The 138,248-nt window shown below is 38.7% G+C and overlaps 10 protein-coding genes across 14 annotated transcripts; 6 read left to right on the forward strand and 4 right to left on the reverse strand.

Annotated features, from left to right (window-relative positions):
* Positions 1–5,045: 5,045 nt before the first annotated feature.
* LOC130176528 (uncharacterized) lies at positions 5,046–7,628 on the forward strand. Its single transcript, XM_056387672.1, has 4 exons — positions 5,046–5,368; positions 6,091–6,328; positions 6,723–6,860; positions 7,172–7,628. The coding sequence occupies exons 1-4, from the start codon at positions 5,190–5,192 to the stop codon at positions 7,439–7,441; spliced, it is 825 nt and encodes a 274-aa protein (XP_056243647.1). The 5' UTR covers positions 5,046–5,189; the 3' UTR covers positions 7,442–7,628.
* Positions 7,629–8,057: 429 nt separating this feature from the next.
* On the forward strand, positions 8,058–15,148 carry LOC130175804 (high choriolytic enzyme 1-like). The gene is made up of 8 exons (XM_056386358.1): positions 8,058–8,320; positions 10,182–10,227; positions 11,318–11,470; positions 12,171–12,288; positions 13,208–13,386; positions 14,615–14,690; positions 14,797–14,926; positions 15,054–15,148. The coding sequence occupies exons 1-7, from the start codon at positions 8,246–8,248 to the stop codon at positions 14,921–14,923; spliced, it is 774 nt and encodes a 257-aa protein (XP_056242333.1). The 5' UTR covers positions 8,058–8,245; the 3' UTR covers positions 14,924–14,926; positions 15,054–15,148.
* A 1,351-nt stretch (positions 15,149–16,499) lies between these two features.
* On the forward strand, positions 16,500–21,816 carry LOC130176222 (hatching enzyme 1.2-like). The gene is made up of 10 exons (XM_056387172.1): positions 16,500–16,562; positions 17,003–17,081; positions 17,184–17,248; positions 17,795–17,840; positions 18,232–18,384; positions 19,394–19,511; positions 19,702–19,880; positions 20,692–20,773; positions 21,344–21,482; positions 21,694–21,816. Exons 1-9 carry the CDS (start codon positions 16,500–16,502, stop codon positions 21,468–21,470), a joined length of 912 nt encoding a protein of 303 aa, XP_056243147.1. The 3' UTR covers positions 21,471–21,482; positions 21,694–21,816.
* Positions 21,817–23,728: 1,912 nt separating this feature from the next.
* On the reverse strand, positions 23,729–51,495 carry LOC130176125 (plasma membrane calcium-transporting ATPase 1-like). Of its 2 annotated transcripts, none has more exons than XM_056387036.1 (20): positions 50,292–51,495; positions 44,540–44,830; positions 41,468–41,665; positions 39,842–40,099; positions 38,293–38,418; positions 37,607–37,816; positions 34,560–34,697; positions 32,897–33,111; positions 32,304–32,546; positions 30,840–31,081; positions 30,525–30,762; positions 30,220–30,399; positions 29,794–29,881; positions 29,489–29,595; positions 28,813–29,004; positions 27,640–27,853; positions 26,800–27,011; positions 26,602–26,709; positions 25,838–26,026; positions 23,729–24,629 (listed from the first exon to the last, which is right to left on the reverse strand). In XM_056387036.1, exons 2-20 carry the CDS (start codon positions 44,733–44,735, stop codon positions 24,246–24,248), a joined length of 3,738 nt encoding a protein of 1,245 aa, XP_056243011.1. In that variant the 5' UTR covers positions 44,736–44,830; positions 50,292–51,495; the 3' UTR covers positions 23,729–24,245. The 2 variants fall into 2 exon arrangements, with proteins under 2 accessions (XP_056243011.1, XP_056243013.1); XM_056387038.1 differs by lacking the exon at positions 50,292–51,495 and adding an exon at positions 46,257–47,001.
* On the forward strand, positions 48,458–53,876 carry bet1l (Bet1 golgi vesicular membrane trafficking protein-like). Its single transcript, XM_056387042.1, has 4 exons — positions 48,458–48,494; positions 51,514–51,599; positions 51,919–51,975; positions 52,585–53,876. Exons 1-4 carry the CDS (start codon positions 48,476–48,478, stop codon positions 52,750–52,752), a joined length of 330 nt encoding a protein of 109 aa, XP_056243017.1. The 5' UTR covers positions 48,458–48,475; the 3' UTR covers positions 52,753–53,876.
* Positions 53,877–54,013: 137 nt separating this feature from the next.
* deaf1 (DEAF1 transcription factor) lies at positions 54,014–66,096 on the forward strand. 3 transcript variants are annotated; one of them, XM_056387040.1, is made up of 14 exons: positions 54,014–54,683; positions 54,794–55,066; positions 56,051–56,205; positions 56,685–56,811; positions 57,082–57,231; positions 57,682–57,821; positions 58,222–58,287; positions 59,453–59,500; positions 60,226–60,349; positions 60,712–60,858; positions 62,908–63,203; positions 63,387–63,485; positions 63,681–63,770; positions 64,287–66,096. In XM_056387040.1, the coding sequence occupies exons 2-14, from the start codon at positions 54,868–54,870 to the stop codon at positions 64,386–64,388; spliced, it is 1,743 nt and encodes a 580-aa protein (XP_056243015.1). In that variant the 5' UTR covers positions 54,014–54,683; positions 54,794–54,867; the 3' UTR covers positions 64,389–66,096. The 3 variants fall into 3 exon arrangements, with proteins under 3 accessions (XP_056243015.1, XP_056243014.1, XP_056243016.1); XM_056387039.1 differs by having other exon boundaries at positions 54,014–55,066; XM_056387041.1 differs by having other exon boundaries at positions 54,014–55,066; positions 56,051–56,148.
* Positions 66,097–68,871: 2,775 nt separating this feature from the next.
* drd4a (dopamine receptor D4a) lies at positions 68,872–81,536 on the reverse strand. 2 transcript variants are annotated; one of them, XM_056387582.1, is made up of 5 exons: positions 80,654–81,536; positions 76,698–76,810; positions 71,981–72,567; positions 71,297–71,420; positions 68,872–69,407 (listed from the first exon to the last, which is right to left on the reverse strand). In XM_056387582.1, exons 1-5 carry the CDS (start codon positions 80,909–80,911, stop codon positions 69,167–69,169), a joined length of 1,323 nt encoding a protein of 440 aa, XP_056243557.1. In that variant the 5' UTR covers positions 80,912–81,536; the 3' UTR covers positions 68,872–69,166. The 2 variants fall into 2 exon arrangements, with proteins under 2 accessions (XP_056243557.1, XP_056243558.1); XM_056387583.1 differs by lacking the exon at positions 71,297–71,420.
* Positions 81,537–87,632: 6,096 nt separating this feature from the next.
* On the reverse strand, positions 87,633–91,539 carry LOC130176254 (cytosolic 5'-nucleotidase 1A). The gene is made up of 6 exons (XM_056387220.1): positions 91,348–91,539; positions 89,905–90,027; positions 89,618–89,753; positions 89,404–89,526; positions 88,387–88,517; positions 87,633–88,301 (listed from the first exon to the last, which is right to left on the reverse strand). Exons 1-6 carry the CDS (start codon positions 91,381–91,383, stop codon positions 88,062–88,064), a joined length of 789 nt encoding a protein of 262 aa, XP_056243195.1. The 5' UTR covers positions 91,384–91,539; the 3' UTR covers positions 87,633–88,061.
* Positions 91,540–91,640: 101 nt separating this feature from the next.
* Positions 91,641–109,358, forward strand: LOC130176253 (GRAM domain-containing protein 4-like). The gene is made up of 19 exons (XM_056387219.1): positions 91,641–91,844; positions 94,392–94,628; positions 95,233–95,338; positions 96,313–96,433; positions 96,555–96,622; positions 97,271–97,403; positions 97,574–97,599; positions 97,974–98,065; positions 98,224–98,315; positions 98,764–98,812; positions 99,240–99,311; positions 100,019–100,062; positions 100,258–100,367; positions 100,869–101,023; positions 102,976–103,123; positions 104,055–104,148; positions 104,469–104,559; positions 104,653–104,721; positions 104,988–109,358. The coding sequence occupies exons 2-19, from the start codon at positions 94,443–94,445 to the stop codon at positions 105,093–105,095; spliced, it is 1,764 nt and encodes a 587-aa protein (XP_056243194.1). The 5' UTR covers positions 91,641–91,844; positions 94,392–94,442; the 3' UTR covers positions 105,096–109,358.
* A 683-nt stretch (positions 109,359–110,041) lies between these two features.
* Positions 110,042–133,331, reverse strand: cdhr5b (cadherin-related family member 5b). Its single transcript, XM_056387175.1, has 16 exons — positions 133,199–133,331; positions 131,309–131,487; positions 131,137–131,193; positions 130,220–130,336; positions 129,630–129,719; positions 129,387–129,476; positions 129,151–129,249; positions 115,162–115,347; positions 114,553–114,643; positions 114,351–114,448; positions 113,253–113,456; positions 113,056–113,166; positions 112,899–112,965; positions 112,105–112,317; positions 111,489–111,658; positions 110,042–110,945 (listed from the first exon to the last, which is right to left on the reverse strand). The coding sequence occupies exons 1-16, from the start codon at positions 133,329–133,331 to the stop codon at positions 110,424–110,426; spliced, it is 2,427 nt and encodes an 808-aa protein (XP_056243150.1). The 3' UTR covers positions 110,042–110,423.
* Between the last annotated feature and the right edge of the window lie 4,917 nt (positions 133,332–138,248).

The raw sequence follows: 138,248 nt of genomic DNA on the forward strand, positions 1-138,248 counted from the left end.
AGTGGACTGTGTCCTACCACGGGACATCAAAGAAAGGTGCTGAGGGCATCATCGAAGGACACTACAAGGTCTGATTTACATATCTAGTATTATCTGTGTTAATGTGAAGGTGTGACACTTTAGCAAACATTAGCTGTTTTCCCAGTAGGCTTCTCATACTGACGAAGGTTTTTGGTTTTAAACTAAAACTGAAGGTTTGAAATATAAAAAGACCTCCTGTCTTTGTTTACAATAGTTCAATTTTACAGTAATGAATATGCTTTTTTAAAAAGAACCATTTGCAAACCATCACAAAAACGTTGTTGAGAGACCAAGAGGAAAAATATTATAATGAGATCACTATTTCCAGTCAGGAACACTGTAACTGTCCCTGTCAGTCAATGGTCCCTATTGCGCTGCATTTGAGGACCGATTGTTATAATTGTTATTCTTATGATAGATCCATGATTTCGAAGGGTCCTTCAAATGCAGCCAAGAAATACGTCCGTCCTTTCCTGGGCAAAGAAAGATCCAATGGGTGAAGCCCTCGAGGGCCCCAACCTATCCCAAGATTCATTGCGTGGCGGTAATGAAAGCAAACAACATCAACAGAGAGACACTTTTAAATGTAAGTATTGTGTTTTGGGCTCAGTTCAACAGCTAACGGTACAACGGTTAAAAAAAGTTACATTGTCAAGGTTGCTAGGCGACAGGGGCCGTGTTTTGCGACGCAACGGTAAGGGCGGGAACAGCTGCTGACGCACAGCGAAAATCCTCCGTGGACTGCGGTCGAAAACTTTTTTTGCGTTAAGAAGGTTCCTAACTGAGTGAAATGACCCGGAAGTATCTAAGCAGCAGCCATGTTTTATGTTTGTGGCACAATAAAAACTGATGGAAATCCTTATCTGATCGACTGAAGCACAAATCGATAAATATAGATCTATTCTCATTCAAATCTGCCCAGTTAGGAGTCATCATGAAAAAACAAATATATTGAATTTTTACTGAACAATAACATCATAACAAAATACTATAGCCTATACATAAATGTCGTTTCACTAAATGCCCTCCCATTGTGTAAAGCACGAAAAAAGAAGTTGACAATTGTAGAAATGATAAAATCACCTGTGACAGGAAACTATCACCTAAACCTGGCTCTGTCCCTTATTTCTATTTATTATTTTAATGGATCAACTTTCTCTATTGGAATATTCCTTTCATGTTATCTTATTTCAATATTTCAACCCCGTTTGCTTTGTTTTTGTGGTTAGGAAAGACAAAAGACTTTATCATAAGTGTTATAAAGTTAGTTTTAAAAAAAAGAAAAAAGTTTAGTGTAAGTGCTGTCGGACTCTGTCCACACTGTGATTATCTTTTTCCTTTTCATGAATTCTCCTTTACATCTGTCCTTGACCTCGTGGGGAAGGGCCACACCTTCGTAAACCGTGTCCTCCAAGGGATGCGGCCTCTGAATTGAAACACAACTTGTTTTTGACTGTTGGTATTGTATTAGAAAACAGTTTTAAAGATAATACACAATTGATGTTAATAAATTTACATTCACACTTGTATTCAACAGCCGGGCCCACGGGAGAAATATGGCAGGGGGATTTATTCTACCCCAGACATCTCTGAGGCGAAGCAATACGCCAAAACATTCACCTCCAAGAAGGACAAGAAGAAGTACAAAGTGATTCTGCAGAATCGCATCAACCCCGAGTACAGAAAGAAATACAACAACGATAAGTACTGGCTGATCCCCATCCCGAGAGGAACATCGGACAAAGAAGAGCAGAAGATGGTAGAAAGGGCCATCCGTCCTTATGGCCTTCTGATAAAAAAAGTCTAACAGAGAAAGATCACAAGAAAACCCACAAATCTGACCAGTTTTATTTTGAAAAGCCAGTGGGTGTGTCATCTATTAAACATTAGTTGTCCATACTAAACACTCTTTAATTTGCATATGAATTTGAATATGGGAAAAGAATTGTTTGTGTTTGTTTTATGGAAATATGGAATAAACAAACTAGAACTAATCTGCCAGCCTCTGTGAATTTCCTGCACTGAACATTTCTATTTTTAACAATAAGCCATAATACATGAAATTAAGTTTTAAGGTAATTTGGTGTCAATGTCTCTGGACACCAAAGAGAACACAGTGGGTGAATGTTTAGACATGATATTACACTTGTACACTTTTCTATTTAATAAAATTGAATTTGAAACACAGATGAAACAATAATCAACTTTGGAAATGTGTCAAACATCCAAATTGTAAATCTTAAGTTTCCATTTGCATTAAGTAAAAAAAAAAAGATTTAATAAATACTTTTATTCTGAAGTTTGCATGGTTCAAACTTTCATAGTGTTTGGAGTTTTGTCATAAACATTTCAAATCAGATTTTATTTGTCTATTTAACACTTGTGTGTGTTTCTCCGTAACGCCTTGAGGGAATTTCTTCAGGATAAGGCCAAAAGTCACATTGACCTCACAAAACACGATAAGTAGGAAATAAAACAGACATTTTCAGACAGTCTTTCCTGGAGGACATTCATATTGTTGCACTTGAAAATAAAAGTAAAGAATGAAAGAGCGGTTGTCTGTCCGCCCGTCCGTCTGTCCCGTTCTCGTGGACAAGATATCTCAGTGCGCCTTGATGGAACTTCTTCAAATTTGGCACAAGTGTTCAGACTTGGTCTCTGCTCCCAAATCGCTTCAGAGCGTCTGGACTCTCTACCACCAACTTGCACAGGTTTCGAACCTGGCTATTGTGGTGTCTTGAGGTGCTGATGTGAAGAAGTGATCACCGCTGACATGTCTTTACTTGCAATCAAAAAGAAGTTTATTTACAAGAAAGAAACAGTGTCAAAAAATGCAGAATCCTGGAGCATCTCTGCCAATGTGAGATCTCTCTTTTACCGTCTCACAAACCCCTCTATTTATCTGTCTTATCCCACCTTTGGAATGTGCACTTCTCCAATAAGAAGAAGCCTTCACCTGAATGGTAGACAAGATCTGGTCTACGGCCTTTGATCTTTTAGGCCAGCATAAAATCCCCACATCCTGAGTCTCTTGTACCGTATCAAACAGAAAACCAATGGGTAAACAGTTTTGCCTCCTAAGGCACATTCCTTAAATTCAACTTACAATAAGTGGTTCAAGGAAACCTTCGACAAAGCCTTAATTGACACCCTTCCTTAACTTAAGAATAAAACATACATAGAAGAAGAACATACAACAATTTAGAATGTTAAAATAGAAGGAAATGAAGTGGATAATACACTACACTATCAATGTGGCTCCATGGGTGACTTGGCTTATGTGCATCTTCATTTAAAAAAGTTAGATCACCAGAAATAAAAAAAAAAAGAAACAATCTCAAAATATCATGAAAAGCTTTTGTGCATGGCTGAGGTCAAAAAGTTGCTGTTTGATAAAAGCAAAATGCCACCGAGTTCAATGGAAACAGACTTAGGCAATACACAAGGCATGTGACTCTCACTTCCACTGAAGTGATTCACTGTCCTCTCGAGTGTGGGTGTGTGTGTTTATTACCATTTCATGTGAAATTAGATTAAGTTCAAAGTACAGATTGTTCTCAGGATATAAACAGGACAAACCAGAAAGGTGAAGGTAATCAGGGGGTGTTCTGTTCCTGACATTCCTCTGAAACAAAGCTGCAGTTGTGACAGATGTGTTACAGTGTTGTTTCTTCGTTTTGGATTTATTCATTTATTTTGTGTATTTGCTACTCAGGCTCCTCACATTCAACATCGATTCTATATTGTATACACTATATATTACACTCTAAATATGAAGGTGTACATCACAATTGTTTCTGAGAGCAACACTGGAGCTCATGGGTTAAAACCCTTCAATGTCCTCTACAAAAAAAAAGCAATGGAAAAATGTTTTCTTTGCATTTTTATTTACTTGGGTCAATAACAACAACAATCAATTGTTTTTTTTTTTTTAACAGACCCTGTAGTTGTTTAGTTATAGACCTCTACCAAACAATTGAGAAGTCCCTTTATGGTGAAAGTATAAATACATTTACAAATACCAAAAACGTTCGGAAAAAGTCAAAGAGAATGCTATCTTTTTCAAGAAATGAATCGAACTTGCTCATCTCTGTGGCGGTGCAAAAGCGCTTAGATTTTTTTGGCCATTAAATCCACTGTAGTTTTGCTGGTATGTTGCGAAGCATTCCTGATTTGTATATTATATTATATTATATTATATTATATTTGCAAATCATACTGATATATACATTATTCATCACATATACAATGAAATAACATCAAATGTGTGATATTAATAACAGTGAATGTTCATAAGTCTTTTTATTTCATGAAAATTGCTCACTTACTACCTTAGCATCACTACCTTTACCTTTAGTCAAGCATGTTTTTACACAGTAAAAAATCACACTTATAAAAAGATTTCACTATATATATAATGGAATATCATTAAATGTGTCATTTTAACAACAATGAGTGATCAAACGTTATCTTTTCATAGTAAATAGTAAATTTTAATTACATTAGCTATCTTCTCTACCTGTAGTCATACGTGTGTGTGTGTGTGTGTGTGTGTGTGTGTGTGTGTGTGTGTGTTTGACCATTTCACTGGAAATGAGCTGAAGTTCAGATGAAGTTCTGTAATGAACTCGTAAAAGTTGTTACACACCACAAACCAGAAAAGTGAAGTTGATCAGGGCGTGTTCTGTCCCTCCACTTCTTGTGAAACAAAGCTGCAGTTGTGACAGAAGTGTGAGAGTGTTGTTTCTTCCTCAGGTCATGGATTCATTCATTTATTTTGTGTATTTGCTATTTGCTGCTGTACATCAGTTGTTTATGACAGCAACGCTGGTCGTCATTGGTTAACAGGCGGGTGTGTTGCACATCCTCACCCTCAGGTACAGCGCTGAATTACTAATGACACAATGTGCAATGCAGGCTGATGCAAGTAACTAACTCGACAGGTATCACCTGTTGCTTCATCTCCACAAGCAAAGCAACAGTTATTACTTAACCCTTATCTGTTTAGATCAGCAGATATCTGCTTATAAATACGAGCTTTACTTCCTTCCTCAGTCTATTGGGTTTCTTTACTCCACCCAGCCTGAAGACAGGACTCTACAAATCTCAGACTTTCCTTTCCAACAACACAGTTCATTACTTTTGTGATACAAGAGCTAACTGTAAACATGATTGATAGAGACATTGCACTCGAGGCTTTGGGTGTCCTCTGCAACGCCAGTGTGACATCTGTTCAAATTCAAAGGTCACAAAGCTCTCATGACTGCACATGTGGGGGAGCAGCACAGCAGGAACAGCTGTCCATCAAGAATCTCATCTGTTCCATCCTGGACGCAGATGAAACCAGGTAATTATTAGAACTGTGGTTTTTGTTACCCACAATCCTAAAGAGCTAGTTTTTAAACTGGGGCACACTGCAGGTTTAAAAAGATTGTATATTTGATTTAACAGTCATGAGAGTTGGTGAACACATTTTCCTATTTGCAGTATGTGTTGTGAACATGTAGTCTGGATATAAATCAAAGCTCAGAATTCTGACTTTTTTCTCTGAATTTTGAGATAAAATCTGAATTCTGAGTTTAAACTCAGACTTTTCGACTTTTAAAAAAAATGTCTGACTTTGTTTAAGAATTGTTTTTTAATCCTGAGATTAAAGTCAGGACTTTAAGAAATAAAAAAATAATTCCCCTGTGGCCCTAATCGTCTTCCGTAGGACTGAACGTAAACTTTTATTGTAAGATTAAATCCTCCCGGTCTAAACAAATTACTGGAGGATGTTGCGCATGCGTTTTCACCAGCACAGACCAGACTGATCAACCATTCTCTGTGGTTCTTGCAAACAAGCAAGCCTGTCCATCAAAACTGACGTCAGCCATAGCATCGGACTCTTAGCTCAGGAGTTTTCACTTCTCTTTAGTCAAAGTTGGTCTCAGCAGCTTTGTGAAGAGGATTTAGGAGAAAAGCTTTAGTGCGGTTAGGGAGTACTCTTAGTGGTAAAATGTGAATGACTGCAAGAAGAGACTGAGATTAATGTGCTTTGAAACTGCATCTCCACCCCTCACATTACAGCGAGGTGTCAAAATGCAGCTTCTCCCGCATCCAATGCGTCCTGCAAGGCAGAGCTGCGCCAGCTTCCTTCCCTGGAGTGGTGGACACTGCAACAGGAAGGAACCACATCATCGATGATGATGAGTTCTTTGCCCCGCAGTTCGACTATGATTTCAAAAATTTGAAGGACACTGAGACTTTCTGGAGAGGTGGAGAGAAGTATGAACGCCCAAGTGGTTGGTACCGTTTTGGGCTTAAGGTGAATAAATCTGTTTTATGTTACTTTAATCCCAGAATTTACACCCAGTTGTGAAATGTAAGTGTGAATTTTGTTGAATGTCAGTGATGAGGTTGGAGACGTTTTGGGATTTGGGCTGTATAATATGTGCGATTTTACCTTTTGAACTTCACAGCTAAATAGAAGTAATCAATAATATAATAATATAGCAAATCTCTTTCTGGTCTCTAAGAATCCCTAAGAAAAATATCAGAAGTTATGATCTGTGAGACCAAAGGATGACTGTCACTATGGTCTCAATAGAATCTCTGCTGGAACTTACTGTCTCCCAGATAACTGATAATCATTAAGGTCACTGCTCATCAGACACCAGCTAAAATACCTGATGTCACATGATGTAAATATTTTGTCACAGATCCTGGATAAGTATGATGAAGTCACCTGGCTGGGAACCAGTTACCGTAGCACCCAGTCATGTCGAGGGGAGTGGCCTGTGTCCTACCACGGGACATCAAAGAAAGGTGCTGAGGGCATCATCGAAGGACACTACAAGGTCTGATTTACATATCCATTATTATCAGTGTTAATGCAGTAGAGTGTCACACCTTCACATTATTTTCCCTGGTAACTGCATTAATGAGTAGCACATAAGATTCTGAGTTTGTCGTGCTAGAAAGAAACGCCCTTTACAGCTTTAGATTTACCTTCAGGAGGCTTGTCACAGCCGCCCTGACTACTATTTCCTGTACTAAGAAAAAGAAACACTGTATTTGACTGTTGGTATTGTATTAGAAAATGTTTTAAGTTTTAAAGATAATATACAATTGATGTTACTAAATTTATATTCACACTTGTATTCAACAGCCGGGCCCAGGGCAGGTGTATGGCAGGGGGATTTATTCTACCCCAGACATCTCTGAGGCGAATTACTACGCCAAAACATTCACCTCCAAGAAGAATGGCAAGAAGTACAAAGTGATTCTGCAGAATCGAATCAACCCCGAGTACAGAAAGAAATACAACAACGATAAGTACTGGCTGATCCCCATCCCCAAAGGAACATCGGACGAAGAAGAGCAGAAGATGGTAGAAAGGGCCATCCGTCCTTATGGCCTTCTGTTAAAAGAGGTCTAACACAGAAAGATCACAAGAAAACCCACAAATCTGACCAGTTTTATTTTGAAAAGCCAGTGGGTGTGTCATCTTTTAAACATTAGTAGTCCATGCTAAACACTCTTTAATTTGCATATGAATTTGAATATGGGAAAAGAATTGTTTGTGTTTGTTTTATGGAAATATGGAATAAACAAACTAGAACTAATCTGCCAGCCTCTGTGAATTTCCTGCACTGAACACAACTTTTAAGGTAATTTGGTGTCAATGTCTCTGGACACCAAAGAGAACACAGTGGGTGAATGTTTAGACATGATATTACGCTTGTACGCTTTTCTATTTAGTAAAATTTAATTTGAAAAAGAGATGAAACAATAATCAACTTTAGAAATGTGTCAAACACCCAAATTGTAAATCTTAAATTTGAATTTGGATTAAGTAAAAGGAAAAAAAAGATTTAATAAATACTTTTGTTCTGAAGTTTTTATCCGGTCCAAACTTTCAAAGTGTTTATAAAATTAAAATCTAGATTAATCTGGTTTATCCTTTATGCAACAGGTAGTCCAGGATCCATGAACACTAACCAGGTGTCATCAGGACAAACACTCTCACAAGGTCCCAGGACAATCTTTGCCACTGCAAGCAGATTTTATTTAGGTTAGTTAAGGTGGGAATCAGCAGCGTGTTTTCAAGGCAAAGTGCGTCTTATCACTAAGCAAAGCAGTGCATGTCTTTTTTTCGGGAGTTAATAGATATACAGAAGGTTATAAACAGGAGCTGCAGCAGGATCCAGGTGTTAACACTGTCCACCTTCAGGCTGCTAACATGGCTCTGCTGAAGCACACACTCAGTCTCCTGGTCCTCCTCGTGGTCTCCGACTGCTCCTGGGCTGAAGACAAGGTGAGGAGATTCACACGTACAAAATAACTAGATTCAACATAAAGATAAAATGAGGATTAAATTCATGTCTCTCTTGGATTTTTTCCTGTTTTTACACAACTGAATTAAATTAAATTAGAAGAAAATGTATAACATGATGCACAAAACAAATTCAGCGAAGAATCATGAAAATTGTAATTAAAGGTGCAATATTCATAATAATACTCCAAGAAAAACCCAGTGATTGAAAATTAAATTCATAAATAGACCTTATAATATACAGCGCATTAACTCAGACCAAATATATAACATAACCATAACATTTTGAAATCAAATAAATGTTTAAAACTCAACCTGTTCTCTTAAGAAATGCTTGTTTATGACATATGACATATGAAATAAAAACTGCATGAAATCATTTTTTTTAAAATTAAATAAAAATGACTTGTAATAAAGAAAAGAGGCAGGATAAAATAATAAAGTTTTATAATCACAAGCTCAGTATTATTGAATATATTTATGTTGATGTGCTAATGGCTCTGTTCTTGTTGCCATTTTTATGTCTTTATTTTCTATTGTCACAGGTTTTATTTGTACATTTTTTTAATTCTAAGTGTTCTTATTGTGCAAACCATATAGCACTGAAGAATGCAATTTTATTTCCCTGTATACTGAGTACACTATTGGCAGTATATGGGGAGAATGAAAGTAAATTCTACATTGTGCTTTGTACCTTAATTTTGAACCTTTTTTAACCTTAAAATAATTTAAAAGTTCTGTTGTGATGCTGAGTATCCAGGCACATTTAAAAACAACACTAAGAACAACCAAGCAATGATATGTATTAATATTTAACAGCATATAAGGAACTCAAACAGCACACTAACATTATAAAATGACTCACAGAATTGGACCTGAAAATAGACATGGAGAAAGATAAATGATGCTTCATGCAATTTACGTATGTTTTATTACTTCCATTAGTTAATATGAACCATTTATAAACAGCATTTGAAAGTTTCTGTAGGACTGATGTTGTCCGCGTGAAGTTATTGGTGTTAAATGTCACTATACAGCAGCTAGTTCCGACCGAGTAATTTGATTGGACAAGAGGCATTCCATCAGTGTACGTCAGTACGGGGACTTTTAACAACACATATCACTCCGCTTAATAGATGTTCTATTAACCGTTGATTGGCGTTACGCTAACGGTCGTTGTCAATCTTAAACTGTATTTCGTGTGATGAATATATTTCGTGAAGTAACATTTGAGTTAAAGATGTATGGTCGTCGGAAGAGGATGAAGGGAAGGAAAAAAACCTGGATACTTCAGCGCACACCTCCGACCTCGGCAGATTAGCAAAGATGAGGCTAACACTGTAGCTAACGCAAACTACGTAGTAGTAAGCTAGTGTGCAGGTCAGGAAATTGTTTATGTGTTGCTTAGCAACAGTCCAGTTGCGGGACTATTTGTGTAGGCGCAGCTAAATAAATGATAAAATATACAAACAAAGCATAATCTGTTGTTTATTATTAGCTCGTGTTAACTAATATGGCGCTCGTAGAACGGTTAGACAAAAGTAATATCACACTCGAGGTCGTGATGTTCAGTACAACATATTGCTAAAATATGGCTAAAGCGCTTCCTTGTTTGAACAGACTGTTAACATTTCTTTACTGTTAACTACAATAGGACACTGAACAACCACAAGGAGACTCACAGTGACTCTGGAGAAGATAGAAATGACCACAAATAGACAAAAGAGACACAAAAGAAGCACAAAAAGAGCTTGTATCTTCTTGAGTGTGGTGCAGATATATATATACAGTATGTTGACAAAAAAGCTCTTACTAATGGTTTCATGTCATCTCTCTGATGTAGGAACTGTCCGTCTCTGAGCTGCTGTGGAAAGCCAACAAGGACGTTGGTAAGACACTTCACATATGGTCAAGTTTGTTTACATCAATTGCACCAAAAGTATATGGATCAATGTACAAATATGCATCCCCTCATACAGTCACACATTCACACAGACTAAGAAAATTAAACGAACAATAATTATTATTATTATAATAATAATAATAACAGATTATAAATTAACTGAAAAACATTAATAATTAGTTAGAAAAATAAAACAGAACAGTAAAGTAATATAAAAAGCATCAAAGTAATAAAATAAAATTAGATAAAATAAAAATTAAATGAATAAAACAGAATGAAAGGCAGGATCAGTACTTTCATGTTTATATCCCATTAATTAGCTTTTCTTTTTTCCTCCATCATCCAGCATTTGTACCTGTCTGTCCTAGTTACTAGTAATCTAAGTTACTATTATATGTAACTTGCAAAAGGAGCCTTATTGTAAAGTGTAAATCACATCTCCATTTATCAATGAATTACTATAAGGCTCCCTTTTACCAGTTATAAATGTGAGTAGTAAGCATTATCTTGCAACACAGTTCAACATCAGCACAAACTGCATCCTCCAAAATAATCATAAAACAAAATCAGCAACATTATAACCATCATTTAGATCATGACTGTTTCAGTTGACTTCACCTACTTGTAACTAATCAAGTGGCAAGAGATGATTAAGAAGTTAGGAAAGAAGAAAAAATATTACTGCTACACAGGTTTTGTTCTGGCTTTTATTTATAAAATTTTTTCAGACGTTTAAAATGAATTGAATGGCTCACAGCTCACGGACGTATGCAACATGTGACGAGTGGGTTGTAGTTGTGGGCATTACTTGGTTATAAAAGCTCATGAACAGGTAAAAACGACGGAAACCAGCAGTTAAACCTTTGAACATACCGACATAAATCTGTCGCAACCTTCAGGCCAGTTAGACTTTCAAAATAAAATCATGTGTATAGTTGTAATTTCAATATCAAACATGGAGATCATGAGAAAGGCTTTAAACTTAATCTGAAACAGATTAAATCTTTAATCTTAGTCAAACCAGTGTGGCTTATATTGAAATTACTGAGAGAGTCTTTATTGTTTTCCTCCATCAGTGCGTACGGAGGACGAGCCCTTCGTCATAGATGACATTGCTTATGACAATGAGAATGACAGAAACGCTGATCAGTGCACGTCCCGCGGCTGCATGTGGGGCAAATCCAGTGATGGAAAGGTCTACGTGCCCTACGTCATCGCCTCACACTTCTGTAAGTGACTGAAGAATTTTAAAATGTTTTATTAAAACAGTCTACTGAAACATTTAATGCAACGTAGAGACATAAAGTGGATTGTAATGTGTTCAAACTTTTTTTTGACGAATTTCACAGCTTTCATGATATATTTAAAAACTCACTGATACAAATTGATTGGGAGTGAAATTGATGTTTTAGTTTTATTGTTGGATTTTAAGTCCTTTCTCTACAAAACAATTATAGGTATATATGTCTACTGTATATATGTATTAAATGACTGATATTTGACTATTTGAATGACTTTTATTACTTCAGACCTGCAGTTTTCTAATTTCTCTAATCAAACTGGCTGAAGGTTTGAGTAAACTCACTTTTATTAAATATTTTTGGTTATTATGGTTTCTCATAAATTCAAATTACTGGTTTTGGAATTTGCTACTAGTTTGCTATTACAAGTCCAAATGTTTGATTGGGTGTATATAAGCATATGTTCTCACATTTAAACTATAATCCTTCCTAAATTTTCTCTCTTCTTCTAATTAATTAATCATTCTGTTTTTATTTAACCAGGTTTGCCCCAGTAAAATCAAAACTCTCCCTCTGAACAGATGTTAGGAGCTTACGTGTCAAACATTAAAGCTGCACATGCTCATGAACATGTATGTGTATGTGCTGCAGTGTGTATGTTTTCTCTGACCTGCGTGTCTCCTCTCAGCTTCCCGCGAGCGCTCCATCATCGAGCGCGGGCTTCACTCTTTCTCCGACGTCTCCTGCATTCGCTTCGTCCAGAGAACCAACCACAGAGACTACCTGAGCATCCAGTCCGACAGCGGGTAACAATCTGCGTGTCTGAGTCCCTGTCAGCTGTTCACAGCTCATTAACTCAGACCTGTGGTTGTGCATTATGCAAGATAATCAGTTAGTGTCAGTCATCACAGATGAAATCTTTGGTTTAAAGTCAGTTTAAAAGGAAAATAACATTGCACAATGTAACATCACTTTTTGCAGAATTATGTCAAAATGGAAATAATTTGGACAACTATTGGATCTCAACAAGATTTGATTTTTTAAATCTATTTTTTTTTTAGTAATATTTTCATTGGTGAAATAACAAAACGAGTGACATGGAAGACGTGACGACATAAAAAACACAAAACATAATAGACATCCAGTTGACATAATTGGATTTGGTCGGGTACGGTCAAGGTAGTGTGTTTGCATGGTGAGAAGTTTTAATAAAAGTCTGTGGTATATAATAATAGTGATAATAATAATAATAACAAGAATTTAAATTTAATTTAAAATTAAATTGTGAATTGGTTGTTTTTTTTTTATTTTTGTGGGTTTATAATTTTTAGATGTTGATTTTAAATCAGACCAAATTGGATCAAAGTTAAAATCATTTTGTCACATAATACTTAATACTTACATTTGGTTTCATCTTCCGAGGCTAACTTACTATTTATTAAACTTGCATCAAATATTTCTTTATTGAATTTTATTTTAATGCTGGATATTATTTTTAAAAGATTATTCCACTTTATATAGAGAAAAACATTAAGAGATAAAGAGATTGTCAAGTTTGAACTTATATTAAATTTTTATAAAATATTATATATCTTTAATATAATTTTCACTCATGACAGTATCAGTGGTTGTTACAATAAGATGAGTAAAGTGAGTCCTGCTGTAAGAAGGAAAGAGTTCTACATCTTAGAAATAACTGTTTTCTATTTAATTGCACGGGTGCAGATGTTACTCCTACGTTGGGCGCCGTGGTTACGCCCAGACGTTGTCTCTGGACCGTCAGGGCTGCCTGTACCACAGCACCGTCCAGCACGAGCTGCTCCACGCCCTCGGCTTCAACCACGAGCAGTGTCGCTCCGACAGAGACCAGCACATCCGCATCCTGTGGGAGAACATCCAGTCCGGTCAGAGCCACACACACATACAACCACACACCCCTCACATTTACGTTCTCATTATGTTGCATTATATAATATATATAATAATAATAATAGTTTAATTAAAGAAATATATGATTAATCATTATCTGTCAATCAACTATTTGATTAATTGACTAGTCTTTGCAGCTATTCCACATTTTCTAAAATAACCACAAATTTCATCTCAATTAAAAATCCCTAATCTTGATAGTAAAATAACCTTGAGCCTGTTTAAATGTGACGTCGCCTAAACTGAAAGTAAATCCTGACTAGTGTGGTTTGACTGATGTTTAAAGTATTTCTAATTTAAAAAGTAAATCCAATAGAGACTGTCCTCCTTAAAAAAACGAGCCTGTGGGTCGTCTGTGCAGCAGGTTATTATGACCCGTGGTTAAGTTTTGTTGCTTGGCGACATCTAGTGGTCGTAGCGATGATGACAGGAACAAAGGGAAAAGTGTCGGTGACGTGTAAAGAGAGACAGAGTCCACGTCAGGTGGTGGTGGACGGATGAATGTGACACAGGAGAGCGGTGTTCGATTCCCGTGTGAAACCAGCAGTTTATGTTGTAACCATGACAACAGACATTGCCTAATGTTGAGGAAGTACTTCCTTTAACCCAAATCACCATCTTTTCCTAAACCTAACCAAGCCGTGACCATTAATATAGTAACTATGGCGATAAAAGTAGGTACCATGCCCTCGGTACAGTCTGCATGTTTCTTATTGTAACCATGACAACCGAAGTCAGGTACGCCTGCCTATGGGTCGTATCAGAGGGTTGGAAAAAAACGACCTGTGTGGTTGATCAGGTCGGAGGAGTTGTTGCTCTGAATACAGAATATAACTGTGCACCACAATTAAATTTACATCGTTACAACCTTTAATTTCTGGGAAAAAGAGAATTATGGGAACTAAAGCTGTGATCAGTTAATCCAGAGAAAACTTCCTCACTGAACTTACCGACCAAACGAGCCGCCAGAGTTTAGCCTCAAGGCCTGTCCAATCAGAGAGGCCCACAGCCAAATGAACCTGTGCGTCTTCGTGACACAGTAAGTAAAAGCGAAGGAGGCAACAGATGATGAGCTATGAACGCTTTTTTTTTACCCAAATCTTGATGCAAAACTAACGTGAAAAGGTAAAAGACCTGAAGAGACACAGAAAGAGACGCTTCTTCAGTTCTTCCTGACGCGTCTGTGTGATCCTCACCTCTCAGGTTGGGAGTACGCCTTCGACAAGATCAACACTCTGAACACGCCCTACGACTACAACTCTGTCATGCAGTACCACAGGTCGCTCACCTAACATCTGTTCATTCAGATGATCACTGATTGATTATGAACTGAACTTAAACAATAAACCAATAATCTCATAATTCGACCCCTGTATTAATTCCAGGTATGCCTTCTCTGGGAACAATAAGCCCACCATGGTGCCCGTCCCCAACGCTAATGTTGAGTTTGGCACGGCCACCCAGATGAGCAAGAATGACATCACCAGACTGAACAGGCTGTACAAGTGTTAAACAGTAAGACGAATGCAAATAACATACTATACTTCTGTTAAATATAATTGTGTTTTGTGGCAACCAATAAAAAAAACGTGTTTTCATGTTTGTTTGTCTCCTTTAATGTGTTTCTTTTTTTTCCCAATAGGTGATGAACAGTCTCGACAACATGGCTGTTTATAATTCTGAGGGTGTTTTCTCACTCTTCATTGCATTGACAATAAACCTCCGTGTACATGTTCACTGAGACTTGTTGTTTGTTGTTTCTGCACTTGTAGACACATGAAGACATGTACTGTATGTGTGGAAAAGCTGCAGGAGATTTACATGTTACTGAAACATCAAGGACGACAACTTCAATTCAGGTTCAGGTCTCCTCCCTCTGACGCCACAGGGCAGCGCCGATACTCAGCACAGCGCCTGTATTATCCTCTGCACACATGACAAACGATATGATGTTTCTGTCAGACCCCCCCCCCCCCCCCCCCCCCCCCGATCGGTGGAGAAAGATATCTCACTCCCATGTATGCAAAGTTTATATGATAAACTATTATATTTTTGCTATAAATTGTCTTTGTCTCTTTTAAATATTTGCAATCCATTTAAATAAAACAAAATACAAAACAGCCCTGCTATTTAACCTTTGGAAATGTATTAAATGTGGCATAGGTAGAATGAATGCAACAGGTGTAATGTAGGTAGAGTGAGTTCCACAATTTTTAAACAGCCAAATAATTAAGTAGATAAAACAATCCAGATAAAAAACAGTAGAACAGATAAAAACAGACTGTATTGAACGCACAAGTCAAAGTGTGTATGTGTTGACTCACTGAGCATTTAATTAAAAACACCTGTACACCTGCTTATTCATGCAAATATCCAATCAGCCAATCGTGTGGCAGCAGTGCAGCGTATAAAATCCTGCACATTCAGGTCAAGAGCTTCAGTTAATATTCACATCAAACACCTGGTTTGTGTATTTTGGAAACTGCTGATCTCAGAGTTTTTACTCATAATTTTGGGATAAAATAAAAACATCCGGTGAGCAGCAGCTCTGAGGAGGAAACGCCTTGTTGACGAGAGGTTGGAGCTGACGGAAAGACTACGGTCACTCAGATAACCACTCAAGCTCACTCAGCAGAAGACCAACGTCAGGCTCAACTTCCTGTCGCCAAGAGCAGAAACCTGAAGCTGCGGTCGACTCGGACTCAACAACACCGGACAGATGAAGACTGGAGAGCCGGGTCTGATGGATCTGGATTTCTGCTGAGAGTTTGGCATCAACAGCATGAATCCATGGACCCGACCCGCCTTGTGTCAACAGGTGGAGGTGGTGTGATGGTGCGGGGAACGTTTCCTTGACACTCTTTTGACCTAAATACCAATCAATCGTCCCATATTATTATAGTTTTTGGCCTCAGTTTACCGTCTTCTAATGGCTGCGTCCAGCAGGATAATGCTCCATGTCACATGTGAGTTCAGTGAACTTTATTAACCTTCCCCAGACTCCAGATGTGAAGCCAGCAGAACACCTTCGTGATGTGAACGTGCAGCTGACAAATCTGCAGAAATGATGTGATGCAACTGTGTCAACATGGAGTCTCAGAGGAAAGTTTCCAACATCTGCATTAGTCTGGTGTTCCTAATAAAGTGCTCGGTGAGTGTACATTGACATATACTGCAGGTGTGAAAGTGTGTAGGTGTAAATATATGTGACAAGTGAATCAGAAGAATCACATTAATTTGATGATAAATTGATGGAAACTAGATGGAAAAATAGTTTTAAACAAAAGAAAATTGTTCTGTCAATTTCCAGAAACTTTTCTTCTCTACAAGTCAACTCAAAATATAAAATTAAATTGATTAAAAATATATATATATAAATGATTTAATTCCCCAGCTTTGGTAAAATGTGGAAAACAAGCTCTCACTGTTGACAGAAGATATTTGAAGCCAAGTGTCTAAATCAAACAAGATTACAAAGCTTCTTATTATGGGAATAATGCAATGTGGCATCAAGGTTAAAATTTTCTTATCGGGGCCTAAATTCTATTTTCGCTCCCTTTCCTCCGTCGCTGCCCTAAATGTCCTTTAAAGGACAGTTTTCCGCAGCAGCTGATGCTTTATAACGAGACGCTGCTCCTGTCGCTGTGTTTCTCTCCCCTCACAGACGGACGTGAGTATCATCATCAACCATTATGTTTTTTAATGTTTTCTCACTCACCGATGAGACATAAATCAGATTATTGTTTATTTGTGTTTAATTGTTGACATATAGTTGAAATGAAGTGCATTCTGGGTCTTGTGGTCCTGGTGGCTGTGTCGGCTTGGGCTGAGGAGGAGGTGAGTTTTTACTGCAAATGAAGAAGTGCTGAGAACTTTTTCTTAAGTAGAAGTAACGATACGTTCGTGTAAAAATACTTAATTACAACTAAAACATTTAAAATACTTAAGTAAAGGCACAGAAGTATTATCAGCTGAATGTAGTTGAAGTATCAGCAGTAAAAGTTCTCATTCTGCAGTAAAATGGCCGTTGAAGTTGAGACATGTAAATGATTTGAGAGGTTGTCAGGTGACAACATGACGAGGAGCCACAACTATTTTCCTTCACAAGCTAAAAAGACTGAGAACCACCAGTTCAAGCTTTAATCATTTGTGGTATTTTATACACTTGCCTGGATCACTCAAACTTTGTTTTTCTGTCTCCTATTTTTCTTTGAATGTGATTTCTGGAAAACTCCTGATTCTGTAAGTTCACTGTCAAATCAAAATGTTTGAACTTTGAATAAAATGCACCGTATGATGCTGCTGTTATTTTCAAAGTGAAGTTTATCACAGTGTGTTTTTGCGTGACATTAAACCTCCATCGCTCCGTCCGTTACAGGTCAGACTCTGACCGCTTCAGAGCGGATTGAGAGAGCGAACAGGGATGTTGGTAAGAACTTTTTTTAAGTGTCACCTCCAAAGTTTATTTCTGCTTTTAGTTTCACCTCTGATCCAGAGTGAGAGATCCGAGCTGGTTCCTCTCCCCAAAGGGCCACAGCCGGGAAACCAACCAACCCACTGGCCCCTGAGTGTACGGGATATTCAAGTGTTCAGTCACCTGTTTACCTGAATACTTTATTTATGTGTTTATTTTTGGCTTAAACCTAATGATTTTTATTATGTTAAGTCTAAAAACAGCTGGAAACTACTTACAAAATATCCACCATGCGTTAGGTTTGTTAACTTCTGAATTCAACCTCCATGACCCCAGGCCCTGTCACCAGCACTGACTGACCTCTCAGATCTTGATTTTTAAATATTGATCACGTTATCTGCTGCAGTCCGTTCTCCTGATGAGCCCTACGTGGAGGATGATATCGCCTACGACTCTGAGGCTGAGAGAAATGCTGATCCCTGCACGGCTCACGGCTGCATGTGGCCCAAGTCCGCCGATGGGAAGGTCTACGTGCCCTACGTCATTTCCAGGGTCTACAGTGAGTCTTTCGGCTTTTTAACATTTTATTATAAACAAACAAAGTGAATCCAAAGGCAAGATTGAAAAAGCAACTTTGTCTCAACAATTCAAGATGTGAGATAAATTGCACAAAATTTTTTTAACATTTAATATTTTCTATTTTAATAGTTTACATGATTTCCAGCCATAACAAAAATGAAACAAGTAAAACTGACATTATGTAATTGTAATAATAAACTGTGTTTAAAATGCTTAAACCTGGTTAAACCAAAATATGAATCACATTAAGTTTGTATGTTAAAACTTTGTCATCTAAATGGATAGAAATTGTACATGCATTTAAAATACATAAATCTTAAATATTACGCTAAATATTTTGTGTAATGTATGAAGGAGAAAAAAATGCGTAAGTATAAATAAGTGCCAAAATAAATAATTAAATACATAAATAAATGCAAAATAAAAACATTTTGCTAATAAAAAAATGCAATTTCTGTATTTTTAAATGTATGTATGTATTTATTTATTCATTTATATGCATAAATGAATAAATTTAGAAACACAGAAATAGCATTTTTATTCAAAATTTTTTTATTTTGCATTTATTTATGTATTTAATTATTTATTTCAGAATTTATTTATTTATACTAATGTGATTTTTCATCTTTCAATCTTTCAAACACCAATTATATGAATAAATCATAAATTTTATCATCAGAAATCATTAAAAACATTTTTTTTTTTTCAATAAATTTCTGAATTACTAAAAATCTCAGTATTGTTATTTATTTATTTATTTATTTTTACATTCGGATCATGAACTGTGTCTTTAAATTTAATGTTTGTTGCATGTATTACTTTAACATGTCTTATCATTTTATTCAGCAGCTTGATTTCCTCTGAATAAAAACTTGGATGTGAAAGTCCGACCTTTAACCTTTTGTGATACAAGAAACCTTGTGACAGCGTCATGTCGGTCTCGTGGTCGGTGCAGCTGGTTTAAAATGCTTCTGCTGCTGCTTCTTCAGCCACTCGTGAGGTGGCGATCATCGAGCGCGGCCTTAAGTCCTTCCATGACGTCTCTTGTATCCGTTTCGTCGGACGCTCCAACCAGAGAGCCTACCTGAACATCCGGTCTCTTAACGGGTAAACATGCACCACAGGAAGTGGACAAAACACTTTGCATCATATCCTTGTTTGTCTTCCTTTATGACGCCGTTGGTTGCTTTATTTTAATTTCTTTATTTCATCTCTTGAGGTATTTTCCTGATGCTAAAACAAACAAACAAAAATGACAACAAATAGACTTGAGGTGTGTCCTGCATTGTTGTGACAGGTGCTACTCCTTCATCGGTCGTCATGACAACGGGCAGGATCTGTCTCTGCAGCGTTCAGGCTGCGTTTACCACCACACGGTCCAGCACGAGGTTCTCCACGCGCTGGGCTTCCATCATGAGCAGAAACGTTCTGACCGCGACCAGTACATCCGCGTCGCTCTGGAGAATGTCATCTCCGGTTCGTCTGTTTACAACCATCATCCTTACAATCGCTCACAAGACGCAGCTTTTACATTTGCACTTTAGTTGGAATTCTAAGATGAAGCCACAAAATATTAAAATATTAAAGGAGTAGTTTGACACTTATTCACTTTCTTGCTCAGAGTTCGATGAGAAGATCGACAGCACTCTCATATCTATCCTTTAAATACGATGCTACAACCACCAGCCAGTTAGCTTAGCATAGCACAGAGAGTGAACAGCTAGTCTGGTTCTGACAGACACAGAAACATTTGGACATTGAAAATTAAAACCTGAACTGAAAAAGGAAGCAATGGCATTGGAAAGAGTTATGTTGGCACTGGAAAAGGTTTCAATGAAAAATAAAATACTACAAATAAAATACAAAAAAAAAACAAAACTACAATCTTACAGTTATGGTGACAGAAAATTTAAACTGAAAACCAGTGACACTGGAAAAAATATCATAATACAAAAAATATCAAAATTAAATTGTGAGTCTTGTTTTTTTTATGCCTTTTTTTATTTTTCAGTGTCAATATTTATCTCACTGCAAATACAACTTTATCAATGCCGTGGTTTCATTTTTCAGTTCCTGTTTTGTTTTCAATCCCAAAATGTTCCCGTCACTGTCGCTGCTCTCAGCACCTGCACGCTCCTGTAATCCCTGCAAACGCCAACGCTTCAGAGACTGTGAAACATCAGCACAAACATTAACAACAAAACTACAGAGATACCGCTTCACACATGATTAATGAAAACAGTAACAGATGGATCTGTTTTATTATTTTTTTTTATTAAATCTTTAGGAATGGAGCACAACTTTGACAAGATCCATACTTTGAACCAGGAAACCACCTACGACTACGGCTCTGTTATGCAATACCACAGGTAGGTGAAGCTGCTGTCTTCGTGATGGAGAGGAAACATTCAAGGGGCGCGTTGTTTCAGGTCCTTTTTAAATACAATCAGGAAATCCATGTAGAATCGAGGGGGGAGTTTGGAAAAAGTGGAGTTTGTTTGACACAATACTGAAGTGTGAGCACGGCCTCGGAGATACAGGTGTGAACTAAGTAAGTGCTAAAATCTGCAGTTCCTCTAATGGCCACTAGAGTCTGGCTCCAACAGTGAGTCAGTCCCCACAGACTCCCATGTTAGTGTCCAACTTCACAGCAGAAGGGGGTTTATTTTCCTTCTCATTTATTAATCACAATTAAATTTTAAATTAACAAAATAATAATAATAAGAGTCAAAATAAGATATTTGTTGGAGTGACTTTTAGGGACATTGTGTGTGTATACGTCCTCTATCTTTGCAGTTTTTTTGGGGTTTTTTTGTTTGTTTTTCCACCTATTTCCTCATTTCTTTGTCCAAGGATTTCCTCATTCATGTATTGTAGACTTTCTGGTGTGTATTCCTTTTATCAACCCTAATTAATGTTCTGCTTCTTTGCTGTTCCAGGTACGCCTTCTCCAAGAACAACCAGCCCACCATGGTGGCCATTCCTGACCCTAATGTCCACTTTGGCGCGGCCGAGGAGATGAGCCGGAAAGACATCATCAGGCTCAACAGGCTGTACAAGTGCTGAACAGGCTGAACGGTAAAGTTCACAAAACACATTTTAAAATATAATTCATTATGTTTATGTATATTTTCCTGACAGTTTTTTTTAAAAATTGTTCTGCATTTATGATTCAGAGTTTGTAAAGAAGCCGGTTACGTTATGAACCGTCCCACCTGTGACACACTGCACTGTTAAAATGTTGTTTTTCTCATGTTCTGAACCTGTTTAAAATCCTCTTTTTAAACAGTCAACCAGGAGAATGCACAGAATATCATCATCATCATCATCATCGTTGTCGTCTTCATTTTGTTCAAGAAACAGTGAATATTAATTTTGTAACTGTCATCAATAAATTAGCATTTAAACTCACAGCTCCTCTGAGTTCGTTTGTTTATTTTAGAGTTGAGTTTCGAAACTTTTTGCCAATTTAATGACTTAGTTAAAAACAAGCCAAACTGTGCGATGGTTTGGTCTGGATCTGTTTTGCTGCCTGAGCTGGAGTTACTGCAAACTGTCTCTGTAATCTCTGGATTTGTTGTCGCACTCATGATGCATTCATGCAACATTGGCAGAATAAGAACAAAAAATGATAAAGATAAACACGGCTACTTTTGCTGTGTTGTGTATTTGTGAAGGTGAAACCGTAAACAAACATGCAGCCATGTTTAACGTGTAATCACATATTTACATTCATTTATTACATTGATTTCGACACGACTATAAATATAGGACTGACAAATATGACTTGCAAAACCGTTACATTTAAATCCTATAAACTATCTTATTTTAAGTTTGTCATGAATAAAATAATTAAAATTGATAAAGTATTTCGTTGGTAGATGCTGCAGTTTCTCAAGCATTCAGTGAACATTATGTAGATTATATCTGGGTTCTATAGCAATTGATTTAGTTAATCAATAAGTTTTTGAAACTCTTCTTCTCAATTCTTCCATAGTTACTGGCTGTGAAGGGAGAGTGGTGTCTTTATATCTCATGTCATTTCTCTCCCCTAAATATACAAAAACAGCTTTTACCTATAGTCCCAGTTACTGTTGATAAAGCTGCACAGAAACAGAGTATTTTTGGTGTGAGAGGCATTTAATCCAATTTCATGTTTTTCAGAGGCTCTGAAGTGACAGAACATTTCATACATCATGGTTCACATGCTGACAAATAAATTCTGTTCAGGACTGAGAAGGATGAAGAAATCTTCTGCTGTTCTGAGATAATTAATTATATTGTGAAGGTCCAGACCTTCTTTTCGCTGCTCCTGAGGTCCAGCTAGCTCCGGGTCGCTCGTGCTGTGTTGTCCTCCGTGCAGCAGGTGTGTGGTTCTGTAACGGTGTTGGACCGCAGCCGGTGACGGTGGTTCTTGTTCTGCTCTGGAGGAGAACGGCACCTCTATGTGAACATATGGACGCTGCAGAATCAAACTGCTGTAGCTGCTGTTAAATGCCACCTTTGCTGGCTGTTCTCAAACTAGTACATTTATTAGTCAAATTTCATACTTTAGTACTATGAGTATTAAACGGGTTTTAAATGGATGATTGATTAAAGTCCTTCTTTCACTTTTCCTGTAGCTGCAGTCGGAGCTGTGTGAGGCCAGCTCTGAAACTGATGGAGCTTCCTGCATCACTTGCACCTGAGCAAATAATGGCAAGTAAAACAAAAACTTACTCAATACTGTTTTGTGAAGAGCTGCCTGAAATGTCCTGGTTTTCCCTGAAATGGAAAGTTTATTTTATGTAGTATGATTATGTGTTTCCATAGCGATGCCAGAGACTGTCATTGTCCACTTAGATTCAGGTGTAAAAATAGGGTTGAAATTCTTCTTGTAACTTCAGTGTCACACACTGTGTGGGAACTTTGAGCACCAAGTTTTACACAAAGACCTTCGTCTTTGTATTACCTGTGTATTACCTGTGTATTACCTGTGTATTACCTGTGTATTACCTGTGTATTACCTGTGTATTACCTCACCACTGGTCATTTGTTTGGTTTTATGCGGTTTAGTGACCTTTGAAGTTATTTCATATGTTTGATATGAAGATGAAATAGTTTGTAGTTTGTTAAACCTGAATGTTTCTTCTGTACGTGTCACAAACACCCGCCCGTTGTTTTTTTAACTTTTAATAACTTTTGGTTTTACACCTTTTGAAACAAGCTAAAACATTTTTTTTACAAAAGTACTAGAATAAAATTCAGACATTAGACATTTACTTTAAACATTTTTGTCTACAAACACGTCTCTTAAAGAATACACCCTCCCCACCCCCCCCTCATTAAAGATGACTGACTACACGTTTCAGTCACACATCCTTTAAAGTTAAACCTCCACACAAACTAACCTTTAACCTTAACTCATCACCGTCGGCTCACGTCAGCTGGTGCGCTGACAAACAGGAACACTGGAGATTTAAATGAGCCCTGACTACGTCTGAACATCAACATCGATATTTACAGATCAGAAACTGATTATTGATTGACCACTTCACAAACACTCTTCACCTAAATAACAACTGCAGAGTTCATTAAAGTAAAGAAAGAAAACATCAGGGAAGATGAAAACAGTCTGTCGACCTGCCGCCGCTTCGAACACAACAACAAACTCATCTGGAAACATTTCTGCTTCCTGGAATCTAAAAACCAGCAGTTGAACTCCTGACGAGCAACGACCAGGCGAGTCTGTTCTTAAAATGTTTTTCTATTCCTCCGCTCTCAGAGGACGCAGCGCTCTCGCCACGAGGAACACAGTACGAACAGGACAGACCACTGGAACAGGAAGTGGTCACAGGGGCTTCATAGTGAGGTCTCCAGGCTGTGCAGGGGGCTCCCCGGACACGGCGGCAGCCCCGCTGAGTTAGACGGGATTAGACCGGACCTGGAGCCGTCCTTGTGCAGCGGGACAATGCGGTCCATGGCGTTGTTGTTCTGGTTGGGCGAGGATGGCGGCAGGTTGGACAGTCCGGTTAGCGGCGGCGGGATGATGATGGAGTTTCGTTTGGTGGGGGCATCATCCTCGCCCTCGCCCTCGCCCTCATCGATCAGGGGGATGTGAGGCTCAGAGTCCTCGATGCGGAACTCGGGCTGGCTCATGAAGTTGTGGATGGAGCTGCGAGATTCAGGCGTCTCCAGACCTTCGTAGGGAGACACGCTGTCTCTGAAGGCGTTCACCACACGGATCTGAGAGACGAGAGTGAGATGGTCAGTTCAGGGTTTAATGAAGGAGTCGAGTGCGTTAAAGGAAAGTTCTGGTCTTCTTCTCTCTGGGTTTTATTCTGAAAATATTTTTGACTATGGATGCCTCCAAATAAACTTCAGTTTTACGGAAATAATTTAAAACATTTGTGAAGTCAAGTCAATTTTTATTTTCATAGTGCCAGCTCACAACAGAAGTTATCTCAAGGCATTCTTCAAATAGAGCAACAATTCCCACCAAGAGCAAGAAAACTTCCTTTTAAGAGGCAGAAACCTCGTGCAAATGTGTCCAAACTGACGTAAACAGGAATCGGCCTCCTGGGTTCTGTGACTAACAGCATAGGGATCTACTTCAGACAAAAACACCCAGTTAACTGAACAGCTGTACTGTAATTAAACAGCTGGAATGAGATGTGATCTGTGGACATATGTAGATTTTCCACCAGTAACACTGCAACTAACCTCTTGTGCCGTGTGTGTAGCAGGATTCTTTGAAGGAGTTTCTGCTCCTGACTTTTTGGTAAATAGTGTCATAACATCAGTTTTGTCTGAATGTCATGATTCCTTACTGCGCAGGTATATTTAGAAATACTCACTGATTTATCCTCCATCTTTAAGTTAACTCACAGTAGCTAACAGCTGCACCGGTCAGAGCAGCCTGGGTCAAAGTTCAGACATCAGCTCAGGAGTGTATCAACACACACACAGTAACGGTGTAGCTGCATCTAAAGCTGATTTTCTGTGATGATGTAAATGTGGCTTCAGTGACGTCACTAGTTTACTGAGCTGAGACGTCTCTCCTCTGTCGGCTTCCTGCCCAGCTTCCTGTCTTTCCTGTTGATTCAGATCCTCTTCAGTCTTTGGCACTACTTTTCTAGTGTGACCACATTCTGAATCTGCTGTGCGTGCAAGTGTGTGTGTGTGTGTGTGTGTGTGTGTGTGTGTGTGTGTGTGTGTGTGCGTGCGTGTGTGTGTGTGTGAGTGCGTGCAGATGATCAGGCATCTGTTTGGTTCTGAGTAGATCCCTCTACAGTTATCTACAGTAGCTAATCCAGGAATACTTTCTTTATTAACTTTTGTTTGGGGACAAACATTTGAAACTGATGTTTGTCTTTACGTGCAACATCGTTTTCCCTGATCCATTTCCTGATTCTTGGCCCAGGTGGAATTTTCCTTTAAAGGTGAAACTTTACCTGCGTCTGAATGCGGTTGAGGCCTCGGCACCAGAGCACCTGGCTCCTCTTCAGCTCCATCTCAGCGTGGTCAATGGCGTCGAGGTCCTTCATCTCCTCCAGCTCCTCCTCAGGGATCTCCTCCTGCTGCGTGCCGTGACCCGCTGTCTTCAGGAACTTGAGCCAGTTGGTGGGGATACTGGACACCAGCTGGGGGGGGGGGGGGGGGGGGGGCAACACAAATATCACACCCCTGTCAGACACGACAGCAGCACTTCCTGTTCCTCAACACTCAACTCCTGAAAATGTTACTGAGATCACCTGAAGTCTTGAATTATTTATAATTTCCCTCATTTTATACTGTAAATATTATCTAATATACTATATAGTGTATATATTACATTATATACTTCTATGCTGTATATATTGGATCATATTTTAGTAAGAAGCCTCCCTGTTTTCTGATCTGCTCCTGTTTTAATTTGCCGTTGATAATAACTCTGTTAATGACTCCTGTCGCTTCTACTTTATTGTTTTTCATCACTGCTGCTGTCGTCTAGGAAAAGCAGGAAAATATTTCCCATCAGGTTGTTGGAAACGTCTGGAGAGCTTTCACCTTGTTGTGGGTGTGACGGTGTTTGATGAGGAAAGATGGACGGTAACATCAAATCACAATGTCCGAAGTTCACAAGTCTGGCTGGAAAACTTTACTGCATGTCATCCTTCCACTTTCTCTCCTCATTTCCTGTCTACTATGTACTATCAAAATAAAGTTGACATCTCACCTGACCCCACAGGAGGCTGCCAAGCCCCAGGAAGATGCACCACAGCCACTGGCTGAGGGTCAGACTCACACAGCTGAACGGTTTACCACCAAACTGCACGATGATGAACTGCAGGGGGGCGGAGTCATGACATTCATACACACTTCATACTTGTGAAGTAACACTGTGAAGCTCACCAGGTGTGTGGATTGGAGTTACCTGTATGATTAAAGTTCCCAGGACAATGGAACAGAATATGGGGTTCTTGAACATGCCCGCGAAGACGTTCCTCTCTCCGTGAATCTTGCGGGCGTTGAGCTCGTTGAAGATCTGCATGAGGACAAACGTGTTGAACACGATGGTGTAGTGCTCGGTGGGCGGGGCGTGGAGGGGCGTGTTCCTGCCGCTGTCGATGTCAAAAAAAGTCTCGCCTGTGAGAGGGAGGGACAGAGATTTACTTTCATTTACAAATTACTGATGATGGAACTGAGGTATTGTTGATGGAATTCAAGGAGGATAATTAAATATGAGGCGAGGAGTTACGTTTTTAAGGGGAATTTTTGTGAACCAAATTTAGGAAGTATCCGCCTCTTAATCCATGTTGAAATCCCCTCAGACTCAGTTTTATTGACTTATCTATTACTGATACTCAAACACAACTTCAAGAAGAATATTTAGGACGACACAGAATTTAGAATCACCTGGTTATTAACTACAGGAGTCTTCGCTGTGAAGGCTCCATGACTTTCTGTGAAGGAACAGGTTGCTACTTACGTCCCTTTTCTCCCTATTCAAGAAATATTTCTCCAGGAACTCAGCTTGATTTTTACCCTCTTTTCTTTTTATTTAGTATATGCTTAAATTACACTTCTTTTAAATAAGACGTATTGAATGGAATCCCACAGAGAGTGGTAGTAACCAGAGGATGGTTTACTGCCGAAGACCTCTAATCTATAAGGAACCTGATTCTTATCTGTACCACAATTCTCAGTTCTTCTAATTCATAATTATGTCGCTCTGCGGCTCTGGACTCAAAGACAGTGTGGTGCATTCACTGACCAACGAAGAGCAGGGTGAAGATTACAGTCAGCTGGTAGATGGCGTGTCCCAGGATGTTCTTCATCATGGTGCGTGAGATGAGCGGCTTCTTGCGGCCGTACGGGCTCCGGAGCAGCAGCGACTCGGTTGGCGGCTCGGTGGCGAGAGCCAGCGAAGCGAAGGTGTCCATGATGAGGTTGACCCACAACATCTGCACAGCTTTCAGGGGAGAATCCTGGAAACACACACACACACAAACACACACACACACACACACACACACACACACACACGTCTACAGTCAGTGTCCGTCAGTAGAGAAACCACAGGCCTCATCAACCTGAAGTTTTTAGAAGATTTTCGTGTCATTTAAAAGAAGGAAACACAGTAAACAAACAGTAAACAAATATTTACAAACAGAATTGAAAATGGTGGCTTTAATAATATACACTTCAAAACCATGAACGTCTTTAGGCTAAAAATAATCTGAATTTAGTGTTTGATGATTCTCAGGAAGGTTTTTCTTCTCTGATTTTCTTCATGACTTTATATTAAACCCTAAAACTGGTGATATTGATGGTTTGTTGTATTTGTCTGTCATGTTGTTTGTCTACATCCTTGAAAACAAGATTTCTAATGTAAAAGACATTTGGTGGTGTAAGTACGGTGCAGCTCAGGAGTCAATTTTAGACCAATGTTCTCCCTAATTTTCATAAATGTTTGACAGGCAGCTGCAACTTGTCTGTCTGTTTGTCTGTCTGTCTGTCCCTCCGTCCGTCCGTCCGTCCGTCTGTCTGTCTATAACATTAAATATTGAAGACTACATGAGCAACAATCTAAAGTTAAATAAGATAATAGCGGAGTTAATCTGCTTCATCAGGGCTGTGCTAGAGTAGCAGCAAACTACCACATGACATCGTGTCATTAGTTTTTGTAATCAGATGTTGCTAAACTCTGATTGGTGCATGGAAATAAGCGACAGCACCTTTTTCCAACGAATTTCATTTGTCTAAAAAGCAGAGAAACATTAATCCTGATGGTGTGAACTGTCCATGTGATGACTCTTAGTCTTTACACTTGACAACACAAACTCCAGCATGATTCAAATCCTCTCTGGTAAAGTCTATTCGACTGTCAGATGTTCCTGTTATCCTGTCCGCCCCTCAGACAGCAGCGGCGTCAGTCGGCTCTGACCTGGGTGATGCAGGCTCCAGTGAAGGCCACGATGACGGCGACTACGTTGACGGTGAGCTGGAACTGCAGGAACTTGGAGATGCTGTCGTACACGTTCCTGCCCCACATCACAGCCTTCACGATGCTGGTGAAGTTGTCGTCCGTCAGGATGATGTCCGACGCCTCCTTCGCCACGTCCGTCCCTGCGATGCCCTGCAGGATACAGTTTGTAGGTCAGTTTAAATAAAACCCTGACACTAAACTTGACCCTGAGCTGAGGTTCAGACTGGAGCGTATCCACAGGAGGTTCAGGATTTGTCAGCCGGCTCTCCTCACATGTTCTGTCACACGGAGTGAGGGGGGGGTTGAGGTATTTGATTTGGAAGAGTAGATCTTTAATTTATTAATTAAATCTATCTGAAAGTGAGTGACAAAATGGAAGATTATAACAAAGACCAATAAGCTGAATCTGTCATCAAATCTGAATTGATAGAGTAATCAATGATTGACCTTTAACCTCCTGGCTGCTCTGGATGTAAACCTGAAAGACAAACATCTGTTTTTTCCAGCTCATTACTTATTATTATAAGATCTTTATTCTTTACGTTCTGTGTTTTATAAACACGTGATGACTGTTTACAAAAAGTTGTCTCAAATGTTACAGAGCAAACAGGAAGGAGCAGTTTTATATCATTACCATGGCAAAGCCGACGTCTGCTTTCTTGAGGGCGGGTCCGTCATTTGTTCCATCTCCGGTAACCGCGACAACCTGCCTCTGCTCCAGCACCGTGCTGTCGATGATACCTGAAAGGACGACACACAGAGAAGCTCTCAGGTGTGCCACCTTTAAAACTACCTATTAACTAACTAACTAACTAACTAAAACTTTATATCTTCATTTTATATCAGGACTGCCACTGAGTTAGTAATGGGCTCACATTTTCTTTATTCACTTGTGTAAACTGTATTGTAGGAATGAATTCGGCTTAACTGAGTCCTGACCTTTGACCAGAGTGTGTTTGTCAGTTGGCGACGACCTGGCGAGGACTCTCAGCTTTGGCCAAATCTTATCAATACGCTCCTGCTCGATCTGCAGAGAGAAAAGAAGACAGTTAACTTACAACACATTCATTTTATGTAATTTCAGTTAGAATAAAGTGCTGCTGGTGTCGCCCACAGCAGTGGTGGGTCCTACTTCAAGGGCTCACAAGAGAAAATGCAAAACAAAACTCTAGAAACCACTTATTGTAAAGGCTGCAGTGTTTATTCCAACCACAACATGAACAAACAACATCCTGATTTAACTATTCTGAGAATCTTAACCATTAGTGGAGCTAAAGGTCACGGGGTCATTAAATCTTGTGCGTTAGACTGACAGACTTTGGGACAGACACAGTTGTGTTTTGATGCTGTGTGTGTCTGTCTGACCTCTCCTAGCTCGTTTCGGATCTGTTTGTTGAACTCTTTTCCCTCCATACACAGGAAATCGTCTCCTGGTTGCAGGATGCCGCATTTGATAGCAATGGCCCGTGCAGTGTTGATGTTGTCCCCGGTCACCATGCGGACAGTGATCCCGGCCCGCTGGCACTTCCTGATGGCCTCCGGTACCTGAAGAAAAAAAACAGGTAGAGAGTGATGCATGTTGAGGTTTGTGGCTTTTTAGCAAGCTCCTCTTCAGATGTGTTGAGAGTAGTGTGATGTTTTTTTTACTGTGATTGACAAGGCTGATGTACCTCAGGCCGCACAGGATCCTCAATCCCAACCACGGCGATGCAGGTGAGACTGGAGAGGATGTGTGCCTCGTTGTCCCAGTCCGGCTCTCCGTCAGCGGTGGGGAAGTCTCTGTAGGCGAGACAGATGGTCCTCAGGCCCTCCGACGCCATTGGCTCAATCACCTTCTTCACTAAATGGTCTCGGTCCCGAGGTTTGAGGTCTTTAGCTTCACCGCTGGCTATTAGGATCTTACAGCACCTGGAACCACAGGACAGAGTCATGTGACTGTCACCTGACCGAGCACAGAGCTGTGTCAGCAGCAGCAGTAAACCTACTTCTTGAGCAGGATCTCAGAGGCCCCCTTGCTGAACATTCGGTAGCTGCCGTCATGGTTCTTTAGCACAGTACTCATGGACTTCCTCGCAGAGTTGAAGGTGTAGACTTTGAACAGTTTCTCCTCTGGGATTTCATTGCGGACGCTCTGGTAGTCTCGGTGCAGGTCGCGGGCGAGGCCCAGTAAGGCACATTCTGTCTTGTTTCCTACCTGGCGCGGCAGCCCGCCCTCCTTCTCCGGAGGCTGCAGGAAGCGGCAGCAGAAAGGACGTTAAGTCTCAGAATCAGAGGTTCAGCTTCAAATTCAACTCGCAAATGCAGCAGCACAGGACAACAACATCAACCCAACAGCAGCACAACTTTCAACAAAGAGTGGGAGAGTGACAGGAAAGTTGGGGGAGAGAGAGAGAAGGAATAACACCTCTGAGGTAAGGACTGAGCCTGAGCAGTGTGTGTTCTTATTCTTAATCACTTCTTAAAACTCCTTTTTATTGATAAGCCAACCTGTTATTTTTTTTATATTTTCTATGCCGATCTTTTTATTTTAAACACTGTACAACTTATCATCCGTCTGTTTTGATCCAGTAATTGTTCAAGTGTTTCTGATCGAAAACGGCAAATATAATATATTCATGGTTCCAACCTCCCAAATGTGAGGATTTGGGTCTTTGGGTTTTGGACTGTTACTCAGACAAAACTAGACATCCAATGACATATCTCACTGACCCCTGTTTTCCCACCTTTTCAACTAGTGACCCTTCACAGCCAGCCACTGCTTCCTGTTGACCCCTCATCGAGTTTAACCACTGTTGGATGTTAAACATTTAATTTCAAAATAAAGTAAATAAGCCCCTGTATTTTCTGTAGCAGTAATGTTTTTGACTTTTTTTTTTGTCCCATTTTGCATCGTGACCCTTTTATTAGGTGTCTACCCTGTAACTAAACCACTGATCAAATAATCTAGAGAATAATCATCTGACTGATTGATAATGAAAATTGGTACTTTGACATTAATTACCTCCAGGGAGGTTATGTTTTCACATGTGTCTGTCTATTTGTCAGAAGGATTACACAAATAGTATTGAAGCGATTTGCACTGAACTTGGTGGAGTGATGGGTTTTGGGCCAGGGAAACACCAATTGAATTCTGGGGCAGATGTGGATCATTTACTGTCAATTAGATTTTTTTCTCTGAAATCTGACATATGCTCTGAGAGAATAATCATCAGACTGATTGATAATGAAAATAATTGCTAATGACAGTGAACTGACAGAAAGGAAACTCATTAAAAATTACTTGTTGGGACTTAATTAACTCTTGTAACCGAGCTGTTATTTCCTCCTGCAGTGGATCCAGGAGGCAGTGATCAGATGACTCCTGAGCTGCTATGGCAGTTCTCCAAACCAACCTGCTCTCTGCTTAAATCACAGCGCCTCCTGAATGGACGGCTATTTTTACAGCTCACCATAATCTTGGTGGTGTAGGCGCAGTTGACCCCGATGCCCAGAATGAGCAGTTCCAGTATGTTGGCAGGGATCTTGCTCGGCTCCGGCACCGCTTTGAAGTAGCATCCTGCGATGTAGGCCTGCACCACTGTCATGCGGTTCATGGTGAGTGTCCCCGTCTTGTCGGAGCAGATGGCTGTGGCGTTGCCCATCGTCTCACAGGCGTCCAGGTGGCGGACAAGGTTGTTGTCCTTCATCATTTTCTGATAAAAAAGGAGAGCAGGGGTCCCTGAGCCTGAGTGTTTTATTCTGAATTTACTAGACATTTAGAGTTTTACAGTTACAGCTACAGTGTTTGATCCAGGTTTGTCTGGAGAGGATAAAACGGGCCCATAAAGACGAGAGAAGAGAGTCACTGCTCCAGCTGAGGGGAATAATAAATACTATAAAAACTGTTCATCCACTGAGTGCTGAAAATAATATTCAAATGATATGATATATATACTGTATATATATATATCTAAATCGAATGTCAGTTTCGATTACACTAATGTCATTTTTTTGGAGATCAAATACAGGGTGACAGGCTGTATAATGCTGTATACAAACAGACCTTGACTGAATAGGCCAGGGAGATGGTGACGGCCAGAGGGAGACCTTCAGGCACGGCCACCACCAGCACCGTCACGCCGATGATGAAGAATTTGACGAGGAACTGCACGTAGATGGGCACACACTCTGAGGACCAGGGAACCCCCTGAATCAGGAAGGTATCGATCAGGAAGCGAGTGATGAGGATGAGGACGGTGACAGTCGACATAATCAGACCTGAGGACGCAGACAGACAGAGACGTAGAGAGTTTAGTGTAGTGACAACCGGATCATGAGCACAGCAGATGTTGTGAACAGTGAGGAGTGTTCTGGGCACAAGAATCCCCCCGAGGAATCGTCGACGAGACCTGGGAGAGAGTTAGACGTCACTGCTTTACCAAGTCAAGTCAATTTGTGGAGGAGGAGAGAGACGAGAAAACTTAAAACTACAAGAGAGAGAGGATTCCAGGTTTTAAGGGAAGTTTTAAGCCTACTCTTAAACATGGAGAGGGTGTCTCCCTCCCGGACTCAAACTGGCTGGACTAAACTTCAGCGTTGCTTTTAGTTTCTTTTAGACTGGTAAATACACATCTGTTAATGCTAACATTAGCTATGTAGTAATAGCAAAAACTTATAGCCCTTTTAAGCAATGTGTGGCCCTCACATGCAAGAAATAGGAAAGCAGGGCTGGGCTTCCCTTGATGCACAGTGAAGCTCATCGACCTATACCGGCTAACCATGGCTGACCAACTTCAAGTCATTAATGCTTGCCTCGATCATACAGCTTTATGTTCCTTCATGGCCACTGCCTTCCTCCAAGGTATCTTGTCTAGCATTGACATCCCCGCACACAAGACAATCTCAGTCCAGACTGTTCTGGTCTTTGGTTCCCTGATGGTGGAACAAGCTACCGGATACTTTCAGAGCAGGAGCGTCCCTCTCTGTCTTCAAGAATCTCTTGAAGACTCATCCCTTCAGAAAGCACCTCCTCTCCTAACACCTCTAACACCCTAACATGTCTAACTAGCACTTACTATGCACTTTTGATGCACTTCTTTACTTGATCTCCTTCACTTATTGAATAGATGTAGTACTTACTACGCCTCCTACAGGACTGAAGCTTTAGTGATGTCTTTCATTTGTAAGTCGCCTTGGAGAAAGCGATTTACAAATGAGTGAATGTAAATGTAAAACAATGAGTGGAAACAGTCTATTTAGAAGTACATTGTTAAACGTTTCTTGATGGAGAAGAATCTGGACTCAGCCCCTGATGGTCAACAGTCAAGCCAACACCCCTGTGTTAAAGTGATCACAGATTCATTAATTGCTGCTGGAATTTTAATCTGTGACATAATCATCTCGCTGCAAAGCTCCATTTTCTGCCAAAAAGCAGAAGGATGCAAGGACCAAAAGGATGTACTCTTTTTGACCTCCCACACAGGATCAGTCGAAGCAGTCTCTTTTAAAAGGTTCTTTTTTTGTCAATGAACATTTCTCCTCCCAACAAGCAAAAAGACCCCTGACCTCTTGTAAATGTCAGCACAGATGTTTTGGTTTGGCTGAAGTCATTTCACAGGTGAACACGGATGACAAAATGTTTTCAGTCCTAGTCCTGAGAACAGGAACAAATATGCCTCACTCTTGAAGTTCTGGACTTCCTCATTTATCTGATTCTCTGGTCGTACCTGCTTTGCCGATCTGCACGGCCAGTTTGGTCAGCTTCCCCTGAAGGACAGACTTCTCCTTCTTTGGTAGGTTCTTATTCTTCTTCTCTGGATCTCCGTCGTCGTTGAGCGGCTCCATCTCCACGTCCTTGTTTTTCCCTACAGAGAGACACAGGAGGCCAGTGAAGCATTCAGGTGTTTCAGACACAAATCATCAAAACTGCTGCTGATGATACTTCCAGTCAAGTCAAGCCACTTAAATCAACACTTTCTGTAGATTTTTCACATTTATAGCCTACCATTCGACACACTAGAAGTGTTGAATTTCACTGACGGCAATTAAAAGAAAATTACAAAGTAGAACTGACTGGAATTAATCTGTGATTGAGAACAGTATTAGTGTTGAAGAGAGACAGTGTTTTCAGCACAGAAAGGTGAGTAGGATACGACTAAGGTGATGGAGACTGCATCAACAGCAAATTAAAATGAGACCAGATCATGAAACAAGGAGGATTCTTATTCAAGTGAGATTGACTGCTTGTAAAACAGGAGATATTAGAAGTAAAAGTCTGCCTCTGTTTTAGATAAAAGCCTGGGTCTCTTTGTAGTTGAGGTAAACAAATAACTTGTCCACTGTGTGAGCAACTGCAGCAGCCCAGAAACCACAAAAACAGGGTGTCCTATCCCATCATACACTACAGTATACTACTATTATTTCCTCGTTGAACACCTTGAATCATAGAGCAGGACTTGAGGATGGTGATGTTACTATGTCGGTCCTACAGTCCATAGACACAAGGACAGTATAACTAAGTTGATATTTTGTCATCAGGACAGTTACTCATCATTAAAAGTCTGTGTGAACAGAGTAAACAGTCAGTCAGAGGACGACCAGTAAAGGGCAGGGCCATGATGTTGTTGATGATGGTGTTTGTGTAATCCCAGTCTGGGGTTTATTGTGACGTGTTGGTTCAGACTTCACACCTCTGAACTAATTTTCTCACCCGACTCGATCATATCTGTTTCCCCTGGATCATCACAGCTACAATACACTGACACAGACACTGTAGCTCTATGACTGAGTGAGGGTATCTGCAAGTGTGTGTGTGTGTGTGTGTGTGTGTGTGTGTGAGCGTGCTGATCCCAGCTCAGTAATGAGGTTATTAGTGGGCAGGCAGCAGCAGCAGGCAGGAGAAGAAAGCAGCTGCCGAGCTTAAGGCCGATAATCTGCTTGGTCCTAATCACCATCAACCGAGTCAGGAGCACCTGCTGCTGCTGCTCAGACCACAGGGACACACACTGCGCCATGTGGGACCACAGGGACCACAGGGACCACAAGGAATCAGGAGAACCTGCCAGGGCTGACCCAAGGAGAACCAAGAGTCTGACTGACTGACCCCTTATCCCCAGATCTTTGACCAGTCTGATCAGAACCACCTCTCATGAACCAACATTGATTTTTTTGATGGACTGATGCATCACATGGTGCCCAGCTGTATTGGTTTACAAGACACTAGACCGTAACAGCCAAGATTTTCATATAATGTACAGATCCACAGATAAAAAAAAACATTCACTTTACATTAAAGAAATGTCCTGCTATGAAGGATACACAGTCAAACAGCCAACTCAACATACATTCACACCTTCAGACAACCAAAACAAAAGAAGGACTCCACGTCAGTAGTACGGCAGTGGTTCGTCTATGCAGTCAGATACTTCTCAAAGTTATCTGTAAACTTTGTTGGACAGCGGTTGGCACGTCCAGAGGTAATATGACAAATCTGTTCAACCACCTTAAAAGGAAGCATTTCATTCAGGTTAATGTAACGCCATCTCACAAGGGCCCAGAAACATCAACAGTTATCATTAACAGACGCATTAGAGCCGTCGAAAAAATACAATGAAAGCAGCAAAAGATGGAAAGATGTGACTGAGGCGATCACATTTCGATTTTGCTAAGGATAAGGTGCCATATCATCTTGGGTGAAATGGGCGAGGCATTTGGAGCATCCATGTCTAAATACGGACTGTAAATTGGGACAGTACTTGGGCCAAGAGACAAGATCACAGACTGAGAAGACCAATGACAACCCGGGGGCTTCTACACGGCTCCACAGGCTCCATCCTCACTCATAGAGGACAGTAACACGTGCTGTAAATACTTTTTTACCTATGAAAGAAGAACTGTTTTTTACGCATGGAGCGGAACATTAATAAAACATTAATAGAGCCAAAAGGATACGTTTATTATAAGCAGAGACTGAAACATCCAAAGTGTTGTCAGGATTAAGTTGAGTTCAGACATTTATGTTCCCCACCGGATGAATTGCAATAACTTTGCTGATCCACAGACTCATCAGTGGCAGTTTATTAGTTTCAGTGTTTTGTCCATGCAACAAACCTTCATGTCACTACCTGTAAAAACAAGACTGGATCAAAACCTAGTATGTGGCTGGACCTCCTATGGTTAAATCCTTATTTCGGATTTTATAACTGCGACATTGTGTGACAAAATCACCAAACAGAGTGAGTAAATACAGCTTTCACTTGAGCAAGTGGGGGTTTGATCCTGCTCACTCCTTCTGTCCTCATGTTTAAGTGGTCTTGAGCAAGGCTCTGGACGACAACTGCCGCCATTGGCATGTGAGTGCGTATGCGAATGGGTGCATGAGGGGTACATTTTAAGGCACTTTGGATAAATTAGGTCCATTTTAGTCCATTTAGTATCTTCTGTGAGACGGATAAGTGTCAGACATCAAATGATCTGTCGGAACTAGTTTGTAAGATTTGCTTATTCCTGACCTGAACAACAACGTTCAAAGGTGGAGTGATAAGCCGGCTGTCATAGAGAGTGGGCAGATGTGATATTGTTTAAATATGGGGAGAACAGCGCACATTTTCTGTCTCTAAAGGAAGACACTCACAGTGTCACAAATAGTCGTGCAACAAATGAAAAAGAGAGCTAGAGAGAGAAGTTCAACCCATGGTTCCTTTCTCAACAGGCAGATACAGTGAAAGCTGCAGCAGCTGAAACGAAACAGGGTCCCTTCATACAATTAACTTACTTTTCTTGTCCTTCTCTTTCTTTTTCTTCTCCTCTTCTTTCTTCTTCTCTTTCTCTTTCTCTTTTTTCTTTTTTTCTTTCTCAGCCTTCTCCTCGCTATCGCTGCCACTTTCCTCGCCGGCACCGAGCAGCGTGAAGATGATGCCTGTCTGAGAGTTAACGCCCACGGCGGTGACCACCATCTTGCCAGAGCCTTCCATCACATGGGTACCTGAGAGAGAGAGAGAGAGAGAGCACAGAGTTATTTCTGTCTACTCTGTACGCACAACATCTATTATATCCATCTGTATTGTATCAAATTGATTAGTGATTTCGACCTGCGGCGTCATACCTATGACCGTATCACAGCCATGCTGATAGTCAGTACAACATCACTCTCTCTTGTGTGATATTGCTTAATTATCTTATTTTATGTCTTGTGATGTTACCACTTTCTGTGTCTTTATTTTGTTTCAGCAAATAAAAAAAACAAACAGGTTTTCACACCGAGTGAACATAAAATATTCACACACTGACATCTCTTCAGTATTTAAGGCGGTTCATTTCAGTGTAGGAAGAGTGTTGAGTCTGCAGGTGTGAAAAGAGAGTTAACAGTAGAAAATCAGTAGCAGAAATTGGACGGTAAGAACTGGCGGTGACGGCTCAGGTCACGCTGAACTCGGCCGTAATTTGATGTGAGTGAAGCACCTGACAGCATCATGGGGTCTTCGTTGACACTCTTCTTGACATGATCCGACTCCCCGGTCAGAGAGCTCTCATCAATCCTCAGATCGTTGCTCTGGATCAGGATGCCGTCGGCGGGGAGGAGGTCACCTGGAACACCGACGCACAGAGGAACACTTTCATAACAGCTCATCACCATCAGGTCATTATGTTACATCATCATTAAATCATTTGTCTGGCACATGTTGACAACAGTGAACGGGTGGGAAATATTTTCAGTTTTGTTTTTCTAATGATTATGAAATAGTGAAAAACAGAAAGAAATGAGCTTGTTTTCATTAAAGAACATGAACTCTGCTGTGGGTTTTAACCTTTGACTGTTTTATGAGTCAGAGGTCACTGGTCTTCAAACTGTTGACCACCACAGTCACAATATCACTACCTCCAATAATATTATAGGAATATTATACAGCCAGTTCAGTTGTTCTCATGTTAATATTTACACCGTGTTTACACCTGGTATTAAAATAAGATCTGTTATCAAGATAATAAGCAATCTGATCTTGCCTTTACTTTTACACCTGGTAATTTAAATGCACTCTCGTTATCCTCATTGACATCACATCTCTGTCCCCCAGAGCAAAACCTACACTTGAGTAATTTGTGGTGGCGGCAAAGGAGCTGCAGTTGTCAAAGATTCCATTGACACCTGCCTAAGATCCAAACACAATGTGAGCCAGACCACGTTCAGAGGTGGTCGGGCAGATCCGATCACATTCTGATCACATATGCATTAACATGTGTTGCATACTGCACTCAATAAACCAACTGACAACTCACCGTGTGCAATAACTAACACACCATCTGTGCAATATCACTCGCTTACCTGCTGCTATCTATTATTTATCTTTTTTTTAACGTATTTGATATTGACATTTAGCATTTTTTCTTTTTTTTGTACTGCTGTAACAAATTTCCCCAATGTGGGACTAATAAAGGAATATCTTATCTCTTATTTTCCTTATGCATTTTTTTAAAGTAATTTTTTCGGACATTTTTGCCTTTATTATAGCTGCAGTGAGAGAGAGACAGGAAAGTCTGGGAGAGAGATAAGATGACACGCAGCAAAGGACCACAGGCTGGACTCGAAGCCTCTGAGCCGACCTCCGAAGGTCAGGACTGAGCCTTAAAGACACACACTCTACCAGGTAAGCCACTGGGGCGCCCCACAGATCGCATTTTAATACCAGACAGTATTAAATGGGGTTTTAGTGAAGTATTCTGTCACCTAGCCACTACTCTTTTTTTTTTTTAAGAAATGAAACGGTAAGTTCTATCATGGTCTCTTCTAGGTGATACCAAAACTGCACTTATTTAGATCATTGACACTGAGAAATATAATTGAAACATAATTGAACAAAAACATGATGGCAAAATGATCAGGATCTATCTGATCAAAGAATGACTCAAAAGCTTTGATATCTAGCTCATCAGTCAGGGTAAACTGACTTTCTTGACTTTCAACCAGTGGTAAGCCCTCCTATCGATCTGTACATGCTTTTTGTTCTCTCACCGTATTTGACCTGTGCGATGTCTCCGACAACGATCTCGGACACATTGATCTGGGTCACCTGCCCCCCTCGGACCACGGTGAACTTCTGCTCCTGCTCGATGCGGCTCTGGAGGCCGCGGAACTGCTTCTCTTTACTCCAGTCGTTGAAGGCCGTCACCAGGACCACACATACCACGGATAGCAGGATGGCAGCACCTTCGATCCACCCAGCCTCCGCCTCGCCCTCCTCCTCCACGCCGCCAGCCGCACTGCCACAGTCTGAGCAGAGAGAATGCAGGGTGGAGGTTTAGTTTTAGTTAAATGTTCAGCTGCTTCTAGAAACACTCCAGCAGGGCAGCCTAACCGGAAGTGACCTCTGACCTTCATGTATGGGAGTTTCCAGGTGTCTAACTTTGGAACAATATGACACGTTGCCGCTGTGGCACAAAAACCTCCACTGATTTTAATGATGGTTTCATTTAAGATGAGTGATGACCCAGATCACATGACTCATGCTGGGTCAGAGGTCTGCTGGGCCCTGTTTTTTTTTTTTTTTTTTTTAAAGATGTTACTGAAGTTACTTGAAATTACGAATTAGTTTTTTGGTGGGACCAACATAGATGGCTAGACAAGGACTGTGTTATTAAACCGACAGGTTAAGTGTGCAATATCAAATCCAGCAGGATTCTTCAGGTTTTAACTGACCCCTCCACAGAGGGAATTCTGGGAAACAGTAGCTTGTTAGAAGATGATAATGATGATGATGGTGCAGGCTGACAATAAAGCTGGTGCAATTTCATAAATGAAAATGTATTGTTATCTCCACATGTTCAGTGAGTGAGTGAGTAGTCCTGTAGGACTTTCAGTCTGGACTATCTGATGAGGAGGCAGCGCAAGTGAAAATGATCATTTGAAACACTTAAAGCAGCAGCCGACACCAGTTTGTATGCAGTTGTCACAGAGACGTAATTCACTGTGTTTAACTGATATGTATCTGTTCATTTTAGATACACAGGTACATTTTCTGCATATGGGCTGGATATATTTAGCCTCTCTGACTAGTACTACATTCAGTCCAGCACAGTATACAGACACGTCACGGCCGGACACGGGGTCACAACAACTGACTCTCCTTCTCAGTTCTCCATGTGACATAGAGTTGGAATCAGCCTGGTTTTGGTGAACTGACCTTTGATGAACGACATGTAAGTGAGTCACAGAGAAAAGAGAGAGAGAGAGAAGCAGAGAGTGGACCAGAGTCTCTGCTTACACAGATGAACGGGTCCAACACGAATAAGCTTTGAGTAGTGTGAATGCTGATAATAAGGGAATAAAGATTTCAGAATTTACAGCCTCTTCAGGAACTGACTTCGGTATTTCCAACTCTTTAACTATTACACTTTAGCTTTAACTTTTTTTCAGCATTTTCAACAAGTTGCATTTTCAGTTGCTTTTTAAACCATTTTAGTCCATTCAGCTTACAAGTTCTGCTTCATCAGCAATGTCCTTCAGCTTTCAGCATTTACACAACAGAAAACAGGAAACACACACACTCTGCTGTCTCACAACAATGTCCCTGTGAATGCACTGATCAGATTATTCAAAGATATAAAGGTTTGACTGTTGAAAATAAAAAGATGAACTCACGCTGTCTATCTGCATCTGGCGGTTTGTAGAAAGAAAGGCCTAGAGAAACGATGGCTGCCACTTCCAGGATTATAAGCGTGATATCCTGCAGGGCTTCCCACACTAACTGCAAAAAGGTTTTTGGCTTTTTAGGAGGAATGACGTTCTGTCCGAACTCCTTTTTCCGTCTGGCGATATCGTCTGCCTTTCCATCTAAACCTGCACAGACACAAAGACAACATCATCAGTCCACATGTCCTTCAACCATTAAACTGAATTTATATCAAATATAACATCTGTTGAGCCAAGATATAATCTTAATCCAAACCTCTTCACATGGTTTAAACTCTGAAGAACAAATCCAAACATTGTGAGTCACGAGTGGTTTAACATTTGTAATCACTGATAAATATGAATCATATAATTATAAGGCTCAAACTTCCAGGATAAATGTGGATATATTGAACAACGATGAAAATCCTGCAAGTCCAGAGGCCAGTTGCACAAAACACCTTACGTTTTCTACTTAAGTATGACACTTAAGGTTTAATTTCACCTTAAGCGAGGGAGTTACTTATGAGTGCTGCACAGAATCTCTTAAAAGATTTCCTTAGTTAAGGAAAAAAGTTTCAATTTACAGCAAGAAAAGAGATTTTACAGCAGTAAAATTCTACTGTTTCCATGGAGACTGTTGATTTGCTGCCATTAGCACTTGTGATACCTATTATCACTTTGGGGAAGCAGGTAACATTAAAGAAGCTACTTTTGTGATACTTTAAATGTAAGACTAAGATAAGGAGAAAAGCTTAAATACTTAGGTGAACATTTTAAGGAGACCTTAGGGAGAAAGCTTAAGGGTGTTTTGTGCAACGGTCCCCAGGTCTTTGTCATTCTATGTTGTACTGTTGTAGCAGATGTTGGAGTTTCTCAACAAACCTAAACCTGAACCAAAAGTGCCAGCTCCACCTACAATTAGGAGGCACCATGACCAGGACAAAACCTTTCATCTCTACATGATCCATTATGTGTACAATAAGATATTACTGAAGCCCAGAAGTTGCATCATTACATTTTTGTGTGTGTGAGGACTACATCTCTGTTTGAGTGCTGCTTTTATCCTGTAAATGAATTGTACTCAGGTTGGTGTGCACACTGTGCACCTTCTGTCAGAGACAAGAGAGAATAAATCCAGTTAATTATTACTAAAAGCCCACAGATTCAGTTATCCTGGAGACAGTGCTTGCTGGATTAACTTGCCCAGAGTAGAAATGTGTTGTTGTGCCCTGACTGCAAATAAGTTCATGGAGCTCCACAAAGTGTTTTTTAATACGTTTTTAGGGGATGAAACCTATGAGCTCTGAGGCTGTGTGCAAGAGGACTGAGTCATTTATTAAATTCCTACTGTGCGACTGTAGAAAAAGATTTAACATTCAACCCGTACCAGTCAGTCTGAATTTATAGTGTATAGGACTCCAGTGGGGGAAGTTCAAGAAGAATACACTGTCTGGCTTATCCACCAAGTGTCCTACTGTCCTCTGTCAAACCAGACCTGGGCTCTCCTCTTTAAAACAAAGTGAAGTAAACTTGCAAGTTGTGTCGAACAAATAATCATGACAGCAGAACAACTGAGAAGTAATGCGAAGAAACGTGTGATTCAGCACCATAGCAGGTAATAAGTCAGGATTGTCTGCAGACTTTGTAAAATAGAACTATCTGCAGTTGCCATACAGGAACTTAACTTAGTTTAGGAGTAGGCAACATGGGTTGCATCAAAATTCATTAAAAAAAATAATATATTTTAACTCCAGTCATTTGAACTTGATTTATTTGAGAAGGTGACACATGGTTTATATTTATATGGCTGGTGTTTGGGTCTCTGCAGTAGTGTGGTGTGCAGAACTGCAGACTGGTGTCCTCAGTGGAGCAGAAGAACATGTCGGGACACGCTCAGGTCCCTTTGGACACACTGAGGCTGCTGCGTGACTCGGTCAGTCTCAGCAGGTTTTTAACCTAACACTTCTCTCTGTGTTGTCTGAATGAAACTCAGTGATTGGAGCGCTGAGCATGCTCAGGTAAGTGGGATTACACTGAAAGTTAATGGATCTACCCCCCCTCAGCTATCACCCCAGAGAAGTAAAGTAGAGTGATGGATTTTCCACTGATTTCAAGCTGCTGCTGAGTGCTGACATTTTACTTCTCTCTGTCAGCAGGAGTCTAAACACTGAAGGTGTTAACTGAGCGTGTGCAAGATGGACAAACTGAATGAATTAATGATGAGGAGGAAAATGTCAAAGGGCAGGCGTATGAGACACCCTGTGTCCACCCAGGGACACTGAGTCCACTGAGTCAACATGATAGCACAACTTTGCAGAAACAATAAAATATGTCTCGGCAGGTCGACTTTCATAGAAATATGCTTAACGAGGTCACTATCAGCACCAATATCAATCAGATGACAGATTGATCGAATGATCAGTGCAACCCCAGTTAAAGACACATACTTTGATTGTCTTACAGCATACTCAAAAGTCTCCTCTTAGCTCACTGCTGATGTTGGACAATCCCAAATAACCGCTGAATTCCATCCCTGAGGCCAGACTTAAGTCCACTTCATGTCACTGAAACTGCCTCAGAAACATGATTAAGTTTTTAGCCCTTGCTGCTGTGAATCCTCCATTTGAATTTTTCTTAATTTAAATGCAGTATTTACAGCCTGGAACACACTGTGTTTGTCTCACACAGTTTTGTCACACAGAGCAGAGGAGGATCAACAGAGGCTGCAGGTTGTAGTTGACTTTGACCATCACACAGTACCTGAAGCCAGACTGGAGTACACACTAAACTTTATATGTCCTCTGTTGGTTTAATAATGACCACGCCAGGGGGAGGGATCTGTGAGTCACAGGTGGAGGAACCTAAAACATAATCCAATACAACCGTGACTCTAACTAAACTAACTAAAAGTAATGTATAGTGGAGCATCACACTGCCTGTGGCTGATTTCTGATTCACATTTGTGGCGCTGTGATGCTCCAGCTGGCAGGCAGCCCTGTTGCTTTACAGAGACACACACAAGTTTCTGAACATATTTACCTTCAACAGGTGACGTCCTCAGTCTGGCACACAGTCCGTTAACGTCTCCGTAAGTTTTCTCGATTTTGGTCTTTGCTTCTGGACCTCTGAGCTCCATGACCTCACGCAACTCAAGCAGCGAGCAGCTGAACTCTGCCTCGTGGTTGGCCTCATCACGTCGGCCATGTTTGGACCCACGAAAAGAGTTATTGGCCATGTCTTCTCCTCTGGGACTCAACAGAGGCCTTCCCGAAAAACACAGACTCAGTGGTTGGCCTGAGGTGCAGATCTGGCCTTACAGGGACTCAGTGACTGCAGGAGGATAGATCAGGTTATTTTAGAGGTCTTAGTGGAAAACAAGTACATAACTCTTGGGGGAAAATGTAGAAACATGACCACACAAAGGACGTGACTGGACTTAACAGTTGGGGCTGAGAGCAGGACACTAAAGTCATGTCCTCAGTATTGGTTCTGGGAACTTGGGAGATTACACTCCCCAATTACATGCAAATTACACATAAGAGGTTTTAAAAAGACTGATTCTGATACTTTTTATGAATCAACATACTTAAATTAAATTCTTTTAAACGATGTAAGAGGGATTTAGTACTTTATTATTTACATTCCCGGGATTGTGGATCCTTTGAAATAGCATCACATAAAAAGATTAAATTGCAAATATAACTGAATAGTTAAATAGATAAAATGTGCTCTAATAATGATAATCAGAAAATGTAATTTTTTAGTGGTTAGTTAATAATTAGTTTAGTGGAATTTGTCATGTGTAACTATTCCATAATTCATATCTGACCCGCAGAGTACCTTACTCAGTGGCAGCAGCAGGAGAAAACATTAAATCAAGGTAAGAACAAATTTAATGACATATTCATAAAAAGTCTCTTTGTCCTGAGCAGCAGGAGGATGGAAGATATCAGGAAAACATGCAAAGTTTATTCAGTTGTCTCACCTCATCACTGTTAGAAACCAGTTGTATGAGTGAAATGCCCTCAATCAACCAGGTAACTGTGAAGCAGACCCAACATATCTGATCCAGACTGCTCTGGTCTCACAGAACAAAACAGTACCCTGTTGTTGCATTGGCAGTGCATTTTAACGGCTGATTCACTTTGAACAGACTGAGCCTGAACGTATCTGTGTGGTGCAGGGTTGCTGTGCATGCTGGTGTGTGACTGAAATCCTTTATATTTGTTCCTCACAGGTTGTGACCTCTGCGCCTTCAACTGTAATCTGTGTCAATCAGTCAGCCGAGGCTTAATCTGAACGAGAGAGAAGCAGCCTGTTTAAGGCTGACGGAGAGAAAGAAAAGAACTACTGAGCAAAAATCATGAAAGGCAAACTGGTGAATAAAGCTTTGCTGCTCACTGTACAAAGCTAAAGCTGAATGAGTGATTGCAACCAACAGTCCAAACACACAGAAATTCAGTTCACAAAAGGAAACACATAAGGGCTGATCTCCATTTTAGAGAAGTTGCAAGAAGCTAATTTTTTGGGGAGAAATTCTGTGTTGTTCAGTTATTAATGAACTAATTATCACAGCAGTACATGAAGCTACACAAAGTATAGCTGTGTGTAAGAGCTGAATAAGCTCCAGCCCTCCGTAGTGAGGAAACACACTCAGGATTTTTGACAGAAAACCTCTTTGGAGCCAGTCGTTCCTGACAAAAACTTATTATCACTTTATTACTGCAGCACTGAGATGGAGAAAGGCTTTACTTACAGAAACTTCCCCCATCGCCTCCTGTTAGCAGCAGCAGGTGTTAGCGGCAGTCCGATTACTCTGAGCAGCAGCGTCACACACACGGCTCCAGAAAAAGCCCATAACCCAGCCACAGTCTGCAGACCTGCTTCTAGACCACAATTTACTCCCAAAAGCAGCCTGTTGTCCAGAAATTCAGTTTGACCTTCAGCAAGCTCTCAGTCACAAGCAGCGCTCCATCGGAGGAAAAAACAGGAGCTGGCTAAATGATTATCTGAGGAAAGCCTCGCTTAATCTAATTAGACAATCTGTGGCTTCAGTGAGCGCCAGAGAGACTGCTACTGCTGCTGCAGCTCCTCCTGCCGAGAGGGACACACCAGGTCTACACACGTCAGGTCTGCACACAAGGTCTGCACACACTGGGTCTACACACTCCAGGTCTACACTGACAACATCTAAACCTACTGCTGCAGCTCCTCCTGCTTAGAGGGACACACTAGGTCTATACACACCAGGTCTGCACAAACCAGGTCTACACTGACCATATTTAAACCTACTGTTGCAGCTATTTCTGCTCGAGGGACACACCAGGTCTGAACTCAACAGCTCCATACACCAGGTCTACACACACCAGGTCTACACACAGCAAGTTTAAACACACCAGGTCTGCACACACCAGCTCTACACTGACCACATCTAAACCTACTGCTGCAGCTCTTCCTGCTGAGAGGAACACACCAGGTCTAAACACACTTCAGGAGATGTAAAACTGAAGACAGGGAGGTCAGAGTGTAAGCTACTTTAAAACTAAGGAAGCAACCACCAGAAACCCCCCCAGTAACCAGTTAGTATCCCATAGCAACCATAAAGAAAACTCTGGCAACCAGCTAGTGTATCCTAACAACCACCAAGAAACAGCCTCGCAACCAACTAGCTGTACTGTCTATCCTGTCCTCAGTGCTCTGACTGCATTAGTTGTTGTTCAGAACTGTTTCATTTGTTACACACACACAAACACACACACAAAACTCACACACTTCCCTTCCCCCCACCCTCTGAGCAGCAGTGATTCAGACTGACGTCGGGTGGCACACACACACACGTGACTCACACACACATACACACACACACAAAGGTGGATTACGGCGCATAGAGAAACAGGAGGATTAACTGAACTCACTCACTCACTCACTCACTCACACACACACACAAGGTGATATCACTGTTTCATATTTGCATGATAGTGTTCTCACACTGAGCTAGAGTGACATTTGACCCCACACTCTAATGGGGACTACCACAGCAGTATTTTAAGGACACATTGGAAAGATCAGACAGGGACCGGCCACATCACATTATCCAGTTCTGGATTCATGCTGCCAAAAATTCATGATTGATACATATTTCTGACATGCATTTTTTTAATCCAGTACACACTTAACTGCATGTTGCAACTCAAACCTGAGGATGATTAAGACACAGGCTGTTGTAGTTCAAATAAATACATTCATCCCACAAAGAAGTTTAAAGCCTGTGAAATAAACTTATAAATTCATTCAGCAGTGGGTAAACTGACCTGGGATTGGCTCACCAGTCTGTACAGTTTGTGTTTGCTACCACCCCGTGGTCACACAGAGTCAATACACTGCAGAAAGACCACACTTGAAAACCTGATACCCACTGCATTTTACTGTTGTACCTGTGTGAATGGAACAACCAGGAGCTGGGTGCTATGAACGGGAAGAGCTGGAGTAACTACAGCAAAACAAATAATGATCAATAATAATAATAATTCATGAGCATCAGTCTTTCTTAAAAAAAGAGAAAAGAAAAATAGTTGTAAAAAAAAAAGATTTGTACCTCATGCACCTAATTTAAAATGTTGTATCATATTCATCTAAAAAAGCATTAATATTCCATTATTCCATATTTTTATGCATGGTAATGTGTTTATTTTGTTCCTGGGACATACTTGGCAGGAATATATATAAGTATATTAAAAAAAATGATGTTTGTTTGGATCAAGAAATAAAATCACAGTTTAGTCTGTAATTTTGTTTAACTGTATTTTTTATCATGATTATTTTTGTTTTTACCAATTGCTGATGCTGGACTACCGAAGTGATAAGAAAACATCATACACACAAACCAGTACTGTTTGCTTAAAGAGGTGCTGGTGTGGGGGGCGTGGTCACATACTTGAAAACTGTAAACAGCTGAGCGTGACGTCACACATCAACATGGCGGACTGGAACAGAGGTACTGCTTTTCGACACGTATTCACTTCTATATTCAGCCGTTAACCGTCTCTGGCATCACAAAGCTAACGTTAAAGCAGAGTGACGGGGTATAGAACCTAAATGACGAAGCAGGTCGGCGGTTGTGTATCATCTCTGGGTCCGTAGTTACTTCACTTAGAGCCAAAAACAGGCCTGGAACTTAGCCAGCTTAGCTAGCTGAGGAGTTAGCTGCTAAAGTACTTATGGGTCAGCTGTGCTAACTTTAAAAAGGTCTGGGCGACGATGAACAGAAAGGTTTATCGGTCCAAAAAATCATAACATTAATTATACGGTTTACAAGGAAGAACTCTTGTGTTAATCACTGACCGAGAAAGCTGGTTTGTTTACTGTAAATTGCTGAATGGAAATACATGGTCTATGCTGGTCAATACACGAGACAATACATTTTTCTTGTCAACATAATTCTGAACTGTTTATAGTGAAGTATTTGTCTCTTTACATCTATGGATGTTTCAGCAAGACTGGGAATCAGTAAGCAGAACTGATTTAGTATTAGTTAGCATCAGGGGGGTCCTTAACATTTTCATGACAGATGTTACTTGGTAAACCGTTATTAGGGTTACTGTTAGGTTGTGAAAGACTGCCTTTAGATGGACCCCTCGTTATGTTTTAAAATGGTGGAGCAAACTTGGAGAGGTACATTAATATATGTTAATAGAAAAAAGATTGTAATTTAAAACAGTTTTCTGGGTTTTTACACAACCTTACCTCTTGGATTAAGTCAAGATTGGTTAGACTGGGTGTAACAGGACAGGAAATTATTATGTCTGATGTTCAGACTTTGTCCTGTGTGCACAGAAAGCCTGTTTAACATATATAATTATATTTCTTCATGACGGAGTGGCTCTGAGGCGTCTTCTTGTTTAATTATGTTAACCAAAAATGTAAAATTATACTACTAAATTTTAGTATTGAGGTGCAATTACATTCACGCTTCATTCCTTCCCTCCATCCTCTTCTGACTAACATACTTAATTTAATTCAAATGTTATCTCTGGAAACATATTAATCTTTGCGGTGCAAAGTTTGTTACAATCTAAGATGGATAACGACCGTTAACGTAGGCTAACGCTAATTAACGGTTAAAATAACACCTATACAGCGGAATGATACATGTAGTTAAAAGTCCCACAGTGAGTACTCAGCACTCATGGAATGCCTCTTGTCCACTCAAATTACTTGGTCGGAGCTAACTGTTGTATAAATTAGACGGATTTTTTGACATTTCTCACTTTCCCCCGGTGGTCTGAATAACTCCCTGCTGTGCTGTCTTGTCTGTCTGTGCGCTGTCAGTGTCCTCTTATCGCGCCGCGACGCTATCAGTTATGAACTATTTTTCCTGATCCGCCGAATCATCCAACTGTATTTATGAAATAGGCAGATACAAGGGTAGGGCGAGACCGTGTCTGGTAACCAAGGCAACACAACTTAGCAAATACACATTAATTGTAAGCTAACTCAGAAATGTACTTTTGAATACTTAGCACGGTGCTGAACGATGACTGACAAAGTGCTTTTCGCGCCATCTCCAGCGGTTCAGAGCTAACGTTAAAGCAGATTGACGGACTGTAAAAAATGACGAAGCGGGTTTTTCATGTCTGAATCCATAGTTACTTCACCATCTAACTGTCTCAAATTGAAATAGCCAGATACCACACGTTAGGGGCGTCAACATGTCTAGTCAACCAAGGCAACACAACTTATTAAATGCACATAAAATGTAAGCTAGCTCAGAAATTAAATTTTGAAAACTTACCACAGAGCGAAAAGATGACTGAACGTCAAGTTGTGCTGTTCGCGCCGTTAGAGATTACTTCTTCTTCTTTGAACTTTGGCGGTTGGCAAACAACGAATTGGTGCATTACGTCACCAACTGGAATGGCGTGTGGATCAGAATGTGTAGTAGCCTACTCATACTCCAGTAATAATAATAATAAACCCTCATATTCTCCCACTCAGATTTGTTATTCTTAGATACTCAAATAGGATCTGATAGCATTCCTTTGAGTTCTTTTGTATTGGATGTATTTAAAATCAAATTTTATTTTCTATCTTTCTCAAATTTTGAATGTTTGAATTTTTGTCTGTTTGATATTTTTGACAATGAAGCATAACATGCTTGTCTTGTCCACAGTAGTCACATTTGGCGGTTAAAGACTGTAAGAGCCTGATGCATTTGATGACATGTGTGACTGATGATGTCTGATAAGTGCACAAAGATGACATATTTCCGGCCAACCTGGAAGTTAGCACCACCCTGGTTAAACCATGGCATCTCACACATTCTTGCTCACATGTCCATCTAAGATTCTCAATTAAATTCCCAGAAACTGTAATCAGTATGCACATACCACAGTAATTACAGAAAAATAGACACTAAGATCTGAGACTGATAGTAAACAACATCTTATTTATTAGATAACGGAAACAGGAACTTAAATAACAGTTATTAGTTATGTAGAATTCATTCGCAGGAATTTCTTTAAAGAACTATTACATTCATATTGCTTCAAAAAAGAGATGGATCCATTTAAATACAATTAAATGTTCATTTATTTGTTAAAATCTTTTTTTTTTTTTGGACAAATTCTACATTTTTGCAGGTAACATGTTGTGAGCATGTTATACTGCAGGTTCCCAACCAATAAATTCTATTTTTCATAAAAAACCTTTCTATAAGACATCAGTTTTGTTTTAGGAGATTGTTATGAAACTATGGGACGAGTAAAATAAAGTGTCAGAGATTAAGACACTGATTGAGACATTACAGAAGGCACAGGCAGACTTTGCTTACATTTAATTATCAATTTCCCACTTGTAAGTGAAAAAGACAAGCCTAACTTACAGAACCTACTGAGGACTTACCACAGAAACACAGTGATGGACTCATATCCCGGTTTCCCTGCCCGCGCCACTACATAAAGTCAGGACTTAAACCACTGCTTCTTTTCTAATCCGATGTGTTTGTGTGTTTTCAGGTCATGGCTCCGTGGAGGACCTGCTGGATGCTGAAAACAAACGTCTGGCCGACAACCTGGCCACCAAAGTCTCCAGACTGAAATCTGTGAGTCTCAACAAACAATTACTTTCTCCATCCACCAGTTTCATCATTTAATGACAAGTTAAACAGCTGTCAGTATTCATGTGACACTGAAATGAATTAGAACAGAGAGTCTAAGGACAAACGGTGTTGTATGCTGTGTAGATTTTAAAGCCCCATGAGGCTAATTTTGTGATATTTGGTTGTACAAAAAAAACTAATATATCTTTTGATGTTCTGGACTTTGTTGTAAGCTCCCCTTTCACAATCTGCTTTCATGTTCAGTCCTCTGTTTGTAGTTTGGCTCTGAAATGATGCAAATATGTATTTCTGTATCTGACAGCTGGCATACGACATCGACAGAGAGGCTGATGATCAGAACGAGTATCTGGACGGCATGGTGAGTCCATCTGATCTATGAAGAAATGTAGAAAATACAATTAATTTACATGCCATGACCTTGCTGTTTTCTGCAATTTTGCAATTCTTTTTAAATTTTGCAAAAATGCAAAAAAAAAAAAAAAAAAATTTGTTTGTCAGTTCATTAATTTGCAACTACATTGATAATTGATTAATTATTCTATTCACTTCTCAGCCTAACACAACAAACATTCCAGTTGTAGGTTCTCAGATGTGAACTTCTTGCTTGTTTTACAAAATAGTAAACTGAATATTTTTGGGTTTTGGACTGTTGGTTGGACAAAACAAGACATTTGAATCTTTCACTTCCAGCTCTGGGACAAAATTATAGGCTTGTTTTTTTTTGGTTTTTTTTCCGGATACCAAAAAATGAATCAGTTAATCCAGAAAATAATCTCTGGATTAATTGATAATGAAAATGATTGTTGGTTGTAGCCTTAAAATTGACATAAGGAAACATGACTCTTCTGGATTCAAATGCATGTTTTTGAAAATGTGAAGGAGGCATGTTTTAGCTAAAATCTGGGTTAAATTGCTTTAAATAACATCTTCCCTTCATCCGTTTTTCTTCTGCTCATGTTCCTTTCAGGACTCAAACTTCCTCAGTGCAACAGGCCTGTTGAGTGGCAGCGTGAAGCGTTTCTCCACCATGGTGCGATCTGGCAGAGACAATCGCCGCATCCTCTGCTACGTCTCCATAGGCCTGGTGGTGGCATTCTTCCTGCTCTACTACATGGTCTCCAGGATTCAACGTTGATGTGAAAACCAGATCAACCAGGAGCTGGTCCTGATGTGGAGCTGAGACTTTTGAGACTCTGACGTCATATCTGATTGATTTGAATCATCCCTGTGGTTTTCCTGCACAGGAGAGGACTTTTTAACAAACGAACAGGAAATGGACAAAAAAACATTTTGTTGAATTGTTGAACTGACCAGCAAGGGATGGTGGAAACATTAGCAGTCATGGAGTCTCTAAAAAAAAAAAAAAAACTGGACTTTGGCCTTTCCTGTTGCAAGCCAGGAAGTCCCAATGTGGGCAAACACAGGGCAGAGCCTGAATGCAGGTGCGCATGGTACCCACCACAGCTGAGTGTGATGGGCCGATGAACCCCAGAACATAAAGTTCAGTACAGACCAACTGTCTCAGTTCCAGACTACACAATAATTTAAAGCAGATTTTTAATTGCAGCTGATCTGTTCATGCTGCAAAATTGCTCAAGAATATATATTACAAACTAAAAAACACAAAAGAGCGAGTTGATGTGGATGATACTCAAAAGAAATGAATGAACAACACACATCTGCAAAAAATAATAATACATTTTCATTTTTAGTGGTGAGACAGCTGCAAAGAGGACTTTTTAAGGATGTTTTGTAGTAGCAAAGCTACTTTTTCCTGACAGTTACTATAGATTATTCACTGTCTGCCAATTTGTATGTAGTGTGGAACTGGGACAAAGCAGGTGATGGTTTGACATTTTAATATGTTAAATAATGGCTTCAGTTGATGGACAGAAGACAGGGCTACAGGTAAATGTTCACAACACACACTGTAACATGATTCAGTTTTTTAGTTTTTTTTTAAACAAAAACAACATTAAAACACCTGTGTTTTTCAGTTGTGGTTCAGTTTACTTCAGTGTGTGTTTGCAGCTCAGCCTGTTTCTTCCTAATTATTATTATTAAAAGTTGGGACCTGTCCTGTTCATGGTTTACAGCAACATTTTGTCTGTAACGTGGGGGTAGGGGACATTTAAAAGGGTTGAAAAGTGTTTATTTTCTTTATGTGTTCACATTCCAGACTCTTGACTGCTGATCAGCCAAGGCAGACATTTAATATTTTTATTAATACACATGCAATAAATGGTTTTAATTGTGGAACCTGTTTGGGATAATTGCTTTTTACATGATTCATTATGGTTCTGGGCATTATTTGAGATATACTGGCAATAATTTATGATTTTCTTTTTCATAATACAGTCTTCAATAAAAAAAAGTGAATATTTTATTTTGATATAAGTAAAAAATAATGAATTATAATTCAATAAAAGCCTCTACAAGACTCCAACAATACATCACATCAGTGTCATTTCAACTGTAAAAAATATAATATTCATTTTACTCAGTTAGTTGTACCATACACAGAGGACTGAAACCAGGATTTCAGAAATGCTGAGGTCACATGTCCCTAAACCAAGTCTCCATTTTAATCTTATCATTTTCAATTAGATTTTGTGTCTTTTTTACTTAATAACACACTGAATCAGCAGCTGCTTTATACCCTCAGGAGCACTTTGTTCATATCTGAGGGTAAACAGGATTTATTTGGGAAAACTTTTGTGTTTGTTACTTTCAGAAGCAAGTTTCAGATGAAATCAGGGGTTGGGTGAATATATACAAACTGGAAAACTGTTTATGAATTAATCGTCAGCACAAAAACAAAGTTACAACAGCAAATAATTCTACAGCAAATTAATTTAAAGAATGTAAACACTTGGGTTTGTTGATATGAACTCGGAATACAAATAAATTATCTGTAATTTTTTTTTCTCTGATCCTTATTTCTGTTTTGGCCGCTGTGTGTCGCTTCGGGTCGAGTCGTGTTTTTCCGGCAGTATCCGGTGCATCTCTTTCCTCGACTTCATGAAAAAAACAAACAGTCGGGCTGTCTTCCTCCCACCGCATTAGGTCTCCTGATTCCTTAACGTTACCGTATATTATATGGGAGGAAATATTACTAATTCATCGATTATCGTTAACACGTTCTGTAATTGCGGTTCTTCTCCGGTTCGTACCAGGCTCGGCTGCACTCGGACCCCGCTCTGCCCCGCTGCTGCTCGGTCACATTCGGCTGTTGTCGTTCGGCGGAAGAATGGACGAAGCGGACTCGGCCACGAAGGCGCTCGGGCTGGATGAACCGCCCATCGGCGGGCCGCCGGTGGAGGGAGTGGGCTCGGATACCGAGTCGGAGGCCGAAGTCACCACGATGGCGGTGATGGCGGAACCGGGAAACATCGACATGGGAGCCGAGTCCCTGCCGAACTCAGACGAGGCCGAGGCGGCATTTGCAGGTGAGGCGGGCTTTAGCTAGCAGTAGGCCGCTGCTGTCCGTGGTGGCGCTAAAATACAAAATGATGACAATGTTAGTTAGCTTCACGTCGTTTGTGGAAGGGGAGAGCTCAGACCAATGAGTGTATATTAAGACAAACTGGTTTTAATTTAATTTAAATCCTCTTGTCGATAAAAGTGTCCCTGTAACGATTCTAACATGCAACTGCAAACAGCTCTTCAACAATAAGTCAACCACCGTAGCTTCTGCACGTTTGTGATACACGATAGTTTTGCATATTTACCAAACTACATTCAATCTTTTCGCAATTTAACGATTTGTAACATTGATAGGATATTCCTTATTTATATATAAAAGTGGACATATCCTATTCAATTTATATTGGGCTCTCACATTCGGCAAAGATAAATAATAAATTGATAATGATAATTAAAAAAATTACCACTTTTAGATGTGGAATAAAAAATAAAATAGTTTATATAACATTCACATCCTGCTGTAACAAATACTGAACACAGTAGACCATACACTGCATAATTTAATTGACTATCTGTGCAATATCACTTATCTGCTGCTATTTTCTTGTTTGTTATATTTAATGTCTAATAGTACATGCTATATTATTATATTATTAATAATCTTTTTTAAGTACTTGATATCTTATTTTTTGCAGTTTTTCCGTCTTTGACTGTCCACTTTGCTGCTGTAACACCAATAAAGGAATATCTTATATCATCTTAAATTTTTAACATTGAAACTAGTGATTTGACTGACTCAAACACACAATAGAAAATAGCTTCTGATTCTGGTTATGTTGATTGATTCTCATATTGCCCTGTATAGCTCTTAATGCTGTCATCATAACACACTCAGTTTGGATTATTTTCTCCTTACTTGGCAGGTGTACTATTGTAGCTATGATGAAGTAGACGTACTGATCTGAGGATGTATGTGCAAATATTTTGAATCTCTCGTTGTTGATCAGAGGTGACGGCGGTGACGGTGGCGGATGTTCAGGCTGCAGAGGACAACGTCTTCACCACAACCGTCGCCACGTCAGGAAGCCTCCCTGAACACGTGCTGGTAGATCAGCAACACACACTGATGGTCACACCCACTGCATATGATCAGTGTCACTCTGTATGTACAGTCTGTGCCGTCAGATTAGATGAGAGCAATAATATGGTCAAAGTGAAGCCTTCATTGTTTTCATCCTGCTTCCAAAACCCTTTATAAGCAGCCTGTGCAGAGCTCAGCAGGAATAAGAAATACATGTTTTGATCATTTGTGCACATTAAATTACAAATTATTCATTTTTATCCTCACATTAATCATTCTTCAGCGTAATTCATGCTCCAGAATGCTGCAGGTGCACATCTGTAGACTTCTGATTTAGAGATCTGGCAACTTTTTAATTCCAATTTAATTTAATTATTTGATGTTGGTGTCTAACATGTCTTTAATCCACCTACAAGAGCCCGACAGGTCCAGTACAACCTCAGTCATTGTACTTCCTGTGCTCCCAACGCCCTCTGCTGTCAGACAGTTGAACCTCATATACTACACCATCTTTGTGTTTATACTGTGTGTGTGTGTGTGTGTGTGTGTGTGTTTTACAGAGTGGGAGGACAACCCTCCAGCTGGGTGAAGGTCTCAGTACCCAGAAGGCCACTTTGATCGTGGTTCACACCGACGGCAGCATCGTGGAGGCAACTGGCCTCAAGTCTGCCACCGCCATTGCACCAGGTGTGTGTGTGTGTGTGTGTGTGTGTGTGTGTGTGTGTGTGTGTGTGTGTGTGTGTGTGTGTGTGTGTGTGTGTGTGTGTGTGTGTGTGTGTGTGTGTGTGTGTGTGTGTTACACTACTGAGAAGATCCTGCTGTCTCTGAGGCGTCCACATTGAACCAAGCTGTTAAATAACAACTATAAAAACCTGAACTTGAAGCACAGTGACGTCCACCACTCTCTCTGAGACCCATCTGTGTCTCTTTTGTTTTGTCCTCCTGTGCGTCCCTTAGGTCAACAGACCACGCCCACCCCGCTGACCCCACCCCAGGACAAAGACTCCTGCTCTAAGTACAACTGGGACCCCTCGGTCTACAACAACGAGCTGCCAGTCCGCTGCAGGAACACCAGCGGAGTCCTCTACAAGAACCGACTGGGATCAGGTGATTACCTGTAGTCAGAGTAACGTTATCAGTCTAAACCAGGATTTAAACCAGGCTTTCTTCAGTAAGCCAGATTTATGTTCTGTTTTAGTTACTATTGATACTTATACCTCCAGACGAACCTGGTCCTGGTCCGGTTAGTTTTCAGGCTTAGCGTCACCTCAGGCTGAACCAGTACTACAATGTACCACCCTGTTTTCCCCAAATTCCTCCTTACACTTCTTCTTTACTGCCAATTTACTGTTCATGTCAGATTGATCACATTTTGACAGACTGTAAGCTGCAGAAATTTCCAACTAAAAATAAGTTTAACACAGCTTTAGCTCTGATGATTCATCCTGCAGAGTTTCATGTTGATCCAAAACTTTTGCCTGAGTATAATTTGTCCTGTTATTACCCCTCCACACTGACTGTTGTGTTGTGTTGTGTGTTGTGTTGTGTTGTGTTTAGGGGGTAAAGGTCGTTGCATCAAACACAATCAGCAGTGGTTCACGCCCACTGAGTTTGAAGGTCTGGCAGGAAGAGCGAGCAGCAAAGACTGGAAGAGGAGCATCAGATACGCCGGCAGACCTCTGCTCTGCCTCATACAGGTACTGCTGCACTGATACGCCGGTATGAATAGGCAAAGTTTATTTATACAGCACCATCCAGAGACAGGGCAGTTCAAAGTGCTTTAAATAGAAGATAAAGATGACAATAAAATAGCATTTAAAAAAAACAAAAAAAAACCAAATGTGAATAATTAAAAATATTTGAATAAGTCATATCAAGATTGCATAAAAAATCAGGTAAGAAACTGAGAAGTGCTGCAGTAATAAAAGGCATTAAAAACAAGGAAATGCAAACATGGCACAAGATTAAAACGATGCATTACAGCTACTTTATGACTGCTGTACTACACACTGTTACACTGTGTGTGTGTGTGTGTGTGTGTGTGTGTGTGTGTGTGTGTGTGTGTGTGTGTGTGTGTGTGTGTGTGTGTGTGTGTAGGAGCGTATCCTGAACCCCCACGCTGCCTCCTGTACCTGTGCAGCCTGCTGTGACGACCTGACGGCGGTGAGTCGGTTCAGATTGGGGGGGCGGGGGGGCTGGTTTCACAAAGACAGACTTTGACTGTGGTTTAGACAGACTTCAGATAAACGTTTAGTTCTTGACAATCTAAAGTTGCACTGTGGTACAATGAATTCTGGGTAAATAAAGACTTTAAAAAAAAAAAAAAAAAAAGGCTGACCCCCTATTTATGCGTTTACCTTCAGCAGAAAACGTCTGTCTCCAGGAAGAATTCAACAGTTAAAAGGACGTTTTACTTGAAATGTGAAAGAATACAAAGAACAAATCAGATTTGGAAAAAAATAGCCGCGATCTCTTAATCTTTGTTGTAGATCTCTTTATCTTCTCGTTGCTCTCTCCTTAGCCTGAAATGAATCAGTCTTCATCTTTATGAAACGGTCTGACTTGCTTTAGACTAACCTATGAGCAAAAGTAAGATTGAAACACGACAGACCAGTCTATAACACCTTTGTGAAACCCCTGGAGATGTAATGTCTGAATCATTTTCCAGTAAAATATTCAATAATTATCTGCTCAGTGTTTCCAGATCAGGCTGTTTATTTGAACATGCAGGTAAGAATAGTTTGCAGCGGCTTGTTATAATTTTACTTTACTTTAGATATTATTTGGACGATTTCCTCTGAAGCTTTTGGCCACATTTTGACAGACTGAGGGAATGATTGGCGTGACCGACTATGGTCTGAGTTCAGTAGACCTGACACACAGTGACGCATGATAACTGGTGACTAACAGATTGGATTTCAGTTTATTACAACCATATTATTTCATTTTCAAATAATTATTTGGTTACGAAGTCACAGCTGTGTAACTTTATTCAAAAACCTTGGCAGAGATCATTTCTTCCTTTACACAGCCTCGGACTATAAAGAGGAGAAGCTCTGGAGAGGCAAATTAGATCATTTTCTTCCTTCCCAGCAGCACAGGATAAAAACAAAAATGGATTTAAGGAAGAAAACCAGAAAGCCAAAATAAAAGATTAGGCCTCTTTTATGATTATTGGGTTGGTTTGAGGGTGGGGTTGTGGTATCTGGTGTCTGTCAGATCTGGCTCTGGCTCTGCGATGACTGGGGTGAACAGACAGGCTGAGGAAACACTTTGAGGACTAACCATGGATGTTAACCTGTGTCTGTCTGTCCGTCTGTCTCTCCAGTGTCCGAAGGATAGTGGAGAGACTCTGGCAGCAGAAAACATCAGTATGGTAAAAGTTCATTTTTGTTTTTTCTGTCACTGTGACCTCATCATCTCCTCCTGGTTTTAAACCTGTGATCCGTATCTGGTCTTTACATTGTAATCTCAGTTTGTATGACGATGTTGATTATACAATATAAAAGGAAAGGTTTTGCTGCTTTTCTCTGTATTATATCATTATAAATTGAATTTCTTTATGTTTTTTACTAAAAGAAACTGGGGACGACATTTTGTTTTGATGCTTTATAGACTGAGAATAAAGAAAGGATCATTAGTTGCAGCTTTATTGTCAAGTACAGATTGTTGACCCCAACTGTCTGGTTAGATAATCTTGTTTATTCATTCTTTAAACAGATTGTTCCTAATTTAGAAAATCTTTTCAACAGTTTTAGTGTTTTTTTTAATAGTTTTTAATTAAGACAAAGTTCTATTTATATTTATATTTAATATTTGACAACTTTAGCTTCTTTACTTCAATAAAAAAACAGTTTTGAAGTCAGTAAAAACAGGTATGTGTTGTTGAACTTGCAGCATCTGCCTCTGTTTTAAAACTTTGTTTACAGGAGAACAAAAAACAAAAGTCTGAGTAAAAGAAATGATTGTTCAGTCTTAATTTTCATTTAATGAGGTCTTCAATTTAGATTTTTGAAATGGTGCACGAACCCTGTTTATATTTAAGGTTCTGTAAAAACCATGTCAACTGCTGTTCCTTCCTTTCCTCTCTGCTCGGTCCAGACCGGTCCGGTCCGCCTCTTCGTCCCGTACAAGAGACGGAAGAAGGACACGGACCCGCCGCTCGTCCTCCCTAAAAAGGAACTTCCTGCCACCAAAAACATCACGCTGACCCCTGGGACCACATGTACGTCAGGTGACCTCAGTCTGAGACGTGTCACCCAGCAGAAGAACACTAACATTCAAACAGTTTGTGGTTCAGGATCAGCAGGTTCACGAGCTCGCAGTCCCAGCAGCTTGTTTTAAACAGAGTCACAGAGGAAGTAGTAGTTTGCATTTCTTGACCTTTGAACCCCTTAAAATTCCAATCACATTATTCACCACCATCTTGTAAAACACCTGAATTAAATTCAGTATTGAGTCACTGGAATTCATAAATTTTGAATGAACATATTGGATGTTCTGATGTTTGTAAGTTTCCATCGGATCTGTGGTGTGAACTTTTAAACCTTGTCTTCAAGTGTCTGACATGTCTGTCCTCCGCCACAGTCACCGTATCCCCGTCAGGACAGTTCACCACCGCCGGAGCCTTGACCTTCGACCGCACTCCGTCAGGTGACGCCACTGCCGCCGCCGCTGCCGCCGCCATCATCTCGGAGGGCTCGGCGCAGAGCGAGGTGTTCGCCAGCACTGCAGGTACCGTCCACCACTGATGCCACTTATTTTGAAGACTGTCCGTCATCTGTAGAACATTTTAAAGCTACAACCATAAGTCGATCAATCTAAATTTTATATTTTAAAACAAATTTCAGGCAAAAATTCAAACGTTCCAGCTTCTAAAATGTGACTATTCTCTGGTTTTCTTAGTCTTTTATGATAATAAACTGGATATATTTGGGTTTTTGAACTGTTGGTTGAACAAAGCAAGACATTTGAGGACATCATGGATCCCACAGTCCACAGATTTAACAAAATAAAACTCAAAATAAACTTTTTTTGTGCTCTGGGAAAATTTTAACAAAGATAAAACCCTCCATGGATTAAACATTTATAACAGCAACAGTAATACCTGACTCTGTCTGCAGTTCTATGAACACATCTTTTATAATGGTGGTCTATGGGGAAAAGGATTTTTTGGTTGCAATACCGTGAGTGACCACCGGGATAATTATCCAGCTCTCTTTCTACATCCATGGTCCCCCTCCTTAATGATTTGTAGAGGGGTTTCCCACAGACCCCTGCATTGCCGCTCACCTGCGGCCTATCAATCATCCTATCAGGCTCTCTCTGATTGGCTGTTGCGTTGCTGTAATGAGCTCTCAGGAGAGAGCGGGTGAATAATGAGGCGCCACCACCGCTTGCTGTCCTGATTTCTCTACCTGAAGATTACCGCCTCTTTAAAGGACCAATCAGAGATCTTCCCACATAGATGTGACACTGTGCAACCAAAAATGACTTGTTAAGTTTCTGCTCCACTTGTTTTATTATCAGATGTCTTTTATAATGACAGTGGAAACTTTTAGTTCTGTGTCCAGCTGTGTAAAAACATCTGTACTTGTACAGATAGTACTTGTACTTTTAAGCTCTGACTGAAAAAGTCCGACTAACTCCACCACTAAGGTCTGACAGTCTGTATTTATCCTGACAGTCAAACCCCAGGGCGAAGGAAAGTGTGTGAAGCAGCCGCCGCTGTGCGCAGTAATAACTGAAGGTTATTCATCATCGGCATAATCAGCATTTTTATCAGCTCCTCCTTTTGTTCTCATCTACATTATGATGGCAGGACAGAAACAGAAAAATGATCAGAGAGATTTTAGTGTGAAAATCAACCTGAGGTCGACTTGTCCGCCGGTTCCCAGTGGAAATTACGCTCCTTGATACCAATTGTACCAACTGACAACTCGCTTTTTTTTATCATAATCCTGTCAAATGACAAAACTCACTGCAGAAAAGTGACAGTTACACGCCGGCTTCTTTCTAGTAAAATAACGGGGAGATTTTCCATCAGATTAGGAGGAAAGTAAGAGTCCAGTTAAATAACGTGTTACTGAAAATATAAACCTCCGTTTACCTGCTAGAAGAACACTCGCACATTTTTCCCCAGGACGTGTTAAACCACAGTCGGAGATGGATGTCCAATTATTTTTGGACCGGTCTGTTCTCGGTGGAGCTCCGAGCTGTCAGACGTTATATGGTGTATGTGGGTCAGGGGAGAATGTATAGAGGACGCACAGACACACTGACCTGGATCTGCTGGTGTTTGATTCTACGTACTTCGCTTCTACGTTTTAATATCTGAGCTGCAGGTTGTTGAAACTGTGGGACTGATGCCAACCTCAGAGAGTGTGACAGCAGGAGCTCCGTCACTCTGTCAGCTGCTCATGGCTTTTCTTTTTTAAATTTATCATAAATTGAAAACTTTGCATTTTATGAAAACTTCAAACTGAAATCTGGGAAACGGGGATGAGCAGTTTACAGACAAGATTAAATAATCAGCAGTAATGAAACTAATCATTAGTGTGAAATAAAATCACCTGGACACACTTGAGCTTCTCACAGTTCAATAGTTGTTATAGCAGTTTTCAATTATAAAAGTTATATTATTTTTAATTCTTATAATCATTTTAATGAGCATGAGGAAGGTTTGATAATATTTGTTTATTAGACTGATCAATAATGAAAATAACTCATTGTTGTTTGGTGTCTGTGTAATTAATCTTTCTTCTTCTTCTTCTTCTGTCTCAGTGCTGACAGCTTTGCCAGCGTTGGCGGTGACTCCTCAGCCTGTTCAGGCCAAGTTGGCGGTGACGACGACACCGGCGGCGTCTCCATCTGCGGGGCTGGTGAGCGGGCTGGAGGAGGGGCCAATAGGGGGGGCGGGGCCGGCAGTGAGCGAGGGGCAGAAGAACACCTGGTTGTACCTGGAGGAGCTGGCCAACACGCTGCTGAGCAACGTGCAGCAGCTGAAGGCTCTGATCGAACAGGCCAAAAACTCCTCAGGGGACACGGCGGGGTTCAAAGGTCAGGGAGGGAGGAAGGAGGTGAGAACACACACACACACACACGCACACGCACACACACACACACACGCACACAGACTGAGTTTTAGATCAGCAGAATTAAATTATTACACAAATACAAATGTGTGATCTCATGTGAGCTTACTGAGTTACCTATTGAGTGTGTGTGTGTGTGTGTGTGTGTGTGTGTGCGCATGCGTTCAGTGTGGTTTCAGTCAGTCGTTTCAGAACCAGATTTCCTTTCAGCAGCCAGACGACCCTGAGGCCAAGAGGAGCTCTGACATCACTGAGATCATCATCAACGTATGACACACACACACACACACACACACACACACACACACACACACACACACACACACACACTTGTCTTTTTTACAAAGAGCAGCCCTCAAAGCTGTTCTCCAACCTGAGATATCCTGACTTCAAAGAGAAATCTGAATGAATTTTCTCTGCTCCTCTGTATTTAAACTGTGTTTTCCTGTGTTGCCTCTGCAGCAGATGTGTGTGAACTGTGGCCGGGTGGCGATGAGTGAGTGTACGGGCTGTCACAAAGTCAACTACTGCTCCACCTTCTGTCAGAGGAAGGTGAGACTCGCCTCGACGATCCATCATGTATTATTATTTATTATTTTTAACATTTATTTCACCAAGAAAGCGAATGGAATATATGTAGATATGTCGAATTTAAATATATGAAATATACATTTTTTATTTTATTTGTACATAATTGTAAAAATTATATGTGAAATCTATTTGAAATTGGAGCAATTTCATGTATTAAAATATATTTTTTTATCCTATACAAATACACACATTTATGTACAGTATGCTTGTATGGGTGACATATATGGAACCACTACTCTTGATATAGGGACATATACGTATATATATTACATTTCTGTATGAGTCAGGACAACATGTTCTCCTCTGCATCACAAGAATAACATTTGGAGCAAACTTGATATGAGTTCCTGTCTGGAGTTCTCCTCTAAATATGAATGGAGATGGGAGCAGGAGGGAAAAGAATCAGCTGATATTGTCACTGTATCAGGATGACAGTGTAAAGACACGTATGAATATAAACAGTGTTTTTCTCTGCAGGACTGGAAGGACCATCAGCACACCTGCTGTCAGTCAGCAGGGGGCGTGGCCGTCCAGGAGGAGGAGCCAATCACAGCCATCGACATGGACAAAGTGAAATGAAGGCGGTCCCGACGTCATCGCCGTCATCAGCTGATGCACACAGGAAGTCCTTACGTGGACGAAGAGGAAAGTACTCCACTTAACATCTCCTTACTGGAGCTTTTATTGTGAAAGTTTCCCCTCGGACCAGCATGAGAGGAAGGTCTGAGATCTCCTGACAGTTGAACTTGTGTTGGGAGTTTTCCCATTCACTTCTTGATCAACACACTCTGATCATCAAACTTCTGCTTCAGGAAACAGGAAACTGTCACACGCTGAACTGTACGTGAGCAGAATGTGGATAAACTCATCAATCGTTTTCCCCACTACTTTAATTGATTATTTTAAGAGTCACTAAAATGATGATTTTTATTCCTTATCTTCCCTCGGTGGCTGTTGTCTCTGTCGAAACATCCTCTTGCTGCCATTGTTTCCTCTTGATAAGCAGATATAAATCTCCAGAGACGTCCTGGGTAAATAAAGGTCGAACACATCAATAAAATAAAAAATAAGATTGGATTAAAACCCCACCCCATCCCGGCCAGTACTTTGATGTGAATTATTTATTGTCTTTTCTAAATGTTATCGTTGTGTTTTTGTTTATTATTGAGATTCATGTTTCACATTGTCAGATTTTAAAGGTTTTTCTTCCCTTTAAAACAATGTTTGTGGTCCAGTTCTTATTTTTTACATGTGAAAGTTTATGTTTTCGTCTGGTTGATCATCATCTTTCAGGACTTTAAGGCTCTGTAGTTTTCTCTGTTTACATGTGATTCACAGTCCGAAAGATGAAAACCAAAAAGCAGTGGCGTATGGAAGCTCAGAGCTGCCAGTATTTAATTTGCAATTTGTGTGCACGATAAACATGAGATGTTTGGCAACTCTGCGAGAAACCAGAGCAGTTGTTTAATTAGAAATTAGCTAAAATCAAGAACAAATGCACATTTTAAAGTCCAGCTTGCGGTTTAATTTTTAAGTTGAAGCACATTTTATTCATTAAATGGAAGTTAAATATTGTCTGTCGTTAACGGCAGCACTTTAACTCGTGACCTCATTTTGTCATTTAAAAAAAAAAACACTCCAATTTACAAGGTTTCTTCTTTTCTTCGAGCTAAAACAATACAATACAATTACATGAAGGTTTAAGTTTTTTTTGTGCAAAATATGATCTTTTCTGTACAAGACTCAGTGGTTCTGTAGTTTTCTGTTGCTACTACTATTTAATTTTCACATATCTAACACAATGTATTGTTTCTCTGTCAGAGCAGTTGAATGGTGTCCTCTGATTGGTGCATTTCAGCCAATCAGATGTGATGTTTCGACCAGTCGTTTTAATGTTTCACGTCAACAGATTTCAGGGGGAAACCTGCTGTTCGGGATGAAATACATTTATATTTTACTCTGATTAGAATTGAGCTAATATCAGGACAGAATTCACATTTTGCAGTTTCATTTCATAAGTTCTAGTTGTACATTTTCTGTTCACTGTCATCATTATTATTGCAGCATTGTGATTTATAGCACACTGGAGATTATTTTAAAATCGAGTTATTATTTTACTTTTTTTTTAATGAATTAAATTTACTTGCTTTATATTATTTTGGCAAAATGCAGAAATTTTATTTAAATTTGAATTCTGACATGTTTTCTATGCAGTGAACCTGAACTTCAATAAAATAAAATCTAAAAACTCCAAAGGAAAAAACCTTGGGAGGTTTTCTACCATGTATCACGCCGTCACTAATGTGCAATCTTTACAACTGTTTTCTATCATACTTTACCGTCTTTTCTTCTGTCAGCAGGATTCAGAAGAGACTTGTCTTCATTCATATCCACAGATGTTTAATTTATTAATGAAATGCAGATTTCAGGTTTTATTTTTATCCAACTAGTCTCTGAGGGAAAACGCAGCCTCGTTCCTCCTGCAGGATTCCCACCCGACAGGTTTGTGTTTTCTGTCTCACTTTTAGTTTTTGTATTCAAACCGTTTTCTGTGTTTCTGTGTTTAGCTGCTGGAGACAAGAGTTTAGTGTTTTTTTTTTTACATTCCTGACAGTCAGCACTCAGGTGATCTGTTGAGACCGACTCCTGATGAATTGCCGCAGACGTGATGACATTTGATTCTGCTGTGTCTCAGTCCCAGCGGCGCTCAGATGTCTGCTGCTGCTTGCTGACAGTGAAGGGGACCCCCCTAAGGATCAGACATTTCCTACTTTAACAGCCGGGTCACCTGAGCTGTAAGTTTGGGAAACTTTAACAAAGGAAGCTGGTTGTTTTACTGATGGAACACTACAAGTTACATCCACCTGTGCAGGGGGTGGGACCAAAATGCTCCTGAAAGAAACACGTTGCTGTTGTCAGTCTGTCCTCTGAGCTTTCAGCTCTTTTGACTCTGATGAGATCTGCTGAGAAGCTTTTAAAGCTTCCTGTCTTTTTGTCATCAAACTTTAAAGACCTTCAGATGACTTCGTGCAGGTCCAGATCCTGCAGGGACCCCGAGCACTCTGGACTCTGTCTGGAAAATAATAAGCAGTTCTGACGCGGTTGAAAAAGCAACTTAACAACCCCTGAAAACCTTTTGTTTTTTTTTTCCCAATCTAGTGGTTTAATGTCTCACCTTGTGCTGTGATGTAGAAGTGTGTGATGTGTGCACTGTGACATCACTGTTGGGTGTGGTTACAGATGCAGCAAAGCACACCTTGGTGCATTTTAACCTGCTGTTCGGTCGCCCTTTTATAATGGGCTTTGGTTTATTTCATACTTGTAGTTGAGAGTGTGCACAATTAGCACCTGTGATGCTCTCCAGTTACAGACCATCGGTGACTAACTTCTGTTTTCCGAGTTTGTCCTTTAGATTGCACTTCCCACCAAGTTTGCTATTTTTTTTAAGGCAATACACATTTTGCATGGGAGGAGGCACCACCTTAAAAGTTCCTGCTCTTCAGTAAACTCCACAGATTACATGACAGACTGAGACGATGGGCTGTAGCCTAGACACTGATATATTGTGTATCTGTGGCTAGTTTGTTTATACCCATACATAGGTGAGTGTACACTAAATACCAATGCACCTTTTTCCCAACATCTAAACATCTGGTTGATTTGACACCTAGCAGACATTTCTGAAACTCTGAGATAGAAAACCGAGGGGCCATATTCCCAATGCATCTTAAGACTAACTCCGAAGTTTACACGGCATATATGAACGTTTTCTCTGTCGCAGGATTGTCTTGCTAGGAGCAGGTGGTTGGAGCAGCGATTGTTGCATTTACAACTCAAGAGGATATGATACGCCATCTGGGCAGCGCTACTTCTTCAGGGCAGACTATACGTTACAATGACTTGCTATCGGAAAATGACGAGATGGGCCAGCCGGGCTGTGGGCTAGCCAGTTAGCATGCTAACATTGCACCGCTGGAGACAGCTCTTGGTGAGTAAAGGAGTGAAGTTTGATGCCAAACTTGCAGCATTTCTTCTGGACTGGTAAGTAAACACAATGTTAACATTAGCCAACACAAGCTAACATTATCTATGTAGGAACAGCAACATTTAAGCAGTAAAATACATCATTGCTCGAGTTACAACACTTTTTTGGCTACAGCTTTACTTGGTCTTGTATGACCACAAGCTTAAGGTGGCTAATGCTAACAAAATTACTGAGTCACTTCGCTAACTTAATGGCAGTGCTCTACCTGTGCTACTGTTACAGCACTAAATTAAATGCTAAACAATAGCGTGTAGCGTCACCCCATAACTGTCACCTGTTGCCAAAAATGTATTCTCGCTTTACGACTTCTAATTTTTAATTCACAAAGTGTTTTTGCTCCAACAGCTTCTAAGTCTGAAAGAAGTTAGAAGGAGTCAAGACCCCTGAGCCATAAAATCCTGCTCACTGGCAGCAAGTAATGATGGCGGCCATTTAATGGATTTAAAGGATTGATTCAGCTCACCAACAAGTTGAAGCAATCCAATAAAACTGGAGATGATGGCTTGAAGAATTGATGATACAATTTGATGGTCTCATCCTCACTCATGTGGCAGGATTATTCATCGCAAAACTGTGTTATCCAGACTTGTTTGAGGAAGTGCACATTAAATAATCATCAACTGCAATAAATATTTAAATAAAGCTGATTTCATGGCCATTGCTGGATTATCCAGTAAAATCGCTGCAATATGTAAAAATGATCACATCAAAGTTTGATCGTTTGTTGCCAGCTGTAAAAAATATCACACGCTGATAGTATTTGGTGCCAGGTACAATATAGTTGACAAGTCAATATTTTACTTTCATGAAAGAAATCCGTGACACAGTTTCTAAAATATCTATGATCCCTTGATGAAATCTCTTTATCTATCTAATGTAATTTAATTTGTTTCTCATTCTCTTGTGTGATGATGAATATTTTATTTCAACCATAGCAACAGGGTCAACCACTCCCCTTCTCTTAACTCAGGATTTCTCTTTGGGTTAGGGTTAGCAGCTTAGCAACAAAGTCGTCATTGCACTACACACAACCCGATTTTTAGTGAAAACTTTTATTCTGAAAAGATGAATTGCCACATATAAAATCGGTTCTTGTTGGTAATATGATGTAGATGTGTTGCTGATCCTATGTACAGTTTGTTCTTCAGACTGAAACTTCTTAACAGGAAACTTGAAGCTCAAACAAACTTTGCTGTCGTCACATGTAAAAAAAAAATTAAAAACCTCACAGAGGACGGAAACAATGGCAACATTCACAGACTAAAGACACTAAATCCAACAGTCATTAGCGACTATTGCAGCTGTTGTACGTTTAGAAATGGTCCATGCAGCGGTAGCGTTGCAGTTCTAGGAGCAGCAGCGGTGCAGAAACTTTTTGAAGAAGTTCCTGAACTCTGTGTTGAAGACAGTGTAGATGACGGGGTTCAGAGCACTGTTGACGTACCCGAGCCACGTCACCACGCTCATCAGGGCCGGTGGGACGTGGCAGTCCTGACAGCGAGCTCGCATTGTGTGCAGGACAAAGAAGGGAGTCCAGCAGAACAGGAAGGCACCTGCAGGAGGAGAAGAAGAATCAGAGATCAGAAGCTTGTCTACAGTCGGACGGAAACACGAGGGACCTTACATCTAGATAAACCTGTTCCTCTCCAGATGTGTCAGGGTATTAGTCTAAACTCCATCCAGTCTTCAGACAGATCTAGCTCACGTTTAACCTAGTTTAGCACAAACAATGGAAGCAGAAAAATCCAAAACATTTACTGTCCTGATATAATCTGTTTCAGGACTAGAAGAAAAACACAAACCTTTCTCTCAGGTTGGATTGAATGATTTAGTATTTTCATATTGAAATTGTGACAACTTTCAATTTTTATCATAACTTTATTAATGTCTTCAAAAACCTACCAACCTTGAAAACTCAGATGAGTTCAGTCAATCAATCAGAGCTTCAGTTAGCTACCAACCAAATTACATAGATATTTCACAAACCCATCTATCTACTAACCTACCAACTCACCTACCTTCCTTCCTATCTAACTAACTACCGGCCTACCAACTCTACGTACCTATTTATCTATCTATCTACCATCCTACACACCTACCAACTATCTTGCCGTTGAGTCAGATGAACAAACAAGGTCAGAGCTTCACCTTCTTACTGTATTCCTACTTGCTTACCAAATTACCAATTCGCCTATCTACCAGTTTACCAATCTGTGTACGGTATCTTTCAACCTACCAGCTTGCATTCTTCTCACCAATTTACCCATCTGCACACCTCCCAAACTACGTCCACATCTACCAACCTAGCTCAGTGGTAGTTCAATGTGGACAGAGCTGGAGTTTAATTTGTACAAAAATGTTTTATCAGCCATAAAAAAGTGGACTTAGTTATTTTCTTTGTATTGCTGAGCCCTACTCTTACCTTAGGCCATCACCTGAGCTGCCACGGAACGTAATGGAGCAGATATTCATGAGAATTACCTGCACACTGAGAATCGTGTCTGACCAAGACTTACGTAATAATTGGATTTCAGATTAAGGACCTGCAGGATTAGCTGCTGTGTGCCAAAGGGAAGCACTTCTACGCATTAGGACCAACACTGGCTGCTATTAATAGGCCAACCTTTTCTAACTGATGTGCTAGTGCCTCTGAACAGACATCAGAGGTGGAGGTGAGGCGTTCAGGTACCTGCAGTCATCCATTATATTGTATGTAAATGTCTGGGTGTATGGGTTGATGATGTTTTTCCTAAATCTTTCGTAACTTAAAAGTAATTAATTTGAATGTTTGTTCTAAACATTTTTGAGCTGCAGTAGGGTTTTCTGCCATAACTTCACCCACTTCCAACGTCCATGAAGGAAAGAAATTATCTTAAAAAGTCAAAACTCTAAAACAGTACGAATGATCATGATTTGAAATTCAGTAATTACAGTACATTACAAATCTCAGAGAAACTCTCCCATACTTCAGCATTTAGGGTGGTCGCGTTGGATTCGAGGGTTTAAAATCACTTTTGTGTCTGTGAGTTCAGGATGTGTTCAGCTGGGCAGAAGCTGTATGGATTAAGCCACATTTTAATCCTAAATTGGGTCAAATTTCCAATAGGTTGCCCGTCATTTGATGTTCAGTTTGAGACGGGTCATGACGTCTGATCAATAAACGGTCAGGCTGTTGCCATATGATGATCCAGGTTCCCACATGACTGCTGTCACCAGGTCTGTCGTACACTGTAATGAGCTTGTTTTAATATTGTTGTTGTTACTGAATAAGCATTAAACAAACAATACTGTTCAGTGTTGACATGCAGTAACCTCCATGTTGTGACCAGTCGCTTGATCAATACAGTGTGACCAGACGAGTCCGATGATCTGGGTGTGTTGGAAGGCTGATCAAAATGTATAGTGTGACTTAACACAACATACAAGATTAATGAAATCCTACCGTGTCTGCCCAGCTTTAGCTTGGTGTCGCGAGGTGACTACAGGCTCTCCAGTCTTATCTACATGTCGTGTCTTCTTAGCTGCTACCTTTCCATCATTGGGCCTATATCCAGGTATCAGCCTCACTGTGAGGATGAAAGGTCATGCATTCAGTGAGACCACAATTTCCCTGTTTTGTTTTTGCTTCTGTTAAATACAGAAGGTGTGGTGCATCAATGTGCTGGTTTAAGTTTTGAAATAACAACAAAGTTCTTTGTACTCCTGAAGCTGCAGGAGGTCTAATCCCCTCACACTGCTGACCGCCGGCACCAGAATCTCAAACTTTCTACCTAAATTCAGTTTTCTGCAAGGTTCAGGGTTTGGACTGAATTACTGAAATTAAAACCAGTTGACACATAGTAAACCTGGAGATTTTGGGGGCGCTGCAATTCAAGCCAAACCTCTTAAGTCTCACAATAAATGTTTTAATACAACAATTGTTGCTGTAGTTTTGACCCTTTAAGACTGTTTCCATTCTCCATAGACCTTCACTCTTCAGTGAAGAACTCATGAGGCCGATGAATTTCAACTCGAGGCATTTGTCAGTCTCACAATGGTTTGTTCTCTGGACCCTTTAATCCCTAGACCAGCTCCTAATCAGCCTTGCATGGTAGTGGTGTTACTAACGCTGCTGAGGTGAACTCACCCACAACAACAGGTAGCACCTTCATGGCCTTCCTCTCCCGACTGTTGATCTTGGCCCTCTTCCTCCTGTGAGGGTCAGGGTTGAACCTGATCTCCGCAAAGCTCACCGTCCGCACGGGTCCGTCTTTGTACTCTGAGTGGAAGGGCCGATCCGTGGACGGGAAGGTGGACGGTTCATCCGGAGTATCTGTCAGTTCCCGCTCTATGATGGGTGGCAGCGGCGGCGGCAGGGAAGCCAGTGGCGGCAGCGAGGCGGCGGCCTCCTGCAGCTTGCGGCACGCCTGGATGCTGTTCCTCAGCTTGGCTTTACGCGCCTCCTCCCAGCGCCGCAGGCCACGAAACATGCCGCAATACAGCAGCAGCATAATGGGGCAGGGGATGAAGAAAGAGCACACAGACGAGTAGAGGACGTAGTTGTCGTTCTCCAGTTTGCACTCGCCAGGGTCGCGACCAGGCACGTTATTGATGCCGAACATGACGGGCGAGGCCACGGCTAGGGCCAGGATCCAGGTGGCCGACAGCAGCACCGTCTGCCGCAGGTCCACGTGCTTCCTGTTGTAGTTGAGAGGGATCAACACGGCGATGAACCTGCAACAGGTGAGAGAAACTTTACAATCTGAGAACTGCCACAACAGATATTATTAGTATCTCTAATTATTTTTTTTCTCCTCCTGTTCTATATTTAAGAAATATATTCAAAAAATGCAAAAACATTATTAAAAAGATATTCAATAAAAGCTCCATCCTCAATTCTAAATCAAATCTAAATCTGGAACAGTATCAGTTGTAAATCATAAAGGACACAAAGATAATGAAATTAATTAGTTCATCTTCAACAACACCTCTGTATCTTCCTGTTTCAATATGTAGAGGCACAACCATCATTTACCTTTATACAATTTGTCTTTTATATATTTTTCACATTTATAATCTTTTCCTAAATAGAAAATAAGTTCTCTATGTGGGCTTTTGCAAAAATTTCCCCAGCCTATGATAAAAAGAGGACGTAAATATGACAGTTAAAAATAAATAAAATAAAATACATGACATTAAAAACAGAAATAAGTACTTCCACCATCATCTTAATACTTGCAATCCTTTCAGGCTGAGCAGGAAGTTGTTGTTCTGTCAAAATAAATCTTCCTAACCTCAGTCTTGACAGCTGATGGCAGAATCAGAGCGCCGCTATTTCTTTATTGTTCCCAAATGAATCAGCTTTTTTTTTTTTTTTTCATAGCAGATACTTTAACCTTTCACAGCTGGAAAATCACAGGTGGAACTAATTAAATTAAATTAATGATACGTCCTTCCAGTAATTATTGCAATGCAGCATTGAATAATGTTATTAGTTACACTTTTAATTGACAGGTTTACATTTTTCCCGCCTGATGGCTCTGCAGCCTCCTCCAGGTTGGGACCCACTGGTGCATTTGGACGTGTACAGTCCCTGGGGTCGTGTATTTTGGTCTGCAGACCTTCATGCACATGAGCAGATGATGATATTTACACATCATGGACGCTCGCAGCTGCAGGAAAATATAATTTTAGCTTGATGCTCTGACCAACATCAGCACCTCAAGGCGTAGAAATCATCATCCTCCACAGGTATTCACAGGTGTTCACATGTGATAAGACCTTTAAGAAGGAGCCATCGGTCAACATGACTTTTTTAGTTGTGTTTAGTTGTGTTTAGACCATGTTATTTCTACTTTTAACCGAGTAAAAGGTGTGGAGAAGATCGATACCACTCTCATATCTGTCTATATGAAGATACAGCCAGCAGCTGGTTAGCTTAGCTTAGCATAAAGCATGGAAACATAGGGAAACTGTTAGCCAAAGGCAACAAAAATCCACTTACCAGCACCTTAAAACTCACTTATTAACAGGTAAAATATGATTTCTTTAATAGTAATAATGATGATGATAATAATAATTATAATTATAATAATAATCTTTTTTTATAGAGCATTTCAAAAGCTTTTCAAAATCTACGTTACACTGTGCTTGACAAAGTCAGCAAAAAATAGAATCAATAAAATCAATGGATTGGTTAGCTGTATAAAAACCAATACAGGGTAATTTTAAGAGAAATAAAACAGTTCAAAGGAAAGTAAAACCAGGAAAAGCTCTCTGATAAAAGTATGTTTTAAGAAGAGGTTTGCCTGAAGATCTCAAGGTTGGAGATATAACCAGGAGAGAGGCCACTGAGAGCTTTAAGAGTAATCAATAAAATCTCAAGTCCTGGGAGCCAGTGTCAAGAGGCTAAAACAGGAATGATAAGTGAGTGAGTGAAACACCTTTTGTGGGAAGTTTTGTGCCGAACTGTTTCTAACATCCAGACAGGAAATGACTTTTCCAGCCAAGAAACAGTCCAACCTCTGTGAAACAGCAAATTGTCGTTTGTACTCTTCAGTTTTTGTACTGATTAAACAATTAAACAAAATAATTAGTGAGCTTTAAAAATGTTTGAAGTTTGGATTTTGTTCCCTTGCCAGGCTAGCTGTTTCCCCCTGTTTCCAGTCTTTATGCTAAGCTAAGCTAATCAGTTGCTGGCTTTACCAAAAGCAAATAATCCTTTTCCTGTAAAAGGTTGAGATCAGCAGGAAAAACATGAGACTGACCTCTTTGACTTTCCAACAAGAAATATTAGTAGTAACAGTCGCTTCATTCAGAGGCTCTGACTCTGGGGCCCCCTGGTCCCTCGGGCCCCTGGCCCTGTTCAATAATCCATCTATGAATGATAGGGGGTCATCAGTCAGTCTGAAGAGTTCCCCCTTCAGCCCGTGGACTCCAGCAGCTGGTGGACTCTCTGCAGACCTTCAGGATCTGCTTCCTAAACAGTCTGTTGAATAATTCAGACTCTGTCACCCAGTTAAATCTCTAACTGCTTCAAAAAGCTTCAGATCATCACCATCAGTCCACGTTAGCTTCACTGCTTCCATCAGTCTTTGACGTAATCATATTTCCTGGAGTCAGGACATCAGATTTGAGGAGCTACCCGGGTTTTTCAGCTCAGAGTTTTCATCCTTCAACATCAGCCGAGGGTTCAGATAATCTCATTGAGTCAAAGTAACGAGCGCAGAGCGAAGCTGGCAGTTCATCATTACAGACGCATCCTTCATTTAGGGCTTTAAATTGTTCTGTCTGCTCTGATTTTTCTTCTTTTGGAGCTTTTTACAGGAAACGGACAAAAGGTCATTGTCATATTTCCACATTAGCGTGAACCGTGGCGTTACTGTCTGACTCCGACGACCTTCAGGTGGAGATCTGAAACCCTCAGTGGGGCGTCGTCTGTGTTCCTGACAGACCGCTCAGGGTCCTGGTTTGATTAATCATCTGGTTGTTCCTGCGTGACCCTGACCTGAGGCTGATTAAAGCTCTGGCTTCGACATGGGGTCTGTGAGTTATGGCTGAACTTTGACCTCTGAGCTACACAGAGTTTCCTCTGATATTCCTATAGTTTCAGCGTTTGTTTGACTTGACTTTGAGCCGCAGCTAAATCATCTGTATCCTCTAACTACAAGTGGTCGCAGTGTCGGTCCGACACTTCAATTCAGACTGAAATATCTACAGTGGTGGATTGTCATGAAGTTCAGTCCAAACATTCACGTTTCACAGAGAATGAATCCTGAAGACTCCTCAGATCCTCTGACTGACATCAGTAGACACATTTTTCATGTATCCTTAGAGATATCTCAACATCTACTCAGTCAGTTGGCACACCATTTGGTAAAGACATTAATTTTCCCCAGTGGATGTATCCCAATGAAGCTTTGGTGTTCAGTAAGGAAGATCTTTTCCCTGTCACTTTTTCTATTAGAAACTCCTGCTCTTTCCGCTTCTTCCCATCAGTTAGCCTTCCCTTGTTGATATAAATGTGGTGGACAAAATATAAAAAACCTCTGTATGTTGCAGTACACTTCTACAGCAGTGTTAGACTTTAGGCTGAAACCGTATTAAGCCCCTTTTCTACTTGTCAAAAAACATCTGGCTTTTGTCGGCAATGAAAAAGGGTTCAACCGTTCACACCTGCGTCAAACGACTCTGCAGTAGACACTATTTTTTGCCCCTTTTCCTGCTTTGACGAGCCACAGACACACTGTATGCAGACCTGACACACTGTGCATGAGGGTGAAAGAGTGAGCTGCAGCCCTGAAATCAATTTCAAAAACACACAATCACCGATCGAACCGTCTGACACGGAGGCTCTGACATTGACGAGACCACCGACCCGAGCGGCTGGCAGCTCACTCTCTCTCCACTGCGTCTGAGTGTGCACTCTGTAAGTGCATGTGATGACGTCACTTCTTGCAGTTGTGAGTTTCCAAGGTCCGAACAGAAAGACAAACTGCACAGACAGTGGAAAAAGGGTCAATCGGCTTTTATTAGCGAGTTTACCCACGTTTAACAAACCTGCTAATTTTGGTGGAAAAGGGTACGGAACTAGTTTTAGCTAGGTGTACCTAATAAACTGACAACTGAGTGTATATATCAACTAATACAATACAGATTTACGTTATAAGTAAGTTTACGCTCGTACTCTCCAGAGGATGAATCCTAATGATTCTGGTGACTCTCTGATCTTTCCTGCAGTGCCATCTTTAGGACAAAACTTCCATTTGCACACAGCATCACTCAAATCGTACGGACTGTTTACTTGTTGCCTCTTTGTAGTGTAGTCCCATCTGTCGTGTGTACCTGCACAGGTGAGCACTGACCTGTCGATGCTGATGGCGCAGAGGTTGAAGATGGAGGCGGTGCACAGCATCACATCCATGGTCATCAGACCGTCACAGACGGTGGTGCTGAGGGTCCACACGCCGTCCTGAAACTGAGACGCACAGCGGCACGTTCAGAGCGGTCACTCATTTATACCGCTAACTTACTCAGGTACGGCAGTACAATAATGAAGTACTTGTGCTTTACTTTATTATTTTCATTTTACGCTACGTTATTGTTCGTCTTCACTGTGGGTGGGAAATATTCTACTTTTAATTCCACTACAGCTGTTCTTACTTTACAGATACAAACAAAATATATGATACATTTATAATAATAGATAGATAGAAGAGATTCCTGACCTTATTATTTTATTTTAAAAAAACTAATGCGTTGGAGTTCCTCGTTATTTGTCAGATGTATATGAGATGTTAACAGAAAATAAATGTGTTGTGTTGTGAGATGATTCATGGGAGAAGAAAAAAGTTCTGCTACACAAATGTAAAGTCTAATATTTCACTTATCTGTGAAATATTAGATCATTTTACATCAAGTTACAAGTTAAAAGTCACAAGCTAAAAAAGTTGGAAATCACTGGTTTAATATTTAGCTCTTCATAAGTAATTCATTGTTTGTTTGTTTGTTTTTTAAATAATATTGTGTTTTTTATGTGAAGCTTAAATCTGCAAATAAGTAGCAACAGGTAAATGTAGTGGAGTAAAAAGCACAATATTTCCCAAGTATAAAGCAGAAAATAAACATACTCAAGTAAAGTACAAGTACCTCAAAACTTGAATAAACATACTTAGTTACTTACCACTACTAATAATACTAATGTGCTTATATTTAAGAAGGATTTTTACGTGTTCTGTATTTCAGTAAAATGTATCAGGTATTTTTTAATTACTCCGCTACATTTATCTGACATTAAAAAACATATAATCAGCTCATTAAATATGACGCATTAGAATAACATAAAGTACCAAAGAGTGGAAAGGGCAGCACCAAACTGTACCAGTAATGATTATTGCAATATTATTGATAATAATAAAGCACCTACAGGGGACATTTTCCTGCATGAGACACTTTTCATTTTGCAGATAATATATTGACATTGTGGTGTAACGTCTTAATTGTTTCTTCCAGCTCAGATCTGCAGAAGGTCCCTGAGGTTGAAACGCGTGTGAGCTGAGTCGTTTTCTTTTAATTAGTTTAGTTCCTGTGGTCAAATATTCGTTGCAAAGACAAAAACAAAGACAGTTTTGATGACTGTGAGGAGGAAACGACAGGAAAAATACAATGAATGGAGAAATAAGCTGACAAATCTATTGTGGTTGTGGGGCCCCTCGGCTGACCTGTGGCCCCTGGAAGAGAGCCGACCTGAGGAGGAATGTACAGACTGTTGTTCTCTGAGCTCTGGGAGACAAAGACGGACTAATTTTACTAGGACAAGGACGAATGTTAATAGGACGAGTGTTCGTCAATCAAAAACAAACAGCTTTGTGTCCACTAAAGAAAACATAAAACATAAAAATAAACTTTTAAAAAACTTGAATTAATTAGTGAAACTGAGAGTTTAAAGAGTTAAAAGTTAAAGACTCAACTGTTATATATAGCAAACAAATACAATCCAAGAACTAAATGATGTTAAATGTGAGATCTTTGTGTTTGTCTTCTCAGTGGCCTCAGGAGGAGGCGGGGCTTCGCCTGGAGGTCACCTGGAGTTCAGAGCTGACACTTAAAGGCACAGTTCACTAAATTTAAAACACACTACATGTTGTTCACCTGCAGGAGTTTAGAGACACTGAGGCCCAATGAGACAAACAAACAAACAAACAAACAAACAAACAAACCAAAAAACAATTAATAATTAATTCTATACATTAGAATACATGAAAAAATAAATTTAAAAAATGAATTAAATTAATAATCAAAATTCATTAAAATAAAAAATAGTAAAAAGTAAAAAAGTAAAGATAAATAAATACATGAAAATGTACACATTGAATTAATTAGACACATGTCAATAAAATATAAATAAATAATCTATGAATTCTATGAAATGTAAAGAAAATCTGAAAAAGCTGTTTATAGGAAATAAATACATTAAAATAATTTTAAAAATGTAATAAATACGTATATGCACATATACTTGTATAAGAATTATTATAATAGATAAATATAAGTCTCTTAGAAAAAAAATAAATATATAATAACAAATAAAATAAAATATGCATGTTAAATAAAAAATATATAAAATATGAACAAATAATCTAAATGCACATATTTAAAATGATAAAACATTAAGAAAAATATGAAAACACACATGACATATTATATACACAATCAAGCCCGATGACCTGAGAAAGTCCTGGACAAAACAAATTCCACATTCCACTCAAGGTCCACTTACTAACTTGTGCTGGAGCTTTTGAGCACATCACAGTTTTTGTTCAAACCTTCCATTAGTCTGAGCATGACTTGTCCTCCGTATTGACCAATCTAGACGTCTGCTGATGAAGACTGTGAGATACAGTCAAAAGCTCCAGAAGAAACGAGTAAGTGGACCTTGATTGTGATATCTGTGTTTGCTGCTGTTCCCAATGTCAACAATGACCTTTCGAACTCAGCTCTCAACCCGACACAGACAACAAGTTTTAGAGGCTCAAAGAAATAAAATCATAATTTAAACTGAACAAATGCAATCTGGTGATGAAGACTGTGTGATGTGGTCAAAAGCTTTGAGATGGGGTAAGTGGACTTTAAAAGTTAATGTCATCTAATAGAGCTGTTTAGTTTCTACAAACTGAACTGGAGTTTTGGTTGTAAAAACACTGAACTGATCCTTTAAAACCAGTGTTTCCCAACCTGGGGGTCAAGTTATTTGCCCAACAGTTGCCAGTTAATATCGTATTAATTGATTAATTAATCAACTAATCATTTCAGCTCTACTTGTATATACTGTTGGTCAGTTTAATTTGTTAAATAACTAAAGCTATCAGACAAATATACGTTTGCTGATTCCCTCTGAAATGTCAAAGTAAAAGCATCGGCTGTTGTTGCTGTCCGGTGTTTATGATTCATCCATACGAGCTGAAACATTTGGTGCAGGGGCTGAAATTAAGAAATCAGTCAGTCATTTAAGTCTTTAAGGAATCGACTTCCTCCCTTGTTGGTCAGAGATACTGGTTTCTGAGATTCAGGTGCATCAGGTTCAAGTTTTAATCCATCCTGAGTGTGAAACAGATCTTTATTCTAACTGTTATTTAGTTCCTGCACTTCTTTTACCCCCTGTTCTTATTGTTGCTATTTTCTCTCTTTAGTCTTTCTGTGTTTTTATTGTGTTAGTATTTTTATGTTTGCCCCGCTGCAAAAACAAATATGTAGTTTGACTTTTAACCTGTTGTTTCCTCCTGTAGCAGCAAAATGTTTTGTTTTATGAATCCTCTGAAACCTCCTCAGTGACATAACAGAAATCCATGAATTTAGACCTTAAAGAATCTTCATTTTAAAAAGTCCTAACTGAAAGATAAGTCATGGATTTGTCAAATATTTCAAATTAATGTATAAACTAAGGGAAAAGTAAACGGCCCAAAGTTAAACCATCATGTTAATGAAGGGCATTTTAAATAAAGGTGGTTTAAGTGAGTTGATTCTTGCTGTTTCAAATGAACTGACTAATTAAGAGATCTCTGGCTATCACCTTAATTCAATTAAGGGTTTTGGGTTTAATTAAGGTTATTTTAAGGGGATGAAAAGTTCCCCGAACAGACTTGGCTCTTGAAAACAGATCAGAAATTTAAATGTTGAAATCCTGCAGCTTTGAGGGACCCCTGAAACAGATTGGGGCCCCTGGATGTCTGGATGCAGCTGTGTGGTGGAATGGTCTCCACAGTGTCTCACCTGTGCTCAGAATTACCTGTGACATGCGGTGTGTTCCGGTGGGTGAACTCACCTCTGAGAAGACGAAGAGCGGCAGCACGAGCACCGCGAGCATCAGATCCGCCACCGCCAGACTGACGATGAAGTAGTTAGTGGTGGTCTTCAGCGCCTTCTCGGTGAACACGCTCAGACACACCAGCAGGTTCCCGCAGATGATCACCACGATCAGCAGCACCCCGAACACCAGGGCCGGCCAGTTGTATCGCGTCGCCGCGGCCGAGTCTGGGAGCGGCGCCTCCGCCTCCGCCGCCGCGCTCAGGTTGGCTGCCATCTCCGCCGCGGCTCCTCCGCTCCGTCCCGGTCCGAGCCACAGCAACGCGGCCACCGGGCTCTCATGTATACCGAGCCGGACTCTGGTCCTCACACAGTGGTTTCATCATAGTGCCATGGAGACTCGACTCAACACTCTACCGGACTCTACTGTGCTGCTCCAGGGCGCTCCGGTGCGCACTTTACGCAAAAACTCGCGTAAAACAGAATGGAAGCAGGTGAAATTTGATCCTATTTACACAGTGAAACACATTAAAACGTCAACTCATATAAATGTAATCGATAGTGATAAAGTTCCGTCTGTTTTCTTGAGAAAGAGCATTTTGCAGCGTGAAGAAACTCAGAGGAAGTTTGATCAAAGACGCGTTAAAATCCTCAAATTACCTCTTAAAATAACGTTGAGAAAATCCACATCTCACTTAGAAGCCCATGTTGAAGAGTGAAGACCATCTGAAGTGGATTTCGGTGTGAAGGGGTTCACACATCGGGCTGCGGGTGTCTTCAACTCCGGTGCGTTCACCTGCAGCCTGCGAAAGGCCACCGGGGCCAAATTAGCCGATTAAAGCCGCTTAGAAGCTGCGCTTTGCGGTGTCCTTCAGTCCTTGAGCTCCTGCAGGAGACACAGCTCATCCATCCGTCTGTCTGTCTGTCTGTCTGTCTGTCTGTCTGTCTGTCTGTCTGTCTGTTTGTGTGAGTGTGTGAATGTGTGTGTGTGTGTGTGTGTGTGTGTGTGTGTGTGTGTGTGTGTGAGAGAGAGAGAGAGAGCGAGCGAGAGCGTCCGCTGCAAAAAACATCCACAGCTTCAACAGTAAATTGAAACTGAAGGGGACAGTAAATACGTCACAGAGGCAAATTAACAAGCAGAGAAATAGTCATTATAAATAATATCAAAATTATTATATTTATATTATTACTTTCATTCATGTGTAAGCGTCACTTTAATGTTGTGGCAGGTAAAGGAGGGGCTAATGCTGGGTATCTTAATATTTGATAACATAATAATTTATTTATTGATGTATGTTTTTATTAATAACCCGAATGTGTACAGCAACCAAAGTTATGAAATAAATAAATAAATAAAATAATAATAATAAAAAAATGAAGGTCCTTTTTAAGTAGTCACAGGCTTTTACATCTTAAAAAACATTAAACATGGCAGATAAATCATTATTCACTTAATATATGATAATGCATGAAGTTACACATTAATCATCTTCTTAAATACATTACTGATGTATTATATTGAAGGAATTTCAAGGTAAAAATGAAGAGATAAAGTTTCTTGTTCGTAAAATAAAAATAATCCATTAATTAATAGATTGAGCTTCATGTGTATGATATGATATTATGAGGTTTGGAAATTGATCTTTTTTCAGGGTTTAGTTTTTGCCTTTTTATTTTAACAGACATGATGATCTTGTTTCGTGGTATAAAATTAAACATAATGTCTTATTTACACGTTTATTTATAAAAAACAAACATGATCTCCACCAGAATTTAGAATAAAGTTTTAAACCAACGTGTCTGAGGTGTTAAAGAGGTCGGTTTCAGAATAAAAGCCCTCACTGAGAGATTTGGAGGTTAAAACATGTTGTGGGACATTTTTTGCAGTGTATAGTGAAGGACTGAGGGGCAAAACTAAGCAGAAAGGAGGAATCCCCCCCTCAGAAAGCAAGCTGCTGGAATCCTCTGCTGCTGTTTAGTCTCAACATCTGGATTCATTTAAACCAAGAGAACATACATCAGTGAACCTTAGAACCTAAATGAAATTATCACCTGTTTTGTTCAGTTAATACTCCATCAGGGCAATAAATAAACAAGTAACAACTAAATAAATATTTTTGTTCGAACTGAATATCTTATTAAGTATGTGATGTCTACGCTGTTACTGAGAGCTTGGTAAGTTGCTAAGTAAGATTGTAGCCATTGTGCTGCCAGGTGGCTGCTAAATGGTTGCTAAGGTGTTACTAACGGATACAAGTGTGTTTGAGGTGAATTTTACAAGTTCTTTTGTGTTAATATATGACTGGAGTGGTTGCTATGGTGTAAATAGCTGGGGGTGGTTGCTAGGGTGTATGTATATGACTGGAGTGGTTACTATGGTGCTCATCATGGCTGTGGTGGTTCTATGGAGTTGATCCCTGACTAGTGTGGTTGCTATTGTGTTGGTACATACTGTATCTGTGGAAGTTGCGAAGTTGGTGCTTTGGTGTCAGTATATATAGGATGGTTACTAAAAGATTGTTATTATGTTGATATATGGTTAGAGTTGTTACTGAGTGGTTGCTATGGTGTTGAGACATGACTGCAGTGGTTGCTATCGTGTTGGTACATGTCTGTGGTGGTTGCCAAGTTGTTGCTATGGTGTCAGTATATATAGGATGGTTGCCAAGGGATTGTTATTATGTTGATATATGGCTAGAGTTGTTGCTAAGTTCGATACGTGGCTTTGGTGGTTGCTGGGTGTTTGCTATGGTGTTGATACATAACTAGGATGGTTGCTATGGTGTTGATATATGGCTGTACCAATTGCTGATTGGTTGCTATAGTGTTAGCAAGGGTAGCTAACTAAGCTAAGTTGAGTGACTTTTCTGGGTTCTTGCCACATTGCTACCAGGCAGTTTCTATGGCGTTGCATGCTGGCGACCGACCAGTCCGACAGGCTGCAGGTCTCCTCTGCTCTGTGTTTCATGTCGTTTGATGTGATTATCTCATATCCAGAGTGTTCGCCACAACGTCAGAGCTCAGCAGCTGCGTTCACTCAGTCAGTCAGAAATCCTTGCCTCCGGTCAGACTGAGCATCTGAACATCAGTCTGCTTCTCAGGAATTGTGAGCTGACATCAAATGAGATGATTCAGTCACATGACCTCACCTGTTTTCAGGTGACACTGTTTGTTTTCAACCCAGTGCTTTTCAAATGTCCACATTATTTCACTGTTCAAACTTAGATAATTTATATAAATTATTGAATTGGAGTAGTTAATGTTGATTTTCTGCTTCAGTGGGAAACTCTAATAATTTTTCAGGAACGAGTCATCGCTCTAAAAAATGTTTGGAAAAGAGTTCAGTGAGATGTTACAAAAATGTAAATATAAGAACAGGAGAGTTTTATTTCTATTATTTCACTTTAGAACTGAATCGACCATGGTGTCTTTAAATGGAACTGTTTTTAGTCAAAAATTTTAAATTAAATTGAGGATTCATTCTGACATTTAATCAACGAGAATCTAACTGAACAGTAACATTAAAATAATAGAAATTGGGATGTTTTGTGAGTTTGTTTGGTAGGATGGGGTGGAGAAATTTGGACTCGTGATCTTAGTATTTCTAAAATCCTGACTGGATTGAGCCGTGCTGTGAATGGCATTAAATTTGACTTTGATTTTCAGTTTTTAAGGAATAAAACATGTGATGAAATAGTCAGTATAAATGTCAGAGTTTTCCATCACATTTCTGTTCAAAACACAGTTAATGAGCCACAATTTTCCTTCACAGTTTTATTTTACTAAAACACAAAGATTTACGTCTCTTTTAGTCCCATTAATCTGTACATGGAAGAATATTTTCTGACTGCTTTCACATCTATCACTGTCATTTTCCCACTGCCGCTGCCCTTCAGTTTGCTTCAGGATCCAACAGATGCTTCAACATTCACCTCCTCCTCCTCCTCCTCCTCCTCCTCCTCCTCCTCCTCATCATCACATCCCTCCATCCTGACCTTCCTGCCTGTGGCTGAGAGCAGAAGGAGCAGAGGATCATCACTGTCATGATATTCTGTCTTTTTATCAACAGATACTGTAAGCAGCTGCAACATGAGCACGATTGTTCTTGTTTTTTTCCACAGTAATATCTCACTGATCTTTGACCTGGTTCTCCCCAGAACCTCAACATGAAGGAAACTTTAGTTCAAGAGGTTCCTCTTGTGTTTCAGCTTTATTTTATGATCTGGGATGTTTAAAGTACGTGTCATTTAAAATTCAACAGTAGGACAAGTTTACGTTCTGAGTCAGCGGAGGGAGAAGTGATACTGACGTTGTTGGTGGTTTTCTCTGTGGTCTACTCTGAATCCAGGCCTCTGCTGGAGCCGCCACAAACTGGTCAGTGATTGAATCACTTTATAGTCTGTGCGGCATTGTGATTCTTTATTTTTCTATAATCTGCTTTGATGGGTTTAATCTTTCCTGCGCCGGTTGTTTGTGTTTTGAATGTCTGACTCCAGCATCTTAGGCACAAATACTAATGAGGACTCGGACTCTCATCATCTCACTCTGGTCTGAAGGTGATGAGGTGATTTTTAATCAGAGGTCCTGTCATCTGCAGATGCTGATAGATGAGCTGAGGAGCGACGTCATCCAAACCTCAAGGGATGACGGAGGAGCAGCGGTGGAAACATAGCACTATTAATAATTAACTTCTAATTTAATTCAGTTTACCCTTCAGCAGCTGTGCGGACAGTGATCCAGTCAGATGCTGCGTCCGTGTGAAAAACAATTGTAAACGAGACGCAATGGCATTCACTGATCTGTGTAAAGATTTAGTTCAACAATTTGGTCTCAAGGGAACATCTGGGGTCAGTGGGATGCCCCTCCACCAACCAGACAAGTTGCAGGAAATATGGTCACAATCTCCCCGTCCTGAGTTACAGCATGACAGCAGAGGGTTTTTACAGAACATTATGATGTCACACTGACGTTGACCTTTTTGACCATTTGGATACAAAATGTCATTAATTCATTTTATCCTTATAGACGTTTGAGTTAAATTGTGTCATAATTAGTGAATGTACTTGTGAATTATGGCCAAAAAGTGAGGTCAAAGTGACCTTTGACCTTTGACCACCAAATTCTAATCAGTTCATCGTTGAGTCCAAGTGAATGTTTGGCTGAATCTAAACAAATTCCCTAAAGGTGGTCTTGAGATATCACATTCAAGAGGCCAAAACCGTGTTTTAAGAAGCCACCATGACCTTGACCTTTCACCTTTTGACCGTAAAAATCTAATCACTTCATCCTTGAGTGCAAGTGGACATTTTTTGCCAAAGTTCCCTCAAGGTGTTACTGAGATTGTGTTCATTAGAATGGGACGGACAAACAACCCTGAAAACACAATCTGGCCCTCGCTGTCAACGGAGACATAAAATAAACTTCAGTGAGAACTAAAAACTCCTTAAGGTCCTCTAAAACCTCCACACTGACCCATGGACCTCCGTAAAGACCACCGACCACCTCAAGGATAACTGGAATCTCCTACGGGACTCACACAACCTCCTCAAGGACCCAGAGAAACATTTACAAGGTCCCGGGAGTCTCTTTAAGGAGCACTGGAAGCTTCTCAGGGAAAACTAGGACCTCCTCATGGACTACTAGAACCACAGGGCAAAAAGACCCTGTGCAGTAACTCTTCTCAAGAACCACTGGGACATTGAGAAAACCCAGAACCTCGTCAAAGACCACTGGAACCACCTTAAGGACCGCTGTAAGGATTCACAGAACCTTCACAAGGACCACCACAACCTCCTCTTGGGTTGCTGATACCCCCCGAATGGCCCATAAAAGTTACTGAAGGGCAGGGATGGAAAAATAATCAAAAACAATCACATCTAAAATGTTAGTGCAGTGATTATTAACAGACTGAATCAGCTCAGGAGATTTCCTTCAGGCAGCTGAGGCTGTTCCATCAGCAGAGATGAAGCTTCCTGCAGCCTCATTGTGTTTGTGCTCAGGAGGCGGAGCTGATGATGGCAGCGTTCATCACAAACCTCACTCGGTATAATGAAAACAAACACACAGCCTATATAACGCTGTCAGAAAAAGGCTGCTTCATTTCACTGAACATGTTTTAATTTGCGGTAGCAGAGACGGGTCGACGCCTTCTGATGATCAGCTCGGCCTCCCTCTGTTTTACAACCTGTGATGACTGAAATGAATCACATTAACCTGCTGGATTTTCTAGGTACACGCCACCTCAGGCTGTTGCTCTGATTATATTTATAATGTGTAAAATGTTCCAGAGGAGTACTGAAATAATCTCAAAGACCTAAAAAGTCTCTCAAGAACCATTGGTCCTCCTCATGAACTCCCTATTACCTTCTCATGGATCACGAGAGACTATGATAGATATTAAAGAAAGAAAATACATAAAGGAACCACAAACCTTAGGAGGATGGAAGATAGATCTTTAGTGAGACCTCATTAAATGTCACTCGTCCTAGACCCAATTTCAAGAACCCTTGGTGCATCCTTTGGAACCCCTAGAACTGTCTCAAGGATCAACAGAACCTTCTTTAATGGCCGTAAAACTTCCTCAAGAACATCCGAAACATCCCTAGAACCTTCAGACACCCCTGGAACCTCCTTTGAAACTTCACAAACTCCCTAAAAACACCTTTAGAGGATCCCCGAAACATCCCCAAGGACCCTGGCTGCTCTTGAAGGACTAACTGAATCCAATTGAAGCTCTTAAAACAAAAAACCCCTCTGTATATGTTCCTTGAATTTTCTTTAACATCCCTAGAAACATCTCAATGACTCCTGGAACCTCCTTAAATAGACTTTACTATAATAATAATAATAATAATAATAATAATATATAATAATAATATATAAATGACCTTTAATGTGTCTCTGTGTCTTTGTGTGCGTCTTAAGCTCTGCCTTATACTGCCACCTGCTGGTTAACGTCACACATCACAGCAGAAGCAGCAACAACAACAAAAACAACCTTTTTCTTTTCAATATTTTTATTTATGTATAAAATACATAAGTGTGACCTGTAAGTCCGCTGCCAGTCCTTTCAGAAAACAAATGACAGTAACCAGCTACAACTGTAACAAAAGCATTAGTGTGTGTTTACCCATCTGTATCCCTATACCTGTGAGGACCCTCACACAGAAACAATAAAAAAAATGATCCATCAGAGGATCAGATCTAAACTCGTCAATAGCCTGACCATCGATCAATCAGATCCCTGGAAAAGAGGATCAGAAGCTGACAGGAACAAAAAGCACTGGGTTTACAATAAAGTGACAAGCAACAAGAGCAACAGAGACATTTTATACATCAGTAAACATGTTTGACTGGCAGCTTCTCTTAAAGACACGATCAAGGTTTTTCTGTGATGTCATGTGACAGTTCATCCCGTCATGATGTCATCACTCCTCCAGGAAGCCATCGCTGAGCAGGAAATGAGGTCGGAGCACGGAGATGATGGGACCCCTCGGGGCCCCGGCCAGGCAGTACGCCTCGTCCACGCTGACGCCGCGGGACCGCAGCGCACGCAACGCGGCGCAGCAGCTTTCCCTGCCGCCACGTGATGTCATCATGACGATACTGAGAGGGCTGTTGAACACACTGAACCTCCGCCGCATCTCACCCAGCTGAGCCGAGAAACTCTGCACAGGAAGAAAGTGGATTATCTTTTACAAATAAAAATTAAAAAGTAGTGATGACGGATCAGCAGTATGTTGCTGCAAGTACCTGAGCGGCCTGTCGGCTCGCCGGCGTCGGGCCGGTGTCGGGCTGGATGACGGCGTCTCCGCAGAATAAAACTCTGAGCTGCTCTGACGAACAGGAAGCTGTCTGCTGGTCCAACAGAACTGAGAGAACACCTGGACCAATGACAACAAAGATGATTCACCTTTTAGTATCACAGTCAATACATTATCAATACATTATGAAAACACACTTCAAACGTTGCTGATAATACTTTTTAAGATCAACATATGATCAATAGTGATTTTGAAAATGGAGTTAAAAATTAATTAAAATAAAGTTTTATATAAAGTCAATATTTTGAGAATAAAGTCGTAACATTTTAAAAGAAGATGTTTTATGATGTATTTAGAGAGAAAGTACTACTAGGAATACTGGGGAGTAGTATTTCGAGCATCAAGTCATAATATTTTGAGGGAAAAAGTCTCAATATTTCAGGAATAACGTGGTAGTATTTCAAGAATAAACCTGCAAATGTTTTAAGAATAAAGTTGGAACATTTCTAGAATAAAGTCACAACATTTTGAGAATAAATTCAGAATATTTTAAAACAAAAAAAACGAATATTTTAGGAATAAAGTCACAGTATTTCAGGAATAACGTAGTTGTATTTCGAGACTAAAGTCGTAGTATTTTATGGGAAAAACAGTCGTAATATTTCAGGTATATCGCAGTAGTATTTCAAAAATAAAGTTGTAACATTATAGAATAGAGTCACAGTATAACACATTGTGAGAACTGAAGCATGCTGACGTGGCATTCAGGTTGTAGTTACTGCACTTTAGTCTGAAGTGGACTGAGGTCTGATGCTCAGACAGGTCTGTGACAGATGTTTAACTTTTTAGATCTTTACCCCGACGTGATGCTTTAGTTATCTGGGTCTCAGCTGTCAAGCTGTTTGACCAAATCAGGATTTTCATGCTCTGAGATCTGACAGAGACTTTGATCAGCAGTAAAAACTCCTCAGAACACCGGGGGAGGTTCACATCAGCTCTTCCTGACCTTTCTGTGACGCCTGCGACGCCTCGTCTCCGTCCGTCGTCAGGAAGAGCTGCAAGTTATTTTTCAGCAAACTCTCGACGAAATCGTCCTCGCTGGAAAAACAAAACCTGCTGACTTCAAGACCTGCAACAGAGCGGCGTCGACAAGATGATAAACTCCAACACTGATCGGCTGCAGGCTGTAATGTGTCTGATGATGGTTACAGTTAAATTACCGTAATGTCTGGTGCTGCTGATGATGCGGGAGCTCTGCTGCTGCTGCCGACTGTCGGTGGTGATCAGGACGACGTCAAACAGCAGCGCCTCAGCAGGATTGTCCTCCAGCAGACGTTCATTCACTCTCTGGAGCGCCTGTTCACAATGATAGGATTTTAATTTGGAATGAATGAATGAATATCACTGCTCTTTACAGATATCTAAGCCGTCTAATAATGATTTATCCACACACAAGAAAACGGCAACTGTTAAAGGTTTTAAACTGATGTCAGCGTTGAACTCTGACCTGCAGCAGCGGGAGAGCCGTGCCCACTTCATACACGCCCTCATCATCATCATCATCATGAGCTCCGCATTCAAACACCGCACGAGACGTTACTGCAACGACCACCGCACGATCAGCATCCTTCTGCAGAGGAGACACAGAACCTAAATCAGACAAGCGGGTCTGTGGAGAATCTGGTCTGGAGAGAGTCCAGAACAGAAACTTAAGCAAGTTTTAAAAGTAGCAACAATATATACTTAAAGTACAAAAAGTTAAATTAATCATTATGTAAAATGGCCCAGTTTGGAAAAAAACATATCATATTATTGTTTTATAATTATAACTTCATTCATGTGTACATCACTTTATTGTTGCAGCTGGTAAAGGTGGAGCTAACTGTGAATTTCCTCCTGAGCATCTTATCTTTACCTATAATAATACATCACATTTTATATGTTGATTACATTTTGTATTATGTTTTCAAATAAATGTATAGTGGAGTAAAAAGTACAAGGTAAAACTGTGGTTTAGTATCAAGTATCAGAAAATGGGAATACTCAAGTAAAGTACTTTAACGTTGTACTTAAGTACAGCACTTGAGTAAACGTAACTAGGTACTTATACACACAGAACCAACACCGAACCATCAGGTAACCAATACAGAACCAATACAAAATCACTAGAAGCAAGAAGAACCAATATGGATACAGGACCTAAAATATCAATAAAATAACAGAGTGAAATCTGGCCTTAGACCTCATACAGACATTTTAACTTCTGTATTCTTACACAATGTTTTGTATGTGAGAAAACTAAACATGCTTTTGTACATTTCCTCACGTTCTTAACGAATATTTGTGCTTGTTTTGTTTCAGGATCCCTGCGGTCTTTGCAGAAACTGTAGTGAATTTTAGCCTCATATTCTTCGACCCGAATGTCCATTACAAAAAGTGAAATTTATAAACTACGTCACTAATTGGCGATGGTGTCACAGTTTTAAAAAACATGACTCAAGGTGTTTTGAAATGATTAGGCCCCGCTCCTCAAATCGGCATATATTGTATACTCTATGCAGCCACATTTTCACATTTTAATAAACTAGTATGTCACTTTCAAATTTCTGCCAGTCTGATGGGACGTGTGCAAGATTAAGTTGTTTGAATTATAGTGCAACATCTGGCTGCATGAAATTATTTATATGCCGAATTTAACATTAGCCACCGACGTCTCAATTCATAAGATCTACTTGATGTTTTCTAGGAAAATATGAAGGTTATATTTAAATACACAATTATTTGAATGTAGTCTGGTGTAAAAGTCTGAGAAACAGTGAAATATACAGCGTGATTTCTCTGATTTTTGTCAGAGCTGGATGGGAGTTTTTCTGCAGGTATGTGACCTTAACTGTCTCACTGTCTTTAGGGGCGAGACAGCGTAAAATAACCTGCCTCAGGTGAGTCTTACCTGCTTCACGTCCGTGTTCTGGACTGTTGAGACCATGTCCGCCTCTCAGCTGAGACTCCGCGGGTTCTTAACAGCCTCAACAGGTGGCTCTTTTTACCTGTTCACAGTCACAACACATTAATGACTACAACTGAACCGAACCGTCTGTCAAACTACTCCAAACTTCCCCCCAGAAACAGAGAACTGTTTATTTAGGTTCCGCTTGTCTGAACCCGGACGTTCGCTTTAAGAGCGCAGCGTGATTGCGTCACATCCTTGTTCAGCCGCCGCGTTGGTCACCCCGCCCACAGCGGTGATTGTTGTGTCAGGTAGAGAAACACGGTCCGGTTTTTACCCCCTAAAACCCCCACCTCAACTGGATCCAGTATCGGGGCCGAGGAGCGAGGGCGGTCTGGAACGGGTCTGAGAGGAGCCCAGAGCGGTTCGGGGCGGATTTGACCCGGATCGGAGCGGGTTTGGAGACAGGGAGGCAAAGTTTGCCCCAGCTTCGGTTCACGGTGAGACACACCTACTTTTGTCCCCTCTTTTCCTTACTTCCTTGCTTCCTACCCTCTTTACCTCGGTCTTCTGAAGGTGTCCACCTGTGTCCAACCAGGACCTCGCGGACCTGCCGGGTCGCTATAGGATCCTCCTTGAGGTCGGCAGGTAAACAGCAGGTGATTGGCTGTCACCAGTTTAGCAGGTTGTCTGCAGGCCCTGAAAAGTCTTAATAAGCAGTGAATCCAGGTTCATTACAGTGCGATGTCTGTTTTGTTTTTTAAATCGTTATTTAATAATTAACTTCATACAGACAGGACTGGATCCACCTGCTGAGGGGCTCCTATAGACACCTCCCCTTCTCCCATTGTACCTGGCAGACAGTTTCATTATTTACCCAGGCCTCCAGGGTTGCAGCTCGGTACACCTGCACACTAAAGGTTGTTCCGAGCATCTTGGAGAACCGTCTTATGTCTCAGTGTCTTCTGTCTCTTCATGTGACTGACTCCATCACGTTGAGACCATGTCTCTGTAGCGACCAGACCCTCTGTAGCAGGACCGATCAAACACCTCCCCGATGGTACCTTCAATCAACAGTCTGTAAAATCTGTAAAATCTATCAGTCAGTCATGTTAACAGCCAGTCTCACCTGTACAGGTAAAGAATAAGACAATAATCATTACAAGCAGTCAGACCAGTCGGTCTCTTTGTCTGTCACAGTGCCGGAATATGAACTAGAATCCTTTATGTCAGTGACAGTGATAATACAACAATGTATGAATACTCCAATATAAGTAAAAGTGCATACAGTGGATATAAAACAATTATTTTAGTTTTTAGTTTTAGTTTTTTCCCACCTAAAAGATTTTGGTTTATTTTTCAACTGAATTGTACAGGTTACAGGTTACAGGTCACATTACAGGTGGAAAAAGTTCTGAAATGATTTATCTCGGTCTCATTTTAAACAGGGGTGTGTGGACTTTTTATATCCACTGTACGTAGAAGAACAGCTGTATCATCAGCTGAAAGCACTTGAAGTATTAAAAGTAAAAGTACTGTTGAGTGGCTCATTTCATATTTTTATGCAGTAAATTACATTATTAGATTGTTAATGCTTCAGCAGCATTTTGCTGTTGTAGCTGATTGAAGTGGAGCTGGTTTTAACTACTTGATTTACTGTTGGGAAGTAAAATCATATAAAGACAATTCTGGTTTAACTTAAAACAAGTGCAAAAAAGAACAAAATGAACTGAAATGTGGAGGAGTAGAGATATAAATGAGCGGAAAATTGAAATCTAAAGTTATAAAAATATGAAATGCAGTACTCGTTGAGTAAATGTACTTATACATATAGTGGATATTTGTTTAAAAGAAGCATTGGTAGGGTGCCCAAACATTTGTCTACAGTTGTATCATTATCATCAGGCCATATTAGGGCTGCAACTATTATTTATTGACTTCTTGATTGTTTGCTCTATAAAATGTCAGAAAATACTGAAAAGTGCTGTTATAATTTCCTAAACCCCTAGATGCTGTCTTTAAAATCACTTTATTTGTCCAATCAACAGTCCAAAACTCAAAAACATGTTGACTCTCCCTGGACAAGTAAAACCCATGATGACTTTGTGTTGAAGGAGGCGTGTCCGTTGAGCTTTAAACTGCTGAATTATCTCACATGATGTAGATGAAGAGCAGAAGTTTTGAACTGGCGTCTGCATTTGGTTCAGTTTTGATAAAAAAAAAAAAAAGAAGTTGCTTTTGATTCATTTTTATTCTGTTTTTTTGTGAATCTAAATGAGAACCAATAGTGCAGTAATATGAAAGCAGAATTTTTCCATGGTACTTGAACTTTATAGCCACGTTAGCAGCTTGGTAGACTAAGGGATTTTCATGAAATATTGTATAAACATTTGCAGTCCCCTGCAGATAAACACTGATGACTAAAGTGATCCTCTTATGTTTCATCTCGTGGCTCTAGCAGGTCAAAGTTTCTGTGAATCCAGAGAAATATTTCAACATTTACGACATGGAGCGGCATAAGATTTGTTACAGTCGTTCATGTTCCCCACAGGATGAAATCCCCCTCATTTTCATGATCCCATGACTTTTCCTATAGCACCACAATGAGGTCCACATTTGTGGTTTTGAGTGCCATGAAATTAGTTACGTTTATGTTCCCCTGAGGAGTTTGATGGGAATGTCATGGGTTGTTTATACGTATTTAGTGATTTATTTAATTTATTTAGTCAAGTATTGGATCTATGATAGTTTTACTCAGATGAAAGTTAAGAAGATCAAATATATTATTGTTCATCCTGAGGGGAACATGAATGTCAAATTTCGTTGCAATCCATCCAATAGCTGTCGAGCTTTTACATTTTGGACCAAAGTGGTGGATTGACAAACACCACCTTCCCTAGAGCGGTGCTGCTGGCAGGGATAATAATCTCCATGGAAACAGCTGTCAGTTTTCAATTTATTAAAAGCATTTAATTAACAATCAATTATTGGAGGTTTTGTGGATCATTTCTCAGTGTTTCTCTTTTCTTTGTCCTCTCCTCTTCCAGTCTCTGCAGCTTGGTCATGTTCAGGTAGAGTCCCGCTCGGCGACGCCCACCATGCTGAAGCGTCTGGACAAGATCCGGTTCCGAGGCCAGAGACGGGACGAGTTCCTGGATCTGGCCGAGTCGCCCAACACGTCCGACACTGAGTGCACTGACGAGGTCGTGATGAAACCTCGCATGTCCATCAGGGAGCCATCGGAGGAGTTGAGTGTGGAGGGAGAGCAGCAGAGTGACGCTCAGGTACGAAAACACACCTGTCTGAGCTGTGACGGTGGAAGTCTGAGAAATATAACAACCCAGAGTTTTTAAAGAAACATCTTCTTTCTAATCCTGATCCTGGAGATTTTAAGTATTTAAAAAACAAAGTTTGTTTAAAAAAATGTTTTGCCTTCAGAAAACCATTTACATGTTCTAATAAACAAATTCAGAAGGAAAAAAAATAAGAAAAATATTTATTAATAATGTCCATTTTCTGCTTTTGAGATTTATAATGTCAGCAGGTTCTTAGCTGGGTAAGAGTGAAAATCGAGGAGGACCCAGGATTGAACCCTGTGGCACCCCACACACAACAAAAACCATCATCCTGGTTCAAAGATTTTAACTCAGTTTAGTTTCTCGTAACTGATTTTATTTCTTTCTGTTGCTGTGTCATGTTTATCATGTTTTACATTCCCTGTAAAAATCCAGGGAGTAAGGGAAGTAGCAATGAATGAAAATAAGATACTCGAGCAAAACAGAAATACACAGGAAACAGATTCAGCAAATAGATTTTATTCACAATAATGAACTATAACGAAAAACCGACAGTGGAACACAAAAAAACCTTTATGGGTTTGTCTTTCAGGCTGGTCCAGGATCATTTTCTGCAGCTCTCCAGGATGACTCGAGGACAGATCTGAATGAGGTCAAAGGTCACCTAGAAATCGCCTTGTTGGAGAAACACTTCTTACGTTAGTAATCTACATTATTCTCAATCCAATGCAGCTGCACTAATGTTCCCAAGGTCAAGAATGAACGTTCAGGCTCAAAAATATAAATTGATTAGAAGAAAAAAAAGTGTCCCTGTCCCCTTTGGGTCATCGTGGCTTCTCACATCAGTTTGGAGTCAAATGCCCCACAGCACAACGGCATGCTGGGTAATCCGTCAATATCTGCCTGTCAGTTTTATGTAACACACACACACATACACAAACACAGCTATTAATAACCCGGATGACCTCATCTGACACACATACACACACAGGCAAATAAGGACATTACATTTCTCTCAGTAAAATTATTAATAGTATTTAGAGCAATTAAATCAAAGTCCAAATTTAGTGTTTTGTCATTGGTCACTGTCAGAGGTTATAAAACAGGGAACAGCAGGAATCTCTAATAACTGATGAAACTGTTGAGAAGAAGTGTTAGTAGATTCACTGTGAGTTTTCCCTCGTAATGAAAAAGGACATTTACGTCCAGATTTTTAACTGCATATATTTGCAGATACTTTTACACACACACAATTGTTTACACATGTAGTTTCTTTTAAACAGTCACAAATCTCAGTGACTTTTGCAATGAAAACAGTTTCAGGACTCTTTGCACACAAGTTTTAAAATCCATCACTGATGCCAATGGTACAGATTTGGTTTTAGAAAGACAATGGGGTTAAGATAATAAATTAATATGAATTAAAGCAGAATTATCCTTTAAAATAGTTTTTAATTTAGAATCTTTTTACAGTACATTGTTTTACAATAAATATTTTACAATATTAGTGCCTAACGTAAATATAGCCTGAAAAACATATCCAGCAGCACCACCACTTATAAGGTCTGACTGTATGTAGCCTGAGAGGAAATCAAATCAGAAAAGGTACCTGAAGGATGACATCACCAGGTAGAGGGCAAAAATGTCACCTGTGACCGTCCGTCTGTTTCAGAGGAGGAGCTGAGGAAACTCAAGGAAGAGTCCAATGTGGATTCGTTGAAACAGGAGCTGGAGAAGGAGCGCTGCAGGCGCATCGAGCTGGAGCAGAAGGTCAACGACGCCTTGAGATCCAGGTGGTTTTTTAAAAAAAAACAAAAAAAAAATTTATTTGGTTAGCTGGTTTGAGATGGACGGAGCAGCTGGTTCCATCTGCCCTTACTGATTGTTTTTTTTGTCTGCTGGGAAACTTCACAGACTTGAAGACTCACCTTCTCAGACACCTAAGGTCCCGCCCCCTCCTCAACCTGCCAGCAGCGGTACAGGTGAGCTTCACAGACTCACTCACCTTTTTGTAGAAGTTCTTCTTTTTTGTCTTCATCTGTTCATCCATGGTAACTGTTGTACTGTAATAAACTATGGTGAAGGACAACTGATAAAATGATGACTCCCTATCTTTGAAGCAGTCTTGAAATCCCATTGTCTATTTATTCCTAAATGATTTATATTCCTTTAGTTTGTAAGAGTCCACGGATCAAAAGAATCAAAAACGTTTTTCATAAAAGGTTGTGAATATTGTCGCGTGAAGTTCATTGCAGACTATCAGGCAACGTCTTCTGTGGGCCCCTGGCTTGGACATGGGTATTGGGTATGTTTGTTTTTGTTAGCCTGGTTATGAACTCCTAACCAATGAGTGAGCCAGCTAACCTTTACTCTGCCCAGAGAAAAAAAATCTGATTGGATAACTCTATTTTGACGATTTTAGCTTCACTTCTGAAGCAGCCTGTTGGCCAAAAAAAAGTCATGGACAACTCCAGCCGGGTACAGGTCACAAAAAACGGGGACTGTCCCTGGAAAACGGGGACGTCTGGTCACCCTACTTTAAATGACCTCCTCGATGTTACTTCACACCCAGACCTTGTAGTATGAACTTGAATAAATGTGGTGAAGCTGATTTCTTTTTCCCTCCTCAGACAAACAGAGGGAAACTCTGTCCAACAGTTTCCTGAAATGGCTTTATGACCGTTTTGGTGTTTATATCGAAGACTTCCGCTTCCAGCCGGAGGAGAAGACGGTGGAGACGGACGAGCAGCTGAGCGGCAAGAGGTGAGACACCGTCTGTACAGAGAGTTTACAGGACGGTGCAGAGCCGTGATGTTTAGGAGCTTCATGATCGACGGCAGATTCACATTTTACTGAAACACTAAGTAACTGAACATGTAACTGACAGTTTGTTTGTGTTAAATATAAATAATCAACTTGTTTCTGCTCCACAGGTTGACTGAAAACATGAGGCGACTCAGTGAGTATTTCTTTATTTTTTTTCCTTATTTATATCAGAACTGTATTTATTGGCTTTTTGTAAACTTAACAAAAACCCTCCCTGCCATCCCCAAGAACACAACAGTCACAGTAAAAACAGAAACTTAACAGGCGCAATATTAAATATGAATAAATCAGTAATTATAGATAATTATAGAGGATTGTAAAACAGTGAAATTGCTCTTGTGTTTTCACAGTTCTAGTCTTTCAACTAAAAATCCAGATTTATAAATCTAGGTAAAGCGGTTTTTGATATAGACCCAGTCTGACGTGGTCTCAGCTAACATACAGAGCTGATGTCATGATAATTTCTCAGTCTGTGATTGGTCAGTTGGTCTGTTGTCGTGTTTCCAGAACGGGGATTCAGACCTGTGACCAACTTCATGAGGAACCTCTCTGCCTTGTCCAGCTGGTACTCCGTCTACACGTCGGCCATCGCCTTCATCGTGAGTCCTTGTTGATCTTTTTACATGGCGGATATCTTGATAGATATATCTTCATCTTTCTTTGTGCCTCTTAGACTGAAACGACACCTCTCATGTTTATTTACATCTTTCTCATTGACTGATGAAACAATTCACTTCACGTGTCTGTGTGAATTTAGTTCTACATGTACGCAGCGTGGCACGGCTGGGCCATCCCCATGTTCCTGTTCCTCGCCATCCTCCGCTTGTCCTTAAATTACCTAATCTCCAAGTGAGTACAACCGCCGCCCACTCGCTGTCAGCCAATCACACAGCCTGAATTAGAACCAGCTTGTAGCTTTTCTTTCTGCATCACAGACTTTTAATCTTTTCTCTTTATCTTTTAATAATTTCTGAGTTTTGTAGACTCTGATACATGAAAGTCTAGTTCTGTCTTTGAAGATACTCAAGGGGAAGTCTGTAGTTTAAGGGTTTATATGGAGTCAGGGGAAGAAAACTTAAGATTTTCAAATTGACTCAATGACACAGAAAACTTTCTTGTTTCTGTAACAAATGATTTATCATAAGATTTTTATTTTAGAACTGAAACTCAAAGACTTTTTACTTGCACAGAGATCATCAGAAAACAGCAAAACCAAACAAAAAACAAATCTAAATGTGTTGTGATTGTGAAATGATCTCATATGTACCTGTATGTTCCCATGATGCACTGCTCTCAGAGGCTGGAGGATCCAGTGGAGCATCGTACCTGAAGTCTCAGAGCCCATGGTGAGAAATCAAATCTTTACACCTGAAGCGTTTGTTTTTTCCTTCAACATCAACCATTAAACATGAAAACGATGCGTTTAAAACCGGGCGGATATCTCACCTGGACAGGTGAACTAATCTGACGGTTAAACAGCTCCACTTTTTTATTTTTTTTTTAAAGAATTTTTGGGGCCTTTTGTGCCTCTAATGGACAGGACAGTAGAGAGACAGGAAATGGGGAGGCAGAGAGAGAGGGAATGACACGCAGCTGCAGGGACGACTGTAGCCTCAATATATGGGGCGCCTGCGTAACCCACTGCGCTACGCGACGCCCCAGCTCCACTTTTTTAATGTCAGGTGTGTTCACGATGGCGTCCAGGTGACGTCAGGTGATCTTACAGGTGTCGGTGTGTGACGTTACATTACTCTGCCTCCTCTGTTTTTCCAGGAGCCCTCTAAAGAAGACCTGACGGTGTCGGAGAAGTTCCAGCTGGTTCTGGACGTCGCTCAGAAAGCACAAGTGAGGCGCTACGTCACAGCCAGATATTTTATGTCCAACTGCAACTTAAATCTAATAATTTATTACTAATCATTTATAATTTATAATTACAGAAAGGTGACAATAAATAACTGAAGCAGGGTAATTAAGAGGGAAACAAAACAACAAACACAAGAATCTCAGTCCACAAAAGACAAACAAACAAGCAAACAAACAAACAAACAAACAAAATGACATTAACTAAACCTAAATCCTGAGGATAAAGCAACAGAAAAGACAAGCTCCAGACTGAACCCACAGATCCAGCCAGTCAGAAAGAGACACCAGGAAAACAACAAGAAGAATGTCTTTTGTTTTGTTTTTCCTTCTGAGACCAACTGCTGGAGAAAACAAATCATGTTCATTTATTCCCATTTCTGGACTAAAAATTCGCAGCATCCTGGAAACTTTACCTCTTTCTGACCCGGATTATTGTGAGTTTTGAGCCGATTGAGTTTAATGACCATGTGTGGAGGGAGAAGGAAAAATATCTGCTGAAAAAACGTTCCAACTAAGAAATGCCATTTTTTCAAACACTGGATAAACAGTTTATCTTCAGACAGGCATCATAAACACCTTTTAATTCCTCCGTAGAGACAGCTATGAGTTTACACTCAAAGATCCTTGCAGGAGCAGAGCTCACACTCGCACTTAGGAAACAAAAACAAACCTTTGTTTGGTCTTCACAGAATCTGTTTGGGAAGATGGCCAACATCCTGGAGAAGATAAAGAAGTGAGTTTGTCTGTCGCACGTCGCTTCAGGTTCAGACAGGAACGATGCTGCATACACAGATATTTAATGTGGTGTGTGTGTGTGTGTGTGTGTGTGTGTGTGTGTGTGTGTGTGTGTGTGTGTGTGTGTGTGTGTGTGTGTGTGTGTGTGTGTGTGTGTGTGTGTGTGTGTGTGTGTGTGTGTGTGCGTGCACAGTCTGTTCATGTGGGTGCAGCCGGAGTTGACTCAGAAGCTGTACGTCGGTCTGTGGGTGGCCTTCATCTCCTCCTGCCTGCTGCCGTACAAACTGCTGGGATTCATCATAGGTACATATTTTACATATTAACAGTTTGTCAGTTTATTAGGAACACCTGAAGCTAAAACTTGATGCAGCTTTCTACAACAGTCCTGTGATAAATCCTCCTCTCATAAAGGTTGTTTTCATTTTGGAGGACGGAGATTGTGCTGCTGTTGAGCTGTAACTGAGTTACACTGAGTGGTGTTTTGACACAACAGATAATAAAATAAAATAAAACATTTATCATCAGTACATATTATAAACAGTTTAATAAACACACTGCATACACATAGACATGTTATTCTTATAAAGGATCATTCTGTGTGTTCAGACACTTGCTGGATTAAAGCTTCATTAAGTGACACAAACCTCAGACATATTCTGATTATGTTGTTATAATATTTAAACATCCAGCCGACACACAGTATGATGATCATCCCACTGAAGTCGTGTTTGTGTCCATGTGATGAATATGAGTCCAGTGTTCACTCCTCCTCCTCCTCCTCCTCCTCCTCCTCCTCTCCCTCAGCTGTGTACGCAGGCATAAAGTTCTTCATCATCGATTTCATCTTCAAGAGCTGTCCCAAGCTGCGGCAGCGCTTCGACACCCCTTACATCATCTGGACCAATTTACCCACCGACCTGCAGCTGAAGGAGCGCAGCAGCACCACGCTGAGCAGACGGGTCAGTGGCAGTATTTGTCAGAATAAGACTTTAAATATATCTGAAAATTAATAAGACCAAACTAAAGACGTATTTAAGTTCTACTAATGAGATAATGTTCATGGTCCCCTGAGGATAAATCCTAACGATCGGTGATGAACCCCTGACTTTCCCTGCAGCGCCACAACGAGGTTCACAAGTGAAATGTCTCAACAGTTACTGGATAGATTTCTTTTTTATTTCTTTTTATTTCTTTAAACTCTTATCTATTGTCGTCTTGTTCAAGTACAGCAGCATCAACATGCAGCTCACGAACACCTGCCCACGTACACTCGCCCAAACACACACACACACACACACACACACACACACACAGCAACGACTCAGAACAACAAAAAAACACAGAAATACCAGTAGAAAAGAGAAGTGAGAATATAAAAGTGAAATAATGAAAAATACTGAGAAGTGTTGCATAGAATCCAAAGTTACTCAAGTACAAGTTGAAATAGTTTGACACAATGTGGTCGTTTTCACACTTTCACAAACAAACTCAGAATGTAGATTAAATCTGATCAAGTCAAAACATCAAATGCAAAAAGAAATCTGATTAAATTAAAATAAAAAATATCTCTGGACAAGTTTCATCATGAGATTGGAATTTTAATAGAACAGTGTCCATCTGTTAATTTGAACTAGATTATGTCCAAGATTAATCTAATCATCCAATCATATTGTAAGGTGTAAAGGGATAATGGATGTTATGGTTGGGGCTTTACAAATGAAATTGAATTAAATTGAAACTTGAATAGAAAGTTAAAATTTAGAAAATAAAAACCTCAAAATATTTTTTTTTCAACGAACAAACAGTGAATTGTTTTTAGTTTAAGTAAAGAAACATCAGAGACCTTGAGAGAAAATAATCACAACCACAAACTGGGTCACTCTCCTGTACCAGCGGACTGGTTCTTACTGGTTCCAGTCGCTGGATCTGGATCTGGTTTCACTTCGCTGAGCTGTTGTGTTTTTCTCTCTCAGCTGTCTGAGTGTGAACAGGTAGGATCCTGCTGTGTGTGTGTGTGTGTGTGTGTGTGTGTGTGTGTGTGTGTGTGTGTGTGTGTGTGTGTGTGTGTGTGTACAGTCAGAGTGTAGAGGTCAGTAGTGTGTTCTGTAGTTAGAGATGTAGAGTCGTCAGAAACCAATCAGCTGCTGTCGCTCTGATCAATAGTGATTGTTATAGAGTGAGAGAGAAATCCCATCAGTCCTGCTCCTCTTTAGAGGTTGATGACCCCGTGACCTTTCCTCTAGTACCACCCCCACGACAGATTCAGGGTTAGATATCACCTGAATTTTCAGATGTACCTCTGCTGAGACCTGGTGCCCAAGTTCAGGTGAGACGGGATACAGTGAATGAAGTTGTGTCATCGTCTTCTTCTTCTTCTTCTTCTTCTTCTTCTTCTACTTCAAAGGATTTTTAAGGCGGACACCTATTCTATATTGATATTCAAGAGTTTAAAATAAATGATAAATGATAAGGATATATATATATATATATATATATATATATATATGTAACTGTTAAAATAAACAAAACAAATCTTTTTAAAAACATATTTTAGCATTTTTTCTATTTGATTTTCTTGTAATTTATTGGCCGACACATTATTTGCCCAGATCTTTATTTCAGGCAATTTCTACAAATTATTAAAAAAAAAGAAAAAAGAAAGGGGGAAAAAAAAGGTTTTTTAATTAAGTTTTTTAATATTTGATATTATTTTTTTATATAATAATATGTAGCAGTCACATTTTAACAACAACACAGAAACAAAGGTGATAATTCTGTCAAACAGCTGTGAACACACCTGGACAGGTGACTCTCAGGTCTCGCAGCAGCTTCACTCTCTGACTGCCGCCTTAACACCTCACCTGCTGCAGATTTGCTAATCCATTACCCCCTCCCCCGTCCACCTGCTCAGGTTCCTGCGGCGGGGGGTCGAGGCAGCCTCAGCGCCGCAGCTCCTCTGGGTGTCAGCCGGGACGAGGACGGAGGACGATACTACAGCACCAAGAGAGGAGCTTTCCACGAAGTCTTCAACCTGCCGGAGAGCGAGCGCCCCCTGACAGGTGAGGAAGGAGCTGCAAGGGAGGGGGAGGGGTCAACAACGTCCACACAAATCTATCATGAAGAGTTCAGAGTTCAGAAATGACTTTAAACGTGAATATGTTTTTCAGTGCAACATCTTAAAGGTCCTATATAGTCTACAGGTCTGTGTCCATGTGTAGTGTGATTATAGATCAGCTCTAGCTTCTATATTAATACTGTGAAAGTATCAAAGCCTCAGTCCACAGAGAAATGCACACAGCCTGTATTCAGAAACTGAGCCTTAAAACCAGCCGTCAGGACTTCTGGAACTTTGTGATGTCACAACAAAGCAGTCACCAAGCCCCGCCCACCTGGACCCACCATCCAAACCTTGCAGGATTTGGTTTCTCTGAGTGTTTTTACCTGAAATCTGCTTTATTTTTATTGGATCACTCAGAAAACAGTCAGCCAATCAGAAGAGAGGTTCAGAGCCTCCTCTCTTCTGATTGGCTCACAGACCTGTTGTTACTAGAGCTCCAGAGAGAAGCCTGAGAGAGGAGATGAAACTACACTGAGATGGTTTTTTGGTTCTTAAAACCACAAATATATCTTCTTATGGATCAACACTTCAAATAAAACACAGAAGAAGAAGAAAATATGGAGGTTCATTAAACTACTGAGTCCATAAATATAATTTTCTTTAAGTATAAAGAACAAAAATAACTGACAGAAAAATCCAGAGAAGACTGAGACAGAAAATAACAATAATATAAACATCAGTCTTCATTTGAGTCTCTTTTATAAACAAGTTTCACGATCCTCAGAATATTTTTTAAGATTGAGCAGCTAAATACTTAGTGTCCTGGTCCGGTTAAATGATTCTGAACCTGAATAAACCCGACATATGTACAACATATATGAGACATAATTCTGGGGCCAAGGTGAGTGTTAATCACTGTGTTGTTGTTTCAGTGTGTGAGAACGGCTGGCGCTGCTGCCTCATCAACAGAGACAGGAGGACACCGACCGACTACATCCGCAACGGCGTCCTCTACGTCACCGAGAAGTAAGTCCTCCACCGACTCTGCAGTCAGGCCGTTAGACGTCATTCGTTTGTCTGTCTTTCAAATTTTTGATTAGTCCTTATTCATATCTTGTTATAATACGGTTCATCACGGTCTTTGTTTTCAGATGTTACGTTTCAGTAACTTTACGATAGATTTTTGTCGAGGAAAAAAACGTTGTTAACAATATTTTTCATCTGCGCTCGAGCTGGTCCCGGTCTCGGTGGTGTGATGTAAGGGGGAGCCGTGAAAGAGTCCGGTATCACAGTCTCTGAACGTCTGTGTGAAGCGGCGTGAACTGAGTCTCCTCTGTCCTCCTCAGTTATCTGTGTTTCGAGAGCTCCAGCTCCAGGTCTGGATCCTCCAAGAGGAACAAGGTCATCAAACTGCTCGACATCAAAGAAATCCAGAAGGTATGAACAGGAAAACTCCTCGTATTTATTCCCCACGTGGTTCATTACTGTTTGGTTACTGTCTCTTGAATTCGCCCTCTCTGTCCCTTTCAGTACAAAGTTTTGTCGGTGCTGCCTGGATCTGGGATGGGCATCTCCATAGCGACGCCATCCACCCAGAAGGTAAGAGCTTGTGACTTTTGGTTTTTCGATCTCCACCAACTCCTGAGAGAAATATCTGGCTCTTTAGCTGCTGAAAAACCACGTTAATGTTGCAGCTGGAGAGATAAACAATGAGCTGAAACTCACGGTAAAGCCGAGCGGAGCAGATTCATGAATAATTTAAAGCTGTGTAACATTTGAAAACTTAAAATATAAAAGTGTCGCAGCGCAGTGAAGGGCTTCCTCTCTGCCTGAATCTGATGTTCCCTCCGTTCTTGTCGTTGCAGCCGATGGTGTTCGGAGCGATGATGCACAGAGACGAAGCCTTCGACGCCATCTTCATCCAGTACAACAAGATTCTGGGCGTGGCCACAGCCACCAGCTCAGAGACATAGTAATGCCTTCCCAAGATGGCTGCCCCCCTGCATCTGTTCCGCGTCCTCTCACCGGTGACATCCTCCAACGACTCCTGACTTCGGTTTGAGCTGCTGCTCTGTTTTTTAACCAATAGGGTCATTGATCTAAAACACTGACATTACTTTAGTGATTGATATTAAATAAGCTGATTTCAACTAATTTAAAGTAGAAGAAGAAGAGGGAGCTTTATGCAAAACATCAATCCTGAGCGTTCATTTACAGTAAGTTCTCAAATATAAGCGTCTTTTCTAATAATTACAAACACATTAAGGTTTGGTAACGAACACTGAGGACTGTACTCTAATCATGTACTGTATTAGACTCTGATACTCTTCTTATTCACTGATTATTTCCTGTTGCTTCTACTTCTTTAAAAATTTTTTTATCCCTTTTAAACTATTCTGAATGAAACACGCTTCCTGTTTCACATTAAAAGCCTCTCAGCAGCTCAAAGGGCATAAATCCTTCTGTTAAATTTGTGTCGCTTTTAATGTGAAAATTTCTGCAGGGAAACGGTTCAGAAATTGTTTTTGTTTTTTTCAAACTGAATCTCTTTTGCTCGCACAGGAAGAATCAGTGGTTTACAATCTGATAGACGCTCCAGTATAACAAGATTTCATCAGATGTTACCGTCTGCAGCCGCTTAAGAGAATTTGTGGTGTTTAAGTTTCAGGAGTGATCCAGATGTGTCGGACGGGTCATGAACAGATGTTTTCTTCTCTTGGGGGAAACACATATGAATGAATTTGGACCTAAAATGTGATACTGAAATTGATATAATTAAAGAAATATATCTTGTCTATAAGAAACTTAATGCAAAATTAAGATTCTCTTCATATCATCATGGCTGCCGAGTTACTGAGAGTGTTTTTAGATTTTAGTTTTTCTATTGGCAGATTTCCCCACAGCAGATTCTACTGACAGTAACATCACCTGCTTTAAGCTGCAATATCCTCTAGTCTAATATCTCAGTGAGGCTTTTTCAGCCTCTAACATCATGTAGCTTAAACCCTTCCCTCTGATGACTCGTCACTGATGCACTATTATTATGCTTATTTTCTAATTGTCTGTCTACTGACTCTGCGAAATTTGCGATACTTGTTATGTTTTTTTGTTTACTGATTTTGGACAGCAGACTTGAAGCTCTGCAGTGTGTCATTCTTAGTCAGTATATGACATGTTAGTGGATGAAAGGCAGCCTTATATGCACATTTTAGCGGTGTTGATTATGCTAATGTTATATTTCACGACCAGGTTGTGTTCAACAGTCTGAAAGGAGCGATTCACGACAAGTTTGTGCAGTTAAGAGACTTTGGCGAATCTGACTTGAAACACTCGAACAAACAAACTGAGAATTTTAGTAAATTAATACTTGATTAGAAGAAAATCAATCCACAGCCATTTTGATAATAGATCATTTATGTAAAAGAATCAAAAACTCTCTCGCTGATGTGAGAATTTATTGATTTTCTCTGTTTTATATATATTTATATATGAATATCTTTGGGTTTTAGACCATTGGTAGGATTTCACTTTCGACTATGGGAAACTGGGATGGACATTTTTCACTATTTAGACATTTTATAGACAAAACGATTAGTTGTCCAATTTGAAAAAATAATTTACCGAATATTTGACAATGACTTTAACCTTAGTTGCAGCCGTACAATCAGTTCTGCATGTACACATCAGTCTCTAAAACATACTGAACTTAACCTAAATATTATTTTCTAATAATGCTGGTTCACTGATTTATTTTCTCAATTAACTTTTGGTCAGTAAATGGTGAGAAATGTCCATCATAGTGCAGTTCCATTGGTTATTTAGTTTTGTTATAAAACAGAGAAAAGCAAGTCCTTACATTGGAGACACTGGAATTATGGAAAGGTGTTTTTTTTTATTTTTTATTTGGTGAAAATAAATAATTAGAAAACACAAAACAATCTCTTTACACTAATTCTATTACACTGGAAAGTTCAGTCCACAGTGCGTTAATGCTAAAATCATCACTCAGTTTTCTGAACATATTCCAGTTATATTTGGGGGAAAAAAGGATTTTTTTGGACAGTTGTTTTTACAGTGTTGTACGAATATAAACGTGTTTAAACCTCATTAATTTACATTAGTGTCTTCAGGGAACTGTAAAAACTTTATTAAATGACTCTGTATTGTACTTAACAGCTAAGCCTTACAATCAGTTAATATTACAGTATGTTGTTGTTTTATGTGGTGGCAAGAGACTGTTTGTATTCTATATGAATGTTTTAAGACTATTTCCTGTGCGACATTTAATAATAATCTCCGCTTTTAACGTTTTTTTTTTTGTTTGTTTTTTTGTCTTAGCTAAAAGCTAATAGGTTAATGCTAACAAAGCAGATACAACCTGTAATGTTGAAGTCTAGGTTTCTTTCACAATCAAAAGCAAATTGACTAGAAGCTAAAGCTAAATAAAAAACAAAATAAAAAACAAAACAAATGGACTTTTTTGTTTTAACTTTAGCTTCTCTCCTAGCAAAAAGCTAATAGGCTAAAGCTAAACAATTCAAAACAGCACAATGACATGAAATCCAAGGTTTTTCTTTCTTTTATCACCAATAAGCTCAGAGGCTTAAAAAAGATGACGTGTTGAAGTGTTTTTCTGATCTGTTTAATTTCTGTTTTAGGTATTTTAAGCTTCAGGGCTAATCGGCTAAAGCTAAACAATCGAAAACAAAACAATAGTTTGAAAAAATCACAGTTCAGTGAGCTTTTAGGTTTAGCTTTCCTTCATAACCAATAAATATTGAAGTTTTTTTTCCTGTTCTATTTAGCTCCTGATTTAAATGGGTTTTTTTCCCCAATACTAGGAAACTAATTGGCTAAAGCTAAACAGGCTAAAATATAAAATTTTTCTTCTTTTCAGCTTAGCTTCTATTTCTTTTTACTTTGTACGGAGCCAGCAGTGTCATAAATTAAAAAAAAGAAAACACACAAACTATTCACACAAATTGTTTCTCTCACAATGCTATCAATCTGATCTAAATAAGGCCCTTGGATTTAAGACTTTTCGTTTTGTTTTCGACTGAAATACACTTTTTCTTTAAACATGTATTTTTGGTTAATTAGATAGCACAAATTATTATTATTATTTTTATCTCCATGAAATCTGTCAGGCTTTTTAAGTTTGCCACTAAATGAGGAAACACATTTTACAGCCAGCCAAAGTGCTGCTGTGTAAATTTTAAAACGTTTCTTTTCCTGCCAGTACCGCTGCTCTGTAACTGTAGTTCTCCGTCCCTCAGAGGAACACAATGTACTGTTATTCTGAAAGCTGACTCACCAGCATTTATCAACAATTTACTGACAATTACTCTCATTGTCGATTAATGTGCCAGTTGTTTTTTCAGGTTAGTCAGTTGATTAGTTGTCTACAGAACAAAAGAAAATATTTCCTCAAGGACAAGGTGATGGCATTAATGTCTTGTTTTGTCCGACCCACAATCCAAAACCCAAAAAATATTCAGTTTTGGAAAACAAGGAAAAGCGGAAAATTCACACATTTGAGAACCTGGAACCACTGAGTGTTTGACTATTAATTGATTGCCAAAATAGTTTCTGATTAATATTCTGTCAATCGACTAATCATTTAATTGACTAATATTTGCAGATGCAATCGTTACAGATGTGATCTTTTGACCAAAGACAAATTGTCCAAAATGGAGGATGTTGTCGTTTTTAGCTCAATCAACTTTATAACAAAACTAAAGTAGGTGAAAGTGAAATAAATTTTCCCCAAAATAAAACATATGAAACATCCAGTATAAGTTTTGATTTAAAAAATGAACAATTGAATGAATAATCTCTCGGTCAGTTTTTGGTGGGATCTGGGCAAAACTCTTTCATTGCCAAATCTTTTGTAGTTTTTAATTGTGTTTCTTGTGAAAATGTTTTTAGATTTTTCATTGACACTAGTCGTTAACGCCACGTTGCCTCATTCAAACTTTTTGTTTGGCGCATTTCCTGAACATCTTTGACTCTGAATCTTCCTCAGTTTGTTTGTTTGTGGTTTCCTTTTTTTTTTGTTTTTGTTTTTTTGTGGAAGTTACGTAAACTCTGTCGACCTGTTGTGTGTATCGAATGTAAGGGTTTTATAAAATGGTGTCGTTGTACAAATAGGTGTAAAGTTTTTAAATGAAATGATACTTGTTGTTAAAATGTGTTGTACATTTTTTTTATTTAAGTAAAATCAAATGTCAAACACTGACACTGTCTCCCGTTGTTGCTTCTGTGAAGTACCTGCTTCGGTCTGTTGGCGTCACCATGTGGAGGTTCGACTTCTCGTTATTAAAAACAAAAAAGTTGGAAGACAGGAAATTGAAACCTTATTCCTCAGTTTAAGGGGTTTATTATTATTACTACACAATATTTTTGGTTTGAGCCAAACATAAACAAACTTATTTACATTAGTTTTCTGCTCTTTAAGCTCAACGTGTGTTAATTATTTTAGTGGAACTGCTGAACGTTTCTGCTAACTGTTGGTTATTTGATGGAAGTTCAGACTTTGTTTCTGTCATAATGTTTTACAGTCGTTAGTATCAGCAGGGAGAGTTTTTATTATCTTACACAGTAACAGTAGTTGTGTTTCTGTTTTTAATCATTTGCTTTTGCTCTCTGTGCATTTCTGGTTTGTCACATCAATAAACAACCAACACAGCCAGTAAATAATTAAGCCAAAAATATATTTTTCCACAAACCTTTCCTCTTGCAGTGTTAAACCATGTTTACCAGCAGCTATACTGTTGTTAAACTAAATATAGAGGAACTTAAAGAACAGAACCTTCATTCTCTGCTGTTACCAACTATTATACTGTGTGTCCATCATATAAAACACGTGTGTGCACAGCTTTGAAGATATGTTTAAAACACATGTCTGATTTTACTGAGCATAAATCAATGAATACACATTATTTCAAAAATCTCCTCCACTAGGAGTTCACAGACACTGATCTCAGCAGACTCAAACTACACCAACATAATATCTTTATCAGGGTACACTGCATTCATTACGACACAAAGTATTTACATAAAGAATAAAAGTTGTAAAATGTTCAATTACTTCAAATCCAAAGCACTTTACTCAGGGTGAGGCTTATAAATTAAGACATCTGAGTCATCATTACTTTTTTTTAATCTTTCAATAAGGTGTTCAGTCATGTTTTATTTCACTGTTCCTCTGTCATGACTGATAAGGACTTGCAGCAGATTAATTTAACATTTTATTATAGGTGGTTCCCGCTCTGTCCTCGTCTTTCGGCTCCTTTCCCAGATCAAAGGTCAGTGGTCAGTGCGTCATAACCATCGGACTCCTCCAGCTTCACCCCGAGTCCACTGTCCAGATCTGAATCGGCAAAGACGACCTTTGGGGGTTTTGATGGCTCGCTGGACGACTCGTCCTCTTCCTCCTCGCTGTCGTCCTCTCTGCTGTCTGGGATGATGACCACCTCATCCATGGCGTTGGGGTCGATGTCCTCCTTAAACCAAACTGACTTGTATCCCTCCTCCATGCGCCTCTCTTTGGTCAGGATCGGTTTCACATCTTTCTCGTTGTCAGCCTTGTCCGAGCCCGCCATGCTGGTGTCGTCAGACAGGAAGGCGTGCAGTGGTGCCAAAGACTTCATGATGGCTTCTTTGTGCGGGATGCTCTCTACTGCTTTTTGTGGCTCTCTACCAGCCATTATGATCCCCCCGTCTGGGCCACCGGAGCCCATGCTTCCTCCATCTTCATCGTTCTCGAAGGCCTCGTTGGTGTACTGGATGCCCTCCTTAGGACTGCCTGAACCTTTAACCAACTGTGGAAGGACGATACAATCAGGGAGGGAAGACAGTTTAAAACCCTGCTGGGTTTTGGGTAATTCTTAATTAAGAAAACATGAACAGGAGAAGCCAGGAATCGAACCACCAGCCTCACAGGTAATGGTCAACCCTTATGCCTCCTGAGCTGCAGCCACTCCCATCGATTACACAAGAGACTGATTGGTTGCAGCCTGACTCTGCAGGATGGATACTTGTGTGTCTGGCTATTTTAGGTAAGTACATTATAAATCCCCTTGTCCAGAGTCAGCCTCCAATTTTACTGGTCAACTATTCTGTAATTAAGGCCCAGCTGTATTTAAAACCTATATGAGATATTGGTCCTGAAGTCAAAGGTAACAGTCTAGGACAGTGATGGTCAACTGGTATCCGACCCCCCCGAAGCTTCCCATTCAACCCAATGTTCCAGTATTTAGGATACCTAGCTTTTGTCTTCTTCTTGAGGATTAGCAAACATTTCTCTACTCACTGTATTTGCCCTTACTCCGAACACTTTAACAAACTTTAATCTTTGAACTCACAGAGCTTCGAAACACGTTGGTTTCATAGATCTTCCTCCAGTCTGCTTTGCCTTTCTGCAAGCGATGGACGAGCACCCCGATGACCACCAGACAGATTAACAGCAGGACACCCAGGGTCGCACCGAGTGCTGCCATGTCCACTGGCCCATAGCCGCCAGACGGTACGATCACTGCAAAAACAAAGGTCACTCAATAAAGGTAGGCCTGTTTAAATCTGGTAGCAACTTTTCAGAAGTAACTGCTATCACTGCACAACAAAGCGTTGCTGTTTGTGGTTGGTCTCTTTGAATGTCAACAAGACACCTTTCCTGGTCAAAGATGACCACTGTGAATTACCTTTACATGAACTTAGAAATGGATTTTGGTGTCTTCTGGTTTGGTTTCCATCTTGCATTACACAGAACAGGAAAACTCTTTCCTGCTTCACTTTGATTTGAGGTAAGTTTTGCTAACCTGGGGATGGTTGCTATCACCTTTGTTGCTAGCTATGCTTTTCCATAAAGGGACAATATTTTATATGACAGAGAAGTTATTGCGAGAAACGTGTGACCACCTGTGGGAGGGTGAGCTGAGCTGCTTCCTTCAGTGGTCATACTGGGATTAGTGGTTGAAACACTGCCCTCAGTGGACATAGTGGAGTCTGTGGTGGAGGTTATGCTTTCACTGGTTGTGCTGGGGATGGTAGTTGAGACGCTGTTGTCAGTGGACATAGTGGGGTTGGTGGTGGACACGATATCTTCCGTGGTCTTGCTGTTGGTGGTGGATTCCCCTATGGATGTTGAGGTCATAATGTCTGTAGTGCTCAGAGGCAAACTGGTGGTGGTGAAACCTGGGAGGAGAGCACACTTTGAAGCTTAATGGTTTCACCTCATGTCCCTGTTGGACAGAAAGTTAATTTTCGCCTTGGTTTAATTACACACCTGACTGCTGCAACATTGGCAACAAAAAGCCGTTGCACTTGACGGTACTGAATCTGTTTTAGCTAAACTGATGAAAGTGCTGCCAAACACTGACACCTGCATGAAGATTGGATGAAAAGGTCTTTGTCCACATCCAAATTAACTCTTACTTGTTTGTGGAGACATCCAAGCAGACCAACCACGGGACTGTGTTACTGTGTGCATGGTATGTGTATACACAAATCAAAAAGTCAGCCCCTGTCTCAGTCTCACTGATGAGGCAATACCTAGGTACTAAATTTACATCCTGGTTCCTCAGGTTGAAATGCAGGTAAACTTTTGTTAATATTTATACAGAGTTTTGTGGTGGAAACGGGGCAATCATTAACCTTGAATTTGGTTAAAACAACAAGTCATCAGTGGATCTTTTGATCTGCACTGAGTCCCAGACAAAGCAGAGCCAGGGGGGGTTTGTTTTTAGTCGAGGCCTCTGTGACGGTTTGGTTCATACCTGATGTCACCATCACCGAGAGCTGAGCTGTAGCTGATTCATCGTTTGATGTATCTTTTGCCATCACCTGGAATTTGTGAAGATGAAGTCAAGTGCTTGGTAAAAAAAATAACCTATCATTGAGTCACTTTAGCCTTTATTGGATTTGTAAACTCACTTGCAGGGATAACGTGCCCTCTGGGAGATCCTTAGTCATGAATAAGTGGCCGTTAACGATCGAGAAATCATTGTTCCCAATAGTGGAGTAGGTGATGTAGGGATTTAGACCCTGTTTGAGCAGAAATGAAAAGGTTAGCGCTGCACATCATGTGACAGAATTAGAGAAATGTACAGACTCTGGAGTCAGTGTTTTACATCAGTGGTAGTGTAGTCGTCGTCTGTAGCGATGATCTGCAGCGGCGCGTCCTTGTTCTCTGGGTCCATAGCCATGGAGCCCACTCCGGTGATGATGCCTCTGTAGCTAGGCCTCTGAAACTGAGGAAGGTGGAGACTCTTCTTCTGAACACTGATTGAGACGGTGGTGGTGGTAAACTGGTAACTGTTCGTCTTCTGCGCAGCCTAGGAGAGGGAAAACATACCTGAAGGTAAACATAAAAACAGATGGTGGTGGAATAACTAAGTACTAATTCTGAGGTATTTGTACTTTACTTAGTAAATAAGTATTTTATTTATTTAAGACTTTACATATAAGAATCTAATATAATCCAATGCATATGGTTCCCATTTATTTTGGTTTGTGACTCCTTTAGATGTTTGTGAGTTGTTAGTATTTTCACCAAGTAATGATTGCTCCCTTAAATAACCATTCGAGGATAGGTGAAATAATTCCAAGTTGTCACAACAAAAGTCCATCAAATGTTTATATATTATGTGTGTATCAGAATTTTGCTTTTTCTTTCCTCTCCCATTAATAATCTCATGACCCCTTAAATTTATCTTGTGGCCCTTTTGGAGGGACTCGACCCCTAGATCTGACACCACCGGTCTACAAAAACTAATATTATATAGCAGATATGTGCACTGTAACAGTTTCAGTTTCAATTTCAGTTGGACTTTAGGAGAATGGTCTAGACCTTCAGACATCAGGACCAAAATTTGCTCTGACCAAAAGAGGTAGTCTGGGTCTGGATCAACCTGAACCGTGGTTTGGTTCGTTCACAGTGTCAAAACACATTTCTGGATGTTTCAGACTTTTGGACCCATTACAGGAAGTTGAGGGAGGCTCATCGCTCATTAAACAATAAAGGAAGAAAAATAACCAGAAGAGAGGTAAATGTGAGCCGTGGCAGCACATGAGCGAGAGGAAGTATTTCATTGTAATTTGGTCTGACAACGTAAGCAAAAGAGAACAAACAAAATGTGGAACTTATTATTCTCATTATTTTCTGAGAGCCGCCATGATGCCATGTTTTGAATGCACTGGATAAAAGCATGTGAAAGTTTTCTTTTTACCAGCACTGTCAGACTGATTGTCTCCAACTTGCTGGCCGGCTTCAGCATGCTGATGTTCCCGGTGTTGGGGTTGATCTCAAAAAGAAGCTCATCATTTCCTAAAACACAGACAGACTGAGCTCTTCTACCTGCTGATAATCAACAGCTTTTACAAAAAAAAAAAAAAAAACATTTTTTGTTTGTTATAATCCGAGCTGCTCACCGCTCAGAAACGAGTATGTTATCGCTTCATTTATCGCAGAGTCTCCATCAATGGCGTAAAGTGGTCCCGGTTTCAGTGGTAACAGTCCGGTCTGCAGAGAAGAAAACACTCTTTTCATCATCATCATGTGTCTAACAGAGTGGCTGAAGAGGTGAAAACACAATTTAGGGGTTGTATTAAGGTCACAGTCTCCTCCGAACAACATGCTTGTGAGATTGTCTAACAGTATCTCTTTTTCAAGAACACAAAGACACACATAAGACAGAGTTGCTGGAGGGAGATTGGTACAGTGGCCCTGAAAACTCAGAGCACTGTAAAAAGAAAACACATGCAAATAGAATAGCGTTCACTAACCTAACAGCATGTGTGCAACAGGAAACACAATCAAACACAGAACACAGAAATGTGTAACAAAAGTTTCAAGGAGATGTTTAAAAGTGGTGAAAACGTGAGCATTTCTGTATTTCTGGTGCTTTTTTCTATATTTTTAGTGTGTTTCTGTGTTCGCTTCGTTTTCATGTTAATCTTTGTGCTTGTGTTTTCTTAAATTGTTCTGTTGAGCTTTCAGGGCCACTGCACTTGGACACACTGAACTTTGTAGATCCACACCTCTTGTTCGTTGAGGACGACCTTGCCGGTGTAGCCGGTGCTCTGGCAGATCACAGCACCCCCCATCTCGTGCATGATGCAGGGCTGGAACCACGGTGGCCTGTTGTCCTTGTCTAAGATGGTGACCATGATGGTGGTGGTGGTGGTAAACGAAGGCCTGGCATCTGTTGTTGCCAACGGTGTGTCCTGATGAAAAAAGAGAAACAACAATTGAAACCTGATTATTTCAGCACAATACAGAAACACGCAGCAGAACTCTGAGAAACTGTACTGAAACTAGTCTCACAGGCTTACCTTTAGAGAGACTAAAGCTTTTTTACATTTAAAGCCACTTAAGTGTTTCTTTCTGTTCTTTGTTCTTTCTATTTTGGAAATTGGAAGAATATCATATATTGACATTTATGTCTAGCTAATAGAAATATATTGTATTTATGTTTATGTGTTGCGTTGTATTATGTATTTTTATATATATGTATATATTTCTGTATTAATGTATTTTATGATGTGTGTTTATATTACAGGCATATGTTAAGAAATATGTATCCATCCCAAAGCCTGTCCGATTATGTTCATATTATATATGTAAATATAAAAGATAGACATGTATGTTTAAATTTAATATGAAATTATAAGGAAATCATATAAAATTTGAATAAGTAATAAAGTTGCATTTTGTGGTAATTATTTCATATATTATACACTTTTATTTAATATATCCAGCGGATATATATATTTCATAATAGTGTTTCCTCTTATAAGTGACACATATGGCACATATATAACTTTACTCATGACATAGGGATAATACGTCATAAGTCATAATATAACAAGGAATAAAAAGTCTAAAAAGTCATATCGTAGTAAATCATTAGAAAACGCCATAGTATAGTAAGCTATAAAATGTCTTAGTATAATAAGGTATAAAAAGTGATAGTATAGTAAGACATGAAAATGTCAAAAAACGTCATAATATGGTGAGGCATAAAAATGTCATATTATAGTAAGGCATGAAAATGTCAAAAAACATCATAGTATAGTAAGACATAAAAACGTAAAAAAAAAAAAAAAGTCATATTATAGTAAGGCATGAAAATGTCAAAAGACGTCATAGTATAGTAAGGCATAAAAATGTCAAAAAACTTCATAGTATAGTAAGGCATAAAGATGTCATAGTATAGTATGGCATGAAAACGTCAAAAACATTATTGTATAGTTAGGCGTGAAATTGAAAAAAAAAGTCATAGTATAGTAAGGCATAAAAAGTGGAAGTATAGTAAGACATAAAAACGTAAAAAAAAAAAAAAAGTCATAGTATAGTAAGACATGAAAATGTCAAAAAACGTCATAGTATAGTAAACCATAAAAATGTCAAAAAACGTCATAGTATAGTAAGGCATAAAAATGTCATATTATAGTAAGGCATGAAAATGTAAAAAAACGTCATAGTATAGTAAGGTATAAAATATCATGGTATAGTAAGGCATAAAATGTCAAAAAACGTCATAGTATAGTAAGGTATAAAATATCATGGCATAGTAAGGCATGAAGACGTCATAGTATAGTATGGCATAAAAAAGTAAAAAAAACATCATAGTATTGTAAGGCATAAAAATGGCATAGTATAGTAAGGTATAAAATATCATAGTATAGTAAGGCATAAAAATGTCAAAAAACATCATAGTATAGTAGGGCATAAAAATGCATAGTAAATTAAGGCATAAAAATGTCAAAGTATAGTACAACATAAAAATGTCAAAAAACGTCATAGTATAGTAAACCATAAAAATGTCAAAAAACGTCATAGTATAGTAAGGCATAAAAATGTCAAAAAGCATCATAGATATAATAGGGTATAAAATGTCATAGTATAGTAAGACATAAAAACATCATAGTATAGTATGGCATAAAAACGTCAAAAACATTATTGTATAGTTAGGCGTGAAATTGAAAAAAAAAGTCATAGTATAGTAAGGCATAAAAAGTGGAAGTATAGTAAGACATAAAAACGTAAAAAAAAAAAAAAAGTCATAGTATAGTAAGACATGAAAATGTCAAAAAAACGTCATAGTATAGTAATGTATGAAAATGTCAAAAAAACATCATAGTATAGTAAGGCATAAAAACGTCATATTATAGTAAGGCATGAAAATGTCAAAAAACGTCATAGTATAGTAAGGTATAAAATATCATGGTATAGTAAGGCATAAAATGTCAAAAAACGTCATAGTATAGTAAGGTATAAAATATCATGGCATAGTAAGGCATGAAGACGTCATAGTATAGTATGGCATAAAAAAGTAAAAAAAACATCATAGTATTGTAAGGCATAAAAATGGCATAGTATAGTAAGGTATAAAATATCATAGTATAGTACAACATAAAAATGTCAAAAAACGTCATAGTATAGTAAACCATAAAAATGTCAAAAAACGTCATAGTATAGTAAGGCATAAAAATGTCATATTATAGTAAGGCATGAAAATGTAAAAAAACGTCATAGTATAGTAAGGCATAAAAATGTCAAAAAACGTCATATTATAGTAAGGCATAAAAATGTCAAAAAACGTCATAGTATAGTAAGGTATAAAATATCATAGTATAGTAAGACATAAAAACGTCATAGTATAGTATGGCATAAAAAAGTAAAAAAAACATCATAGTATTGTAAGGCATAAAAATGGCATAGTATAGTAAGGTATAAAATATCATAGTATAGTACAACATAAAAATGTCAAAAAACGTCATAGTATAGTAAACCATAAAAATGTCAAAAAAGGTCATAGTATAGTAAGGCATAAAAATGTCAAAAAGCATCATAGTATAGTAAGTATAAAAATATCATAGTATAGTACAACATAAAAATGTCATAGTATAGTAAGACATAAAAACGTCATAGTATAATATGGCTTAAAAACATCAAAAAACATCATAGTATGATAAGGCATAAAAATGGCATTGTATAGTTAGGCATAAAAACGTCATAGTATAGTAAGGTATAAAATATCATAGTATAGTAAGGCATAAAAATGTCAAAAAAGGTCATAGTATAGTAAGGCATAAAAATGTCAAAAAAGGTCATAGTATAGTAAGGCATAAAAATGGCATAGTATAGTAAGGTATAAAATATCATAGTATAGTAAGGTATAAAATATCATAGTATAGTAAAGCATAAAAATGTCAAAAAACATCATAGTATAGTAAGGTATGAAATATCATAGTATAGTAAGGCATAGAAATGTCAAAAAACGCCATAGTATAGTAAGACCTAAAAATGTTAAAAAAACGTCATAGTATAGTAATGTATGAAATATCATAGTGTAGTAAGGCATGAAAATGTCAAAAAACGCCATAGTATAGTAAGGCATAAAAATGTCATATTATAGTAAGGCATGAAAATGTAAAAAAACGTCATAGTATAGTAAGGCATAAAAACGTCATATTATAGTAAGGCATGAAAATGTCAAAAAACGTCATAGTATAGTAAGGTATAAAATATCATGGTATAGTAAGGCATAAAATGTCAAAAAACGTCATAGTATAGTAAGGTATAAAATATCATGGCATAGTAAGGCATGAAGACGTCATAGTATAGTATGGCATAAAAAAGTAAAAAAAACATCATAGTATAGTAAGGCATAAAAATGTCATAGTATAGTAAGACCTAAAAATGTTAAAAAAACGTCATAGTATAGTAAGGCATAAAAACGTCATATTATAGTAAGGCATAAAAATGTCAAAAAAGTCATAGTATAGTAAGGCATAAAAATATCATGGTATAGTAAGGCATAAAAATTCAAAAAAACATCATAGTATAGTAAGGTATAAAATATCATGGTATAGTAAGGCATAAAAACGTCATAGTATAGTATGGCATAAAAAAGTAAAAAAAACGTCATAGTATAGTAAGGCATAAAAATGGCATAGTATAGTAAGGTATAAAATATCATAGTATAGTAAGGCATAAAAATGTCAAAAAACATCATAGTATAGTAGGGCATAAAAATGCATAGTAAATTAAGGCATAAAAATGTCAAAGTATAGTACAACATAAAAATGTCAAAAAACGTCATAGTATAGTAAACCATAAAAATGTCAAAAAACGTCATAGTATAGTAAGGCATAAAAATGTCAAAAAGCATCATAGATATAATAGGGTATAAAATGTCATAGTATAGTAAGACATAAAAACGTCATAGTATAATATGGCATAAAAACATCAAAAAACATCATAGTATGATAAGGCATAAAAATGGCATTGTATAGTAAGGCATAAAAACGTCATAGTATAGTAAGGTATAAAATATCATAGTATAGTAAGGCATAAAAATGTCAAAAAAGGTCATAGTATAGTAAGGCATAAAAATGTCAAAAAAGGTCATAGTATAGTAAGGCATAAAAATGTCAAAAAAGGTCATAGTATAGTAAGGCATAAAAATGGCATAGTATAGTAAGGTATAAAATATCATTGTAAAGTAAGGAATAAAAATGTCATAGTATAGTAAGACCTAAAAATGTCAAAAAAACGTCATAGTATAGTAATGTATGTAATATCATAGTGTAGTAAGGCATAAAAATGTCAAAAAACGCCATAGTATAGTAAGACCTAAAAATGTTAAAAAAACGTCATTGTATAGTAATGTATGAAATATCATAGTGTAGTAAGGCATGAAAATGTCAAAAAACGCCATAGTATAGTAAAGCATAAAAATGTCAAAAAGCATCATAGTATAGTAAGGCATAAAAATATCATAGTATAGTAAGGCATAAAAATATCATAGTATAGTAAGGCATGAAAATGTCAAAAAACATCATAGTATAGTAAGACATAAAAACGTAAAAAAAAACGTCATAGTATAGTAAGGCATAAAAATGTCAAAAAACATCATAGTATAGTAAGGCATAAAAACTTCATAGTATAGTAAGGCATAAAAATGTCATATTATAGTAAGGCATGAAAATGTCAAAAAACGTCATAGTATAGTAAGGCATAAAAACGTGATATTATAGGAAGGTATGAAAATGTCAAAAAACATCATAGTATGGTGAGGCATAAAAATGGCATAGTATGGTAAGGTATAAAATATCATAGTATAGTAAGGCATAAAAATGTCAAAAAACGTCATAGTATAGTGAGGCATAAAAACGTCATATTACAGTAAGGCATGAAAATGTCAAAAAACATCATAGTATAGTAAGGCATAAAGACGTCATAGTATAGTAAGGCATAAAATTTCAAAAAACATCATAGATACAGTAGGGTATAAAATGTCAGTATCATAAGACATAAAAAGTGATAGTATAGTAGGGCATAAAAACGTCATACTATAGTAAGGCATAAAATTTCAAAAAACATCATAGATATAATAGGGTATAAAATGTCATAGTATAGTAAGACATAAAAACGTCATAGTATAATATGGCATAAAATGTCAAAAAACATAATAGTATAGTAAGGCATAAAAATGGCATAGTATAGTAAGGTATAAAATATCATAGTATAGTAAGGCATAAAAATGTCAAAAAACATCATAGTATAGTAAGGCATAAAAATATCATAGTATAGTAAGGCATGAAAATGTCAAAAAACATCATAGTATAGTAAGACATAAAAACGTAAAAAAAAACGTCATAGTATAGTAAGGCATAAAAATGTCAAAAAACATCATAGTATAGTAAGGCATAAAAACTTCATAGTATAGTAAGGCATAAAAATGTCATATTATAGTAAGGCATGAAAATGTCAAAAAACATCATAGTATAGTAAGGCATAAAAACGTGATATTATAGGAAGGTATGAAAATGTCAAAAAACATCATAGTATGGTGAGGCATAAAAATGGCATAGTATGGTAAGGTATAAAATATCATAGTATAGTAAGGCATAAAAATGTCAAAAAACGTCATAGTATAGTAAGGCATGAAAATGTCAAAAAAACGTCATAGTATAGTGAGGCATAAAAACGTCATATTACAGTAAGGCATGAAAATGTCAAAAAACATCATGGTATAGTAAGGCATAAAGACGTCATAGTATAGTAAGGCATAAAATTTCAAAAAACATCATAGATACAGTAGGGTATAAAATGTCAGTATCATAAGACATAAAAAGTGATAGTATAGTAGGGCATAAAAACGTCATACTATAGTAAGGCATAAAATTTCAAAAAACATAATAGTATAGTAAGGCATAAAAATGGCATAGTATAGTAAGGTATAAAATATCATAGTATAGTAAGGCATAAAAATGTCAAAAAACATCATAGTATAGTAAGGCAAAAAAATGTCAAAAAACATCATAGTATGGTAAGGCGTAAAAATGGCATAGTATAGTAAGGCATGAAAATGTCAAAAAAAATCATAGTATGGTAAGGCATGAAGACGTCATAGTATAGTAAGGCATAAAAACATAAAAAAACATCATAGTATGGAAAGGCATAAAAATGTCAAAAAGCATCATAGTATAGTAAGGTATGAAAATGTCAAAAAAAATCATAGTATAGTAAGGCATAAAAATGTCAAAAAAACGTCATAGTATAGTAAGGCATAAAAATGGCATAGTATAGTAAGGTATAAAATATCATAGTATAGTAAGGCATAAAAATGTCAAAAAACATCATAGTATAGTAGGCATAAAAATGCATAGTAAATTAAGGCATAAAAATGTCAAAGTATAGTACAACATAAAAAATGTCAAAAAAACGTCATAGTATAGTAAACCATAAAAAATGTCAAAAAAACGTCATAGTATAGTAAACCATAAAAAATGTCAAAAAAACGTCATAGTATAGTAAGGCATAAAAATGTCAAAAAGCATCATAGATATAATAGGGTATAAAATGTCATAGTATAGTAAGACATAAAAACGTCATAGTATAATATGGCATAAAAACATCAAAAAACATCATAGTATGATAAGGCATAAAAATGGCATTGTATAGTTAGGCATAAAAACGTCATAGTATAGTAAGGCATAAAGACGTCATAGTATAGTAAGGCATAAAATTTCAAAAAACATCATAGATACAGTAGGGTATAAAATGTCAGTATCATAAGACATAAAAAGTGATAGTATAGTAGGGCATAAAAACGTCATACTATAGTAAGGCATAAAATTTCAAAAAACATCATAGATATAATAGGGTATAAAATGTCATAGTATAGTAAGACATAAAAACGTCATAGTATAATATGGCATAAAATGTCAAAAAACATAATAGTATAGTAAGGCATAAAAATGGCATAGTATAGTAAGGTATAAAATATCATAGTATAGTAAGGCATAAAAATGTCAAAAAACATCATAGTATAGTAAGGCATAAAAATGTCAAAAAACATCATAGTATAGTAAGGCATAAAAATGTCAAAAAACATCATAGTATAGTAAGACATAAAAACGTAAAAAAAAACGTCATAGTATAGTAAGGCATAAAAATGTCAAAAAACATCATAGTATAGTAAGGCATAAAAACTTCATAGTATAGTAAGGCATAAAAATGTCATATTATAGTAAGGCATGAAAATGTCAAAAAACATCATAGTATAGTAAGGCATAAAAACGTGATATTATAGGAAGGTATGAAAATGTCAAAAAACATCATAGTATGGTGAGGCATAAAAATGGCATAGTATGGTAAGGTATAAAATATCATAGTATAGTAAGGCATAAAAATGTCAAAAAACGTCATAGTATAGTAAGGCATGAAAATGTCAAAAAAACGTCATAGTATAGTGAGGCATAAAAACGTCATATTACAGTAAGGCATGAAAATGTCAAAAAACATCATAGTATAGTAAGGCATAAAGACGTCATAGTATAGTAAGGCATAAAATTTCAAAAAACATCATAGATACAGTAGGGTATAAAATGTCAGTATCATAAGACATAAAAAGTGATAGTATAGTAGGGCATAAAAACATCATACTATAGTAAGGCATAAAATTTCAAAAAACATCATAGATATAATAGGGTATAAAATGTCATAGTATAGTAAGACATAAAAACGTCATAGTATAATATGGCATAAAATGTCAAAAAACATAATAGTATAGTAAGGCATAAAAATGGCATAGTATAGTAAGGTATAAAATATCATAGTATAGTAAGGCATAAAAATGTCAAAAAACATCATAGTATAGTAAGGCAAAAAAATGTCAAAAAACATCATAGTATGGTAAGGCGTAAAAATGGCATAGTATAGTAAGGCATGAAAATGTCAAAAAACATCATAGTATGGTAAGGCATAAAAACGTCATAGTATAGTATGGCATAAAAACATAAAAAAACATCATAGTATGGAAAGGCATAAAAATGGCATAGTATAGTAAGGTATAAAATATCATAGTATAGTAAGGCATAAAAATGTCAAAAAACATAATAGTATAGTAAGGCATAAAAATGGCATAGTATAGTAAGGTATAAAATATCATAGTATAGTAAGGCATAAAAATGTCAAAAAACATAATAGTATAGTAAGGCATAAAAATGGCATAGTATAGTAAGGTATAAAATATCATAGTATAGTAAGGCATAAAAATGTCAAAAAACATAATAGTATGGTAAGGCGTAAAAATGGCATAGTATAGTAAGGCATAAAAATATCATAGTATGGTAAGGCATGAAGACGTCATAGTATAGTATGGCATAAAAACATTAAAAAAAACATCATATTATGGAAAGGCATTAATATGTCATAGTATAGTAAGGCATAAAATGTGAAAAAACGTCATAGTATAGTAAGGCATAAAAATGTCAAAAAAACATCATAGTATAGTAAGGCATAAAAAGTCATAGTATAGCAAGGCATGAAAACTTCATAGTATAGTAAGGCATGAAAATGTCAAAAAACATCATAGTATAGTAAGGCATAAAGATGTCATAGTATAGTATGGCATAAAAACATCAAAAACATTATTGTATAGTTAGGCGTGAAATTGAAAAAAAAAGTCATAGTATAGTAAGGCATAAAAAGTGGAAGTATAGTAAGACATGAAAATGTCAAAAAAACGTCATAGTATAGTAAGGTATGAAAATGTCAAAAAAACATCATAGTATAGTAAGGCATAAAAATGTCATAGTATAGTAAGGTATAAAATATCATAGTATAGTAAGGCATAAAAATGTCAAAAAACATAATAGTATAGTAAGGCATAAAAATGGCATAGTATAGTAAGGTATAAAATATCATAGTATAGTAAGGCATAAAAATGTCAAAAAACATCATAGTATAGTAAGGCAAAAAAATGTCAAAAAACATCATAGTATGGTAAGGCGTAAAAATGGCATAGTATAGTAAGGCATGAAAATGTCAAAAAACATCATAGTATGGTAAGGCATGAAGACGTCATAGTATAGTATGGCATAAAAACATAAAAAAACATCATAGTATGGAAAGGCATAAAAATGGCATAGTATAGTAAGGTATAAAATATCATAGTATAGTAAGGCATAAAAATGTCAAAAAACATAATAGTATAGTAAGGCATAAAAATGGCATAGTATAGTAAGGCATAAAAATGGCATAGTATAGTAAGGTATAAAATATCATAGTATAGTAAGGCATAAAAATGTCAAAAAACATCATAGTATAGTAAGGCATAAAAATGGCATAGTATAGTAAGGTATAAAATATCATAGTATAGTAAGGCATAAAAATGTCAAAAAACATCATAGTATAGTAAGGCAAAAAAATGTCAAAAAACATCATAGTATGGTAAGGCATGAAGACGTCATAGTATAGTATGGCATAAAAACATAAAAAAAACATCATAGTATTGTAAGGCATAAAATTTCAAAAAACATCATAGATATAATAGGGTATAAAATGTCATAGTATAGTAAGACATAAAAACGTCATAGTATAATATGGCATAAAAACATCAAAAAACATCATAGTATGATAAGGCATAAAAATGGCATTGTATAGTTAGGCATAAAAACGTCATAGTATAGTAAGGTATAAAATATCATAGTATAGTAAGGCATAAAAATGTCAAAAAAGGTCATAGTATAGTAAGGCATAAAAATGGCATAGTATAGTAAGGTATAAAATATCATTGTAAAGTAAGGAATAAAATGTCATAGTATAGTAAGACCTAAAAATGTCAAAAAAACGTCATAGTATAGTAATGTATGAAATATCATAGTATAATAAGGCATAAAAATGTCAAAAAGCATCATAGTATAGTAAGGCATAAAAATATCATAGTATAGTAAGGCATGAAAATGTCAAAAAACATCATAGTATAGTAAGACATAAAAACGTAAAAAAAAACGTCATAGTATAGTAAGGCATAAAAATATCATAGTATAGTAAGGCATGAAAATGTCAAAAAACATCATAGTATAGTAAGACATAAAAACGTAAAAAAAAACGTCATAGTATATTAAGGCATGAAAATGTCAAAAAAACATAATTGTATAGTAAGGCATAAAAACTTCATAGTATAGTAAGGCATAAAAAAGTCAAAAAACATCATAGTATGGTAAGGCATGAAAATATCATAGTGTAGTAAGGCATAAAAATGTCAAAAAATATCATAGTATAGTAAGGCATAAAAACTTCATAGTATAGTAAGGCATAAAAATGTCTAAAAATATCATATTATAGTAAGTCATAAAAACTTCATAGTATAGTAAGGCATAAAAACGTGATATTATAGGAAGGTATGAAAATGTCAAAAAACATCATAGTATGGTGAGGCATAAAAATGGCATAGTATGGTAAGGTATAAAATATCATAGTATAGTAAGGCATAAAAATGTCAAAAAACGTCATAGTATAGTAAGGCATAAAAATGGCATAGTATAGTAAGGTATAAAATAACATAGTATAGTAAGGCATAAAATGTCAAAAAACATCATAGTATAGTAAGGCATAAAAACGTCATACTATAGTAAGGCATGAAAATGTCAAAAAACGCCATAGTATAGTATGGCATAAAACATCAAAAAACATCATAGTATGGAAAGGCATAAAAATGGCATAGTATAGTAAGGTATAAAATATCATAGTATAGTAAGGCATGAAAATGTCAAAAAATGTCATAGTATAGTAAGACATAAAAATGTCAAAAAACGTCATAGTATAGTAAAGCATAATATTTCAAAAAACATCATAGATATATAGTAGGATATAAAATGTCATAGTATAGTAAGGCATAAAAACGTCATAGTATAGTAAGTCATAAAATTTCAAAAAACATCATAGATATAGTAGGGTATGAAATGTCATAGTATAGTAACGAATAAAAAGTGATAGTATATTAAGGCATAAAAACGTCAAAGTACAGTAAGGCATGAAAGTGTCAAAAAACATAGTAGTATAGTAAGGCATAAAAATGGCATAGTATAGTATGGCATAAAAACGTCAAAAAACATAGTAGTATAGTAAGGCATAAAAATGGCATAGTATAGTATGGCATAAAAACGTCAAAAAACATCATAGTATGGTAAGGCATAAAAATAGCATAGTATAGTAATGCATAAAAACGTCATAGTATAGTAAGGCATAAAATTTCAAAAAACATCATAGATATAGTAGGTTATGAAATGTCATAGTATAGTAAGGAATAAAAAGTGATAGTATAGTAAGGCATAAAAACGTCAAAGTATAGTAAGGCATGAAAGTGTCAAAAAACGTCATAGTATAGTAAAGCATAATATTTAAAAAAACATCATAGATATATAGTAGGGTATAAAATGTCATAGTACAGTCAGGCTTAAAAACGTCATAGTATAGTAAGGCATAAAATTTCAAAAAACATTATAGATAAAGTAGGGTAACAAAATGTCATAGTATAGTAAAACATAAAAACGTCATTGTATAGTAAGGCATGAAAATGTTTAAAAAAAGTCATAGTATAGTGAGGCATAAAAAGGTCATATTATATTAAGGCATAAAAACGTCATAAAACATCATAGTATGGTATGGCATTAAAATGGCATAGTATAGTAAAGTATAAAATATCATAGTATAGTAAAGCATAAAAACGTCATAGTATAGTAAGGCATATAATTTCAAAAAACATCATAGATATAGTAGGGTATAAAATGTCAAAGTATATTGAGACATAAAAACGTCATAGTATAGTAAGGCATAAAAACATCATAGTATAGTATGGCATAAAAACGTCAAAAAACATCATAGTATGGTAAGGCATAAAAACATCATAGTATAGTAAGGCATAAAAACGTCATAGTATAGTAAGGTATAAAAATGTCAAAAAACATCATAGTATAGTATGGCATAAAAACGTCAAAAAACATCATAGTATGGTAAGGCATAAAAATGGCATAGTATAGTAAGGTATAAAATATCATAGTATAGTAAGGCATAAAAACGTCATAGTATAGTAAGGCATAAAAATTTCAAAATACATCGTAGTATAGTATGGCATAAAAACGTCAAAAAACATCATAGTATGGTAAGGCATAAAAATGTATAGTATAGTAACGCATAAAAACGTCAAAAAACGTCATAGTATAGTAAGGTATAAAAATGTCAAAAAACATCATAGTATAGTAAGGTATAAAAATGTCAAAAAACATCATAGTATAGTATGGCATAAAAATGTCAAAAAACATCATAGTATAGTAAGGCATGAAAATGTCAAAAAACGTCATAGTAAGGTGAGGCAAAATTTCTAGAAATATCATAAATTATTAAAGTATTAAAATGTCACAAAATGTAAAAGTTTAATAAGGTATAAAAATGTCATAGTATCGTAAGGCATGAAAATGTAAAAAAATGTCACAATATAGTAAGGCTTAAAAACATCATAGTATACTACGCATAAAAAGTCATAGTATAATAAGGCTTATAAAATGTAGTATAAGTATAGTATAGTATAAAAATGTCATAATATAGTAAAACACAAAAACGTCAAAAAACATCATAGTATTGTAAGACATAAAAACGTCAAAAAACATCATAGTATGGTATGGCATAAAAACGTCATAGTATAGTATGGCATAAAAACGTCAAAAACATCATAGTCTGGTAAGGTATAAAAATTCATAGTATAGTAACACATAAAAACGTCAAAAAACGTCATAGTATAGTAAGGCATAAAAATTTCAAAATACATCGTAGTATAGTATGGCATAAAAACGTCTAAAAACATCATAGTATGGTAAGGCATAAAAATGGCATAGTATAGTAAGGTATAAAATATCATAGTATAGTAAGGCATGAAAATGTCAAAAAACGTCATAGTAAGGTGAGGCAAAATTTCTAGAAATATCATAAATTATTAAAGTATTAAAATGTCACAAAATGTAAAAGTTTAACAAGGTATAAAAATGTCATAGTATCGTAAGGCATGAAAATGTAAAAAAATGTCACAATATAGTAAGGCTTAAAAACATCATAGTATACTACGCATAAAAAGTCATAGTATAATAAGGCTTATAAAATGTAGTATAAGTATAGTATAGTATAAAAATGTCATAATATAGTAAAACACAAAAACGTCAAAAAACATCATAGTATTGTAAGACATAAAAACGTAAAAAAAAATGTCATAGTAAAGTAAGGCATAAAAATGTCACAGTAAATTAAGGCATAAAAATGTCCTAATATTGAAGGTACAAAAACTTCAAAAAACGTTATAGTACAGAAACATATAAAATATCACAATATGTAACAGTATAATAAGCGCAAAAAAGTCAAAAAATTTCATCGTATAGTAAGGCATAAAAACGTCAACAAATGTCATAATATAGTAAGGCATTAAAACATTAAAAAAACGTCACAGTACAGTCAAGTATAAGTGTCACAAAACGTCAAATAACAATAAGGCATAAAAACTTTTTAGTGTAATAGGGCATAAAAAAGTCATGGTATAGTAAGGCATAAAAGGTCATATCCATTATAGATTTGTGGATGACCCCCCAACCTACTATTTCATAGAGTCAGATTTCATTTCAGTTAGATGAAAGAAAAAAACATGTGTTGTGTGTGTGTTAAAACCAGGTGTGAACATTTCTCACCTGAGCAGTCAGCACCAGACGGACATTTTTGACTTTCTCGTAGGCGAGAGGTGTCTTAACGAGGAGATCCGGGTTGGTAGGTGATTTCAGTTCAAAGCCCTTCAACAGAAATTAAACCGGACAACAAAAACTGATTAGATATGTTTCAACCTTCTTCCAGTCTTTGTGCTAAGCTAGGCTAAACACATCCTGGAAGGTAATATCCAAAGAAAAGACAAGTAAACATGATGTCTTACAGACTCAGGTGTCAGTGTGTAGTAGAGCTGATTGGGTTGGTCTAAGTCTGTGGCAACGAAGCGGCCTACGGTTTTTCCTACAGGAGACATCTGGGACAAAAATGTGTTGCTTTTTTAAGGTAAAATACAGATTTAAAAAAACAACTATAATAAATATATATAATACCAAATAACAGAAAAAACAAACCAAAAAATCTACAATTTTAAACAATAACTCCTGTGTAATTAAAGTTACATTCTTACCTCATAGACATCAATATGGTAGGGGTTCTGGTCAAAGACTGGTTTGTTATCATTCTCATTGATCAAAATTACAACAATGACGAAGTTCAACTGGAAACAAAGAAACACAATCCTCATTTAAATTATGCATTTTACTGATGATGATGATATTATTACAACTTTTATAATATTAAGTATTAAGATCAGGAAATAAAGACAGAATTCTGGCCTCCAGTTTTTCAAGGTCCATGAAGAGCCTGACTCTTAATATCAAATAGTATCACATTATCCCATGATGTTCAACACTGTGGAACAAACAGAAACCTCAAAACTTCACCATGAACAACCTTTAAAAAAATTGTAAAACTGCTATAAGTATCTAGAGAACCTGCCCACACACCAGTATAACCTTTTTCAAAAGCCTGTACAGGCCCCTCAAGCATATGTAGATCTATCCAAGCACTTGTAGAATCTTCTCAAGAACCTGTATAACCTCCTGAAGAACCTTTCTGGTCTACTCATTAACTTGTACAAACCCCTCAAACACCCGGAGAACCTCCTCGAGAACCTTCACATCTTTTTCTATAATCTCTCTCAAGAATCATTAATACCTCTTCTTGCACCTGGAGATCTTCCTCAAGCGCCTGTACCAGTTTTTCACAGATGTGTACAGGCTCCTCAGACATCTGTAGAATCTTCTGAAGAACCTGTACGATCTCCTCAAGCACCTAGAGAACCTCAACAAGAACCTGTACAGCCTCTCTAATTACCTTTACAGCCTCCTCTAAAAGCTTTACAACCTCTTCATGTGCATGGAGGACTTCGTTAAGCATCCTTTCTAGCCTCTTCAAGCACAGAGAACCTCCTGAAGAACCCATAAAACCTTCTTAAGCACAACTTTCCAGCAACCTCAAGCACTTGCAGAACCTCCTCATGCACCAGGATAACCATTTACCAACCACCACCAAAACCTGTACATGCTTTTCAAGTACCTGTACAACCTCTCTGTGTACCTTCGCAGGAACTTCTTCAACCTTCAAGATCCTGTAAATCCTCCTGAAGAACCATTACAACCCCTTCAAGAACGTACACAGGTTCCTCAGGCATTTGTACAACTTCCTCAGTGTCCTGGAATCTGCACAACCTGTTTGAACACCTTTTAAAAACCCCTCAAGCCCCTAGAGAACCTCCTGAAGTACCTGGAGAACCTTGGCAAGAACCTACACAGCCTCTCCAACTACCTTTACAGCCTCCTCTAAAAGCTTTAAAACCTAGGAGGACTTGGAGGACCTCCTAGAAGCTGCACAAACTCTTCATTACATTCAGAACCTCAACAAGAACCTGTACAACCTCCTCAAGCCTCTCGGACTGTTAATGCTGCTTCTTTCTATTTGTATCCATGCTGACTTTAAAATACCTCATTCAGTCTTTTTTTAAAATGTAAACAAACAACAGATTTAAAAATTACAAATGTAAATTAGAATAGTGCAGATTTTTTATCTAAGTGAAAACATATATAAAGTTTTACCTTCAGGTTTGTAGCTGTCTCAGTGCAGGTGATCCTGGCAATGTGATTTTTCTCCGTCTGCAAACCCAAAAAACTTCATGCTCAACAATTACATTTCTTCAGAGATTGTTCGATCGAAACTGGGACATGGTTTTCACACCTGGCTGGCACTATTAGTCATGTCCTACAGTACCTCATAGTCCAACACTGCTGCAGCTATCAGCTGATTTCCTTGGAGCTCGAACGGGTTGGGCTCGTCAGACGAAGGACTGAACTCAAGGGTCACTCCTGGTTTGACAATGATATTTGCTACAACTGCACCCACTGTGTTGTTTTCTGGAAACTCCACGGATTGAGGGCCAGAACAGATTGCTGGGAGAGAAGAACAACACAACTATCACAGTTAAAGAAGTCCCCAAAGTCAGATTAGAAAATTGATATCAGTTTCTTCTCTGCTCATCCAGTACGTAGCTCAGACTGCTACCCAAAACTGAAAACCATGAAAAACCTGAAAGTGCTTTACATTTAGAGGTCCAGACCCGTACATACTAAAGCAACAAATTACGATTGACTTATCAAGACAACAGGTAAACATGAAGAAAATGCTGTGTTTGCATTGAAAAAGGAGGTTTCTTACTAGAATATAATCAAATATAGTTTCATACAATAGGAAATTTGAATTTGCATCATGTATAAATTCAAACACAATATTAGTGGGTGTGGGAGTTAAGATTAGTAGTGGAGGATTGACACTATAATTTAGGACGATTAGATCATTAGCATCAAAATAAACTGAAAGTACCAAAAGAAAAATGACTCATTATGCAGAACAGCTAATTTTTTTTTACTTCAAATACTGCTGGGTGAATAGGATCAATAAAATCTTACCCCTGTAATAATACACTCTAATTTATTTGTTGGTATATTTTGTACTATTAATCTGACTCTGCAAAGAAATTAAATTAATTAAATTAATGTAGTTAATGTTTCCTTCTGAACTGAAGTGGAAGTATGAAGTAGCAGAAAATGCAAATACTAAAGTACAAGTACCTCAAAGTTGCACTCAAGCATTTTCAAACACACCAGGCCAGTTATAGCTAAATTCCAGTTTTATAATTTGAATAAAGAAGGTATCCACACTGTGTCATTGGTGGTAAAATAAGGAGGATGATTGTGGAGAGGTGTTTGACTATGACCCTCTGCCAACGAGTTGAGGAAACACAGGTTACGCAATCCACTGAGACATGGAGGGTGTTTCTGACGCAGCAATCTGAAGGTGGATTTACTTTTATCATTTTAAACTGTCGTCTGCCACAACAGCTTTTGTCAGGTATTAACACCATTTTGTTATTTTCCCCTTACTTCACTTTTGTTTCCACTTTCCTCTCCACTGAAATCACCAATTGTTACACCTGAGCTCCTCATAGTTCAGCCCTGTTTTTCTTCCACTACTCCACATTTAAATTTGTACCAAGAAGAACCAGTGGCTGTTTTATTAATCTGAGTCATTCAACAAAATTACATTTAGCATTTATAAATAATGGTTTATTTAATGAATGTTCTAGGCTGTTTTTGTTAATCCATTTTTTAATCTTGCGTATTTATTGATGTTGAGTTTATTAATAAATAGTTTTTACAATTCCTATTTTTATATGAAATAGAGGAAATGCTTTATTACTTTCCCTGTGACATAATCATACTTCTCCATAATCAGCAAGGTCTTAAATTGAAGCTACATTATAGTGTGATGATTAAAATGTATTATCATACCATCTCCTCAGTATTCAAGAGCTTTGTAATTGATTAAAATAAATCCATAGATCAATTGATAAATAATCAGCATTTGCACTTTGAACATCAGCGCTTAAAATACCTGTCTCCACCTTTCATCTCTTTTGCCTCCACGCACATACTTTCCACTGCGCTAATTTTACTTCCTTTCTCAGCCGGCCTGAGCTCTTCTTCTGGTTTCATTTACACAGCATGAATAGTTAGAACTGGTCTGTTCGCTCCAGCAGACGGTTACTGAGCCCATGGTTTTCTGTGAGGTGACACCATCAGTCGGATAAAGTTCAGTACTCACGCTCCACGGCCTCGGTGGATGTTTGAAGCAGGATCAGGAGCAGAAAGCTGAGGGACGTCCTCACGGTGAAGTGTGGATGAAGCCCGTCCATGTCTCCGTCCGTCCGTCCGTTACTGTCTGAACTGATCCTCATCTGTCTCTGCTCTCTGCTTATCTGCTCGGCTTTATGGCTGCAGTGGACTTTTCCCCGTCATAAAAACACAACAAACACGTCTATTTGCTGGGATGTCATATAAGTTTTTTTTAATTTTATTTTGTCACCAACTGTTTTAACTTCATTTTAATTAGTTTAACTTGAGACATAAGACTGTTACACGAATACACACATACAGAAGTGGGAAGAACTAATGATAGCATTACTTAAGTTTTATATCATTTAAAGCCTCCATATCATATAATATAATTACAGAAAGGACACTCACCAAGCACTTTATTAGGAACATGTGCACATCCGCTTAATCATGTAATTATCCAGTGGATAAAAACAAGGAGGCACAGGTCAAGAGCTTCAGTTCATGTTCACATCAAACCATCAGAATGAGAAAACAATGTGATCTCAGTGACTTTAGCGTGTCTGGTTTGAAGTGAGCAGCAGTTCTGTGGAGGAAACACCTTGTTGATGAAACACGAGAGAGTTCAGAGGAGAACGGACAGACTGATTGGAGCTGACAGAAAAGGCTGCGGTCACTCAGATAACCACTCTCTACAACTGTGGTGCAGAAAGGCTTTTCAAAGTGAACAACACATCCAACCTAGAGGTGGACGGACTAAAACAGCAGAGGACCAAGTTCAGGTTCAACTTCCTGTCACAATGAACAGAAACCTGAGACTACAGTGGACTTAGACTCAACAACACTGGACTTCCTGGACGCTCTCTGTAACCGACCATGATGCAGGTTCTTCTGCCAAATGAGCTTGAAGTTTCATTATCTTGCTCTGTTTGGTCACTGTCATCCCTGTCTCTGTCCACTTCTTCTCCAGTAGCTACCTGCGTGTTTGCATGGCTAATAGAGGGCAACGCTTCTACGCTATCATCCCTGTTAGCTAGCTCGACATCCGCTGTTGGAATCAATGTAGCTGTAAAAAAAAACTACTTCGTTTTTTAGTTTTTCTGAAAAAACTACTGATAATAGACATTTTTTTTACTGTGTACGCTTATTTTTCTTCCCTTTTTTATCTTTCTACAACCTCACTGATATCAGGCGTGGCTCGTCCAATGAGAGAGATTAATCCGCTAGAAAACATAGAACTATAAAATTAAGCAATTATTTATTCTGAATATCAGCACAGCTGTGATTCGGTCATAAGTACGATGCCGCAGGACGAGTACCGAAGACAATCAAACTGGAACTAACTGTTGTATAATAAAGTTTTAATTGATTATTGTTTGTTAACTAGAATATTTCATGTCTCCTCTGTCCGACCATCACAGAGGCCCCTTTTTGCTCATGGTGGATCCGGCCAAGGGTCAGAATTTGGCTTCTACAGCATGAACCCATGAACCCAACCTGACTTGTGTCAACAGTCCAGGCAGCTGGTGTTGCTGTAATGGGGTGGTGGTTGTTTTCTCTGCACATTTCAGGCCCTTTAGTACAAACCAATCATCATTTGAATGCCACAGCATTTGAATCTATTATTGCTGACCATGTGTGTCCTTTTATGGCGTCAGTTTACCATCTTCTAATGGCTACGTCCAGCAGGATAATGCACCGCATACTTTATTTATATAGAACTTCTCTTAACAAAGTTCTTTACCACCGAAATAAAACCAGACAAATAAACGTCGACCTACGTCAGACAAGGAGAGATAAGTTGAGGAGTTAGCATGTCTGAGTTCTACATACAAGGAGCTCCATATAGGGTTGTGCCCAGTTTCGCAACCTGAATCTGGCCCATATACAACATGACTGTCAGATGCTACTTCCACATCTGGACCAACTCTGGCGCACACACAGAAAACTGGCAGTCTGGAGGATAACTGCAGGATTCTGCCCAGCTGTGGAAGTATGTGGGCCAGACTCGGGCCGAATCTCCAGGCATATGTTGGGTAAGATTAATTTTGCTATCTGCAACTTGTCTTTACTGGGTGTAAATATTTATAAACTTATCTCTATGGAAGAACTGGTTTCTGTGGTGCAACCTGTTTTAATGTGGATGAAGAGGATGAACCCTTTAGATTTGAATGACCCTATGATCTTTCATCCAGCGCCACCTTCAGGGCAAATGTTGTTTTTAGCTTTCTAGACTCATTTCATTCTCAGTCTTTCACTGAGATCGATAACTCATTATAACAGTCCTTGTTAATATCCACTAATCAAACACAGTAAACACCTTCATGAAACTTCTTTTAATAACAAAGATATCCACATGTTTCCATATTAAATATGATAACAGCTTCATATAAAGCGCTTTATTCAGAACATCAGTAACATGTTTATCTCTCTCTCTCTCTCTCTGCTGTGTGCTGTTTAAAGGTCGGTCGGCCAGTTGTTGTAGACGGACGGACACATGTACTGTTTCAGCAGCAGGTTCACCCTCTCCATGTCTCCTCCCACCCCGCTGTGGACAAAAAAAACACAAATATGTGGGTGCTTCTTCCTGCATTTGCAAATAAGCAAACAAAATTAAATATTATATTTATATTATAAAGGATTTTTTTATTGGGATATCCAAATTAATTGTCTAAAAATCATTTCATGCACTAATTCCACTTAAATATTTCTACAGACACCTGATACTTAATGATAAACAAATATCGTATTTGCTCCTTTACCTGTGATTGATGTATTGATATATTCTTTTTAGGAGAATACTGATTATAACTGATAACATACATTAATGTAATACATTAAAACACCATTTTTTCTCACTGGAAAAACATGTAAAGAAGATTTCAGTGTTTCTACAGCCCTGAGTAACGCCTGCAGGCACAACAACCACTCATCGGAGGCTAGAGCTGTAGCCCTGAGGCGAAACCCAGGGCCACACAAGCCTCCTCATCACATTTTGCTTGTAAAGTGTATTTCTTGAAAGCGTCCTGGGTAACATTTCTCTCACACCTCCTCTTGACGCCCTGCATGCGGCGCAGGAAGGCACACATGGAGCTGTGTTTGGCCTTCGATCGCAGGAACTCTGCGTATCTGTTGGAGAACTCGATGTCTCCCAGCTGCCTCCTGCGGTCCAGACCTGCAGACAGCAGCTGCCTGAAACACAGTCACATCTGTTTGTTCAAACTTTCTATTAAGTTTATAAAACTTCTGCGCAACAGACGTGGCCAGAAGTGACGATTATGGGATGATGCTAAATGTTTTCTGTGGGTTCGTCACCACCTGAGACATTGTTTCTATAATAATATTGATTATATTAGCTTTTAGAGACAATTTAAAGCTCTATGGGGAAGTGAAGATTCTTCTCTTTGCCAACAAGTTGATTTATTTACTTATTTATCTGTTTTTGTGAAGATTTACCTGAGTCTGGCCTCCAGCAGAGTGTCTGCAGAGTTCATACCTGACAGAGACCATGGTGCGTTCAGGTGTCTGATCTCAGTCAGGAAACTCTCCGCTTCATCTTCGTCCCTGAGGTCACAGGAGAGGAAGATTCAGAGCATTCAAAGGCAAGGCAGGTTTCTTTGTTTAGCAACATAATGCATTAAAACATGAAGAAAAGTAAGAAGAACAAAAAAACATCAAAATGTAAATTAAAAGAATACAAACCATTTTAAGGGAGATTGAAAAAGTTAAGATTTGAGACATAAATACAGGAAAGGAAGACAATATCAGCTAAAGGGAAACTCCTCTCTCTCCAGAGGAGAACAAAGAGGATTTCTCTGTAACATGCAGAAGAAATTTTACACCAAACTAGATGATAAAATCTTTCCTACATTTTTTAATTTTTTAATTTTTTCAAATTAAATTTTTGCTCTTAAATAAAATGTGTAAGTTGAGTGTGTTTCACATGTTAAGAGGAATCGTGAAGTGAGTTCTTCGGCAGATGTTTGACTGGTTTGCAGTTTTTTCCCGACATAAATGAGACTCTTCAGCAGCATCTGTGAGGTTTGTTCAGGTGATCGTTTACCTGACAGGAAGTGACGTGGTGAGGTGGAGGAGGGCCAACAGCAGGAACACCTGAGTCACACTGATGGACGCCATGATGAGGATGATGAAGATAAGGATTTCCTGAGGAGACAAGATGATTTTTCTTCTTCACTGACGGTAAATCTCACTGCTACAACACGAAGATGACATTTCAGACAACAGTGTTTTTCTTTGTTCTGCTTCAACATGACGCTGCGTCTGTTCACAAATCAGCTCCATAAGAAAAGGTTTTCCCACAGGACGCGTCTGTTTGTACCTGTGATCTCAGCAGCTGGGCAGCTCAGGTACGCTGGTGTGAAAAACAAATATTTCTCTTGGGAAGATGGTGTTAACGACCGTTTCTTATTGTGTAATTAAAGACGGAAAAGGGGAGAACAGCCACACATTATATATTACACCTTCTCAGTACTTCAGTTTTGCACAATATTAAAGAAAATAATATTTTATAGTGACAATGTATTTCTCCTTTCCACTAATATACTTATTTCTTATTCCCTTGTTCCCCATAGTCTTATAACTATTTTATTAGTACCTCATTTAGGCAAAATAAGTTGCACTGTTAAGTTCAAGACGTATTGGCCCACAGAGTGTTACTTAAATTTAAAACAATCAGAACCAGTGATCGTTATTTCTTTAAGGAAAATTCAAATATAACCACACATTTTTTATATATATCTTCATCCACTTGCAGCATTTCTAATGAATTTTGAGAATTTAGTCTCAGGCCCTCCAGCAAAAATATGTGACAGTCTTCCTTTCATTGTTTGCATCAAAACTTTTGCATTATTGTATTTTTATTTATAAATCTACTGTAAATAAGAGACACGTGTAACCTTGTTACGTAACAACAAATATAGTCACTGATTTGTGTCTCCAACACTAACAGGTAGCAGTAATAACAGACATCACATGCTGATTTTCATTCAAATATAAATAAAAACAGGTCACTGTTTGAC

The sequence above is a fragment of the Seriola aureovittata genome, chromosome 10, assembly GCF_021018895.1.
Source record: "Seriola aureovittata isolate HTS-2021-v1 ecotype China chromosome 10, ASM2101889v1, whole genome shotgun sequence".
NCBI lineage: Eukaryota > Metazoa > Chordata > Actinopteri > Carangiformes > Carangidae > Seriola > Seriola aureovittata.

Coding starts and splice junctions, on each gene's coding strand:
- LOC130176528 (XM_056387672.1), top strand. CDS start 5,190: ATGATTGATAGAGACATTGCACTCGAGGCTTTGGGTGTCCTCTGCAAC. Junction 6,329..6,722: donor GGTACCGTTTTGGGCTTAAG/GTGAATAAATCT, acceptor ATTTTGTCACAG/ATCCTGGATAAGTATGATGA. Junction 6,861..7,171: donor TCATCGAAGGACACTACAAG/GTCTGATTTACA, acceptor TGTATTCAACAG/CCGGGCCCAGGGCAGGTGTA.
- LOC130175804 (XM_056386358.1), top strand. CDS start 8,246: ATGGCTCTGCTGAAGCACACACTCAGTCTCCTGGTCCTCCTCGTGGTC. Junction 8,321..10,181: donor GCTCCTGGGCTGAAGACAAG/GTGAGGAGATTC, acceptor TCTCTGATGTAG/GAACTGTCCGTCTCTGAGCT. Junction 10,228..11,317: donor GAAAGCCAACAAGGACGTTG/GTAAGACACTTC, acceptor TTCCTCCATCAG/TGCGTACGGAGGACGAGCCC.
- LOC130176222 (XM_056387172.1), top strand. CDS start 16,500: ATGGAGTCTCAGAGGAAAGTTTCCAACATCTGCATTAGTCTGGTGTTC. Junction 18,385..19,393: donor CGTCATTTCCAGGGTCTACA/GTGAGTCTTTCG, acceptor CTGCTTCTTCAG/CCACTCGTGAGGTGGCGATC. Junction 19,512..19,701: donor AACATCCGGTCTCTTAACGG/GTAAACATGCAC, acceptor TTGTTGTGACAG/GTGCTACTCCTTCATCGGTC.
- LOC130176125 (XM_056387036.1), bottom strand. CDS start 44,735: ATGGCCAATAACTCTTTTCGTGGGTCCAAACATGGCCGACGTGATGAG. Junction 30,400..30,524: donor AGGATCCTGTGCGGCCTGAG/GTACATCAGCCT, acceptor TTTTTTCTTCAG/GTACCGGAGGCCATCAGGAA. Junction 27,012..27,639: donor CTTCACCCTGCTCTTCGTTG/GTCAGTGAATGC, acceptor TCCCTCTCACAG/GCGAGACTTTTTTTGACATC.
- bet1l (XM_056387042.1), top strand. Junction 51,600..51,918: donor AAGTCTCCAGACTGAAATCT/GTGAGTCTCAAC, acceptor TGTATCTGACAG/CTGGCATACGACATCGACAG. Junction 51,976..52,584: donor ACGAGTATCTGGACGGCATG/GTGAGTCCATCT, acceptor TGTTCCTTTCAG/GACTCAAACTTCCTCAGTGC.
- deaf1 (XM_056387039.1), top strand. CDS start 54,868: ATGGACGAAGCGGACTCGGCCACGAAGGCGCTCGGGCTGGATGAACCG. Junction 57,232..57,681: donor CAAGAACCGACTGGGATCAG/GTGATTACCTGT, acceptor TGTTGTGTTTAG/GGGGTAAAGGTCGTTGCATC. Junction 60,350..60,711: donor GCTGACCCCTGGGACCACAT/GTACGTCAGGTG, acceptor CCTCCGCCACAG/TCACCGTATCCCCGTCAGGA.
- drd4a (XM_056387582.1), bottom strand. CDS start 80,911: ATGGCAGCCAACCTGAGCGCGGCGGCGGAGGCGGAGGCGCCGCTCCCA. Junction 71,421..71,980: donor GGTGCTACCTGTTGTTGTGG/GTGAGTTCACCT, acceptor TCATCCTCACAG/TGAGGCTGATACCTGGATAT. Junction 69,408..71,296: donor GCTAAAGCTGGGCAGACACG/GTAGGATTTCAT, acceptor CTCCTCCTGCAG/GTGCCTTCCTGTTCTGCTGG.
- LOC130176254 (XM_056387220.1), bottom strand. CDS start 91,383: ATGGTCTCAACAGTCCAGAACACGGACGTGAAGCAG. Junction 89,527..89,617: donor CAGCAGCACCAGACATTACG/GTAATTTAACTG, acceptor GCTCTGTTGCAG/GTCTTGAAGTCAGCAGGTTT. Junction 88,518..89,403: donor GTCGCAGGCGTCACAGAAAG/GTCAGGAAGAGC, acceptor TCATTGGTCCAG/GTGTTCTCTCAGTTCTGTTG.
- LOC130176253 (XM_056387219.1), top strand. CDS start 94,443: ATGCTGAAGCGTCTGGACAAGATCCGGTTCCGAGGCCAGAGACGGGAC. Junction 94,629..95,232: donor AGCAGCAGAGTGACGCTCAG/GTACGAAAACAC, acceptor TTTGTCTTTCAG/GCTGGTCCAGGATCATTTTC. Junction 101,024..102,975: donor GCACCACGCTGAGCAGACGG/GTCAGTGGCAGT, acceptor CCACCTGCTCAG/GTTCCTGCGGCGGGGGGTCG.
- cdhr5b (XM_056387175.1), bottom strand. CDS start 133,331: ATGAGGATCAGTTCAGACAGTAACGGACGGACGGACGGAGACATGGAC. Junction 129,250..129,386: donor ACACACTGACACCTGAGTCT/GTAAGACATCAT, acceptor TTTCTGTTGAAG/GGCTTTGAACTGAAATCACC. Junction 113,167..113,252: donor ACGACTACACTACCACTGAT/GTAAAACACTGA, acceptor CTGCTCAAACAG/GGTCTAAATCCCTACATCAC.